General features: G+C 47.0%; 4 protein-coding genes, 1 long non-coding RNA gene and 2 other non-coding genes across 9 annotated transcripts in view; 5 read left to right on the top strand and 2 right to left on the bottom strand.

Annotated features, from left to right (window-relative positions):
- NPEPPS (aminopeptidase puromycin sensitive) overlaps positions 1-33,502 on the top strand; it is a 68,250-nt gene extending 34,748 nt beyond the window's left edge. Inside the window, exons 4-23 of the mRNA XM_037033185.1 lie at positions 113-234; positions 2,430-2,537; positions 3,905-4,105; positions 4,565-4,661; positions 4,775-4,808; positions 5,556-5,670; positions 7,793-7,957; positions 9,759-9,863; positions 10,474-10,534; positions 12,583-12,692; positions 15,266-15,329; positions 17,915-18,054; positions 19,736-19,870; positions 21,111-21,330; positions 24,106-24,248; positions 24,675-24,731; positions 29,242-29,349; positions 30,125-30,280; positions 30,544-30,591; positions 32,675-33,502. Of these exons, the coding sequence (XP_036889080.1) occupies positions 113-234; positions 2,430-2,537; positions 3,905-4,105; positions 4,565-4,661; positions 4,775-4,808; positions 5,556-5,670; positions 7,793-7,957; positions 9,759-9,863; positions 10,474-10,534; positions 12,583-12,692; positions 15,266-15,329; positions 17,915-18,054; positions 19,736-19,870; positions 21,111-21,330; positions 24,106-24,248; positions 24,675-24,731; positions 29,242-29,349; positions 30,125-30,280; positions 30,544-30,591; positions 32,675-32,827 (2,342 nt within the window). The 3' untranslated portion in view covers positions 32,828-33,502. The remainder of the gene's footprint in view (positions 1-112; positions 235-2,429; positions 2,538-3,904; positions 4,106-4,564; positions 4,662-4,774; positions 4,809-5,555; positions 5,671-7,792; positions 7,958-9,758; positions 9,864-10,473; positions 10,535-12,582; positions 12,693-15,265; positions 15,330-17,914; positions 18,055-19,735; positions 19,871-21,110; positions 21,331-24,105; positions 24,249-24,674; positions 24,732-29,241; positions 29,350-30,124; positions 30,281-30,543; positions 30,592-32,674) is intronic.
- Positions 9,149-9,282, bottom strand: LOC118978242 (small nucleolar RNA SNORA22). Its single transcript, XR_005064669.1, has one exon. It is a non-coding gene; the product is annotated as a small nucleolar RNA SNORA22 (small nucleolar RNA).
- On the bottom strand, positions 22,354-22,460 carry LOC118978236 (U6 spliceosomal RNA). The gene has a single exon (XR_005064663.1). It is a non-coding gene; the product is annotated as a U6 spliceosomal RNA (small nuclear RNA).
- A 23,969-nt stretch (positions 33,503-57,471) lies between the features above and the next one.
- KPNB1 (karyopherin subunit beta 1) lies at positions 57,472-88,671 on the top strand. The gene is made up of 22 exons (XM_037033570.1): positions 57,472-57,857; positions 57,960-58,018; positions 60,092-60,274; positions 64,302-64,502; positions 65,355-65,507; positions 67,021-67,080; positions 67,629-67,718; positions 68,274-68,384; positions 69,075-69,176; positions 71,832-72,056; positions 72,782-72,973; positions 73,717-73,847; positions 74,716-74,863; positions 75,210-75,281; positions 78,621-78,765; positions 79,874-79,956; positions 81,192-81,299; positions 81,717-81,860; positions 81,970-82,075; positions 82,699-82,813; positions 85,528-85,689; positions 86,590-88,671. Coding segments are annotated over exons 1-22 (2,631 nt in total). The 5' UTR covers positions 57,472-57,817; the 3' UTR covers positions 86,591-88,671.
- A 7,530-nt stretch (positions 88,672-96,201) lies between these two features.
- TBKBP1 (TBK1 binding protein 1) lies at positions 96,202-113,325 on the top strand. Of its 3 annotated transcripts, none has more exons than XM_037033358.1 (10): positions 96,202-96,319; positions 98,228-98,487; positions 98,897-99,019; positions 99,276-99,380; positions 100,394-100,574; positions 101,136-101,314; positions 101,511-101,572; positions 109,755-109,873; positions 110,101-110,837; positions 111,798-113,325. In XM_037033358.1, exons 2-10 carry the CDS (start codon positions 98,263-98,265, stop codon positions 111,924-111,926), a joined length of 1,860 nt encoding a protein of 619 aa, XP_036889253.1. In that variant the 5' UTR covers positions 96,202-96,319; positions 98,228-98,262; the 3' UTR covers positions 111,927-113,325. The 3 variants fall into 3 exon arrangements, with proteins under 3 accessions (XP_036889253.1, XP_036889251.1, XP_036889252.1); XM_037033356.1 differs by lacking the exon at positions 96,202-96,319 and adding an exon at positions 96,963-97,869; XM_037033357.1 differs by lacking the exon at positions 96,202-96,319 and adding an exon at positions 96,964-97,869 and having other exon boundaries at positions 101,139-101,314.
- Positions 108,302-109,106, top strand: LOC118978097 (uncharacterized). The gene is made up of 2 exons (XR_005064651.1): positions 108,302-108,798; positions 108,857-109,106. It is a non-coding gene; the product is annotated as an uncharacterized LOC118978097 (long non-coding RNA).
- Positions 113,326-133,605: 20,280 nt separating the features above from the next.
- The window catches only part of TBX21 (T-box transcription factor 21), an 11,851-nt gene continuing 4,557 nt past the window's right edge, over positions 133,606-140,899 (top strand). The window contains exon 1 of the mRNA XM_037033491.1: positions 133,606-134,309. Within this exon, the coding sequence (XP_036889386.1) occupies positions 133,816-134,309 (494 nt within the window). The 5' untranslated portion in view covers positions 133,606-133,815. The remainder of the gene's footprint in view (positions 134,310-140,899) is intronic.

The following is a 140,899-nucleotide window of genomic DNA, read 5'->3' as shown; positions in this document are numbered from 1 at the left end:
AATTGATTTAAACATTGTAAATACCACCCGAATTAGTGTCTTAAGGACATATTTTTGCCAACTTGTACTTAACATTTCCCTAAAAGTGGTCTTTATTTATCTTCAATCACAGGTACAGGAACCTTAAAGATAGATTTTGTTGGAGAGCTGAATGACAAAATGAAAGGTTTCTATAGAAGTAAATATACCACCCCCTCCGGAGAGGTGCGCTATGCTGCTGTCACCCAGTTCGAGGTATGGTATCCTCTTCTGAAGTGCTGCCGTCTTAAATTAGATTCGCTGACGAGGGTCTGTTATTTGTGCCACTGTTTGAGGCTAGATGCCTTTGACCATAATTATATTCATGATTTTAGATTTTTATTTTATATTCAGCCAGTTGTCTTCCGTATGGGAGGGAGGGAATTAGGAGTGTGGGTTAGGGAACGATTTTATATGTATATGTATAGCAGCATAACTACTTATTTAGTAGGAAAAGCCACAGGTGTCAAATGCTAAGAGGATAATTTTAAGAACAGTACACAGTATAAAAGCAATTGAGGTATTGAAAATGTATTACCTGTGTGTGTGTGTGTGTGTGTGTGTGTGTGTGTGTGTGTTTGGAGCTCATCTTCAGGAAAAGCACTTAACAATAGGTGTAGCTTTAGTGTCTGTTCCTCAAATGTGCCTTTGATTGCTGCTATCACTTTGCACTTGGAATATTTTAGAAACCTTTAAATCTTGCTACTCGTGTCGTTCATTTCATTTCCTCTAGTATAAATTCATTTCTGTGCTACTACTGCTCCTAATTCTTTTCTTACACTCTACTTACTTTTCAAACGTATTATTTACTGATAGAATTTATAATTTAATTTTTTTGCAGGTGCAGTAAGCCATCTAACATTTTTCCTCTGAGAAGCCCTTCTTTCAGGAGTGTGTGCTTCCTCTACCTCTATATTTTGTTTCCTCTTTTCCTAACACAATATTGTCATTAGTTCTATTTTTCCTATTTTGTTCTATTTAATTTCTTCCTTTTGTAACTGGACCACTAGATTTTATTTTGCTTTAACAACTGTTCTCTGTTTTTATTTTTGAAGAAAGAATGAGTTCTCTTTAAGTAGGTCAAGTGGTGACCATTTTGTGTGTAGTTCGTAGAAATGCCGTTAAACAGTGCCCTGCTCAGAATTGATAGAGCATCTACTCCTGCCTCGATTCCTGTTGCTACTGTTCCAAATAAAGAATAAAGTACATCAAAGATTCTGAAAATATTTTTAGTTTTGAAATAAAAGCAAGAGAGGCAATCTATCATATTTTCCCAGTTCTGACTTCTTACAGTATACCATTGACCTTCCTATGCTCTGTGTTGTTAACATTATCGATGAAGCTATTAGCATTAAATTTTTCAATGTTTTAGAACACCAATAAAAAAAGATCTAATTAAATAGTAAAAAAATATATATAATTCTAAATTAATGCTATAAATCAGCGATTTTCAACCTTTTTCATCTCATGGCACACATAAACTAATTACTAAAATTCTGCGACACACCAAAAAATATTCTTTTTTGCCAATTTGATTTTGATTCATTCACAATGTACCGCTATTGTGTTGACTGTTGCCATTTTTTAATTTAACAATGTAAGGGAAAAGATGTCAGTGACCCTGACCAAATAGTCAGTATTGCATGTTTTTTGTGTGTGTGTGTTTTAAGAGTTTATTTATTTATTTATTTTTTAGAGGAGGGGAGGGAGGGAGACAGAGAGAGAAACATTGATATGTGATAAAAATGTCAACTGTGGCCCTGGCTTGTGTAGCTCATGAATTGAGCGCAAGCCTGCAAACTAAAGGGTCACTGGTTCAATTTCCAGTTAGGGCACATGCTTGGGTTGCGGGCCAGGTCCCTAGTGGACAGTTTTGTGGGGGAGGTGGCTCATGAGAGGCAAACACACGTTGGTATTTCTCTCCCTCTCTTTCTTTTTCCATTCTTCTCTCACTAAAAATAAATAAATAAAATCTTTAAAAAAATAAAAACATTGACCGGGGGCCTGGCCTGCAACCCAGGCATGTGCCCTCACTAAGGATTGAACCAGCAACCTTTCAGTTTGCAGGCTGGTGCTCAATCCACTGAGCCACACCAGCCAGGGCTTATTGCATGTTTTAAAAATTCTCGTGACACACCAGTTGAAATCATTGCTGTAAATTGTAAATCTATAGCAAACCTAGTTCCTTACTATGCGGCACTGATAGTAAGCCTTGTGTTTCTTTGTAGTCAGTGCCTAGCTTGTTGCCTGGCACTGAGTAGAAAGTAAATATTTGAATGAGAAAGTGAATGATAGAAATTAATATGGAGAGAGAGATTACAGTTACTTTGTGAAATGGTCTGTTAAATTAATTCAGTGATTTGTTCATTTGTTTATTTATTTATTTATTTATTTATTTATTTATTTTTGAGGCTACTGATGCTCGGAGGGCTTTTCCTTGCTGGGACGAGCCTGCCATCAAAGCCACTTTTGATATCTCATTGGTTGTTCCTAAAGACAGAGTAGCTTTATCAAACATGGTATGTATGTATACGTAAGTATGTTGAAATTTTTAATAAGCTTTTAGCATATTTAGTTTACTGGTTAGATGGGTTAGCATGAAACCTCCTAATATAGTGCTTGTTACATAATAGGAACACAAATGTTAGTTTTCTTTATTTCCAGTAAGCCTTTTTTCTTAATTGCTTTATTTGGAGAGTTTCCCACATCATGGAAGAAATTCCTTGTAAGCTGTATCAACATGATTATCTACTTCTTTTAATTTAGAAACCTAAATAAGTGTTGAACTTAATAAATATTACCTGAAAGAAAAAATTGACTTCCTTTTTTTATCTATTGAGGTGACATTGGTTTATAAAATTATACTGGTTTCAGGTGTACAGTTCTGTAATTGGTCATCTGTATTTTGTATCGTGTTTACCATCCCCAAATCTGATATTCTTATTAAATACTAAAAGATACAACCACATAATGAAGTATATTTAGGTTTTTGGCCAATTGCATTTTTGAAATGTGCTTCCTTCACTGATGTCATTGATCTCATTCGTAAATAGAGTAAGCATGCACCACTTGAAGTGTGTTGTCTAGGACTGCTTTAACACACAGTGGAGCCTGGAGCTTATAATATGAATCTGGGGAACTTGGAAAAGCCTGCTGCACTTGAAAGTAACTGGCTTTTGCCTCCTTTATTGGGAGAAAGAATTCCATAGATAGAATGCCGCTCTCTTTTCAAATATTATTAGAGAGGAGGCTAATATCTATCTATAACTAAAATACTCATTTACAATTTAGTATGAGTTTTATCAGGTCTGTTCTTAAATAAGTCTTCTTGGAAGAAAGACTAGAAAGATCCTGTGGCAACTGAGAGCCTGGATAGGAAGAAGAGGGAGAACAGCAAAGGGGATCAGGGATGCCAAGGGGAAGTGGAGGCTTCTGCACCAATGTGTTCGGAGCCAGTCTTGGTACAGAGAATGCTCCAAATCAGAAATCTGTGCCCTTTAAAATGTAGATTCCACAATTACATTTTCTTTTTATTAGTAATTATTGTCTCCTGTCTTTATTTCACTTAAAAATATTGAGGTCTATCTTAAAATATCCCAGTGCCTGGCATATAATAGGTATTTCAGAAAACTTACTTCTTTTTACTCACAAATCTTTGGTAGTATTAATGCCTTAGTCCTGAACTTCTTAGTGTGAATGGTTGATCAAATCACTTTCCTTCTTAATAGGAAAGATCTTGCCAACATGAAAATACTGGATGAATTGGGGTAGATAAGTTCTAGAAAGGGGGAAGGAGAAGCAACAAAGCCTCCAGTCTGGGGCTAGTGTTTGCTCTGTATTTATTGTAAATCTGTTTAAATTTTTCCTTTGTTTGTTTGTTTTGAAGAATGTAATTGATCGGAAACCATCCCCTGATGATGAAAATGTAGTGGAAGTGAAGTTCGCCCGCACACCTGTCATGTCTACGTATCTGGTGGCATTTGTTGTGGGTGAATATGACTTTGTAGAAACAAGGTCAAAAGATGGTGTGTGTGTCCGTGTTTACACCCCTGTTGGCAAAGCAGAGCAAGGAAAATTTGCGTTAGAGGTAAATGTACTTGAAGAGGATTGTTCCAACAGTCCATAAATACAGGTTGGGGAATTTACATTTCTGATCAATTATTAGTACAATTACTTAAAAGTTAATTTGAAATTTGTTATGCTACTTTTGGTTTCATTTGTAATAGAATTTTAGGACTACCAGCCTTGGTGTTGCGCTAACATTTTATGAAATAATGATTGAGAAAATATTAGAGTAGAATTTATTTACCCAGAGAGTGAGTGGGGAAATCTGTAATTATATTTTTCATACCGAGCTATAAGTAGATTAAAGTTTGGCCAACATATACAAAGTTTGGGACTAAGGGAGTCTTTGGAGGTAGGGCTCCTCGGGGTTGGTTTCTAGTAACTTGAGATACTTTGGCTTGCAACAGGATTCCTTTGTGGATTTCTATATGAATGATAATAAAATACTTATCAGGTTGTTCTTTTGTTTATACTTTTATAGGTTGCTGCTAAAACCCTGCCTTTTTATAAGGACTACTTCAATGTTCCTTATCCTCTACCTAAAATTGATCTCATTGCTATTGCAGACTTTGCAGCTGGTAAAGTAAATTTCATTTTATTGATGAATTGTAATAACTTTTTTTGAATTTTGTGATTTTTGAGGAAGAAGTGTGTATATATATCAATAAATGTTTATATTTATTTTATGAAGGTGCCATGGAGAACTGGGGCCTTGTTACTTATAGGTATGTTAATGATGCATTACCCTGCCTTATCTTTTCAATCACTGATTTCATAAGAGCTTCACTTCTAATCACAGTTGAGTATCTTCTGCTTTATGATGTACCTAAATTTTCCTACCTCCCCTCACTGCTGTGCATAGTTCAGGAATGCAGATGAACACACTCTGGTGCTGTACTGACTGAGAGTGTAAGACTTTAAAGTGAGCATCTGGCATTAGTAACATTTTTAGATACATTTTTGGCTCAGTTTCTCATTTTGGTGCCTTCTCTTCCTCCCAGTAGTTACATAGTTATTTATCCAGTGTGAAAAACCTTCCCTGATTTAATATTTTCTAGCCAAGGTTTTGCATGTCTGTCACCACAATATAAACATGTGGGCTGTATAATTTTTGAAGCAGGGTCTGTAAACAGGTTTTTGCCTTCTACTTTCAGTTGCCTTCTGCGATGAGCTAAGTTTTAGACAACCTGCTCAGTGTTCTTTTTGGGACTGTGGAATGCATCTTCCCCCAACGTGGCACTCCTGTCACAACGTGGCACTCCTGTAAACTTGGGTCACAATTTTATCTTCTGTTGTATGCATTCTCCTGACGTAGTCTTGAATCTTCTGGGACTTTTTTGATCCTGTATATTCTAAGGAAATGACATCTCTAAAGCCTAACCTGAGCATCTTATTTACTGTTTGAATCTCCCTCCCCAACTTGTACATGCTTTTATTGCAATACTTTTATTGTTTAATTTTTTTTAACACAGGGAGACAGCATTGCTTATTGATTCAAAAAACTCCTGCTCTTCATCACGCCAGTGGGTTGCTCTGGTTGTGGGACATGAACTCGCCCATCAATGGTTTGGAAATCTTGTTACTATGGTATTTAATATTTTTAAGTGCTCAAATATATTTATCTCCATTCTGCTGCACATTATTTTGGCTACATAGTTTTTCAGGGTTGCCTGGAACATTGTGCCAAAGAAAAGTGAACGATAGAAAAACTTTATTTCAAAAAGTCCACATTGAAAAGTGTTTATCATAATCTCTGTGTTGATCAAGAGTATGTGGACAGTCTTTTTTAAAATATTTTATTTCTTTTTATTTACTTATTTTTTAGAGAGAGGGAAGGGAAGGAGAGAGGGAGAGAAACATCAATTTGTGGTTGCCTTTCACATGGCCCCCATTGGGGACCTGGCCCACAACCCAGGCATATGCCCTGACCAGGAACCGAACCGCAACCCTTTGGTTCACAGCCTGTGCTCAATCCACTGAACTACACCAGCCAGGGCTGGACAGTCTTTTTTCAACAGAAAGTACTTCCTCAACTGTTCTAGAATTTGCCTGCTAGTAGGGGAAGTCACGATACTGATGTGGGTGAGAGAATGAGATTCCTCTTAGGTGAAGAGATTCCGTGCAGTGAGATTCCAGGTCAACTGTAGTTTCCTAAGTCTTTTTTATTATGTAGTTCACTAGCTGAAAAGTAGCCTGGTAAATAATACACTGATATTTGATTAGGTTGAAATGTTTTTAGGGGTCAGGTTTTTTTTATTGCCTGAAATGTCATGTTGCAATTTGACAGAAATGAAAGCAAAGAAACTGCAGAAGTGCTTTAAAGTTTAATAAAATTTTTATTGTCCCATTGAAATCCTTTAAGCCCTGACTAGTGTGGCTTCGTTGGGTGTAGTTGAGATCATATGTCACAGAAATAAAGCAAGAAAGTAAGGTGTGTAGCAGCTGTGACATGTTTGAGAGAGTTTGTACAGGAAGGCAGCCCTTGAAAGCACATGCTTCTCTTTTGCTTTGGATGTTTAACATTTTACTTAGGGGTAGAAAAATTTTTTGAAATATAATTTTATGTGGAATTAAGTATTCTAGTACCTGTATTCAGATATGTACAGAAATGTTCTCTTCTACCTAATGCCTCAAGTTTGTTGCTACTAAACAATTTTTTTTTGCTTAGCTTTCAGTGGACTTTATTTTTTATGATTTTATTTTGAAATTAGCAGTAATAACTGTTAGTAGGGGAAATGTATGTACTATTATATTGCTTTAAAAAAACTTTTTAGTTAGTAGAAGCCAATGATTTTATTAACTAAAATTCAGGGGCTTAGAGACAGGTTGGAGAATGACTGGCTTTGAACCAGCTATCTTCTGGAGGTTACTAGTGCACAAAGCACTTGGTCAGATAGCCATTTATTACTTAATATTGGAAATTCTTTATCTGTTCAGAATTTTAAAATGCCTTTTTGTTTTCTACCACTGCATTAGTCCTTTAGCATTTACCTTGGGGTTCATATATTGCTTTCTTTTTATAAGAGATATAATCAGCTTTAATGAAAATAATTTTGAAATCTTTTCGTAAAAAGCTGGGGTTTTTTTAGTTGATTCTATCTGTGACCCATTACAATTTTTGTCCACTCCACTATTAATTCTGAAATACCGTTCATTACTGAACTACCTACTGCTGTGGCACTTCTGTTTGTTTCACCAGACCCCTACATTAGCAGTACCGCTTTTCCAGGTATCTGATTTCTCTGACGTTGTAGAAATAGCTGCCAGTTTTCCTTGCTTGGTCCTTGTAGCTTTGTAACTTGGGTTTTTGTTTGTTTGTTTGTTTAAGAGAAATCTTTATTAAACTAAATTTTATATGACAATATAGGAAATAACATAGGGGGAAAAGCCTACATTTACCCACTGTCTTCCCCTTTTCCATATGAGGGCTTCCCCACCACTCTCCCCTCCTTCCTCCTTTTCTCCCTCTGGTAGTAAAATGTTACTTCTTAATGTTTTGAAATGTTCCTGGGGCATAATGCTAATATCACTGGCCTTGCTTGGAATCTCTTCTGTATCTCTTTTGTTCAGAGATGTGTTATTTACTAATTGTTTAGAATTTTAGTTCATTGAGTTGTATGTTTTAGGGTAATGATGGAAGGGATAGGTGAATTTTTCAAATTAGTGGAATGACAAGCATTTTTTTTTTACTTATTTCTCTCTTTTTTAGGAATGGTGGACGCATCTTTGGTTAAATGAAGGCTTTGCATCCTGGATTGAATATCTGTGTGTAGATCACTGCTTCCCGGAGTATGATATCTGGACTCAGTTTGTTTCTGCTGATTATACCCGAGCCCAGGAGCTTGATGCCTTAGATAACAGCCATCCTATTGAAGTGAGCCGCACCCTCCACCATTTGCTCTCATTTTTTTAAAAATTTTATTTATTTATTTTTTAGAGGGGAAGGAGAGAGGGAGAGAAACATCAATGTATGGTTGCCTTTTGTGCCTCCCATGCTGGTAGTTAGCCTGCAAGGAACCGGCCTGCAACTACGCCAGCCAGGGCCTCATTTTTAAAGAAATAATTTGTCATAGAGATATTGTTCTTAGGATTCTGAAAATTGCATGAGCAATTGCACCTGTTTTTATGGTTTATATTTCCAGTCTTGAAAATCTAGCATGACTGGTCTGATTATGTTTTTCTCCTGAGATAGGCAGTATAAAATTTGATCTTTGTTGAGGCAAGTACTGTCTACCCATAGCATTCACTAAATGCATTTTTATTGAATAGAACCATACCTGTTGGGTAATATGCATAGGGGAACATTATCATTCCATTGTTTGCTTCATAGAAAATTCTGAACATGTTCTTTTATCTGTTTTTTTTTAAGATTTTATTTATTTATCTTTAGAGGGGAAGGGAAGGAGAGAAGGAGAGAAATATCAATGTATGGTTGCCTCTCGTGAGTCCCCTGCTGGGAACTGGCCTGCAACCCAGGCATGTGCCCTGACTGGGGATCGAACTGTGATCGTGTGGTTTGCAGGCCGTGCTCAATCCACTGAGCTACAGCAGCCAAGGCCTGTTTTTATATATATATTTTTAATTCTTTCTACTTAGCTTATTGTTATTTCAGTTAGTTTATATATATATAAATTTCGCCTCCAGAAAACTAAGATTTGTAGTCTACCTTGACATATTTAACCAAGGTCCTATATAATTGTAAGCCATTACAAGTGGTGCAAGAAAGCACATGTTTTCCATTCCTGCCTTCCCCACCCCCACTCACCCACCACCAGCACTACACAGATCTGTAGTGACTTGCCTCCCAGCAAAACAGCCAAGACTGGACCCTAAGAGATTACTGTGTTCCACTTCATTAATGTTCCCATACTCTTTTTAAGGATCATCATCATGCATTATGAGTGAACCAAAGGCGGAAGAGTACCTTCCTAGTTAGAAGCGTTTTACTAGGAAGTTTTTTTAAGATTTTATTTATTTATTTTTAAAGATTTTATTTATTTTTTCAGGGCAGTTTGCTTTTTATTTTTATTTTTTTCATTTTTTTTCAATTTTTTTCTTTTCAATATAATGTGCTGACTTTCTGAATACATTTAAAAGGATAGATAGTCCTTTCAATGCAGAGGAAAAGGACAGACATTTCTCTAGCACAGAGTCAAATCCAAGGGAACTATAAAGCACACTTGGATGTTCACTGTGCCACAGTTTACTTTTTAGAGAGAGGAGAAAGGAAAGAGAAAGAGAAACATCAATGTGTGAGAGAGATATCGATTGGTTGCCCCTTCACACCCCCAAATGGGGGGCCTGTTCTGCAACTTAGGCACATACCTTAACTGCGAATTGAACCAGCAACCCTTTGTTTCAGAGGCAGGCACTCAATTCACTGAGCCACACCAGCCAGGGCTTACTTATTTATTTTTAGAGAGAGGAAGGGGATGGAGAAAGGGAGAGAAACATCAATGTGCAAGAGAAACATTGGTTGGTTGCCTCTTACACACCCCCAACCGGGAGCCTGGCCTGAAACCCAAGCATGATCAAATTAGTGACCTTTAGATTTGTGAATGACTCCCAACCCACCAAGCCACAGCAGTCAGCAGGGTAGAAAGCTTTGTGTGTGTGTAGTCAGTATTACAGAATGTCTGCTCCCTCTCACAACCTTTTATCACACTGTCTTCCAGGTCAGTGTGGGACATCCTTCTGAAGTTGATGAGATATTTGACGCCATATCATACAGCAAAGGTGCATCTGTCATCCGAATGCTCCATGACTACATTGGGGATAAGGTAAAAAAAGCAGTTTTAAGTCTTCCATTCTTTTATGGTAAAAATCATAAAATTTTGCATGGAAGATTGTCAGATTTTATTTAAATTAAGTTCCTGAGTAATTTTTTCTACAATCTAAAAAATATTACAGTGCTCTGGCTTATCTTTATTCTTTTTTTTTAAAGATTTTATTTATTTATCTTTAGAGGGGAAGGGAAGGAGAGAGGGAGAGAAGCATCAATATATGGTTGCCTCTGGTGCATCCTCTGCTGGGAACTGGCCTGCAACCCAGGCATGTGCCCTGACTGGGAATTGAACTGTGGTTGTTTGGTTCGCAGGCTCACGCTCAATCCACTGAGCTACACCAGCCAGGGCTTTATTCTCTTTTTAATATTGACTTGTGTGATCTCTTAGATGAATGATGTACAGATATGTTTGGGAGTGAGCAGAAGGCTGGTATAAAACTTAAAAGTAGAAGGCACAGTATGCATTCTTAAAGGTAGCAGACATGTATTTTAGTTACTCTGATACTGAAGAATTTGAGTAAAGTAACATTTGAGTATTAATATGTAAATGTACTATAAATTCTGAGGTCTGACCCTCCTGGATTTAAAAACTTGTGTTTTCTCAGGACTTTAAGAAAGGAATGAACATGTATTTAACCAAGTTCCAGCAGAAGAATGCTGCCACAGGTAATCTTTAATAGCTTGGGATAGAAATGGAAGGGGTTGGCATGGTATGGAGAGGGGGACATTTCATTTTTTTCTGTTTAATTTTCTTTGTGATGGATGGGAAATAAAGTTGACTTATTTGATGCCATTTGTTAAATCGGGCCCATTATCCTTTTTGTCATCCTGCCGTCATCTGCTTTCCATGGCTCCGTGTTTCGCCACCTAAAGAGTCTGACAGTTCTGTTTGTTACACCGGAGCTTGTTCTTTTTGGTGATTTGTTGGTTTTATGGCCCTAAATTAATTATTGGCCATTAAAATAGCTGCAAGTTAACTATTTTTAGAAGTGAACTGTGGAACTGCAGAGTTTCAATAAAGTCAAGTCTTAAAATTTTTAGCATATGATGTGCTGTAGTTTATTCACTATTGTAGTCAAAAGAATGAATTGGATATGAAAAAGAGCCAGAGTCATTGTTTTAAGTTCTTTTAGTGAACAGAAATAGTTTTAAAAAAACAAGATGTATGTAATGTCATTAGTTTCTAATAGAATGACAAGTTCGGAGTCCTGGCCATAGGCTGTTCTGTTTGTGACCTGTGATTTAAAAATACAGTATCTCCTAAGTACCCCTCCCCCCATAAATTTCCAATTTAGTTTATGAAGTAGACATTTTGTCCCTTAAACAAGGGCTATAGAAAAATGTGCTCTTACAAGTTCTGTGAGTCCTTGGCATTCCTGGCCAGGCATACCTTGTTTCTGCGTTTCACAGACACTGCGTTTTTTACAAGTTGGAGGTTTACAGCAGCGCTGCATTGAGCAGGTCTGTCAGTGCCATTTTACGAATAGGCTCAGGTGCTGGCTAATATTTTTAGCAATAAAGTATTTTTTAACTGAGGTGTGTACATTTTTAGACATAATGCTATTTCACACTTTATAGTATATTTTAAACATTTTATATGCTTAAACAATAAACAATAAATTTGTGACTCCACCTTATTGAGATATTTGCTTTATTGTGGTGGTCTGGAACAGAACCTGCAATATCTCCAAGGTATATCTGTATATAGTATATGAGGAAATAACCTTGTGCTTATTTTTAAAATATTTTATTGATTATGCCCTCATGCTTCTTAAACTGTTATGGACATACAGTCACATGGGGTCTATTAAAATGTTTCTAATTCAGTAGGTCTAGGATGAGGCCTGAAGCCTCAAGCGAAGCCACTGCTGCAAGTTCATAGGCCACATTTGAAAGCAGGGCCTACCATGTAACTAGTTTTGGTTTGTTTTCTGGTTTATGAAAGATAATTGGCAGTTCAGATACACTTGAGTTATCATCCTTCATTTTTATACAGTGTCCTCTCCTCTTTCTCTTCTGACTGTGTTTACCTGAATTCATGCCTTCATGATCTCTTCACGGAACTCTGCAGTTGCCTCTTAACTCACTGCTTACCTCCCCCACTCTCTTCAGTTTCATCTCTCATTCTGAGGCTAGCAAGGGTTTTTTTCTTAAGTGAATATCTGAATGCATCACCCTACTGATTAAAATACTTGGGGTGCCACATTTCCTTCACGATAAAGTCAGTACCTCTTTGTAAGCCATACAGGTCTGTAGCAGCTCGGCCCTGCCTACTTTTATAGCCTCATTGCCCACTACTCCCACGCATGTATCCTCTGTCTTCAGCTTTTCATGTCTCTGTTAGTGATGGTATAATGACTTTATGTTAGTGAATGATTGTTTAGCAGTGATCTTGAATATGTTTCCATTTGTTGGTTTCTGTTTGCTCTTGTTCAGACCCACCTTGTTTGTCTTTTGTTTATTGTAATTTTTAATGAATTGGAACAATTAATTACATCTTAGACTATAAGACCAGTTTTTGTAAAAAGTTAACTTACTGGGAGGCAAGGAGGACATTTGCCAACTGATTGTTTCCTGAATGTGAAAGAACCAAAGAGTTGGTCAGCAACACAGTATCAAGAGTTATATAAAATCTGTTTATTTGCTTGCTTGTTTGTTTTAGGAAAATAAAGATGTAAATATTTATATTTTCATTGTTTGCGTTTATCTCCTAGAGGATCTCTGGGAAAGTTTAGAAAGTGCTAGTGGTAAACCTATAGCTGCAGTGATGAATACCTGGACCAAACAAATGGGATTTCCCCTCATTTATGTGGAAGCAGAACAGGTAAACTTATAAAAAGTCCCTCAATTTGTCTGATGTTGTATTAAATGGAATTCAGTCAGTGGTATCAGATTCACTTTTCTGTACTTTAAGAATTCTGGGTGACATTTAAACCAGCCCTGTGCTGTCAAAATGCACCCAAATTCACATGGGACATTACAGTGTAAGTTAACCTTCCAAAGCCATACCTTACGCCTAAGCACGATTGTATTTTATATTGAAGTACACACATTGGAGGACCTCTCTGCCAGACTGCAGCAGACATTCGAAAAGGCAGTTCAGGGAGTGCAGTCAGTCACATTTGGTGGAAAAAGAGTATCAGTACATTTAGTGACTGACCACTATGACCATTCTGTTTCTTTCCAGTCTTCTTTCTCCATTTTGAACTAGTCTTTCATAAGAGTTACCTGATCATACTTGACGTTGACATTCTATATAGACAAGTAGTTTTCATTTTATCTTACTGTTTTAAGAATTAATAGCATACAAAGATAATTGTTCCTTTCACCTATGGGGATTTTATTCCCTCAAAAACTATGGACACCTCAAAACTATTAAACTATTTAATAATTACACAAAAAGCTATTAGGCCTTTTTTTTCAAGCAGAACACAGAGAACAGAGGCCTCTTAATATTCTACTTCCTCCCAATATTATTGAGATTCAATTAACTTTATATCAAACTATATTCAAAGATTTATTTACTTTTGTTGTTTTTTGTTTTCACTATAAGCATAGCCAAATTCATTCTCCTTTTTTATTATAATAAAAACCCTCTCTATGACTCTTAATTCGTTTAAACATAGAGATCTGTAACAAAATATTTTGATTATTTTTTAAAAGATTTTATTTATTTATTTTTAGAGAGAGGGGAAGGGAGGAAGAGAAGGACAGAAACATCAATGTGTGGTTGTCTCTCGCAGGTCCCCTACTGGGGACCTGGTTTGCAACCCAGGTGTGTGCCTTGACTGGGAATCCAACCCGCAACACTTTGCTTCACAGGATGGCGCTCAATCCAGAGCCACATCAGCCAGGGTTATTTTTTTTTTAATTTTATTTATTTATCCTTAGAGGGGAAGGGAAGGAGAGAGGGAGAGAAATATCGATGCATGGCCGCCTCCCGTGAGTCCCCCGCCGGGAACCGGCCCGCAACCCAGGCACGTGCCCCGACCGGGAATCGAACCGCCATCGTGTGGTTCGCAGGCCCGCGCTCAATCCACTGAGCCACACCAGCCAGGGCCAGCCAGGGTTATTTTGATTATTTTTTTTAAGATTTTAATTATTTATTTTCAGATAGAGGGGAGGGGCAGAAGAAAGAGAGGGAGAGGAACATCAGTGTGTGGTTGTCTCTCATGTGTCCCCCGCCAGGGACCTGGCCTGCAACTCAGGCATGTGCCCTGACTAGGAATTGAACTGGCTACCCTTTGGTTTGCTGGCCAGTGCTCAAGCCACTGAAATATTTTGATGACGATTGATTTCTCACTTTTGTATTTCCTAAATTTAAATATTTTTGCTTTATTTCTGAATAAAAGTGCTTTAAAGGTCACTTTTCAACTTTTTCAGGGAAATCAATATGGTAATAACTAATCAGTGATGTATTATTTAATTTCATTAGTTGTTTCTCTATCGCATCCAAGTGGCTGTTGCTTTCTATTTCAAATTTTTTAGTTTTTCAATTCTGTCTTTAGTAGTCAGTTTAGCCATAAAGGTCATTGGCCCAATTTACCTTTGATTTAGGTGGTATTAAATTAGTTATATCCTGTGTTATTTAAAATGTTCTCAGGTGTAAGCCCTGGCTAGTGCAGCTCAGCAGATTGAGTGCCAGCCTGCAAACCAAAGGGTCGCTGGTTCAATTCCCAGTTAGGGCATGTGCCTGTGTTGCAAGCCAAGTCCCCATAGCGGGGTGCGTGAGAGGCAACCACACATCGATGTTTCTCTTCCCCTCTTTCTCCCTACCTTCCCCTCTCTCTAAATATACATAAATAAAATCTTTAAAAATAAGTAAATAAATGTTCTAGGGTGTAGTAACTAATGATAAATGAAACAAATGACTGCACTTCGTTGAAGTATGTTAAAAAATATGTACTTGTCTTTGTTGCGCCTGGCTTTTTCTTTTTTTGCAGTTTTTTTCCTCCCACTTTTTTGTTTCATTGCAAAGCTCCTCCTTGGAAAACAAGGTGTGTGCTTCCTTCATGTTTATTAATCATTCTAAAAATTTGAATTCTGAATATTGAGTACACATGCTAATGTAAAATAACTTGCTGTCATATTATCTTGTGATGTATCCCTTTGAAAACTTGAATCCTCAGAGTTCTTATCTGGTACATATACTTTCTCAGGGCTCATATTACATAGAACTTGATCTTTTATTTAGACTATTGTTATTTTGAAGCCTAAATAAGAAATAGTGAATTTTCACTATTCTCTAGCATCATCATCTTTATCACCATTGCATTTTATGTGCTCATGAGACGTTTGATTACACTGATTTTACCTTCTCCTTTGTCACAGAAATCTTGCTCTCTCCAAAAAAGAAAAAAAATTTATACTACAATGCCCTTTGTTTTGCTTCTTTAGGTAGAAGATGACAGATTACTCAAGTTGTCCCAGAGGAAGTTCTGTGCCAGTGGACTATATGACGGTAAGCAAATGGCTGTAAGTGGCAGCAAGTCAATGTGTTTGGATATCATACCAGTAGTGTCCTAACTAATAGGAAATAATTATCCATCTTTATAATTAAATAAAAACAAGGAAGTGATATTAGAATAAAAATGAAATCCAGAAAATCAAGAAAGAAGATTCATGAAGAATTTGTAATGTTGTTATGTTCTCAGATTTTTGAAATTCCGAGTTCCTGTGTATACAGGGTAGGAACACCTAAGAAGTGATGTCTGTAGCCTTAATCCCTAAAAGGAGACTTGATACATATTTGTCTGGGTGGCTAATTATTTTTTTAAGTTCTTGGGCATAGTAAGTAAGTAAACAAACAAAGCCCAGTGATTATTTAGATGTATTATTATGTGCTAAGCACTATAACTGACCCTTATTTTATACTCTCAGCAACCCTGTTAGGTAGATAAGATTATTTCCACTTTACAAATGAGGGAGCTGAGGCATAGGTAGATTAAATTGCTCAAAGTCACCTTGAGTTAATTCTCTAATAAGCTGAAGTATAGGAATTCGAACAAAATAGTTGGATTCCTCTGCTTTTTCCCCCCAATATTTCTGCATATCATTAGACTCTTTTACCTAGAAAATTAAAGATTAATTGAAAAATCAAAAAATAAAGTGTTGCTCTGGCTGGTGTGGCTCAGTTGATTGAGCACTGGCCTGCGAACCAAAGGGTTACTAGTTCGATTCCCAGTCAGGGCACATGCTTGGGTTGCAGACCAGGTCCCCAGTTGGGGGACTGCGAGAGGCAAACAATCAGTGTTTCTCTCCCTCTTTTTCTCCCTCTCTAAAATAAATAAATAAAATCTTTAAATAAATAAATAAGACAGCAGGTCTCAACAGGGGGACCTGTATATTAGGATCACCAGTGCATTTTCATGTTTCACCCACCAAAATGTGATGTGCCCTGCTAATGTTAAGAGGTACAGCCTTCCACTCTTAAAACCTTCCTTAGCATTAAGAATTACTCTTTTAAGCCCTGGCTGGCATAGCTCAGTGGATTGAGCACGGGCCTGCGAACCAGGCGATCGTGGTTCGATTCCCAGTCAGGGCACATATCTGGGTTGCAGGCCGGTTCCTTGCAGGCTAACTACCAGCAGGGGATGCAAAAAGGCAACCATACATTGATGTTTCTCTCCCTTTCTCCTTCCCCTCTAAAAATAAATAAATAAATAAAATCTTTAAAAAAAAAGAATTACTCTTTTAATAAATATGCCTGATAAGTTAGGTGACAGGTATGTTACCCAAATAAATCCCTAAATGTCACAGTTGCCATTTTCTGCCTTATACCTCCAATGTGCATTGTAGCACTGACAGGTTTTGCAGGTTTTTCTAATACTCCGTGACCAATATAGGCAATGTTAAAACCTGAAATATTCACGTATGAAGAGGAAATTTTAATTTGTGGCTTAGCTTGGTAGCATTAAGCTATATAACTTATTAAAATACTTCCTTTAGCCCTGGCTGTTGTGGCTCAGTTGATTGGGCACCAGCCTGCAAACCAAAGTGTCACCAGTCAGGGCATGTGCCTGGGTTTCAGGCCAGGTCCCCAGTTGGGGGTGCTCGAGAGGTAACCCCACATTGATGTTTTTCTCCCTCTTTCTGCCTCCTTTCCCCCTCTAAAACTAAATAAATAAAATCTTTAAAAATATGTATTTCCTTTAATGTACTACTAGGTAGTGACTCTCTTTTGTTTGGCATCTTAATGCAAAGTCAATTTTGTTGTCTGATACCTAAGAGAGTGTACGCATCTCCTTTCCCTTTTGCCTTTAGATGTTGCTTGTTCATGATGAGACCCAGCAGCTCCCAGTGTGTATACCATCTGTCAGAAATGAAAACCAACCTCTAGTGTTGCAGTAGCATCTATACTTGTTAAAGACTGCACCTTAGGATTTGTTTTTAAATGCTATGTGAGGGCTTTCACCCACTCACAATTTGTTTAAAACATTAAAGTCGTTGCTGTCTGTATTGCTCTGTAAAGGGAAAATGGCAGTTAAATGAAAGCCGCTGTACTTGTTATACTGTAAGTCAGTAAACTGTTGGTTTTATTGGACTGTTGTGATTTTATTCTCTCTTCCTTTTCACCAGTATTATTCAGGTCAACTGAAAGAGTTCTTAGACCATTAAAAATGAGCAATTGCCGTGGCTAGTGTAGTCCAGTTGGTTGGAGCATTGTCTAATAAATTGAAAGGTTGTAGGTTCAATTTCCATCAGGGCACCTGCCTAGGTTTTGGCTTCCATCTCCAGTTGGGGCATGTACGAGAGGCAACTGACTGATATTTTTCTCTCACATTGATGTTTCTCTCTCTCCTCTCCCTCTCTTTCTCCCTCTCATTCTCCCTCTCCCTCTGTCTCCCTCCCTCTCTCAGCATGTGCTTGGATGAGGATAAAAAAATTTTTATTTATTTTTTGTTAAAAAACAAAATGAGCTGTTGGCTTGATAGTTAGACTCAAGCCCATGCATAGAATACCAGTTCTGTCTCTCAACCTTACTTTATAATTTTTACAGTGAGAAATTATTTTTCAAGTTTTCTATTTGTTCTTCTCTCATTTAAGGAGAAGACTGTCCCCAGTGGATGGTCCCTATCACAATCTCTACTAGCGAAGATCCCAACCATGCCAAACTGAAAATTCTAATGGACAAGCCAGAGATGAATGTGGTTTTGAAGAATGTCAAACCAGACCAGTGGGTGAAGGTGAGTCCAGAAATGGCATGGCCATTTTTATCTTATCTAAATTGATTTACTTCTCTCACTTCTTTTATGCATTTGATGGCTAGTTCTAAATTCTGCTTCAGTTTAGAGTAGGATGTGGCAAAGAAAAACATTTCTAAACTTTTCTGTGTGAAATTTAGGGCCAGTTTTCAAATAGTATTGTCTCCATATTTGCCTTTATGTCAGGTAAGAGAGTGGTAGATAAGCAGTTACACGGGATAGGATAAAAGAGAAAGAAACAGTCAACCACGTGTAAAGTCACATTAGCCAGAACACTTGCAGGCTCACAGTTTCAAACCATCCTGTCATTGTAATGACATGTTGACTTCAAATGATGTGTTGTCATCATATGTGTACGACTATAATCAAGTGAGAGCAGACGTATAATAACCAGTTTGTGTCACTGAAATGTGAAATTCCTTTCGCTGGTGTTTTAAAACAATTTTACAAAAACAGCAGTTGGTAAATATTATTTTTTCATTATGCTGCACTCTGTACTTTTCATAATGAAAGTATCTACTACAAACTTTTCTCCCTGTTAATACCTTCTTAATAGGAATTACACATTGGCTGGACTTTTGTGCTTTTCTGTAAAGAGCCATTTCTCCTTCTGTTTTAATTTTTTCTTAAAGATTTTATTTATTTTCAGAAACCGGGGAAGGGAGGGAGAAGGAGAGGGAAAGAAACACCAGTGTGCTAGAGAAACATCAGTTGGCTTCCTCTCGAGTGCCCCCAGCTGGGGACCCAGTCCGTCACCCAGGCATGTGCCCTGACCGGAAACTGAACCCATGACCCTTGGGTTCACAGGCCAGCACTCTATCCACTGAACTACACCAGCTAGGGCTTGTTTTAATTTTTTAAATGCACTGTATTAAAAAATTAAATACTGGAATACTGTATTTCCATTTGAAATTATAATCTGAAAAATTAAATAGCAATATGAACATTTTCTTAGAGGAAAAGTGATGTATAATATGATTGTATCTAGGTAAATAAAGGCATTATTCCTACAGTAAAAAATAAAGGTAATCAGTAAAATAAATCATTTTAGAATTGTGAGATGATGTTTACTATTTATATGTAAATAGTAAAATATTTGTATCTTATACTATTACTTACCATTACAATATTTTGTGTGTAAATACTATCACAAATGTATTTACATACAAATTTTTGATTGTTGGCAATCAAAGAAAATGGGTCCGTGATAATCTCCCTTCAAAAATCATATGAACTGTCTTGTAAGTCCATGTAATTCTTTTTGAGGCTCTGGGCTCAATAGATCAATGTTTGTAAAGGCTTAGTCTTCCTCAGAGATTGTCTGAGTGTTTTTACATATAGTAAATGTTTTCTGTAAAACAATCTACTGAGGTTAGAAGTAGAAACTTGCCCATATTACTTCTCCTGTCCTTGTCATGTTCTTCCTACTGTCCCTCACTCAGGCCCCTGCCATGTCAAGTTTCTGTTTCTTTTGCCTCTGTATTCATTTTTGATAACTGATTTCTGTCTTTATGTGTTGTTTCATTTTAACCCGTCTCTTGGTATATGTGATCTTTGTTTTCATCCAGATAGACTAAAGCCAAAGCTCCTTTCACACCTACAAAAGATTGACTTAAAAAGTAAATGCAACTGTTTTAATAATGCCTACTGGATATCTTTTCAGTTAAACCTGGGAACGGTTGGGTTTTATCGGACCCAGTATAGCTTGGCCATGCTGGAGAGCTTATTACCGGGCATTCGTGACCTTTCTCTGCCCCCTGTGGATCGACTTGGATTACAGAATGACCTCTTCTCCTTGGTGAGCCTCTCTCAAGTAGTATGATGGATTTTGTTGATTAAGGGATTTTGTTTTTCTTGGAGTGTCCAAGCAAAAGCAATTAGAAGAATATACTTGTAGTTCTTCCTGAACCTACATAATTTACTAGAAACATACCCCATTTCACTACTCCTAAGCCAGCTTTTTACAACTGTACTTAAACTACCCTTTGTATCACAGAAATTCTTTTCGATAGAAACCAGTATGAGCCTTGAAGACACTTCCCTGCTGATGTGATTTTAAAAAAATACTTAATTGATTCAGAGTGATTTATATTTTTCTAAAATAGTGGTTGTACTCTGCTGGGAAGGTCTACAATTCTTGAACATTCCATTATTACTCAAGTATACTAGCCCATTGGGTTTAGAATTCTGTTTATATTTGGTTTTGGTCCAGAGGAGATTTAAAACAGCAGTTGGTAGCATTATTTTTATGACACCAATGTGGGTTAGATAATTTCTAGATGTCTTTGACTGTGATAAGACTGTCAGATCCTCCTAGTGTTCCTTTAAATTGGACTTGAAGTTTTCCCTCCCGTCTGTAGTAACTGGTCTTGGATTCCTCCTTTGTATAAACACAGATTAGTGTTGATGCACAAAACCTCCCATCTGCTGATCTCAGTGCTGAAAGAGACCTGTCCCAGGAGAGTGGTGTGTTTGTTACAGCAGTTGGCTGCTGTAACAGAAGTTCTTTTTCCTAACTCTCTTAGCTAATTCTGAAAGGCCTCTGAATGGGTAGTGCCTTCCCAGTATGTGTTCTTTTAGTAAAGGACAGGCTCAAGTTGACACAGTTTGCAGACCCAGTTTTGAAAGAGCCTCTGTCAAAAACCAAAGCCCCAAATAATTTTGAAACTTTCTAAAAGTATGAAAATTTTCAAAAGAAAATTTGTTTTGTTTCAAAAAACAAAGCCAAGGCCCCTGAAACTGAATAGAAATAGAAAGTTAATTATTTTCTTTATTTTTTAAAATTCCTTCCAAATTTGTAGAATGTTAGCATATTTTAAGTGGCTTTTTTATAAACAGCAAAAAAAGTAAATAAGGAATGCTGTCATATAGGGTTTTTATTCTACAAAGGTCTAATGTTCTGAGCTTACATAGACTCATTTCCTTTAAACCAGAGAGATGACTAACTAGCAGTAGATAATGCCAAGAATGTATGCTTGTGTTTTTTTGTTTTGTTTTTGTTTGAAGACTAGATTAATGTATATTTTTTCCTATCCCAGGCTCGAGCTGGAATCATTAGCACTGTAGAGGTTCTAAAAGTCATGGAGGCTTTTGTGAATGAGCCCAATTATACTGTATGGAGCGACCTGAGCTGTAACCTGGGGATTCTCTCAACTCTCTTGTCCCACACAGACTTCTATGAGGAAATCCAGGAGTTTGTGAAAGATATCTTTTCACCCATAGGGGAGAGACTCGGCTGGGACCCCAAACCCGGAGAAGGTAATGGATGTACTGACTGGGGAAAGCACTGACCAGAAATTGGTCCTTTTTTACTCACCTGTGGTTAACAATAGCAGTGGCATCATCTTTGCATCTGTTAGATGTTACTATGTATTCAGCTAGCTAGAATTTAAGACTTAGGGCTTTTATGCCTACTTGTGAATTTACATGGGTCACCAACATAGAAACAGTGCTGGTTATGTTGTGTGTATTCATTGCCAAATACAATTTGTGCATAAACAAACGGTGGACATAAAAGTCCTTTATGAGTTCTAACGGCCCATTTATAGTCAAGAGAAGCTACAGGGAATTTGGATTATTTTATTTATTATTGCCATAAATACTTCATATACTACTTATACAGGTGTTGTGAGACACAAGGGCCAGTTTTCTCAATTAGGAAGTTATTTAGCCTCCCACATGTGTTCTCTCCTCTGTGAGAGAAGGTTGAGAATGGTGACTTCAGGGCTATCGATACAATTATTTCCTACCATCTACTAATAACTAAGAGTAGTATTTCCTCCTGACCAGTGTTGGGAGGCAAACACTATTTGGACTTCTTTACCTTCAATTAATATTGTCTCTTCTAGAATTTTGTATAAATGGAAGCATATTTATTCTGTTCCTTTAAAAATACTTTTAAAATTTTATTTTTAGAGAGGGGGAAGGGAAGGGAAAAAGAGAGAGAGAAACATCAATGTGTGGTTGCCTCTCGCACACATACCCTGACCAGGGACCTGGCCCACGACCCCTGCATGTGCCCTGACTGGAAATCAAACCAGCAACCCTTTGGTTTGCAGGCCAGCATTCAGTCCACTGAGCCACACCAGCCAGGGCATATTTATTCTGTTCTTATATCTGGCTTCTGTCACTCCATATGATCCAGGTTATTCATTCCTTTTTATTGCCTTGTAGTATTTCATTGCATGAATATACCACAACTTTTTTTTTAGTGCAAAATGATAAAATTTTTACTTCTTCACAGTTAAACGGAAGCAACTGCCTTGACATTTTAGAACATTCAAAAATATGGAATGCTTCACAAATTTGCATGTTATTTTTATGCACGGCCCATGCTAATCATCTCTGTATTGTTACAGTTTTAGTGTATGTGCTGCCAGAGTGAGCACAAATATACCACAGCTTATTTGGCCACTGTACTATTGCATATCCATCGGATTTGTGTGTTAGTGTAATTTTTTTGGAGATATAACAGATATACCATAAAATGCATGCACCCTTTAAAAATTCCGTTCAGTGTTTTTTACTATGTTCAGAAGGTTGCACAACTTTTACCACCATCTGATTCCAGAACAATTTCTTTACCCTCAAAAGAAACTCCATATGTGGGTTTGGCTAGGGTAAGGGTGGAGTGGCAGGGGGTAAATGCAGACAAGTATAATTAAACAATAAAATAATTTAAAAGAAAAAAAAGAAACTTTATACCAATTGGCAGTCACTCCCCATTCTCTGGTGACCCCAGTCCCAGGCAATCCACTAATGTGCTTTCTAGCTTATGTTTTTTAAGATTTTGTTTATTTACTTTAAAGAGAGGGGAAGGGAGGGAGAGAAGGAGAGAACCATCGATGTGCAAGAGAAGCATATCAGTAAGTTACCTCTCAAACCTGGCCCTCAGCCCAGGCATGTGCCCTGACCTAGGATCGAACTGGTAGCCTTTCGCTTTGCAGGACGATGTCCACCCCACTGAGCCACATCAGTCAGGGCTTATCTCATGGATTTGCCTATTCCAGACATTCCACGTAAATGGAGCCATACCCTTTGTGGCCACTTGTGTCTGGCTTCTTTCACCTGGCATGTTTTCAAGGTTCATTCATGCTTCATATATAACTTCATTATTTTTTATAGCTGAAATAATATCCAATTGTATGGATAAACAGTGCCACATTTTGTTTGTCTAGTCATCATTTGATAGATGTTGGAGTATTTCTACTTTTTGACCATTATGAATGTTGCTACGATCATTTGTATACAAGTTTTTACATGGACATATACTTTCATTTCTCTTGAGTATATACTTAAGAGTGGGATTGCTGGGTCCTATGGTAACTCTGTGTTTAACCTTTCTAGGACTTGCCAGATTGTTTTTCACAGTAGCCACAGTTTTCCATTCCCACCAGCAGTGTATGAGGGTTCTGACTTCTGCACATGCTTGTCAACACTTGTTATTGTCTGTCCTTTTCTTTATGCCAGCTAGCCATCCTGTTGGGTGGGAAGTGATGCCTCATTGTGGTTTTGATTTGTATTCCCCTGCTGACCAGTGATATCGAGTATCTTTTATGTGCTTATTGGCTATTTGCGTATCTTTGGAGTAAAAGATCTGTCAGATTTTTATTTTAATGATCTAAGATTTCAGTTTATTATATATAGTTTATTAATTCTGTATGTGAACTTTCTCTGAATCTTGCATTAAAATTGCATGATCTAAGCCTGTTCTTTCACAAATAATCCTTAATTATGGACTCATTACCTAGACAGTCTAATTACCTAAATGGAATGAACATTTAAATTTAGACAGTCAGAATTTGTGGATATCGACAAAGTCAGCAATTTATTTCCTTGTCTAGTCTGTTTAGCACTTCATTTCACTCTTAATATTTGATAAATTTAAATCAGGTATTCTTTCAAGTACTAAGGTAATTGATTCTGTTTATTTTAGATTGCAGATGTGGTATAACACAATTCTAAGATATCTAGGGGGCATGTTTGTAAAAATAGGCTTTTTAAGTAGTTCTGTGTATCTCTCTTCTCAATCAGGTCATCTAGATGCACTCCTGAGGGGCTTGGTCCTGGGCAAACTAGGAAAAGCAGGACATAAGGCAACGTTAGAAGAAGCCCGCCGTCGGTTTAAGGACCATGTGGAAGGGAAACAGATTCTCTCCGCTGATCTGAGAAGTCCTGTAGGTTTTCGTAGTGAATTACCTTGATTTTTAGGTGACTGCATTGTTCTGTGTAGTGTGGAATGTATTTAATAGTAACTAAAAATGACCTAAGTACTGACCCCAAAATCATGTTAGACCCTGTTTTAATGTATTCCATGTAAGTGGTTTGTAGACAGCTTCTCACTTGTCCGCATCACGGTGCTAAAAGGGGATTGTCAGTGCACATTCCCTTGAGAAAGCTGGTGTGCTCTGCTACTTAAACACGCCGTCTGCCTTTCTGGTTCATGCGGGCTCTTGGCTCCTTGGCGCAGTTTGTATGTAGCATCTCCATGTAGCTTTTACAATTTTTTTAACTTGCTTTCTGTCTTGTCTTAACACTAGAATATTTGGAACAAGATACATTTAATCAGGTTCCTTCTTTCTTGTCCCTGTATTCCCTTACAGGTCTACCTGACGGTCCTGAAGCACGGTGACGGTGCTGCCTTAGATGTTATGATGAAGGTATGTAAAGTTGGAGAGGGCCTGATTTTCTGCTTTTCAGCTTGGATTAACACAGTATGAGCTTTCTGAGGTTAAAAAAGTCCTGGCAAAAGAAATATATGCTGGTATGTGTATTTCAGATACCAAATATTAAAAAACTATGGGAAAAATATACGTGGTCTGCCAGAAAAAGCCTGTCCATTGTTAATATAATGAGAATAGTTTGTGTGACATCCATGTAACCTGGCAGCCAAGGAGAATGGACTGGAATGCACATGCGTGAACAATGATGGCTTCACTATACTAATGAGTGGGGCAGTAGATGTTGAGTGAGTATGTGTACCTTGTGGCCATCGCATTCAAAAGGACTGAGCAAGACATTTTGCATGTTTTGCATTAAGCTTGAACACATACTGTTCATCTGCGGAAGCTATTCAAATGATTCAGAAAGCTTTCGGGGACAATGCAATGAGCACAGTGCAAATAAAAATGTGGCGCAAACGCTTCAAAGATGGTCGAGAATCTGTTGAAAGTAATCCCTGTTCTGGAAGGCCTACAACAAGCTGAACACCCGAGAATGTTGACCATGTACGGGCTGTAATCAAAGAGGTCATTGACTGACAGTGTGAGAACTAGAAACTAACCTGGAGATTCTAAAACCTAGTGTGTCCAAGATTTTGACACAGGATCTTGGCATGAAATGTATCATGGCAAAATTCCTTCTGCAGCTTCTGCTACCATAACAAAATGAACATCATTTTGTTAATGACTGTTGCTAATGCCTTGATTCAAACCTCTACCAATAAATCATATTCCTCAAGAAGGATAACTGGAAGTGAATCGTGGGTCCATAGCTATGATCTGGAAACGAAGAGCCGGTCATCCCAGTGGAAGTTGCCTGTCTCCTCCCCCGAAGAAGGCACAGCAAAGTCGCAGCAAGATCAAGACCATGTTAATGTGTTGTTCGATTGAGAAGGTGTCATCCATCACCAGTACGCCCTGCAGGCCAAACAGTTAATAAGGAGTACTACCTTGATGTTCTGGGTTAAGAGATGGCAATATGAAAATGGCCATAGCTGTGGGCAACTCGTGATTGACAGCTTCATCATGACAGCATCACTCCTGCTCTTGCATCACGTCTCTTGTAGCATTTTTATGAAACATCAAATCACCCAGGTGACTGAGCCCTGCTACAGCCCAGATTTAGCATTCTGTGACTCTTGGCTTTTCTGAAAACTAAGATCACCTTTGAAAGGGAAGACATTTCAGACCATCAGTGAGGTTGAGGAAAACACGATGGGCAGCTGATGGCGATTCCAACAGGATTTTGCAGAGTATTCTGAACAGTGGAAGAGGTGCTAGGAGAACTATATGAGCTCCCGAGGTGCCTGTGTTGAAAGGGACTGAGGCATCATTGTCCTATGTACAATGTTTCTTGTATCTTTTTTTTGAGATTTTAAATTTATTTATCTTTAGAGGGGAGGGGAAGGAGAGAGGGAGAGAAATATCAGTGTATGGTTGCCTCTCATGAGTCTCCTGCTGGGAACTGGCCTGCAACCCAGGCATGTGCCCTGACTGGGAATTGAACCACGATTCTCTGGTTCGCAGGCCCGCACTCAATCCACTGAGCTACACCAGCCAGGGCTGTTTCTTGTTTCTTATATCTTGTATTTTCTTCATTGTCTCTACTTTTCATGGGATGTGGATGGATACTTTCTGGACAGACCTCATATAATGCCTGTTCATGTATACCTCCAGTATAATATAAAAGATAATCCAATTTTTTTTGCTTCTTATTTCTACTTACAAGTTTATGTATCTTCAGTCTTTTTTTTCTAGAGAGTGGGGAAGGGAGAGAGAAAGTAAAGGAGAAAAACATTGTGTGAGAGATACATTGATTGGTTGCCTCTTGAATGTCCCCAACTGGGGAACTGCCCGGCAATCCAGGCATATACCCTGACTGGGAATTGAACAGATGACTTTTTGGTTTGCAGGTTGGCGTTTAATCCACTGAGCCACACCAGTCAGGGCTGTATCTTCAGTCTTAACACTGGAATGTTCATTAATTTTGATTACTCATGTTCTTAAAATTTTCCTCTTCAGAGTAAACTTACTTGGGGTTCTGCCCATTTTAAACAAAGGTTTGTTTCTGTGCTTAGAAAAGAGATAGATGATCAGGTATCTCAAGGGTTTGAACCATGCCAGTGCCTCCTGTGAATGGACAAGAAATTAATTCACCTGATTGCATAGCCTCTGTAGTTTTCCCAGGGTGGTTGGCATATAATTAAACTCTGGCTTAAAAATATATATATAGGCTAAACTTTCCATGTATTTATAATGGCAGTGACCTGTTTGAAAGTCCTAATACCATGGAACAAGCGATGTCTTTATCTGTCATGACAGATACCTTGACATTTTCATGTCATGGCATTCTTTTAAGAATTTATGTTAGTATGTATGTGTATTTGATGAGAATTTGCATCTGGTTAACACAAGGGAGCTCACAGTAATTCCCCTTTACTATGGAAAGAGCTCTCATGAAAACAAAATCAGAGTTCTTAAAAAAAAACAATTGAGAGATGAGGAGGATTGTTTTTGTTCGTAATTTAGGAAACATGAGGCAGGATAAAAAGTAACTTTAATTCGAAGTATGTTCGAAATGAGTGTTATGGTGCCATCTACTGGTCTAGAGTAACAGGAGGAAAAAATGCTTCCTGAAAGCATCTAGTACTCTAGTACCTAGAGAAATCATCTGTCTACCCCACTCATTTTACAGATGAGGAAACTGAGACCAGGAAAGGTTAAGTAAGGACTTAGTCAAGATCACACAGCTAGTTAGAGGCAAATGGGGACTAGAACCCAGGTCTCCAGACTCCTACCTACTTTACCACACTGCTGCTCAGGAGAGTCCAGAGGAAAGGAGGAGGAAACTAGTTGCTGTGATGGGGTCTCCAGACCCTGGTCAGTGCCAGATCTTCAGAGGGCGAAATGATTGAGAGAGGCTGTAAATTGTCTTGGAGAGGTATCGCGTATACATTTATGGTTCCAATTTTTAAAAATATATAATGTCTTTCTGATATGAAAAAAGATTTTGTATATTAACTATAAATGATTTAAAGACTAGGAAACCAGAAGGAAGAAAATAAAACTTACCTCTAATTTTAAAATATCAGGTCACAAAAATAGCACTTATAATGTGATCTTATTTTTGATTTGATAAAGGACATAGAGTAGTAACTTGAGTTTTTTTTCTTTTTGCTTCTGTTTTCTTCTGCATTCAGCATATACTGCTAACTGCAGTTTTTCTTTAATATTTTATTTATTTATCTTTAGAGGGAAAGGGAAGAAGGGGAGAGAAATATCAATGTATGGTTGCCTCTCATGCATCCCCTGCTGGGAACTGGCCTGCAACCCAGGCATGTACCCTGACTGGGAATTGAACCACGATTCTCTGGTTTGCAGGCCCACGCTCCATCCACTGAGCTACACCAGCCAGGGCTGCTAACTGCAGTTTTAACATGTAATGAAAGCTCTCACCAGTATGGCTCAGTTGTTTGGGCATCACCCTGCAAAGCGAAAGGTTCTGGTTCAGTTCCCAGTCAGGGCACATGCCTGGGTTGCGGGTCTAGTCCCCGGTTGACACATGTACAGGAGGAAACCAATCAATGTCTCTCCCCTTTTCTTACTCCTTCGCTTGCCCTCTCTCTAAAAATAATTTAAAACAATAAAAATGTAATGATGCATGATGTCACTGATCAGAAGGCATTATTAATTAATGTTAACATTTTGGTGTGTTTTCAGAGATTTTTCCCCTTAACATTAAATTTTTTTTATTTAGAAGAATTTTGCTTTATTTCCTTTTTTCAGTTACTATATCAAGAACACATTTATGTCATCAAACATTCTTAAAATGTTATTTTCAATAATTCATTTTGTGTGTTTTCCACTATTGTAAATAATATTGATGACTGTGAGTGGATTGGTAATGATAAGTTTATTCATATAATGTAGAGCATTAGTCAGACACCAGTGATATAAAGAATTTGACAATGAAGATCTTTTTTTTTTAAAGATTTATTTATTTATTTATCTTTAGAGGGGAAGAGGAGAGAAACATCAATGCATGGTTGCCTCTCGTGAGTCCCCTGCTGGGAACTGGCCTGCAACCCAGGCATGTGCCCTGACTGGGAATCGAACCGCGATCCTGTGGTTCGCAGGCCCGCGCTCAATCCACTGAGTTACACCAGCCAGGGCTGACAATGAAGATCTTGATGTAAACTGTACTTGATGTAGACTGAGGACAAGCCATTCATACAGAAAGCACTTAAATGTAGTGACTTACTAAAATGACATATGAGGGAGTTAGTGCCAAACACCTTGAAAAGTATTCTTACGTTCATTTCATACCCTGCAATCTTAGTCAATGAGAATGTAGAGTGCAAGTTTCAGCGCAGTGGGTACTAAGCTTGTATAAGCATATGTGTAACCTCCAGGGGAGAGTTAACTCTCTGTCTTTGTTTTTTCCCTCTAGCTTCATAAACAAGCAGATATGCAGGAAGAGAAAAACAGAATTGAAAGAGTTCTTGGGGCTACTCCTTCACCTGAATTGATTCAAAAAGTCCTCACGTTTGCACTTTCAGTAAGTTACAATGTAAACTGCTTCCAGAGGGAATTGCTACCCACTGATCCATGGCGAGTGTCTTTGAGCATCTCCTTGATTTGCCTTAACCATAGAGTAAGGCTTCCCCTCAGTCTAGGACAGTGATTTTCAGCCTCATTCATCTCACGGCACACATAAACTAATTACTTAACTATTGTGGGACACCAAAAATACATTTTTTGCCAATCTGGGAAGAAAAAGGTATAATTTTGATTCATTCACATGAATGGCTATTGTTGTGTTGACTGTTGTCATTTTTTTATTTGACAGAATAAATCTAAGGGAGAAGAGGTCATTGCCCCTGACTAAATAGTCAGGTATTTCATGTTTTGAAAATTCTTATAGCACATCAGTCGAAAATTGGTGGTCAAGGAAAACTGGAATGAGCTTTTGTTACTGACCTCTGTGTCTTCCTCTGGTGGTGAGAGTCAGAATAGCTACGAGAGGAAAGGAGCTGGAAAGCTGACTACCCCTGTGCCTGCTTTCTGCCTCTTCCCTTTCTTACCCTGTAGAAGAAGCCCAAGCAAGTGTCTGTTGAGCAGCCTGTCTGTACCTATCTCAATGCCCTATTCTCATTTTGGCCGATCTTTGGGATAAACGTCCCCTTTGTGGGAAGCTTCTGGTGCCAGTTATTCCTAAAACAGGGCATGAGTATCTTCAATGCAATTACTTGGGCACCTCAACAACATTCGCCCTTTGTGGCGCCAGAAGATCTTTTGGATGCAGAGACTTTCAGTTCTCTTTCTATTTTTAGGAAGAGGTACGTCCACAGGACACTGTATCCGTAATTGGTGGAGTGGCTGGAGGCAGCAAGCATGGAAGGAAGGCTGCATGGAAATTTATAAAGGACAACTGGGAAGAACTTTATAATCGATACCAGGGAGGATTCTTAATATCCAGACTAATAAAGGTATGTGAAGGTTTTTATTTTGAGTAGCTTGCTTGTCATGGACATAATTGAGAGACATTCATACTTCACTGGACCCATAGGTTATGGTCATTGTTCTTTCAGAGTTTCCTTAATAGCCTAGTTAAAGTACTTCTCCATCACTTATCCTGCCCCCTCTAGAATAAACTGGTTAGGACCGAACAGAATAACTCGTTTTTAGGGTGACTGAAGTTTGTTTCAAGCCTCTTTTAGTTGCACTTACTGTTGAAACCATTGTTTTTCAGCTATCAGTTGAGGGATTTGCAGTTGATAAAATGGCTGGAGAGGTTAAGGTAAGGAAAGTACTGTTAACGTTTCACTTTTCAATCTAGTAAACAAAACCACTAACCAACCTGTGATCATAGCGTGTTGGGGTAATGTACTTTAGTGTCTCTCTCTCTCTCTCTTTTTTTCCCCCTTGGCTTAGAGAAAGACAGCTTAGGTTGATTCTTTAATGCCTGAAGAATTTAGAGTTGGAATCACCTTTGAGGGAGTTGAAATATGGTTCAAAGAATGTGGAACTTGGAATCAGTCGACCTGGGTGTGAAGCCCTGCTCTGCATTGGCTGTTTTACTTCAAGTTTTTTAACCCCTGAGTTTGTCTCTTATCTGAAAAATGGGGTGATAAGATTGTTACTTAGATTAAGTAACATAGCAGGGCTGGAACAGAGCAGGTCCTTGATACTAGTTCTTTTTCCCTTTCTAATAACCTATGTAGGTGATTATGTAGGAATTCTCCCTCTTAACCTTTAAAAGGTTAATAGTCAGTCTAGTGATAAAGTTCAGCATGTGGGGGAGAAAGCTACACTGATTAGGAAAATCTTAACTTTAAGCCTTCCCTTGCATTTAATTGTGAAGTATTTATATATAAAGTGTAGTTTTCACCTTCACCTTTTGGAAGGCAAGGAGGTTATCAGGTGTGGATTTGGAAATTCCACACCTGATTCACTCTCTGAGCCATTGGCAGGAATAAGATTTTAAGATTTCAGACCTTAAGAAAACAGTGAAAGAAAACAGTGAACGACTTGACCTTTGCCTTCATTCAGCGTTGTGCACTGTGTTATGGAAACAGCTTATTTGTAAAGACAAGTGCTCCGAAGGAGAGCTGCATGTGATGGGTTTGGAGGGGAGGGCAGTGGCCAGGCCGAGGCTGGTAAGACAGGTAGGTAGAAGCCAGACCATGGAGGACTTCATAGGCCATATGAAACTTTTCCAGAGAATGAAAAGGCCTTGAAGACTTACAAACAGAAGAGTGACTTGATCTGATTTGTATTATAAACATTTTGGCCAGGCTGCGGTGTGGAGAATAGTTTGAAAGGAGGGGGAAGAGAAGGTGTGGGGAAGCTAACCCTCCAAGCAAGAATGGTATAGTAGCTTGGAAGAGGTAAAATAATGAACGAGATTTAGGCCTGATTTTGTTAATCTTTAATTCAACAAATATTTACTGAGTGGCTTCTCCGTGTTGTAAACATGTCTAGGAGCTCAGGGGGAAAGTCAAGGATAATTCCCAGGTTTCTCTTGTGTAAATGGTGGTGGTATTACAAAAGTAAATTGCATCTTACTTGGGCCCTAAGAAGCCAAATCATGATAAGGAGCCTCAGAGCAGGAGCCTTTGTCGTCTATGAAAATAAGGTTATGGATTTTTTAAAAGGTCTAGGCTTAATCTGATGAATTAGTCATTCTCTCTTTTAGTAACTACTAGTTCAAAGGAAAGACCCCATCCTTTTGCTGGCTGATATTTAAGAGCTGGCTTTGGTTTCTATGAAACCAGATAGACTTCATTAGAAAATGAATTCAATCTTGAATCAGTAATAAATTATAATAGAATCAGAGGCAGTTGTATAAAAAATGTGAGTCAGTGGAGTATGAGATTACTAGGGTGTAGTGGCAATGTAAACTCCTTGGTTTTCTCATCCCCTACAAATCTTTTTTTGGAGCAGCCAGAACCCGTTGAGTCCTGAGTGCTCTGTGCCGAGTATCACACTGATGGCTTATATGGGTTGTCCCTTCAATCTTCGGGGCTGAATGTTTCCTCAGAGGTGAGAAAACAGACTTAGAGCAGTGAATTGAACGTCATAGGCTAGTACGTGATCGAGCCTAGATTCAAGCCCTAAGCCTTATTCCAAAGCCTAGATTAACCAATGGTCAATGAGACTAAAAGAAGGTTGTAAGTTTTGTCTCTCCTGTTAACTTTTGATTAGGTTTTAAGCATATAATACTTAGGGGAGAATTCTTGTAGGCAGGTTCAAGGACCTGCGGCTTTTCTTGTCATCTGGGAGTCGCAGTACTAAATTGTCAGGTGTTTTTTCATGACCTGTGATACTAGCCTCTCACTGTTGCTAGTAGTGATCCTACATTCTGAATTGTTTTACACTAGGCTTTCTTCGAGAGTCACCCAGCTCCTTCAGCTGAGCGTACCATCCAGCAGTGTTGTGAAAATGTCCTGCTAAATGCTGCTTGGCTAAAGCGAGATGCTGAGAGCATCCACCAGTACCTCCTTCAGCGAAAGGCCTCGCCACCCACAGCGTGAGCCCTGAGCACGGCGTACTGCGGTTCTGCTGCTTCGCTGCAGGGATAAGGTGGAGCTACCGAACAGCTGATTCATATACCAAGAATTTGGAGTCTTCTTTCAAACCAGTGGGGGTTGGACAATGAATGTAGTTAACTGGTTCCTGCTCACACTCCAGAATTAAAATCTATTGAAAAAGGAAAGTCAGCAATTCAGCAAAAAAAAAAAAAAAAAAAAAAGAACATAATAATAAAAATGTAAATATGATAGTAATAAAAATAGAGCATAATGAAACTGTGAAACTTCCTGAAGCCTTGTCAGTGGTTAAAAGTATTTAACACTCTCCTGTTAATGACAGATGTTCTGTTTTTATAACCTATGGAAAGGAAACTAGAGGCTTCTGGGTGAGGAGGATTTTTGTGAAGTGGGTTCTGCAAGCAGCCTACAAGGCCCGGGTAGCATCCTTTGCAGGGAACGGTTAAACACAACAGGCTGATAGCTGGTATAACGTAGGCAGAATTTGTGCATAATTCCAAGTGGGTTTTTTTTTTTTTTTTTTGGCATGGGGACTGATCAGGAAGACATTTTCCTGCATAACTCAATCCAAACCAAGGATTGTAGTTTTCCTCTTTGCCTTCCCTTCTGTGTGACCCCTTGGCCAAAAAAAAAAGAAGAAGAAGAAACCAAAAAGAAAAAAAAATGACCTATCCTGGTCTGGGTTTTTTCCTCCCCTTAGTTCCACCCCCAGCACCCATCCCCGGTGTCCTTCTTAGATAAGAAATAATAAGGAAACATCTTTTATAGCCACATTAAATAAGAGAAACTGATACACATTTTTTCTTTCCTTTTAAATGACTTTTAAAAACCCTGAAAGGCATATAGGTGAGACAATAGAAATGAAAAGGTTTTCAGCCAGAACTTTCTGAAGCAGGTTATTCTGCTGAAAATGGTCTTAGTTGTCTTAGGCCAACTGTGAAACCTCTTTGTGACAGTATCTACACTGGCTTCTTCTGGGTCATTCGGGGCATGTAAGAAGTCAGCAGCAACTGCTACAGGGCCCGCGTATGTCAGTGGTGACTGGTGAAGGCAGCGACAGAGACTAGCCACGGCGCGCCACTCCTTGCTTCAACGGTGTCCCCTACTAACCAGCCTCACCTACCTAGCCTGGTGAGGTCTAACTCTGAATCTCATTCCTTCCTCTGTCCCTATGCTTTTTCCTTTCTTTTCTTTTTTTCCCTTTTCCTTTTATTTTTCTTTTAAAAATATTTTTGTGTTATTAACAGGAATTCATATTTGGTGTGGCTTAACTATTTCAGAAGGTCATCAGATTGTGAGACTGCTTCCTTGAAACATTTTTGTGCTATTGTTTTAAAAAATAATAATTAAAAAAAGCAGTTGGCGTTAATAAAAATGTCAATGTGAAATTGATGTCCTCATTCTTTTATCTCTTTGATAAGAAACTGAAAACTTTGCTATCATTCAGTAGGATTGTAAGTTTTACTACCATAGGATATTTGGGTCAACGAAAATCCAGTTCCGAAATTCCTAATAAATAGAACCTAAGCAGAAAAACCCTAATGTTCCTTCTAAATTAGTTCTCAGAAATCTTAGAGCTGCTTAGAGTGGGCATTCAGGAGTCAAGACCACCGAGGCTTCCTCATACGTGTGCTGAGCTCAGGGCCTTCCTGCTCAGGGGTGTCCCTGCGCATGCAGCTCAGGACGGCTGTGAACATGGCCCAACACAAAATCGTAAATTTATTTAAAACGTTATGAGATTTTTTGTGTGCGTGATTACGTATCTCAGCATATTTAATGTGTGGCCTAAGACAACTCTTCTTCCAGTGTGGCCCAGAGACGTCAAAAGGTTGGACACCCCTTCTAGGCTGTCTAGGCATATGTTTAAGGCACCTGCAAAGCAGATACACAAGACAGAAGAATTCTGCTTTAATAAAAGAACTTTAGCCCTGGCTGGTGTGGCTCAGTGGACTGAGTGCCAGGCTGTGCTGGCGTCCGAATGAAAGGGTCGCCAGTTTGATTCCCAGTCAGGGCACATTCCTGGGCTTCGGGCCAGGTTCCAGGCAGTGGGGCGGGGGCGGTGGTGCAGAGAGGCATCCATACATTGGTGTTTCTCTCCCTCTTTCCCCATTCCTCTCTGTCTAAGAATAAAATATTTTAGCTTCAGCATACGTGCAAATTTTGTGTATAGCAATTTAGCAGTTTGAATTATGTTGGAGGAGAGGTTGTGCCGAATATCTTCCATTCTCCAGAACTACTCCGTACGTCCTCTGAGCCCCAGGTGTTGCCACTGACCCAGGTGGATGGCATTAACAAGCTCTTTTGCCCTCTCACTTCAGGTTGTGTTGATCCAGTTACCATAGTAACACCCTCAAGATCAAAAGAAATAGAAAAGGATGGTCAGGGAGTTTATTCTCCTACCTTCCTCATTGCCAGGTCACACGGGTTATCTGTGTCTCTCTACCAAAGACCATGACCCCCACTACACAACCCTCCCTAGCTTCTAGCTCCTCCTCTTTGCCCCTTCAAATCTAGGGACAGAAAGGAGAATTCCTTCACTAGCTCTGAATATTCCATCATTCCTTGTTGGTTTCCCTGAACTCTGCCCATGTCTTTGTAAATAGTCCCTTTATTAAACCTTCCTCAAGTAACCTAGTTTGAGTGTGTTCTCTGTTTTCTGCTAATATCTTGCCTGATTTGGGCACCACAGTCCTGATGTTTAAAGGTCTTAATCCCAACCTTTTTTGTGTCAGATGTTTTCATGTATTGTTTGTCTCCCAGATAGCTCCCTATCATAGCTAACATACTTCTTTTACAGATGAGAAAACAGGCTCAGAAAAATCAGGTAAAACAGTTAATACTGCAAGTAACATTCAGAACCAGTGGTTAACCCAAGCTTGACAGTGTCCATAATCTGTTCTCCCAGCTAATTGTTGTGATTCCACAGTTAGAACACCATACAGTCAGACTCTACCCGGGCAATAGCTTTAAACATAGTTAATGACTTGCCTTTTCCCTAATATTTCTTGGTTTAAAATTTTAGTGGAAATCAGAATGTTAAAAAGATGAATGTGTTGATATGATCATAGCTGTAGGGAATTTTGTATTTTTTAATAATGTAAAGCAGTAAAACCCTTTGGGAACAGTGGGCAGTGTTGGGTGAATTCTTTTATTTGATTTGATTATGCCATTATGGTTGTCCCATTTCCCCCCCTTCATTCCCCTCCACCCTGCACACCCCTCCTCCCCATTCCCCTGCTTTAGTTCATGTCCATGTGTCTCAAGTTCTTTATCTTCTACATTTCCCATACTACTATTGTCCTCCCCCTGTCTATTTTCTACCTACCGTCTATGCTACTTATTCTCTGTACTTTCTCCCCCCTTCTCCTCCTCCCACCCCCGTGTTGCTAACCCTCCATGTGATCTCCATTTCTATGGTTCTGCTCCTGATTTAGCTGTCTGCTTAGTTTGCTTTTGTTTTAGGTGTGGTTGTTAATAACTGAGTTTGCTGTCCTTTCACTGTTAATATTTTTTATCTTCTTTTTCTTAGATAAGTCCCTTTAACATTTCATAGAATAAGGGCTTGGTGATGATGAACTCCTTGAACTTGACCTTATCTGAGAAGCACTTTATCTGCCCTTCCATTCTAAATGAAAGCTTTGCCGGATAGAGCAATCTCGGATGTAGGTCTTTGGATTTCATGACTTGGAATACTTCTTTCCAGCCCCTTCTTGCCTGCAAGGTCTCTTTTGAAAAATCCGCTGACAGTCTGCTGGGAACTCCTTTGTAGGTGACTGTCCCTTTATCTCTTGCTGCTTCTAGAATTCTCTCCTTCATTTTCATCTTGGTTGATGTAATTATGATGTGCCTTGGTGTGTTGGGTCCACATTCTCTGGGACTCCCTGAGCTTCCTGGACTTCCTGGAAATCTATTTCCTTTGCCAGACTGGGGAAGTTCTCCTTTATTATTTGTTCAAATAAGTTTTCCACTTGTTGCTCTTCCTCTTCCCCTTCTGGTACCCCTATAATTTGGATGTTGGAATGTTTAAAGATATCCTGGAGGTTCCTAAGCCTCTCCTCATTGTTCGAATTCTTGTTTCTTCATTATTTTCTGTGTAGTCATGTCTTTCTTCCTTCTGGTCCACTCAATTGATTTTAGTCCCAGTTTTGTTTCCATCACTATTGGTTCCCTATGCATTTCCCTTCATTTCACTTAGTGTAGCCTTCATTTTTTCATTTAATTTGCAACTAAAATCAGCCAGTTCTGTGAGCATCCTGATCACCAGTATTTTGAACTGTGCATCAAATAGGTTGGCTATCTCTTTGTCGCTTAGAAGTATTGGCTCTGGGACTTTGAGCTGTTCTTCTGCTTGAGCCATAATGTTTTGGTCAGTTCGCACCTGTTATGTATGAGGGGCAGAGGCTTAGGTGTTCACCAGGGTGGGTCAACCCAGTCGCTGGGTTATGACTGGGGCCAGGGTCAGAGAGGGAGCAATGGCATTTGTTCCGTGCTCTCTTGGATTTCTGTCCCTTTGCCACTTCCCACAAGCAAATTGGGCCCTTCTGGTGCTGGTTCCCCGGTGAATGGGCTTGTGTACATTCTAGGACCCTGTGGGTTTCTCCAACAAACTCTCCTGTGAGGCTGGGAGCCTCTACTAGAACCTCAACCCCGCAAAGTTTTTCCAATTGGTGTTTTAGGTTTTATTTCCCATTGCTGGGGCCCTGGGTTGCTCGGTCTGTCTTACTGCCTGTTTTTTGCCTGGTTTATCTGCGACCAAATGTGTGTCCATGGTCAGCCAGCCACCTTGCGAGCCTCGCCGAGTTTGCTCATTTTGTCCCTGCGCCCTCCCAGGTCGCTAACCACCACCTTTTCCTGCCTGGACCCCTCTCCTCCGGCCGCCGACTGCCCCTCTTACCAGTCTGGGTGAATGGTTCATGGCTGTTGGACTTCGGTACAGTTCAATTTTCTGTCTGTTTTGGTTGTGTTTTTGTTTCTAAATCTTTGTTGTCCTTAAATTTGGTTGTGTAAGGAGGTACAGTGTTTCCACCTACACCTTCATCTTGGCGGGAAGTCCTAGTGTTGGGTAAATTCTTAACTGACAATTTCTAGGTACCCGTCTGCACTGCAATTTGAGGGTTGTAGGATGAGTTCTATAGCTTTAAATAAATCCTTTCTATTGTATTCTGCAGAAAGGTCCTAGGATGTTATCAGAAAGACTTGGAGCCACATTTGCAGGGTTAATGATGTTTCTCAGCAAGTCAGAAAAGCAAGCTTTTGGCAATGTGTTTGTCGTGCTGAATCTATACTTACAGCATCATTTTTGACTGAGTAACAACATATCTGGTATAGTTTTAGCATCTCGGAACTGTTTTTGTTTTGTTTATAAAACTATCTTCGTGACAGTGCAGAATACCCAACCAGGATGGACTACGCCTTCTTGTACCAACCCTGCAAACTGGTCAGGGTGTTTGGATTCAAATACAAGAATAAGACAGGAGAACCTGATGTTCCTAAAGTACCAAGCCAAACAACTGCTTTCCCTGGGAAACCAAATCAGAGACTGGCTGTGCTGCCTGTACATTCGATGGCAAGCGTGATGGGTGGCAATGCTGGAGGGAGAAAAGTTGGTTGGGTTGTCACTGCCATTTGTCAAGGACTCTGATTGCGTCCGTGATTCTATTGCTGGTATCTGGCAGCTTTAGCTTTTACTAGTGAACTTCTGCTTCCAACATTGGGGTGAAATTAGCAACAGAAGGAACATAGCTTACTATCATAATCTGGGCTTTCTCGGGAAAGTTGCCAGCAGCTGACAGCAGATGGTATACACCAGTTAAGATGACAACTGGAATGAAGAAAACGGCCTGCTGGAGTTTAGCCGACCATACCAGCGAGGTTCTCTTGAGAATTCTGCCTTCCGTCACACCCCCACCCACAACCCACTTCAACCTTTCTCATCAAGGTCACAAATCGTGCACTTACATTACGTTACACTGCAGTTTCAACCCAGTCTAATGTATTTTAGTGGGCTTGTATTATATACAGTAATCTTACAGATGTTCTAAAAAAGTTGAGAAGAAAATCATACATGGGATGGTTGATGGGTTAATGGGAGAGGTCTCAAAACAAGAACATTGAATACAAGATAATGGAGGGGAGACAAACAGTTTACAAGAAGTACAAAACATTTAAAAATTTTAGATGAATGAGGTTATTGCTTTTCTAACACGTACTGCGGACAGTACGTGACTTACGGAAATCTCTTGGCTTCTAAATCGAGTCTTCTCTCCCTGGCCCTGCTGGCGCTCTTCCTGTCCCCAGCAAATGAAAGGTTTTAGACCTGTGTGTCCAAATACAGTATGTATAATATAGCCATATGTAGCTATTTAAGTTTAAATTGAATTTAAACATTAAGTTCCTTGGTTGGACTAGCCACAGTTCAGTACTCAGTAGCCACAGACGGCCAGCGGCTCCTACACTGGGCAGCCCAGACACAGATCGTGTCCATCACTGAAGCTCTTTGCTGGATTGCCTGCCCCGTTCTACACACAGCGAATGCAAGTGTATTTGTTGGGTGTGGTAGAAAATGGTTACATGATTTCTTTCCCACCCTCACCGTAATTCTTTGTCCCTCTAAAAACACGATATCACTAATCATGATCCACTTTAAATTTTATTTCTGTTCACCAATGTAATACACATTCCTTTTCCAAATATCGAAGGGAAAAAATAGGAAGTAACTGTCTCTTCTTATCAAGCCACCTCCCTCCCAAAGACAGTCACGATTGACAGTTAAGTTTGGAGCATATTGTTCCAGCTACGCTGTTAAAATCTAACTTAGCATTTGATTGTTTTTAGTAATGGAGGTGGGCTGTGCCCTCATTGCTCCTTCCCCTTTGTAACCAGCACCGCACGTTCAGTCTTTGCTGCATGAAGCTAAATGAGCCAGGCTCAGACCCGAGACCCTGATGTCATGCTCTGTCATGAAGCTAATCCCCACAGATGACTGGAGAACAAAGTAAGAGCTGGCAAGCGTGCACCCCGAGAAGGATTTCTCGTTCAGACTCATTGGTTCATGAGCCCTGGCCTGCACACTGGAAGGTCACTGATTGAAGTCTCTCACACAATGATGTTTCTCTCCCTCTCTTGCCCTCTCTCTAAAAACAAGTAAGTGAAAAAAATGTAAAAATAGCCCTCGCCCTGGCTGGTGTGGCTCAATGGGCTGAGCACTGGCCTGAAAACCAAAGGGTCACTGGTTCCATTCCCAGGCAGGGCACATGCCTGTATTGAGGGCTGGGTCCCCAGCAGGGGGCATGGGAGAGGCAACCACACATTGGCTTCTCTCGCCCTCTTTCTTCCTCCTTTTCCCCTCTCTAAAAGTAAATAAAATCTAAAGTCCCTAGCGGGTGTGGCTCAGTGGATTGAACGCCAGCCTGCAGACTGGGAGGTTGCCGGTTCAATTCCTGGTAGGGGCACATGGGCCCACGGGCACAAGGGGCCTGGGTTATAGGCCAGGTTTCTTGTTGGGAGCTCAAGAGAGGCAACCAGTCGTTGTTTCTCTCACATACCATGCTTCTCTTCCTCTCTTTCTCCCTCCTTTCCCCTCTCTCTAAAAATAAATAAATAAAGATCCTACAAAATATATAGAATAATTGGTTCATGAAAGTTTTCTAACCTGACCGGTCAGTGCCTGACGTTCAATGCCCATTTGTGGGTGCACACATTTGAGGAAAGTAGCTTTAAGCTCCTGGCTCAGCTGAAGTGGTTCATGTAATGAATTTGCTCAATGTTCTTTCCTCTCGGAAATGGAAACTGCACTATATTTGGGACATTTACAACCCTATACAGTGCTGCTCGGGTGTTTAGCTACAAATTTTGGTTATCATCACCATTAACTGGATTTAGGAAGTTATATGGTGATGGATTTCATAAAGGCTTTGGTGAGGAGAGATGTAGCTGGCTTAAAAAAAAACTGCCCTTTTCACAGATTGCAAGCTGCAGGGACTTCGGCTTGCTGTGCTTGTTGAAATGAGGCCACCAGTCCCTCCCCTGGGCCCTGCCTACCTGCCGTGCAAGCCTGAACAACTGTGTTACCCCCCACTCCTGTGCTTGGACCATTAATTTGGTGACTGAATATCACTGCTTCCAAAAAAATCAATGTACCGGCCACTTGAAGATGATGCAAGCATGCACCAAACCGAGGAAAGATCTGAGATAGGAATAGTCTGGACAGCTTTAGATGTTCCTGTCGTCTGTGATCCACCCATGAGCACCCCAAATAGGTGCTGGGCAAAGGTTCTGAGGGTTAGGTGAGCCCCACAGAGACAACAGAAGAGGTGAGTACACCCACCTTTTCCCGTCATTACCAAATAAAAACCAGTGAAAACTGCGCTCCGACTCCGCAATCTGCTGTTTGATGTGGGAGGCGTGCATTTTGGTCACCAAAGAACTTGGTTATTGAATTATTGGGGGAATCTTGTCTGAAAAGCCCCTAAGCACTGGACAGGAGGGCCAGATTCTGACGCATCCGTTCCGTGGATGTTAGTTCCACGGCAGTCAGACAGCAGACGACGGTTGCAAAAACTTGTGGGGCAACAGGTTACTGAATTAGGCACTGAAGCTGTGGTGCCAGCGAAGGTAGATTTGGTCTCTGCCTTGCGAAGCTTACAGTCTAGCAGGAACAAGGACTGAGTAAGGCATTCTCGGCGTGACGACTCTTTGGAATGGGACGTGCAGGGTGGTATATGAAGACGTTGTTAGGGAGTCCAGTGTAGTCTGAATGGGCAGGAAAGGCTCCCATGAAGAAATGATGTTAAATGGAGACCTGAAAAATGAGTAGTTGCTGGCCAAAGTGGAGATGGAAAAGTGGTCTAGGCAGAAGAAACAGTATGCGCGACGGACCTGTGGCTGGAAAGAACCTGGCCTATTTCAGGACTCAAGAGCCAGAGAGGCAGGAACGTAGACAGGCCTTGGTAAAAGTGGGATCTGGAGCAGTGAGGCAAAGGCCAGACTGGGGAGGGACTCAGGCCCCGTCAGAGTCTAAACATCAGGTAAAAGGTAATGGGAGGCCATCGGTTCCCTCACTTGTGAAGTGAGGATAACCGCTATCTCATGGGGTTTCCGGGGAAACAAAATGAGGAGAACGCAAGTGAAAGGCTTTGTAAGTCGTAAAGCATTCTAGGAACTCTACTCATATTGTAATACTAACTGTAATTATAAGCTATGCTGCCTTCTTAAGTAATAGGAGTAATATAGTTCAAATCTCTTAAGTGGGAATGTGAAACAGTCTATAAAAACCTGGCTTACTCAAGGGAGCCGATGGAAAGGTCAGAAGTTCATGTCAGTTGAAACTTCCAGCGTGAGGTTCATGAAGCCCAGGGGCGAGCCCAGCGGTGTGGAGCAGCGTCGCTCCATGTACGGCCGCGCGTATCGTCCCCAGGCCGACTCCAGCACCGCTTCCGGGGAAGATCGGTATCCTGCCTCCTTCTCAAACCCCCCAGAACAGAACCACTAAACATTCTTTCCTCTTTTGATTTCTTCCAGCTACAGCTTGGGCCCAGCATCTCTCTGACATCAGCTTTTGCTGAAGCTGCCATCATTCCAAAAACATTACACTCCTCTGTTCATGGCAAAATAATCATCCTGGTTAGCATCTGTGTTACATTTTAGGAAAAATTCAACAGCTTTGCAGATCTGCAACAATTGAATCTTACAGTGATTCTGTGAAGTAGGCCCAGCCAAAGCTCACCAATGGATGAGAACCCTGGGGTTTACTGCTCCAACCCGACCAGCACTGATGTACTACCATGGACAACTTACTGGTTCATTTTGGGCCACTTCCTCTCCGCCTGCAACACAGTAAACATTACCCAAGTACAGAAGGGCACAGCTTTGGCAGGTGTAAGCATCGGAGTGCACCCTTCCCAACTCGGGTCAGACAAACCAGATGTAACTCCTCCACACTGCTGTACACCAAACATTGTCAACTTGCATTTTTTTCTTGGACTTAGGTGATGCTTTTTAAATCTTTTTGAAAATTTAAATCCAGCTTTTAAAAATCAAGATATTTCACATAGAAATCCAGATTTCCAACTTTTCTTGGAAAATTGAATCTGGCATAAAAATGTCTGGCAGTGAATAATGACTTATGACCGGCATATTATGCCACAGTGTCCACTCTGCCTGGATTGTGCTCTTACGGAGTTCCCATGACCAGCCCAGAATATCAGAATGTGTACCTCTGCCCCATGCACACCAAGTCTTACAAATACTATAGCCCTCCTCTGTGACTTTTCACACGTACAGGGCTCACTCTGTCTGAATGTAACTTTGGGAGTGTCTCGGACACCAAATGTCTCCGTCACTCCAGTCCATCTTCAATGGATTTCAAGTTTATTTGTCATCACCTCCTGAGGGTAAAGGTAAAAAAGTTTATTCCATCAAAGACTTCTGTTAGGTCACTTCTTTCTACTGTCTGCTCTGTTCCCTCCTGGCCCCTTCATTCATTTATTCACTCGTTCATCCATTCAAGATTCAGAACATTTTTTAAAATACTTATGTAGGTGCTGGAACAGTGGCCTCACATCACTTTTAGAATTAGATGGAGAATTTAAATCCCACTTCTAGATATATATGCAGCAGAACTGAAGGCAGGACCTTGAAGATCCCGCTCACAGTAGTGAGGTGAGAGCAACCCAAGTGTCCATAGGCAGGTGAATGGCTAAACAGAATGTGGTGCCTACATACAACGGACTATTATTCGGCCTCCAACAGGAAAGGCCCTGGACAGTGCGGCTCAGTTGGTTGGTGCGTCATCCCGGAAGCAAAAGGTTGTAGATGTGATTCCCAGTCAGGGCCCACACTAAAGTTGGGGGTTCCATCCCCGGGTCTGAGAGCGTACAGGGAGCAAGCAACCAATGCTTCTCTCTCACCTTGATGTTTCTACCTCTCCCTTCCTCTCTCTCTAAAAAAGCAATGAAAAAAATGTCCTCAGGTGAGGATTAAAAAAAATATAAAGGAAGCAAATTCTGACACATGCTACAATATGAACGAACTTTGAGAACATTATGCTAAGTGAAATAAGCCAATCACAGAAAGACACACTGTATAATTTCATTTATATAAGGTACCTAGACTACTGAAAATTCATAAAGAGAATTGAATGGTGGTTGCCAGACGCTGGGATGAGGGAAAAGTTGGGAGCTGTTAATATTCAGTTTTGCAGGATGAAAAGTTCTGGAATAGTCAGTAATACGGTAATAACTACGTACGGTACCAGACGAGTACTGGATTTATCGGGGTGATCATTTTTTAAGTTAAATGGCTTTCTAATTACTGGATGGTACACCTGAAACTAATATAATATTGTACATAAACTGTAATTAAAAAGAAGAATATTTTAGCCCTGACCGGTGTGACTCAGTGGGTTGGGCATCATCCCGAAAACTGAAAGGGTCGCCGGGTCAATGCCGGGTCAGGCCTGGGCTGCGGCCCAGGTTCCCCAGTAGGGGGCATATGAGAGGCGACCAATTGACGTATCTCCCGCACATTGATGTTTTTCTCTCTTTCTCCCTCCCTACCCCTCTCTCTAAAAAAACAAAAAGTGAAAAATATTCTGGAGATCTACTGCCCAATAATGCGAATACACCTAACAAAGTTCGGTAGAACTATAGACTCAAAAATGGTTGAAATGGTCATTTTTAAAACCTCGATTAAAAATAAAAATGCATTATTGGGTGCAAGAAGACCTGTGTACCGCTAGAGGCTCCAACGCTGACTTGCAGGACCTTGGGCAGGGCACGCTTGTAGGAACTCAGGTCCTTTTTGGCGAAATGGAGTGTGGAAGAGACGATACAAACACAGGTCTCCATGTGGGATGTGATAGTGTTGGGTGAGTAACCTAATGCTCTGCAAATATCATGTGTGGTCATCATCTCAAACTGTGGTTTCTGTGGTGACTCAATAAACCTTAAAGTAAAAAAAAAAAAAAAAAAAAAAGCCAAGGTCTGTGTTAGGTGCCAGAACTTACAGAGGAAAAAACAAGAACCTGCCCTTGAACTGATCACAGCATAGTGAAAAAAATAAATATAAAGAAAACTAGAAAAACAAAACTTAAAGTATAATGTGTTCAGTGTCAATCTACCATGTGCTGGACACGATTATACACAACTCAACTTCCCCCTAAGGGGATGAAGGTTAGGTGGAAATTATGATATGTAGTTTGGGTAAATCAAAATTCTCAAGTGAATTACCAAGTTTAAAGCTTCAGACAATCTTACAGGTGTGTAGTATAAAAAAAGAAAAGTGTGTGTGTGTATTTTCATCCACAGACTTTTGCTTAGACTCATTTCCCTTTTTAAAAATAAAATCTAAGATTTTTATTTATTTACTTAAGGGAGAGGAGAAGAGATGGGGGAAGAGAGAGGAACATCAGTGAGCGAGAGATACAGGATCAGTTGCTTCTTTCACACCTGCAGCTGGGACCTGGCCCACAACCCGGGCATGTGCCCTGACTGGGAATCAAACTGGCAGCCTTTCAGTTCATAGGCAGGAGCTCAATCCACTGAGCCACACCAGCCAGGGCAGACCCATTTTTCTTACTGAGATTTTAACTCAACAATTAACTTCTTAATGTATTAATTTACCAATTGAATTTAATTAACTCAATACCTGTTTAACCAAAAGAAATCCAGGATAAGTGGAGCGGGGTCCCTGCTGGCTGGAATGTGGTCTGCAAGGTGGAAGCCCATGAACGCTGGGGTTGGTGGCTATCCATACACCGTGTACACAGTTAGACCGCCATACATTTTCACAGCCAAGTTATTTCATCTTCTATAATTAAGCTTTCTTTTTCAGTTTTTAAAAAATTAATTAACTGGAATTATTAAAACACATGGCTTTTATTTGCTTAGATTTCTACGTCCCCATGACGAGGGTACTCCCCACTGCCACCAAAAGTGCACATCTCCCCTCTCTTCCTCTCGTTTTATTCCCTGGAGACATCCCTTCTGGTGCCTCCTACCCTCCTGCCCCGGTCTTGACTGATCACCCTCTAAGCCCGCTGCTGCCGGGCCGACTGTCACAGGAGGACTTCCCTTCATCCTCGTCTAGGCGGGTTTCTTCATGTCTCACCCGCCTCCAATAGCCGGTTCTCGGACCACGTGTTTTCCTGTTCCTCGGTCTATGCTCACTTTGATGCACCACATCCTCCGGTAATTTCCTGAGAAAAGGTACATGGGGAGGAAGTCAAATTTTTAAGATTTCGCACATCTGAAAACGTGCCTACTTTACTGAATTCACAATTTGGCTAATTCCTTAAGTTATAGGTCATAAGTAACTAGAAAGCATTGCTCCACTGTCTCCCAGCGTGTCTGCTGGGAAGCGTGGTGCCACTCCGACCCTTGTTCCTCGCCGTGCGACCTGCATTTTCTCTCTGGAAGAACTTAGTAACCTTCCTCTGTTCACTCAATAATCTGAACTTTTGTTTCCGTCCATTATGTGGGCCTGTCATTCTGAGGATGTCGGGTATGAGATGATCTGAGTTACCCCTCCCATGACTGCCTTCCCTGCATTCCTCTCTTTCTCTGGAGCTCTTCTTAGTCAAGTGTTAGTCCTCCTAGGCTACCTCTAGCTTTTAAAAATCTTTTCATGCCTCTTTTCCTGGGGTTTTCTTTTAGGACATTTCCTCAGTTTTATCTTCAAACACTTTGAAGTTTTGGGTTATCACATTTTACTTAGTGTTTCATTCCCTGATGCTACTTTTTATAAACTTCTGTTGTTTCATGTATGCAACATCTCCATGTCACTCTGAGAATATTTATCTTTTTTTCAAAAAGATCTTATTTATTTATTTCCAGAGAGAGGGGAAGGGATGGAGAAAGAGAGGGAGAGAAACATCAGTGTGTGGGATCCCAGGTGGGATCCCAGCTGGGATCCCAGCTGGGATCCTGGCCCGCAACCCAGGCATATGGCCTGACTAGTAATTGAACCAGCAACCCTTTGGCTCAGAGGCCGGCACTCAATCCACTGAGCCACACCAGCCAGGGCTATCTTTTTTTTTTTTTAAGTTTAGAGTTTGTTTTGTCCTGTTTTCTGTGCTGTTTTCTGTATTCTCCAATTTTCTTTTTTATTGTTTACTTGTTTGGTCTCCGTGTCTCATGTTAGAGGCTTTCTTTAACTATCAGGGATCCTTGATGGCCCATTTTTGGTTGAGACTGAGGTACTAGCCAAGATTTGGAAGCAGCCCAAGTGCCCATCATTGGATGAGTGAATAGAAAGCTGTGGTACCTTTACACAACGGACTACTATTCGGCCATGAAGAAGAAGGGACTCTTGCCCTGGCTGGTGTAGCTCAGTGGATTGAGCGTAGGCCTACAAACCAGAGGACTGCGGTTCGATTCCCAGTCAGGGTACATGCCTGGGTTGCAGGCCAGTTCCCAGCAGGGGACACACAAGAGGCAACCATACATTGATATTTCTCTCCCTCTCTCCTTCCCTTCCCCTCTAAAGATAAATAAATAAAATCTTTTTTAAAAAAAGAAAAAGAAGGGACTCTTACCCTTGTGAGAGCACCGATGGACCTGGAGAGTGAAAGAAGCCAGTCAGAGAAGGACAAGTGCCATATGATTTCACTTATATGTAGAATCTAATGAAAAAAATAAACTAACAAAGTGGAGGCAAATTCATGGATACAGAGAACAGACTGACAGCTGTCAGGGGGAGGGGGTTGGAGGCTGGGTGAGAAGGTTAAAGGGATTAAGCAAAGAAAAAGACTCAATGGATACAGGTAACAGTATGGTGACTACCAGAGGGAAAGCAGGGTGGGAGGAGGTAGGAGACGGTGGGGGTGGGGGGATAAATGGTGATGGAAGGAGACTTGCCTTGAGCTGGTGAACACACAATACAATACACACATGATGTATTGTAGAATTGTATACCTGATACCATATAATTTCATTAACCAATGTCACCCCAATAAATTCAATTAAAAGACAGAGGCACTAAAACTGTCTGGAAGCTCTGTGTTCATGAAACGGGGCTCCTCAGTCGGTGCGCATTGCTGTAGTGAGCTGGTTTCCCCGGGAACTCTCAGATCTTGGTATCTGGAGAACAAGATACATTTATACCCTCATACCCATAACCTGTGAATATGTGACCTCATTAGAAAAAAGATCTTTGCACACGTAAGTGAAGGATTTTGAGATAAGAGCACCCTGGATTATCTGCGTGGGCCCTAAATCCAACAAGTGTCTGTAAGAAACAGAGGAGAGACAGCAGGAGGACGCGAAAGTACACAAAGCTGCGGCAGACCAGGGGGATGCAGCTGCCAGCCGAGGAACCGAGCCGCCAGAAGCTGGAGATGAGGAAGGAACGCTCCCTAGGGCCTCTGGAGGGAACACGGCCCAGCGGACACACTGATTTCAGGCTCTGACCTCCAGAACTGAGAGTCTAAACGTCTTCTGTTTTAGGCCACTAAGTTTTGGCAATTTGTTACAGCAGCCCTTGGAAACTAACATGGTATACACAGGAATTTCCTCTTGGGCTGGGCTGTGCTCCCGCAGGAGGATCCAACAGTTTCCTGATTGGTAGGTAGTGGCTTGGCTGGGAAAACCTTAGGATCAAGTGTGAGAAAGGGGCCAGGGAGTCTCACTGCTTGGTATGTAGTCTTTTACCTAATTCCATTTTTCATTGCAGTATAGCACCTGGCCTCAGCTATGCTTAGTATCCCAGAGTTCAGGGATTTTCTAGACTAACCTTTCAAGAAACTATATTAATCATGTTTTTAAACAATTTCTGATACTTTGACATCTTGGAGCCCTGCTGGCCCTGGAGAGACTGCCCCTTCCAGGGCAGTCAATTCTTAGAATAAACACTTCTCCTGCCAGTGGACCTTTTACATACAAACCAACCAATCCCAAACCCCTCCCCCAACCACCTACTTTATCAGGCTCTCACCTGTAGGCCACTATTCCTCTGCCCTAATCATTCCAGGGCCAGGTACCAGAATAGAGATGGTCTGTCCCTACGGCCCAGGGTCCACTGAAATTATTAAACTAGCCCACCCTAAGCCTGCTTCCCCTGCCTCACCTGTTCCTTTCTGTGGAAACCATAACCCAGGCCCTGGCCACCTGACATGGTCATATAATGGAACATGGCACAATGAAAAGAAATGAAGTTTTGACAAGTGTAACGATGTTGATGAATTTCAAAAATATGTGAGTAAAAGAGGCTAGCCAAAAGCGTTTGTGCTGCATGATTTTACTTCTATAGAATTCTTTAAAAAAAAAACAGAATGTCAGATAGCAGTCTCTGATTGCAGGGTAGAGGGTTGACTACAAAGGAGAGTAAGTCGGACTGATAAACTGGTTCTCAAAGAAAAAGAAAGAAAGAAAAGCCTGGTTTGCGGAACTTTAGCAGTTTCTCATGTGGCCAATTTTGAGCTACTAATGTGATACCACTAAATGCAGATTTGAGCAATGTACATACTTGGTTCTCCTGAGCTGGTGCGAGGGTCCCAGCCAGCTTTACTACAAAAAGGAAGAGAGGTGACGAAAATGTTCTACATCTTGATTGTGTTGGTGGTAGCATGGGTTTATACATTTGTCAAAATGTATAAAATGAGTGCACTGTATTGCATGTAAGCTATACTTCAAAAAATTTGAGCCCTGGTTGGTATGGCTCAGTGGATTGAGCACCAGCCTGCAAACTGAAAGGTCACAGGTTTGATTCCCAGTCAGGGCACATGCCTGGGTTGCGGGCCAGTTTCCCCAGTTGGAGGCATGCAAGAGGCAACCATGTACCTCTCACACATTGATGTTTCCCCCCTCTCTTTCTCCCTCCCTAACCCTCTAACAAGTAAATAAAGTATTTTTTAAAATTTGATTATGTTTCAAATACATTATTAGTAACAACCAAAACGATGTCCCAATAAGGGACTGGTTGTTAGTTTATTGTTTAGCTTCTTCACAGAATGTGATGCATCCATTCCAACAATTTAGGAGTTTTTTGCAACACAACAAATGCTTTGCTATATCCTGTTCTGTCAAAAAGGCAGAACAGAAATTCTTTAAAAGTATTTTATTTATTTTTTAGAGCAGGGAAGGGAGAAAGGGGAGAGAAAAATCAATGTGTGGTCCCCTCTCTTGCAGCCCCGCACTGGGTACCCTGCTGCAACCCAGGCATGTGCCTTGACTGGGAATTGAACCAGCAACCCTGCGGTTCGCAGGCTGGGACTCAATCCACTGAGCCACACCAGCTAGGGTGGAATTTTATTTTTAAGATATGTTTGCCTATGCAAATTCTGTAGACCAGTGGAAAATGTCTGGCTTTTCTTACAAGTTGATTTTTTTCTTTGTATTTAAAAGCAGTAGATAGCAAAATGGTTGAGAGCCCAGAATCTACAGCTGGACTGCCTGGTTAGTGTTCAAATGCCAGGTCTCACTTCCCAGCTAGGTGACCTTGAGCAAGTAATCTAGCCTCTCTGAACCTTAGCTTCTTGGCTGTGAAAAGGCATGATAATGGCACCTATCACACAGAGCTGTTGTGAGGATTAAACAACATATGTAAAGAGCTTAGAGCAGCACAAAGAGTGAGAGCTTTACAAATATTAGCTCTTATTTGAATGAGGCAGTGATACTGTTAGGACAGTGTGCTGTGCATTGTAGGGGGGTACAGGCATTGGTAAGACATGGCCTCCGGCCTCTGACCTTGAGCTATTGCAGTGGTTCTCAACTGCAGGGGATGGAGGAGCGATTTCTGCTACCTGAGGACAGTAAGTTAGGTCTGGAGGCATTTCTGATCATCAGAAGAGGGGTGTATGACTGGAATCTAGTGGGCAGAGGCCAGAGATGCTGCCCCAAAATCCCACAATGCACAACACACCAAGGCTGAAAACCCAGAGTTACAGTCTATGGAATAAAAGATATGTATGCTAAGGGAGGTGGGGGGGGGCACTGGGTGGGGCTGGGATGGGAGTAAAAGACAGAGAATGGTATTTGAACAACAATTACATTTCAAAAAAGACCTGGCTGGTGTAGCTCAGTGGATGAGCGCGGGCCTGCCATCCACACGATCACAGTTCGATTCCCAGTCAAGGCACATGCCTGGGTTGCAGGCCAGTTCCCAGGAGGGGACCCATGAGAGGCAACCATACATTGGCATCTCTCCTTCCTTTCCCCTCTAAAGATAAATAAATAAAATCTTTAAAAAAATAAAATTCAAAAAAGATATGTATGCTTATAAAATATACAAGTATGAAATAATAAAAAATATTCATTCAATTCTGCCGCCTGCTCTTGGCATAGGGCTCCTAAAACCCTGTACACTCCATGTAGTAAGAGCACTGGGAACATCTTCTGCCCTAACGGGGTGACTTTGCACAGTACAGGATGTTGGTGGGTCACTGGCAAGACCAAGCCATAATTAGAAATGGAAACTTTCAGCCTGCCAACCCCAACTTCTCTAGAGACGGGAGAGGGTCTAGAAATGGAGTTAATAATTGACTGTGCCCACGAGAGGAAGCTTCTATAAAAATCTTGCCTAGAGTAGTCGGTTCGGGGAGCTTCCAGTGGACGAACATAGCCAGGAGGTGGGGGGACGGTACAGTCCAACTTCACAGGGACAGAAGCTCCTGCACTAGGGACCATCTCAGACCTCAGCCTACGTAACTCTTCACTTGGCTGCTCATCTGTATCCTTTATCACACACTTTAATAACCTGGAAAGTAAAAGTAACACCTTTCCCGAGTTCTGTGAGCTGTTGTAGCGGAACCTCTCATTCATAGCCACATCAGACAGAAGTTGTGGATAACCCGGGGCCCCCTCCTTGTGATCAGCATCTGGAGGGGACACAATCTCATGGGACTGAGCCCTTAACCTGTGGGGTCTGAGGCTATCTCCAGGTAGTGTCAGAACGGAGTTAAACGGTAAGACACACAGCTGATGTCAAACTGTTTAATGGGGGAAGGGAAAACCCCACACACCTGGAGTCGGAAGTGTTGTGAGTGAAGCAGTAATGTGGGAGTCAAGGAAACACACAGGAAGAGCTGGGTTCCTGCCCCCCCACCCCGGCCAACAACAAAGCAGACAATGGAAACTGAGTATGTACTCAATCAAATAAGGAACAGCACAGGTGTATGAGCAGAGGCCTGGCTCAGAAATACAGGAGTTCCTGTTACACGTGGCCAGAAAGCCAGGCCTTAGTGAGCCTTGGGTTTGGTGACCCAGTCGGCATGTTCCAATACTTTTCAACTTTTTGCTTATTGTGTTGGTACCTTCTTAAAAAAAAATCTTATTTGCTCTTAGAGAGAAGGGAAGGGGGAGAGAGAGAGAGAGAGAGAGAAACATTGATGTGAGAAACATCAGTTGCCCTGACTTGGGACTGAACCCACGACCCAGGCATGTGTCCTGACTGGGAATCAAACTGGTGACCTTTCGATTTGCGGGGCACCTAATGGAGCCACACACATCAGAGTTCTGTTGGTGCTTTCTTTTTTTAAAAGATTTTATTTATTTTTAGAGGAAAAGGGAAGGAGAAAGAGAGGGACAGAAACATCAATGTGTGGTTGGTTCTCATGTGCTGCCCCCAATGGGGACCTGGCCTGCAACCCAGACACATGCCCTAGACCAGGAATTGAACCAGCAGCCCTCTGACTTGCAGGCCTGCGCTCAATCCACTGAGCTATGCCAGCCAGGGCTGTTGGTACTTTTTTAAAAAAATGCTTCAATCCAAGTTAAAAGGCTTTACTTACTTCCGCATAGCACTACTTGGGTGAAAAGCCTTTTGCAGCCAGTTCAAATGTTTCTTTCCTTCATCCTATTTCTTAACACAACCCGATAAAGAATTTAACCAATTTAAAATTCCTAAAAGAACATTTTGAGGAGGGGTGCAAACAGTGAATGCTACACATTAATACCTTGGTTTTCATTTATATTTGAACTTTGTTAGGAAAAAATATACCAATTATTTTAATGGTGGTTATGATTTTAGATTACAGATGATTTCGGCTTAACTCTTGATGCTTTTCAAAATTCCACCAGTGATGACTTTGTATTGTTTTGATAACCAGGAAAAGAATAAAGGAGGATTGAATAAACGCAAGGATGAAGCTGCTCAGAGTGTCTGGTCTGTCTCCAGGCTCTTTGGTAGAAACGGGAGGGGCCAGAGTAAGACTCATTAAATAACTTGCTCCATTTCCCTCACATCTCTCAGAGGACCTTCTAACTCAGGATTCAGGAAGCTCTTATCTCTACATTTACTTTTTTTGCCCTTCTTTCTAGCTTTGTCCCCAGTACTGCATCCCTTTCTACTTTGGTGGGGGCAGGAGGAGAAGGACCCAACAAAAAGAATCATCACCTCTACATTCAGGACATTGTTTACAAAGGTTTGGTTGTGGCAGGTACTGCAGAGTTCTTGCCCTTGAGCTTAAAAATCCTTCTTCAGACTTTCTCTCTTTTCCTGGATTTTAAAACACTAATTAATGTTTTTTCTGATCAAAAAATACCTGTTTATTGAAAATCCTTCATGTCATATTCAAAATGTCCTGGGGGGTGGGGGAAGCAATAGATTAATGTAAATGAATGAACAAATTAGCAAGAGTACAATCTTGAAGACAGAACATAAGGAGGGAATTCTAGGCAGGGGACATGCCTTGGACAGTGAGGAGCACTTCTTCAGGACAGTGATCGGGTTGGCCTGGCAGGACCGAAGGTACATGCAGTGGCTGATGTGGATTAACACTAGAAAAAAAGGCGAAGTGATAAAGTGCCTTTAACAGGGCTAGACAGTCATGTCTTGTGGGCCACAAGGACGTGCTGCATGTTTAGTTATGTATGTTTCATCCATTTAACAAGTATGTGAGAACCTACTAAGGGTGACGTGCAGTTTTAAGCACCAAACGAGACAGACCAGACCCTTGGTTTCCTGGAAACTGCATTCTAGTGGGGGCAGGGAGATAGCAAAAAAAGATGGTGTCAGGTGTTGGGAGGTGTTTTGAAGACAATCAAACCGGGCTCTGTCACAGAGTAACTGTGGGGACTACCTTCCATGTGTTCGTCAGGGAAAGTTGTATGAGGTGACATCTGAACCTGAGATAAGCAAAATGGGAAGAAACAGTAAATGCCAAGGTCCTAGAAAACAACAGATCACGGTGTATTCAAGGAAGAGAAAGATGGCTAGAGCCTACTGAGCAAAGGGACGGGGCGGGGCAAACCACGTAATTCTTTTGTAAGTCTTTATGCTTACAGCAGTTAAGATAAAGAACAACATAACATCTTGGCTCCTTTTCTGGGAATACTCTCTCTTAGAAGCTATTTAGAAGTGCGGTGCGGGAACTCGGGAAAATGGCTAGGAAGTTTGCCTGTCACTGAGCAAGGGGCACTCCGTCCTCCAGATGTCATACTCACCTCCCCTTCTTCCTCATTGCTCACGAGGCCAAGGCTTAACCCCACACCAGGTAAGTCAGCTTTGTTCCGGAGGAACGGGCATCAGGTCTCAGCCTGACTGCCTCTCCCCTGGATGGGGGGTGGGCAGAGGACACCACCCTGGGTGGAGAACTCAGAGCTGATCTCATCCACCCATGAATTCACTTGCTTTACAGATCCTGGCGAGCACCTCCCTGCACAAGACATTTGCACCGAGCGCCTTTTGAAGGATCCTGGGTATGTATGCTCAGACCATCCACTTCACAGATCCAACAGGTTGAGTAACTTGCTCAGGATCATACAGCAGGAAGTGGCATAGTAAGGCTGCAACTCAGTTTCTTTTTTAATTTCATAATTTGTTAATTGGACACAAGTATTCCTGACATTCAGGTAGTCAGAGAATAACATCAAAATCCACATACTCCATAGAGAGCTACAATACAACTTGAAGCTTCCCACCTACCTCTCCTCTTTCCACTAAACAATGTGGCCTCCAAGTCCTCCCACTTGGGAAACACTGCAAGTGGCACCGCCACCCATTCCGGAGTACAAGCCAGAAATCCAAACAGGTACCACTTCCCTCTTCTTCCAATCAGTCACCAAATTTAATGAACTTGGTTTCTGTTTCTATTCCACCATTCTGCCTACCCTTCTGCTTTCTACAAGTATCATCTCTTACCTGGATTATTACAGTGGCTTCCTAACTGGTCTCCCTGCATCTACTCTTTCCTTACTGCAGTCTAATCATCCTTCTTAACACCTTTCAATAGCAGCTCTTTGCTCTTAGGATATAGGCAAAAATCCCTTGAGTGGCATGCAGTTTCACGTGGGCTTTCCCCCTACTCAACACTCCAGCTTTATCTCAACCCCTTGTTCTGTATTTTGGAAGCTCCAGCCTTCTTGCAGTTCCTTAGACCCCCAGGCTCCCTCCTACCACAGCTCTTGCACATGCTGTTCCTTCCTTCTCCACCTGACTCTTCCTTTTCTCAGCTCAGTTTTCCTTGAGCCAACTGTATAGTTCCTTGGCATGTCACTTCTGACAATTTTATATGTTTGTGAGAGTAATTATCTATCTTCCCTAATCAGCCAAGCACCAAGAACCTCTTGCTTAGTACAAAATACTCGCTAAATAGGTAATAGCCAATGTGTATATACTATCATGCCAGGTGGCATACCTAGCACTTCATTACTGACTCACTTAAGAATTCCCCAAATCCCGTTTTGAAGTTTGGTAAGTTAGCCCCATTTTACATAAGCAACGTCCAACAAGCTAAGTGGCAGAGCTGGGACATAATGACCTCATGCAGTCAGTTTCTAGAGTATGTGTACAAATACACTTTGTCGCTAGCATCTGCTGAATGCAGGAGGGTGTTGAGTGATTTTGATAGAACTAGACAGCACCACTGGTAACGTCACCTGAACTAAAAATCTTTTGACTCGGGTTTTGTTAAAGATCTTATGTTTGACTGGAACACCTGCCGCAAAACATTTCTCTTCCTAGCATTTTATTCCCACTGCTTTAGAAGTCCATTTGCCTTCACTGGTATTATGACTGATGTTGAGCAGAAGAGGTGGCTCAGCAAACTGCCAGGAGTCAGGAGAAAGTTGGCTTTGGAGCGAGACAAATTCTGGGTAACTTGGAGTATGGGTAATCCACATAAGGCCAATTCAAGGATCTTCACGGATGTCTCTCACTTAACCTTCATTGATTCCTAATAAAATTACACACACAGGGCAGTTCTTCCTCAGTTAACAGACGAAGCAAAAGGCTGGGGTTAGACTGCTAAACCATAGGAAATCAGCCAGTTACAGGATGGGGTGAGGAGGGTGACCCATACTTCTGCTTTAGAACTGCAACAATATCTTTAGCAAAGTCCATTTCTTCTTAAGTATTAAAGGTAGTGGCACTTTTCAGTGAGGACAGGGTTACTCCTGGGTTTTTCCAGTATGGCTAGAGTAGGGCAATTATTCCACAAGTCCAAGCTTCATGGTCAAGAGCTCTACAAGCTACCTACATCCAATTAACCCTGGAGCAATATGGTGAAAATGTAACAATTCAGAAAATTCTTCACATAGAATCCAAGTACCAATGTCAGGAGAAGTCAAGAAACTGTGCACGTTTTCTTTATGTGCATTTTACTAAGAAAAGGCTTTAATTAGTTCCTTCCAGGGCTTAGGACTAAAAGAGGAGAAGAATCACGATCCTTTACGCCTGTACACGCCTTCTTTCTGGCTCACCGTTGTGCCTTTATAGAAGCATTTTAGCAGATGAAATGTTTTTTTTCCTTTAAGTACCAGGTAGCTACAGGTGGAGGTCTAAGAGAAATCCAAATGCCCACCCCAAGTAAGTTAGACCTTAAACCAGCACAGGTCTCACATCCTATAATTACGTCTAAGGGAAGTAATTAGCATTCACCTCCTTGGAGGGGGGAAGCTGTTTGTAAGGCCACGGGCATCCAGGAGCGTTAGAGTCCAGTCCCGAGCAGGCCACTAACCGGCTGTGTAACCTTGCATAAGTTGCATACCCTCTCTGGCCTTCGGTTTCCATATCTGTGAGTTGAAAAGTTGAATCGCATGGTCTTCAAGGTCCTTCCCAGCTGTGAGCCTAGTACCAAGAACGCCCAGCCGTGAAAGCAGCTTCCTGTGGGCGCGGCGCAAGACTTTAACGGTCCCTCTTCCCCCGCTCAAGCCCGCGAAACCCTCTTCAACACGCCCCTCGGAGTGACGGTGCTTCCCCCAACCGCAGCCAGAATACAGCTCCGCCTCTTCCCGGGGGCGTCCCGTCGTGCCACGCGCCGGGATCCGAAAGCGGCGCGGCACCTCCCGCCTTTCCGCGGCCTCGACCCCGAACTCCTCTCCCCAATACTCCCGGGCGCCCTGTCCTATCAACGTCCAGTATCCCAGCCAATCACGCGGGTCCAGAGCCCTGCCTTCGGTCCACTCTCTTCCAAGCATTCAGCCGGTCTGAGCCCAAGGCCTTCACCAGGCCAATCCAATCAGCAGCCCACCCAATCTCTCTCCCCCTCGGCCAATCTACGCGCCCCATTCCGCTGCCCGCCCAACCAACCCGGGTCTTGAAACCAGTGGGCGAATGGACGAAGGGCGACCCTTCAACGCTAAATGCCTGGCCAATTGAGGATTCCGCGTGGCCACGGCGGCAGCCAATCCACGTGGAGCGCGGTGCCGCCGCTGAGAGGTCCGGCCCGAATATCCCTCCGCCTTCTTCCCCCCTCCCTCTCTCTCCCTCCCTGCTATCCGTCGTTCACTTACAGCCTCCCTTCCTTCTTTCTCCCTCCGCCACCCGAGCACCAGCCGCGCTGTGAGCTGCCCCCGGGGTCCCTCCCCCGCCGCCAGAGGAGCAGCTGCCGCCGCCGCCAGCAGCAAATTGGGAGGAAGGAAGGAAAGGAAGGAAGGGGAGCTAGAGTGACTAGAGGGAACCGGTGAATGGGCTGGTGGTGACCCTCCGCCCCCCACCCCACCCTCCCTTCCCACCCGACCCCCAACCCCCATCCCCAGTTAGAGCCGCCGCCCCAGAGGCCGGACCGTCGTCTTAGGAGGAGTCGCCGCCGCCACCTCCGCCATGGAGCTGATCACCATCCTCGAGAAGACCGTGTCTCCGGGTAGGACGCGGGGGCCGGGGGTCGGGCTGAGGTGATTGGGAGGGGGAAGGGACGCCCTGGTCCCTCTGACCCTGTCCCCTTTCCCACTTTCCTCCCCCCCAGATCGACTGGAACTGGAAGCGGCGCAGAAGTTCCTGGAGCGTGCGGCCGTGGAAAACCTGGTGCGTGCCATCCCGCCGGCCCTCATTCCTCCGTCTCCCCATCCTCTGCTTGCGGGCCTTCCCGCCCTCCCGGAGGCCCAGGCCTCGGGAACCCACCCCGCCCCATCCCGTCCCCCTCCCCCCCAACCCAGTCCAACCTAACCCCGCCATCGGGAAGCCGGTGGGTGTGTCCCGCCCCGGGCCCCGGCAGCTGGCCAATGGCGCTGCGCGCCGGGGTGACTGCTGCCCAATCGCCTCGCGGCCTGAGGGCGGCGGTGCAGCGGGAGGGAGAAAGGGAGGGAAGGGAAGGCAAGTTAGGTTGCGCCGCGCTGCGTGTTCAGCAAGGGTGGGGGTTGGGGAGCCGGGCCTAGGGGCCATGTGGAAGCTCCCGGCCTTGCTGCCCGGCCTTTTCGGACCCGGGCTGGCTTCTTACTGTCCTGTGGCTCCTGCGATTCTCTTCACCTACTTCTCAGAGCTCTACCCTTTATCATCTCCCTTGGTCTGTGCTCACAGAGAGGCCTGGTCCCCAAATGCCTGTTGACCCATTCTGGGCAGTATTTTCCCTTTCCAGTCTGATGATTCCTCTCCCGGGTTTAGTTTTATGAGTAGAGAATCTGTACCCAGATAACAGACTGAGGTTCATTCTTGACATCGGGTCTGTTTCCAGATGAGATCACAGAGGAAAGTTACTCGTTTTTCATAATTTAGAATTTAAGGGGTACAGGAAAAATGAAGATAGGTCCACTGGAGTCTGGGCTTCTGCATAAAAATGTGAGGTGAATTGACTGAAACAGCTTGTGCCAGCAGTATTTCCCTTTGGTGTCCCTTTCCTGTTGGGGGCATAGGAAGCAGAGGGAAAGGTGGGTCATACTTGACATCTTTCAAGGGTAATAAGTTTAAATAACTCGAACCACATGTGTTCTTTGGATTAATTAGGCAAATAACATAACAAAAAAATAGTGACAAGGCCTATTTTATTAAAAATGCCTTTGAGTGATTTCCTTCTTTTACTTTGCCCTGAAATGTGCTAGGTTTTACTACCTTTTTATCATTAACTTTGTATAGGAAAGATTTTTCCTATTGGTATAGACTGACGATAGTCCCATACGGAGCATATTCCTGTTTCTGCTTTTGTTAAGTTGCAAGAAGTCTTTATCTTGTTTCTAACGTTATTTAGTAGTGCATAATTAATAAGACTTGAAGAGTTATCTTCTGCTGTGATTGCAGAACTTGTTAGTGATAAGAAGCAATCTGCTTTTGTTTTTTCCTTTTAAGTTTTCAGGAACATAAACGATTATGGACAGCTTTTTCAGGGTTGAGGAATACATATTAAAATTTTAAAGGGAGTAGTTTTGGGGTTCTGCGTTATAAAAGCCTGAGTGTGCTGTTCTAGAAGCCTCTACATTTAGTGGACAACTCAGGTCCAGAATATATAGGGGCCTTTATTGTGTTAACTGTTGGTTATTAAATATAAAGTGATTTTGCCTTGACAGTTTTATCTGTTCACTTTTCCCCTAATTCTAAGTATCTTTTTTTTTCTTATAAATCTGCTTTTTTCATTGTCCCACTTGCTGAACACTCACAATCAAAATAGGACCAACTTTCTAAGTCTGTGCTTTAGGTTTATAATTATTTCCCTCTCATACAAAATAACCTCCTTCCACCAGCTCAAAAGCCACTTGGAGTACCATTCCTTTTGGACTAAGGTTTTTTTAATTTAGAAAAACATTTTACTTTCTACCCTGACATTACATATTTATTTTACAAATACTGAGTTCCTGGCCCTGTTTTAGGTACATTAAAAAATTTCTTTGACTACTAGCTTGTCAAACTTGCTTTAGTTCTGTGGGATCTAATGTGAAGATTTGCTAAGACTTGCTAAATGCTGAAGCTGCATGAGAAACTGGATAACTTCTTCAACGTATTGACATTTTTATAGGAGTCTTGATGTAGGTATGGTGGAGTTTTCTGAGACATTATGTGTCCTAAAGAAATTTAGGTTTTCTCCAGTGTTTTTGGTGCTCCATAAGCTATTCTCAATTAACAAAATTCCCAAGAGGTATTTTCATTCACCAGTGCATCTTCTTTTAACAGCCTACTTTCCTTGTGGAACTGTCCAGAGTGCTAGCAAATCCAGGAAACAGTCAGGTTGCCAGAGTTGCAGCAGGTCTACAAATCAAGAACTCTTTGACCTCTAAAGATCCAGATATCAAGGCACAATATCAGCAGCGGTGGCTTGCTATTGATGCTAATGCCCGACGGGAAGTCAAGAATTATGTAAGTGACTTTCGTCTCTTTTTGGTCATACAGTCCACGAAACAAGAAAAAATCTTTGTCAGTTCTCTTATCATTTGCATGGGGTAGAGCTGATGGTATAATAGGTTTCTAGTACCTATACTTCATTTGAAGATAATAAATTGTATTTGGTTTAAGTTTCAACCCTGTTAATGGACTGGAATTTTTTTACATAACCAAGGTAGACTGCTGCAGTTTGGGGAACTTAAATTAGACACCAGAATTTGTATAGTCTTTGGAAAATTGGAGTAATGTATAAATTAATGGTTCCCAAACTTGAGTTCTCAGAATTACTTAAGGAAGTTTTTAATAGTATGTTTCCAAGCTCCCTCCAGAAATTTTGATTCTCAGTGTGAGGCTTGGGGATATTTTTAAAATTCTGTTCCCAAGTGATCCTTCTAGGCAGCCAGCACCCAGCTCTTGTGGAAATTCTGCTGTAAATAATTCTCATTGTTTGGTGGTTTAAGCATACTACTGTGTGGAGTCAGAAGGGGAATTAAATCATTTCTTGAGCCTTTCAGCCCCAAAGAATTTGTGATATAAGATTGACATTAATGGTATTTTTATCAAATACTTAGCAAATTATGTAAAAATTGCTTTAGAAACAACTGGCTTTTAAGCAAGGCATTTAGAGTGGGCTGATGAGTTTTGCAGAAAGTGAGTGTACTTTGTTGCATTATGGTGTTCTTGTGACTTTTTGTTGAATTAGTAATTCATATTTCTAGATGCGGCACAAGATTCAGAATATATGGACAGATGTGCTTTGCCTTTTATTTTATTTTAAATGAAGCTGTTTAACTTCCTGTCCTGTATGTATAAGGCCCAGAGAGCAAGTCAAGCATCATTGGTCCTTGGTATTTGAGGGGAAACCAATGGGGGATTCTTGTGTGCACTCATGCAGGTGTGGTTGTGATAGTCAGGTGTGGTTATGATGTGCACATATTTGTTCTTTTCTGGTTCTAGGTGTCAACGTTACGTAAATTAGTGCCCCTTTAGGCAATAAATTCTCTTTCTATTTACATGCTTATTTCTTCAGTGTTTCTTTATGCTGGAACTAGGTTATAAAAGGCAACTTATTTTGAATCTTCTTTGGAATAGAGTTAACTTCTGTCCACATTGGGTCTGCTTACGTAGTAAGATTTTAACTCTCCTTTCAGCAATTTGATATAAATGAAATTTATATCAAAGCTTAATGCCTATACTATGCCCAAAGTGAGATAAGACATGATTGGTGTGTGACTGATTTATATTTACATTGCTCTTAGACACCAAAATTTTTCTAAAATTTGAGTAAGAATTTGTTGCGCCCTTATGAATAAAGAAAACTAGCAGTTATCTTGTCCTTTTTCCCTTTTATAGGTAATTAATATCTCCTTAGTATTGGTGGTTATTTCTTTTTTGATACCTGGGTCTTGGACACAATCAAGCATTGTTTTGTTTTTGTTTTTAAGATTTTATTTATTTATTTTTAGAGGGGAAAGGAAGGAGAGAGGGAGAGAAATATCAATGTATGGTTGCCTCTCGTGAGTCCCCTGCTGGGAACTGGCCTGCAACCCAGGCATGGGCCCTGACTGGGAATCGAACCGCGGTTGTTTGGTCTGCAGGCCCGCGCTCAATCCACTGAGCTACACCAGCCAGGGCGAGGGTTGGTTTCTTATTTTTCTTCAGATCGTTAAGTATTATCATTATGATCACCCCTAGTTTGTTTGTGTTTTTAAAGATTTTATTTATTTGTTTTTAGAGAAAGGGAGAGAAACAGATTGGTTGCCACTTATATGTACCCCAACTGGAGACCTCGCCTGCAACCCAGGCACATGCCCTGGCTAGAAATCCAACTGGTGACCTTCCAGTTCTCAGGCTGGCACTCAGTCCACTGAGCCACACCAGCCAGGGCACCCCTAGTTTAAAAAACAAAAACAAACAAAACTTTCAGTCCTCCAGAGTTGGATATTTGTAGTCTATAAATCACCTCAGGTAGCCCTGGCTGGTATAGCTCAGTGGATTGAGTGCAGGCTGTGAACCAAAGGGTGGCCAGTTCGATTCTTAGTCAGGGCACGTGCCTGGGTTGTGGGCCAGGTCCCCAGTGGGGGCCACGTGAGAGGCAACCGCACATTAATGTTTACCTCTCTTTCTCCCTCCCCCCCCGAAATAAATAAATAAAATCTAAAAAAGTAAAAATAAGTCACCTCAACTAATAGCAAATTTAAAAAGAGCAAAGGTAAAGGTAATTGGACTTTGCTAATTGGCAGTTCTCTCTTTCTCTCTCTCTCTACATAGATATCTATATAGATATATATATATTTGGTGTTGCCAAACTCAAATCAGGTCTGCCATCATATGTTTCAGGGGTTTTTACTTCTGTTGTGACAGTGTCTACATTATAACAACTTTCTTATTCTTTCTCGGTTGGGAGTTTAGATTTTTGCTGTTTCTTTACAGACTGTGTGTGTGTATGTGTGTGTGTGTGTGTGTGTTCTAGGAGATGGTGCAGTGTAGTGTACATAAAGGCATTCTGGACTGGGACTCTTAGACTTAGGTTAATGTCTCTTCAGCCTCTGCCATTTTGGACAATTCATCTTGACCCCGCCTCCTCCCATAGGCTTTTGACATACAGTTTTGTTCAAGTCCACTCTAGCTTTGGTAGCCCTAGAGAGCAATAACTATTTAGGATCAGTCAGAACTTATGTTACTGGGTAGAGCTGTTGGGAGTAAGGGTGACCAGGGATGGTGATGTACTGTATAAGGGGGAGAGGTGGGGAGTTTATTATTATTAGCTACAAAGTGGGATACTGAGCGACCTGACCTAGTCAGCAGAGCTGGCCTGAGTATTTGGCAGCTATCCTTTGTCCTGTGTTCATGCCAGGGACAGTTAACTGTTTGCCTTTTGAGTGGACTGGTGATTCTTAGTTCATTGACTGAATTAGCTGATCGTGGTAATGATTAACCATGGGTCCATTGTGGCTCCATCCTTTATCAGTACCTGTGCCTTTACCCTTTCCATAAATACTTGTATGATTACCATCTCAAACAAGAGTGTTTAATGATAAGCGAATCTCATTTTAATTGGTATATCTGACCTGTACTTGGTATTTGTTAATGGAAGAAAGAACAGTTCTTTGATTTGGGGGGAAACAGCAGACCCTTTAGGATTGGAAGTTAAATAGTCAGAAACTTTGTACCTGCGTCTAGTGATGTTACTTGACCAAGGTCTTTTTGTGAAAGTCACCCAGGCTGCTAAATTGTCAATGACCAGAGGCAGAAGGCATGTTCCACATTTCATTAGTGGGAAGATCTCTTCCTTGGCTCAGATTAGGCTGTGATCTACTGGGAATTAGACCCTCCTTAGTGCCCCAGAGTTCATTAGCCTCATCCTAAAATCCCACACTTTCTGTCCACAAAACAAGGCTGTGAGCATCCTTTCATTATACCACCAAGGAGCCTAGAAGGTGAATTTTGTCATCTCCTTTGCCTTTTTTAAGATTCTATTTATTTATATTTAGAGAAGAGGAAGGGAGAGAAACAGAACATCAGTGTGTGAGATACATTGATAGGTTTGCTTCTCACGTGCCACCAATCAGGGACCTGACCCACTACCCTGGCATGAACCCTGACTGGGAATGGAAAAGGCGACCTTCTGGCTGGTGCTGAATCCACTGAGCCATGCCAGCCAGGGCTCCTTTGCCTTTTAATGCTCTCTTACTGCTACTTTTCTACCTTGTGTTGAACATTGAAGTGAGGTGTCTGGCTTTGGAGAAATCCATTTGGAAGGAAATAGGGGATGGTTGGGGTTGGTTTCTTGTTCCCCCTGGGGTCTGGGACAGTGTTGGTTGTGCTGACATCAGTATTGAGGCTGGCTGCTGCTGCTGCTTCTTACTACTACTACTATTATTATTATTGTTATTTGACAATTGACCTGTACTCTATGCCTTTTTCTACTTTTCTGTGTTACAGGAAACTCAGACAAATGTAAGAGATGTTCTGATATTTGTGTGTGTGTGTGTGCATGCAGGTTTTGCAGACTTTGGGCACAGAAACTTACCGGCCCAGCTCTGCCTCTCAGTGTGTGGCTGGTATTGCTTGTGCAGAGATTCCAGTGAACCAGTGGCCAGAACTCATTCCTCAGTTGGTGGCCAATGTCACAAACCCCAACAGCACAGAGCACATGAAAGAGTCAACATTGGAAGCTATTGGTTACATTTGCCAAGATATAGTAAGTGCTCCCTCATGTTATCTAATATACATAACTGTGATTTCAGTTGGTTCTGATGTGCATGGTATTTGAATTATCTTTGTAATATCATGAAGTAAACCAAGCTACTGCAAAGTGTCTCAAAAGTAGAACTGCTTTGTTTGTTAATTTAGACTTAAATTAGCTTATCTTCACATTGTTAATCATGCCCTAAAATTAAGAGACTTAGGTGTCAAAAACTCAAAATGGAAATCCATATGTTTGGAAAGGCATAGATTCTATCTAGACTTTTAAGGGTATTCTCTGTCTTGGAGAATCCCTGATGTGATCCCTTCCCCATGATCCTCTGTGTACCGTGGTTGCTGTGTTACATTTTCATTGACTGTTTTACAGAAACAGTGTACCAGCTCTTGCTGTAATTGGTTTAGCCACTGGAACCGCACACAGTATGTTACATGCAGCCCTCTTAGGGCTGTTGTTGCTGCTCAGGTTACTGGTGTTGGTGTCTGTTTTGATACAGACTTGAAACAAAGAATGGCATGGCCTTAGACTCCTTAGTTACAGGTCCAGGTGTTGGTCCTTGACCCCCAGCTGCTCTATAGCTATACTTCAGTTAGTCCAGGTGGCCTGGAAAATAAATTACACTGCCATTTCCATTTGTACAGAAGGGGGCGGGACAGATGAAGTTGATGGGTTTAACTTGTTTCAGGTCAGCTTGGACTACCAGACCCTGGGGTATTTTGTCCCTAAGTAGGAGTGGAGAAAGGTCAGAGAAAGTCATGACCCTTGCTCAACTGGATTTCACACTTACAAGGATTCCTGGTGAGTCATGAGTTCATTATGATAGTCACTGCACTTCTCCGATCATTTCAGGACCCAGAGCAGCTACAAGATAAATCCAATGAGATTCTGACCGCCATAATCCAGGGGATGCGGAAAGAAGAGCCTAGTAATAATGTGAAGCTGGCGGCCACTAACGCACTCCTGAACTCACTGGAGTTCACCAAAGCCAACTTCGACAAAGAGGTAAGGCATTTTGACAGAAACGTAGGTTCAGGGGGTGAGAAGTTAGAGTTAAACGAACGTTGTCTTTTTTTTTCTTTCTGTCTTAAGAAAGGACTATCTTATTTGGAAGCATTTCTAATCTAGTTAAGATTTGTGTGAGGTGTGGCTGTGGCACAGAGTTAGCCATTTTTCCTCAGGCTTGTGGGAATAATGCGATCTAGGGTCTCTAAGCTTAGGGTTTTCCTTTCGCAGTCCAAAATCTGCTTTGGGATTAAAAGAAAAAATTATAGAAATCAGGCAGTGTTTCCTGTCTCCCGAGGAAGGCGCTTTTGAAAATTGGTATATAAAGTTCATTTTGCCTAAAAGTATTTCCTCAGTATTTATTTTTAATTGTGTTAAAATAGACGATTACAAAATTGACTATCTTATTTTTAAGTGAACAGTTTGGTAGTGTGAAGTATATTCACATTGGTTTGCAACCAAGCTCCAGAACTTTTCATCTTGCAAAACTGAAACTGTGTCCATTAAATAACTCCCTGCTTTCCCCTTCCTCATTCCTGACAACCTTTCTAGTTTCCGTTTCTATGATTACTTGACTTTCTGTTCCTGATTACTGTAGATAGCTTATATAAGTGGATCATACAGCGTTTGATTTGTCTTTTTACAATTGGCTTATTTCACTTAGTATAATGTCTTTGGTTCATGCATGTTGAAACGTGTGAATTTTTTTTTTAAAGGCTTGCATGTGTGTACCGCATTGTATCTGTTTATCTGTTGGGAGACATCTGGGTTGCCTTCTTCTACTGTCTATTGAGAATAATGCTGCTGTGAACGTGGGTGTTCGTGGCATGAGACCTTGCTTTCACATCTTCGGGTTATACTCCCCAAAGTGGAGTTATGGATCGTGTGATCTGAAAGTATTTTTGTGTATATGTTGACCCTTTACCTGGGCTTTTTGTCATGTCTTGGCCTTAGAGTTGGCAAAGTGGTAGGTCTCAGGTAAACTGAAATCATAATTGCTTAAAATATATGGGTTTTCCTTTTAGATTTCAGAAGACTTGGGATGGTAGCAAAATAAAGTTTATTATTCTGTTTTCTCATATCTTGTTACATTTGATGTGGATTTGCCACCTCCCAGGACACCAGTTTTCTCGCTGAAATAAAGCAGGTGTTTTTAATTCTCTTAATTTTTAAATACAAAAAAACAGATTTTCCTAATGGAGGTGGTTTTTTGTTTTGTTGTTTTAACCATCTTCATTTAAAACTTTTGTGTGACCTACATTTTCCTGTCTATTTTCTTCCTGGAGTCTTGTTAGTGAAGGTCGTTTTGGGGATAAAAGATTAGGGACCTCCTTTGAGAAGACACTGAGGGGCACTCTTTATAGCTTTCATAGTGCCATTACTACGTCAAGGTAAAGCTGCTTGATTGGTACGAGATTGTGTGGGTCCCTGAGGGAGTAAGCTTTTTCTTGAGGGATGGTCTAGGGTTCTTCATGTATATGGTCTGTCTTCTAATTCTCTTTTATTTCTGCAGTCCGAAAGGCACTTTATCATGCAGGTGGTCTGTGAAGCCACACAGTGTCCAGATACAAGGGTAAGTACAGGGTCATTGAAAAATTTGTCACCATCTTTCTGGGGAAATCCCAACTCTAGCATAGTAGGTTGGTGGAAATGTTGGGACTTCAGAAGTAAGGTTTGACCAATAAGAATTTTTCTCCAACAAATTGAAGAGGGAAGAACAGGACTTGGAAAGTTAACATAATAGAAATTGATTTCTTGAAAAGGGCTTAAGGGAAAAATGGTTTTTGATCCACCTTGCTACCTAATTGCTATAGTTTATTCAAGTGACTGTTTTCCAGTGCAGCCATTGAAATAGCTGGGCTATTGCTGTAACTTAAATCTTGACCTTGAAGCAGGTGGGAGTAACATCTAGTTTGAGTGGCATTAGTGAGTTTTGGCCTGCTGTGGCTTCCATGGGGAAGTAATAACCATGGGGTTATTACCTATTATGAGTAATAACCCAAATATACCATGCTTGACCCTTTAGGTTATTGACATATCTGAATGAAGTAGTTCCTTTTGTCAAATTGCCTTGTCATGTTAAAGTGAATGGTAAAACATTTTACCTGTTTTTTGTGAAAGGTACGAGTGGCCGCCTTACAGAATCTGGTGAAAATAATGTCCTTGTATTATCAGTACATGGAGACGTATATGGGTCCTGCTCTGTTTGCAGTAAGTACTTCCTAGTTTACGTATTTGAGCATGAACTAATTGCAAAAGCCCGTTGTTCTTAGTTGCTTTTTGTCAACTGTAATTTTTACCTTAATATTATGAAATCAAGGAAATGTTTAAGTTCTTCAGTAGTGTGTCAAAAAAAAACCTGGGCTATCTCTGTGCTGGTAAAAAGAGTGTATTTTAAAATTTGTTCTCTGCTCTGGCCAGTAGCTCAGTTGGTTAGAGTATGGCCCAGTGTGCCAAGATTGTGGGTTTGATCCATGGTTAGGGCTCATACAAGAAACAACCAGTGAATGCATAAATAAGTGGAACGATAAATCAGTGGTTTTCTCTCTTTTTCCCCCTTTCTCTCTCTAAGATCAATGAATAAATTTTTAAAAGATTAATTATGTTTTAAAAATAAAGTAAAAATCTGTTTCCTCTTTCTAGCTATCATTTCAGACCTAACTGTTATAAATCTACATTTTTGAAACTTGAACATCTGGTTGTAAGAGGGGTCTCACTTGAACCAGCACTTATGTGGGGCCTGGGGTGTCATGTTTTTTCTTTAAGATCACAATCGAAGCAATGAAAAGTGACATTGATGAAGTGGCCCTACAAGGGATAGAATTCTGGTCCAATGTCTGTGATGAGGAAATGGATTTGGCCATTGAGGCTTCAGAGGTAAGCCTGGGAGAGTCGGTTTGAGGCGAGGCTGTTTTTCTGGCTGGGCTTTGGGGCACACCTTCTCTGTGGGAGAGCTTTATTCTGACTGGCCTTAGAGAACGTCTCCATTTGTAGAAATTTTTACCTTTATGCTAGCCAAAGCCCCTCATGAGGGAGATGGATCAGTAATGTGGCATCTCGTGTTTCTCCCAGTCAGCTGGGTATGAATTTGTTGTGAATATTTGTATTAGTACTGTGAACACAAGGGGGCAGCAAGCAGTCGTGGTTCAGCAAAGTGACATCTGGCTCTGAATTGCCTTTGGAAAGTCCCGGTGTGGGTGTGGCTATGTGCAATGGTAGTTTACTAACTTCAATGAAGGAATTAGATGTGGAAAAAGGAGTTTGTCTTGCACTTTTGATCTTTGAATTACAGTCTTGTTTTTGTCATTCTTAAGATCTTATAGACGACAGCTTGTTAATGTGAATTGAGCCTGTGAAAAAAATGTAATTCTTAGGGTTGCCTTGGTCCTTTAAGGTCTAAAAGAATCTCATTGAAATAGACCAAAAATAAATGCCTCCAAAGATGACAGCGAATGTTACCATATGCTCCATGTATTTCTGCACAGACCGCTGAGCAGCTCTCATTGTACGCCTTAATATCATAGCTTATTTGCTGCCATCCAGAATTTGCGTTATGTTTATCCTCAGGCAGCAGAACAAGGACGGCCCCCTGAGCACACCAGCAAGTTTTATGCCAAGGGAGCACTACAGTACCTGGTTCCAATCCTCACACAGACACTAACGAAACAGGTGAGCTACCTTCCAAACCTGGCCCAGTAAGCTATGAAAATTTGTTAAGGGTTGGTTTGCTGTGGGACAGTTTCCGTGAAGGAATTCGGAAACTCTTCAACTAGTTGGTGATGCTCTGTTACAACAACTCAGGGACGGCTGAGCTGGATCTGTAGGGTCCTCTGGGCCCAGGGTGTCAAGCACACGGGCTGCATGTGGCCAAGGATGGTTATGAGTGTAGCCCAACACAGAATTGTAAATTGACTTAAAACCTTTTTTTTTCACTCATCAGTTTTTATTAATGCTTGTATATTTGACATGGTGTCCAAGACAACTCTTGCGGTGTGGTCCACAGACTCTAAAAGGTTGGACAGCCCTGCCTAGGCTCTGAGTTGTTAAAAGACCTTCAGTCTTGATTGAGAATGAGCCGCATATTGCTCTGACTCCCTGAATGCTATGTTGTTCAAACTAGGAGGAGAAACTTGAGCTATAAGTTGCACTAAAGCCCTGGCTCATGTGGCTCAGTCGTTGGAGTGTTGTCCTGTGCGCCCAGGGGTTGCTGGTTTGATCTGGGTCAAGGTGCATATAGGAGGCAACCAGTGATGTTTCTTCTTTTTTTTTACTGAGCTATCTCTGTAGCTTTTATTTATTTTTAGGGAGAGGGGAAGGGAGGGAGAAAGAGAGGGAAAGAAACATCAGTGTGTGGTTGCCTCTCACATGGCCTCGACTGAGGACCTGGCCTGCAACCCAGGAATGTGCCCTGACTGGGAATCGAACTAGTGACCTTTTGATTCACAGCCTGTGCTCAGTCCACTGAGCTACACCAGCCAGGGCTGATGTTTCTTGTTTCTTACATTGATGTTTCTCTTTAAAAAGTAATGAACATGTCCGCCAATGATAATTTTTTAAAAAGTTGCAGTAGAGAAAGGTTAGAGGCAGAGGTGTAAGTAAAAAGGCCACTCAAAGCCCTGGCTGGTGTAGCTCAGTGGATTGAGCGCGGGCCTGCGAACCAGAGTATCGCGGTTCGATTCCCAGTCAGGGCACATTCCTGGGTTGCAGGGCAGTTCCCGGCAGGGGACACACCAGGGGCAAACATACATTGATATTTCTCTCCCTCTCCCCTTCCCTTCCCCTCTAAAGATAAATAAATAAAATATTTTTAAAAAAAGGCCACTCAAATACTTCCTAAATCTCTGGGATATTTATGAGTTCATTGTGTATATGCGTACTTTGAAAATAGTGATGAGGTTGGATAAGAGTTACTCTTAACGAATATCCTAATGATGGAATTCAGCCCATGAAAGAAACCTCTGATCCTTCATGATTATTGACATTAGTAAGATTCAGGACAATATAAAAGTATAAGACTTAACAAAGATGTGGATATAATGAGTAAATATAGAAATTTTTATATGAAATATATCTTGATTATAATTGTTCCCTTTGACTTCATGTGTTGCAGTTTTTCTCAGTGAGGTGTTGGAAGTAGTCTTTCTGTTAGCACATCTCTTCTGGTGCACGTGAAATGTTACTGAAGAACCAGCAGCAGTGCTGTAACTGGGAGCACTGCAGAGTGTCTTTGTACACACGAATGTAATTTGTTCTTAGGAAAGTACATGACTCTTTCAGTTTCAGAAGATAAGTAGAGATGTATTTGGTTTGAAATGGACTGGGTGTTCCCTCAAAATTTCATCTCATCTTTCCGTTTTACAGTTGCTATTTTTTTATCTTCTGACCATAGTATCCCTGTTTTGTATATTTTTGGTTCTGCTTTTCTGGTTTGGGAACAAAATCATTCTTTAGGTATGTAATTATCTGAAACTGCATAGGCATCATGCTTTGAACTACAGTATGTGTAAATGGCCACAAGGAAGAGAAAACTTGAAACTGTAATTTCATGGGAGCTCCGAATGGAATCTTTCGTTGATGTTGTTGTTTAACTTCTCATTGAAATACAACAGTTATGAGCGCACCAGAAGCCCTCCTTATGTCTTCTCCCTAGTCAGAAGTTCCATAGGCTAATTTTGATGGATTTTTTTAATGTACATAACTAGAATCATATGGCATGTAGATTAATTAGTTCCCATTGGTTTTTGAATATATATACCTAGAATCAAACAGCATATGCAGTTTTGTTCTGCCTTTTACTCTGTAAGTCCGGGATCATCCTTTTTGTTACAAGTAGTTGAAGTTTGTTCATTTAATTGTGCAGTACTGAGTGGGCTCTTTCTCCCCGTCTAGATCCTGTTTAACAGAGTGCCGTGATAATCCTTAGTGGAAGAGAATAAAATATAAAGGTTTTGTGCTTTATTTAGATCCCCAAAGTTGTAATGATACTTGGGAATCCTCAGAGTGCCTTGTGAGTTAAAGTGTTGTGGGTTTTGTTGTTGTTGTTTTTAATAAAAACTTAACCAGTGCCCCCTGGCTGGTGTAGCTCAGTGGATTGAGCACGGGCCTGCGAACCAGAGGATCTCGGTTCGATTCCCAATCAGGGCACATGCCTGGGTTGCAGGCCAGTTCCCGGCAGGGGACACACGATACATTGTGTGTCCTCGGCAGAGGCAACCATACATTGATATTTCTCTCACTCTCTACTTCCCTTCCCCTCTAAAAAGATAAATAAATAAAAAAAATTAAAAGAAAAAAAACCTTAACCAGTGCTGCATTTTTCTACAGGATGAAAATGATGACGATGACGACTGGAACCCCTGCAAAGCAGCTGGGGTGTGCCTCATGCTTCTGGCCACCTGCTGTGAGGATGACATTGTCCCACATGTCCTTCCCTTCATTAAAGAGCACATCAAGAACCCTGACTGGCGGTACCGCGATGCAGCAGTGATGGCTTTCGGGTGTATCTTGGAGGGACCAGAGCCCAATCAGCTGAAACCACTAGTTATACAGGTGAAACGGAGGGACTTTTGGAGTGGAAAGTCTGAGCTGTTTATTGTTTGTTCAAAGTTTTTGCTTGAAAGTGTGCCTTTATTTTACAAAAAAAAACTGTAAGTAGTCATCCACAAATGTTATTTCTAGGTAGCCATTTGCTGTCAGTGAGGGGTCAAATATTTCTTCTATTTATTTTTTACAAAACACATGACTTTTGAAACATGCAAAGAAAGCCAGAAAGAAAAAGTCCCCTTTTACAACCCCATTGTCCAGAGATAAAGGTCTCTTAGTATTCGTCTTTGCAGCGTGTGTGTGTGTGTGTGTATACGTATGTATACGTGTATATACGTGTATACATGTATATGTGCACGTGCGCACCACAGGGTGGAGGTTGTACTGGGCAAAAGGTCCTGCAGTTGAGTTTGCATAGGTAGGACTCAGCCTTTCCGAATACAGCTAGATGCTGTCACATCTGCATAATTTAGTAAGGACTGCTTGCTAAAATTCATATCAAACCCTGCCAAAAGACTCTGTACTGGAATTTGGTGAAGAGAGGATTTTTCCCACTCTTCACTTTATTTATTTTTATTATGTTGCTGGATATTTGATGAGTATGCCTTTTAAAATGACAAAATCATCTTGATGCTTTGAGTTAAAACCCAACCATCAGTTTCCTCGTAGGTATTAGCCAACATGAGTTTTATTCTTTGTTTTACCGTGCTAATACCTGTCGTATTTTTCAGGCCATGCCCACCCTCATAGAATTAATGAAAGACCCCAGTGTGGTTGTTCGAGATACAACTGCATGGACTGTGGGCAGAATCTGCGAGCTGCTCCCTGAGGCTGCCATCAACGATGTCTACCTGAGTCCCCTGCTGCAGTGTCTGATCGAGGGCCTCAGTGCGGAGCCCAGAGTGGCTTCAAACGTCTGCTGGGTAAGGGATGTTCTTCCTGATGGGATAAGGGTCTTGGCTAGGCCACCCGCAAGGAAGTATGAGGTGTGGGAGAGAAATGGGTCTGCCTCACTGGGAGCCTTTTTCTGAATAACATCTTTCTAATCTCTTCAATTAAAATGTGGGGGAGATATCCACTTCGTGAGCCAGTAGGAGCTGTTGACTCATGGTGACTGGTTCCTGAACCATTTAGAACAGTCATGCTAACCCAGTGGGAAAAGTACTTGAACTTTGTTTTCTTTCTTCAGTTGCTTGGGGACAAGAAATTTTGATTAAAGTAGAGAGTTTCTGGCTATAAAAAAGTACAATTGCTGAGATGGGGGCAAGAGGAAAGGAAGGTAGGAGGTGTTAAGTGCTGAGTCAGTACGGGCTGAATGTGGTTCATTAGGGACATTTGGGGTGGAGGAGGAAGTTCAAATAAGGAAGGAGGTGGGGCTAAAGGCCTTTTCTGTGATTAGAAGTAGAAGTGGCAGGTGTTTGTGGTAGGTGAAAGTACTCTGCTGCTTCAAGAGTTTTGGGCAGGATAAACAAAATGTAAATATTTCAGGATACCTATAAAATATGTTTTGAGATGGCCTTGACAGAAAAAGTTGAGGATTCACTAGCAGTGATTTATTATTAGATCAGTTGGAGAGGAACACTGCCCAAGGTGTCTTAAGGAAAAATGAGGTCATCCTGAGGTGGGGTTCTTTTCAGGACTAGTATTAACTCTCTCTGGTTTTAAGGCTTTCTCTAGTCTGGCTGAAGCTGCTTATGAGGCTGCAGACGTAGCTGATGATCAGGAAGAACCAGCTACCTATTGCTTGTCATCTTCTTTTGAACTCATAGTTCAGAAGCTCCTGGAGACCACAGACAGGTAACTTCATACACGGTGTCTTTGCATTCAAACTCCTGCCTTCTGTGTTTGGTGCGAGGGGCCGCTAATCCTAGAAACACTGCAGTAGTAGGTTATTTGTTTAAATAATGGGGAAATGTAGACATGTATTGTTCAGATTACAATTAAACTCATAAAATAGTCTCCTTTCTGTACTTAGAGAGTAGTGGTTGATCTAGAGCGGTCCCTTTGCTTTTCAGTGCCTACACTTACCAATGTTTGATGATGGTATAAGAGATAATAGCACTTCTTACGAATTTAGTTGCCACACAAGATCATTAATTGCCATTTTTGATATTGGATGAAGAACTTGGCATTAAATGCAGTTTTGTAGATGAGCTTTGAGATGTAGTTTTACAGGCTTATGAGTTGGGGTCAGCCTTGAATTACTTTGGTTTCGTGTGAGCTATACTGAACGAAAGCCGTGCTTAAAATATCAAGGAAGAGGACTGTGTGTAAATTCTTCCAGGCTCACCTAGTTTGTTTCTACTTCTCTGTTCAAGATAAAGGGACCTCTCACGGGTGGATGAAGAAAATCAACTACTCAGGCCCCTCTTCAGTTCTCTACATAGGTCTTCCATCATTTTATTCTATAAATTTTCCCTATAATTTTAGCCCATTTCCAAAATGTTCATTCTAAAGTTTAACCAGGTCTGGAAACCATAATGAACATAGCCATTGGCTCAAAGGCTGAAAATTTAATTCTGGTTGTACGGTGTTGCCAAACTCAAATCAAATCTGCCATCGTATGTTTCAGGGGTTCTTACTTCTGTTGTGACAGTGTCTACATCGTAACAACTTCTTTATTCTTTCTCGGTTGGGAGTTTAGATTTTTGCTGTTTCTTTACAGACCTGATGGACACCAGAACAACCTGAGGAGTTCTGCATATGAATCTCTGATGGAAATTGTGAAGAACAGTGCCAAGGACTGTTACCCTGCCGTTCAGAAAACTACCCTGGTCATCATGGAACGGCTTCAGCAAGTGCTGCAGATGGAGGTGAGACTGAGGGCGTTCCCGGTTGTTGGCGGGAAGGGTGCGGAACGCGTGACACACAGCTTTGTTTTCAAGGCTGTTCTTCCCATCCGATGTTTAAGTGAATGCTTCGTCAGAAAGATATAAGGCTTATGCAAAAAGAAATGGCTGTAACTTAAAGTTTGCATTGCTTGTCACAGTTCACTCATACGTACACGCGTTACATGTTGTTTACTTTCCTAAAGTAGCATCAGTAAAACTTATTTAAAGGTCCTCGAAAACCCAGCAAAAATGGAAATATTGAGGGAATTTAGAGCCCCTTTAAAAGGTATGTGTTCAGAATATGACGGGTTTTTGTTTTTTCTTGTAGTCACATATCCAGAGCACATCGGATAGGATCCAGTTCAATGACCTTCAGTCATTACTCTGTGCAACTCTTCAGGTACGATGGTGCTGTGTCACGTCATGGCTCCTGGGAGGAAAGGGAGCCGTATCCCAGGGGGCGAGTTTGTGTACACACACAGCTCTGGGATGGTGCTCATCGAAAGCTCTAAACCAAAAGGCCTCGGTCGGTGATTGATTAGGAGAATAATTTTTCATTTCCCTTGTCCATAAAGATGAATTTTGCCTTTTTTGCACAGTGTAGGGAAGGAACTACTCAGTTGGTGATGGTCCTCACTTCTGTGTGTTGTTTTTGTGGGTATTTGAATTTTTATGAACTTACTCGAATTACACAGGATGCACCTGGAAGCAAGATCTTAGCAGGCTGATGAGACTGCTTCTTTATAACTGTTCCATGTGAGGGCAACTTTCATTCTTGGTTTTCATTGCGCTTCCAACTATACCCAGTCAGATTTGATTTCTAGCCATAGTTCACCCAACTAAAAACAAAGCCTTGAGTTTCTACCATCATCTTTTGAAACAGTAGTTGTTGGGAAGTTTGTTAGAATGTATATCATTTATAGTGTCCTGTTCACAGACTTTCTGAGAGGCTGAGGTAATTTAAAGTTACAATTTTTAATTTATTTAAAGTTATATATCACTCCTCACTCATGACTCCTCAGTCATGCAGTGGCTAGGGAACATGTTCCTCCCCCCCCCCAAAAAAAAAAACAGGAAAATCCTATGACTAATCTGATGCCTAGGTAGGTACTAGATTTCAATATTGACTGATGTTTGCTAGGTAATCTTACCTGTGAAATCCCCTTTTTCTTACTCCAAACTTAATTTTTTAAAAGATTTTATTTATTTATTTATTTTTGCTGGGGAGAGAAACATAAATGTATGGATGCCTCTTGTATAGCCTGAACTGGGGACCTGGCCCACGATCCGGGCATGTGTCCTGACTGGGGATCGAACCAGTGACTCTTTGATTTGCAGGCTGTTGGCACTCAACCCGCTGAGCCACACCAGCCAGGGCCAAACTTGAATTTTTTAAAGTATGACTGTTAAGAGGTGTTTCCTCATTCATCAGACAAATACAGGAATGATCCAGTAATGTTAGTTGAAACAAATTAAAGGGTAAAGAAGGAAGTTTGAGTAATACTCAATTAGAAAAAGCCAGGTTGATGTCATTTTATCAAGACCTTTTCTAAAATATATATTTTATTGATTATACCATTACAGTTGTTCTATTCCCCCCCCCTTCATTCCCCTCCACCCGCACACTCCCTCCCCCACCATTCTCCCCCGCCTTGGTTTATAACCACGTGTCTCAAGTTCTTTAGATTCTATATTTCCCCCACTATTCTTGCCCTCCCCCTATTTTCTACCTACTGTCTATGCTATTTTCTGTACCTTCTCCCCCCTTCTCCTCCTCCCACTCCCCTGTTGCTAACCCTCCATGTGTTCTTCATTTCTATGGTTCCACTCCTGATCTAGCTGTCCTCTTGGTTTGCTTTTGTTTTAGGTGTGGTTGTTAATAACTGTGAGTTTGCTGTCCTTTCACTGTTCATATTTTTCATCTTCTTTTTCTTATATAAGTCCCTTTAGCATTTCATATAATAAGGGCTTGGTGATGATGAACTCCTTGAACTTGACCTTATCTGAGAAGCACTTTATCTGTCCTTCCATTCTAAATGAAAGTTTTGCTGGATAAAGCAATCTTGGCTATAGGTCTTTGGATTTCATGACTTGGAATACTTCCTTCTAGCCCCTTCTTGTCTGTGAGGTCTCTTTTGAGAAATCCGCTGACAGTCTGATGGGTACTCCTTTATAGGTGACTGTCCCCTTATCTCTTGCTGCTTCTAGGATTCTCTCCTTCATTTTAATCTTGGCTAATGTAATTATGTGCCTTGGTGTGTTCCTCCTTGGGTTCAGCTTCTTTGGGACTCTCTGAGCTTCTTGGACTTCCTGGAAGTCTATTTCCTTTGCCAGACTGGGGAAGTTCTCCTTTATTATTTGTTCAAATAAGTGTTCCACTCATGGCTGTTTCTTTCCCCTTCTGGTACCCCTGTAATCCGGATGTTGGAATGTTTAAAGATGTCCTGGAGGTTCCTAAGCCTCTCCTCATTTTTTTGAGTTCTCATTTCTTCATTCCTTTCTGGTTGGATGTTTTGTTCTTCCTTCTGGTCCATTCTATTGTTTTGAGTCCCAGTTTCCTTTCCATCACTATTGGTTTCCTGGACATCTCCTTTCATTTCAATTAGTTTAGCCTTCATATGTTCCTCTAATTTGTGACTATAATCAACCAGTTCTGTGAGCATCCTGATAAACAGTATCTTGAATTGTGCGTCTGAGAGGCTGGCAATTTCTCGGTCACTGAGAGTTATTGTCTTTGGGACTTTTGAGTTCTTGCGCCATCTTTTGGGCTGTTCGTGCCTGTTCCTTAGCAGGATCGGAGCCCTAGGTGTTCATCAGAGCAGGGCAACTCAGTTGCTGGGTTGTGACGCTGTACGTGGGGGCAGGGTCAAAGAGGAACAATGGCGTCCTGTCTGCCGCCTCTTGCGCCGCAGCCACAGGTATCGCAGCTGCCACCATCACCGGGCCCACGAGTTTCGTCCCACTGCATGTGAGTGTGCCACTGCCGTCAGCCCTCGCCCCCTGGGGCCTGCGTGGTCCGTCTCACTGTGCACGAATGTGCGACTACGGTCAGTCTGCCCCACACCTTGACTGGGTCCGGGCCACTTTCGGGCCTAGGTCAGGGGATCTGTCCTGCCCGACCCTGCTCCGCTGCTGGCTCCACCCCTCTTACCGTCCCCGTTGAACAGTTAGTGGTTGTCGGACTTCCGTATAATTCAGTTTTCTGTTCTTTGGCTGTGTCTTTGTTCTCCAAACCTTTGTTGTATTCAAACTTGGTTGTGGGAGAAGGCACAGTGTTTCCACCTATGCCTCCATCTTGGCAGAAGTCCCTCATTTTATCAAGACTATTGCTTGAACCATCATCTGTAAATGAGTTAGGATATAGAAAGGGTTGGTTTTTTGTTTGCTTGTTTTGTGAGTATGAACTCTAATATGACATGTCCTTTAAAGCTGAAATAAAAAGACTGGAATATGGAGGTTGCTGATGGGTTTTTGTGAGATGATTAAAGCGTAGAAGAGATGATTTTATGCTTATGGAAAATCATCTCATGTTTGTTCTGAATTGAAGAATAGAAGGGATATCAGAATGTATGTTGCAAATGATTTTGCACTGTCAAAACATTTGAGCATAAAAGGTATACTTGGCCTTTAAAAAAAAAACACCCAAATTTCAAGGGACTTGACTAATTTTTAAAAGGTACAGTGTTTTGGTTGGAGTGTTTGGAATCAACAGATCCTAAAACTCTGGTTCATTTCACAGAATGTTCTACGGAAAGTACAACACCAAGATGCTTTGCAGATCTCTGATGTAGTTATGGCCTCCCTGTTAAGGATGTTCCAAAGCACGGCTGGGTCTGGGGGAGTTCAAGAGGATGCCCTGATGGCAGTTAGCACACTGGTAGAAGGTGAGGAAGCTGAAACTGGGCTGGGAATTCAGATGTAAGGGTTACAATGGCCATGAAGAACTTTCAACTGCAAAAAACATGGTTCTGTTTTCTCATTTATGGAGTATTGAGTTGGTTCAAAGTTGAACCAACAGTAGTGATGGTAGTTTATGCATGGACTGCGCTGCCACTCACTCTTCTTGAAGTAAATGGGGAGTCAGTTCACAATTCAGATTGGCAACCTTTGGCGGGGTGCTGTACCATCTTCCTCGTGTTTATCAGGTGTCTTTTTTCAAGGATGGAGGAAGCAAAGGTTTCTGTTTCTTTCCTGGTACTTGGTACCTCCAGGTTTGGCTTGTAATGCTTTGGCCTTGGGTCAACACATCATAGTGACTGGTGTGGAAGGGAATGGAACACTGAGCGAGTTCTAGGAATTTGGGGTTGTTGAATATCTGACTACGCAGAATTGCTTTGGGGAAGCCATGTCTGACTTAGAGATTGGGAGAAGCACTTGAGAAATCAGAATGCTTCTTTGGGGATGGCCTGCAAGGCGTATTACTAAGGCCATTACTGAGAACCACTCCCTTGCAGACCAGACACATTTCTAGCTTCAAGAGTGTGGGTCCAATTGGTCTCACATCATGCGACCACCCTGACAGAGCACAGCAGTTCACTTTGGCTTCTGGCGTGGCTGATTCAGATACGAAGCCCAGTCTGCTTTCTCTGGCTGGTTTAAGTCAGTCCTTGGTGAACTTGCCTAGGGACCCAGTTGTAAGCTGGCTTCCAAAGAGGACATGTTATCTTCAGATGAAGAGGTAGACAAGAGGCAGTGTTGCTAGCTCAGCCAATTAACCTTGACATTCCTTGGGAGTCATACCACTTTGTGGTTGAGCCAGAGAGAAGTCCTATTCTGTGGAGATGTGGCATTATCTCTAGGGCCTAATAGGCCCTTCTAGAAGTTACGAATTTGGTTTGACTAAAGCAATCCTAATGTCTTCATGATAGAATCCATAATTAACTCACATTCCACCAATGTTGAGTGATGTGAACATATTTTGGGAGAGCTAGGATGGTTATTTTTGCTCACTCTTGTGATATCCTGTGGTGGTAATAGTTTGTTTCCTTACAGTGTTAGGTGGTGAATTTCTAAAGTACATGGAGGCCTTTAAACCCTTCCTGGGCATTGGATTGAAAAACTATGCTGAGTACCAGGTAGGCTCTGCAAAATTACAGTTGACCACTGAACTTTGTGGGCCACTTGAACGTGATGTTTCCCCCAATAAATAAATACATTGGAACCACTCCCTTGCAGAGTTTGGAAAGTTTTTTTGGAGATTAGCAAGTTTGAAAAAATTCACATACGTGGACCTTATGGCCTAGAAATATTGAAAAATTAAGAGAAACTTTGTTGTGTCATGAATGCATAAAGTATACGTAGATACTAGTTTAGCATCTACCTTAAAGTTACTTAACTATGTTTTACAAAGTTAAGATTTATCAAAACTTACGCAGACACAGATCGTACATGGGGCCAGTCACGGTTCAGAGAAAGGTGCACAAATGTGAAGATGCAGTAAAACTGTAGCTGTGGAGTTGACCGCAGCGCACACCGCGTCACTGCGATGATTCCGTGGCCACCCATTGCCCTCGTGCTGTGCTCCAGCGCTGTGAAAAGGTTCCGCACAGACAAAAAGTTACACGGATTTTTGACTGCACAGGTGTTGGCACCCTGAGCCCCCACATTGCTCAAGGATCCATTTTAATCCATTTATATTTTCCTACCTGACGGTCCCTGTGGTACAGACTCAGCTTCCTGTAGTGTAGGTAGTTCTTCCCTGGGTGTTGGCCCAAGTGTTGAGCTGTTTTGTTTGTTGCTCCGAGTGTCTGAAGGAAAAGTAGCCTGTGAGAAACAGGGTATTAGATGCATCCAAGTAGAGTAGCATTGTAATAGCAAAGCTTTTTTCTCTTAAACCACATGCCTTGGCTACCACCATCCCTGGTGAATATTGTCTTTTCGTAGTGATATATCTGATAGTCTTAGTTCTCTTCTTGCCACATTGTTTGTTGAAATGAACAAATCTTAGGACTGATGTTTTTTTCTTTTTCTTTTTCTTTTTAAGATTTTATTTATTTATCTTTAGAGGGGAAAGGAAGGAGAGGGAAAGAGGCATTAATATACGGTTGCCTCTCGTGGGTCCCCTGCTGGGAACTGGCCCGCAACCCAGGCATGTGCCCTGACTGGGAATTGAACCGTGATAAGCAGGTTTGCAGGTTCGCAGGCCCACGCTCAATCCACTGAGCTACACCAGCCAGGGCAGGACTGATGTTTTTTTCTTGGACTCCAGGTTCAAGTGATAAAGGATCAGCAGCTAGGTAAAAAGAATGCCTTACTCCTCCCTGCAGGCAGCCTTTTCTGTTTGATAGATCAATTCCTTGCTTCTTCACAGGTATGTTTGGCAGCTGTGGGTTTAGTGGGAGACTTATGTCGTGCCCTGCAGTCCAACATCTTACCTTTCTGTGATGAGGTGATGCAGCTCCTGCTGGAGAACTTGGGGGTGAGTGTCTGCACGGACGCACACATCTGACTTACCAGTGTTTGAAGAACTCATTGGTTGGAAACCTGACAGGGAGCTGTAATTTCCCACATTGGCTGTGGGCTTTTGAAGAAGGGAATTGTTCATTTTCACAAGACGATTCTAAAGTAAGATGATAAAGTCAAAGGAGTGCATGCTCAGTGCATGGCACTTAGGAAAGAAAACCAGTAAAATGCCAAGGAAAAATAAATAATAATCCTTTGCTCCAAAGGTAACCATTGTTAATTTGTGTGTATGTCTTTAAGGTCTAGATCCAGCATATTACTACTTGCTTATTAATTAAAATTAAAAGGAAGAAGAATGAGAAAAGTTTGAGTCTTTAGACAGAACAAATTGTATCTCTCAATAATTTTCTTTTCCTGTTTTTATCCTTGTCAGAACGAGAATGTCCACAGGTCTGTGAAGCCACAGATTCTGTCAGTGTTTGGTGATATTGCCCTTGCTATTGGTGGAGAGTTTAAAAAATACCTAGAGGTTGTATTGAATACTCTTCAGCAGGCCTCCCAAGCCCAGGTGGACAAGGTAAGCTTAAATCTATCTTTTAGTCCAGCCCTGATTAGAGGAGAGAAACTTTGACAAACAGAATAGTAATGATCAGTATGATGGAGAATGTTTTCTTTGTCTCTTACAGTCAGACTATGACATGGTGGATTATCTGAATGAACTAAGGGAAGGCTGCTTGGAAGCCTATACCGGAATTGTCCAGGGATTAAAGGGAGACCAGGAGAACGTACACCGTTGAGTATACAACCAAACGTAACCTAGTTTAGTGTGCACTTAGCCAAATGGGCTGCGTTTTCATTCTGTAGCTTGTAAACTAGCACCTACCTGTTTTTTAAAGGAGGAGGAGAAAGGAACAGTGCCCTAATGAAGAAAGTGTAACTTTGGGGAAGGGCATACATTTATTATTTCTGCTTCCCCTTCTTTTGCTACTTTCTCACATTTCTCGAGCATTGCAAGGGGTTGGGATATGGGCGTGATGGCTGCATCTGCACCAGCCGTGAGTGGCAGTTGTTGATCCACATACACCATCTCCTTACGCACCTGAATCAGGGGGTCAGATTTCTTCTGTCACCTTATGTTTTTGTGTTGATTGAGGAGTTATTCATCCTCTGCCTGCCTGGTATCACAGGCCTTGAGGAATGGTTCTGTTGTTCTTCTGCCTTATATTAGTTTAAAAGAAGAGGAGTATCTGCCTCTTATGTTGACTTGAGGAATGACATCTTAATCTAAGAAAGAATAATTACATGCAACTATTTTGCAGCCTGATAATGGGATTTGAGTATTTGGAAACTTTAAAATGGAATGTAGTCCTGCCAGATGTGGGACAAGTTCATCAGACCTTCTCTTTCTTTTATAGCGGACGTGATGCTGGTACAACCCAGAGTAGAGTTTATTCTGTCTTTCATTGACCACATTGCTGGAGATGAGGATCATACAGACGGAGTAGTAGCTTGTGCTGCTGGACTGATAGGGTAGGTTACCCCTGAGTAGAATTTCTGGTGCAAAGTTAGAGGGTATGTAAAAAAAACATTTGAGAGTAGAGTGGATGGTAATTACCTACTTTGGTACAGAGGAGATTTGTTCAATTGAACCCATGGTGCCCTGTTTTGAGTTCTCACAAATTAAGACTTTAGCTTTAACCTCATTCCAGATCCTCTAAATTTCAAATTTCTCCCCAGTAAGCTTCTTTTAAAATTTGATTTTTTACCAATACAAAAGTTTATTTCATAAAAGTTCAATGTGAATATTGGAGTAAAATAGATGCCATGGAGAGGGGACATGTGGAAGCAGTTGATTTCCCTGGAGAACACAGCCGTTCTTTGTACTCACTCCAAGGCTTTTAACACAATGTACTATTTCCTCGTATTATCTGCTATTCCACTATTGTTCTGTTGGCCACTAGTTGCTGTCTCCACACATTCATCTGTCACAAGATTCATAACCCTTTACGAATCCCTGCAAATTTATGGGACATGTTTGCCACCAGTAATTTCAATAATGACTTCTTATCCATAATTTTTTAAAATTTTTATTTATTTGTTTTTAGAGAGACGGGGAAGGGAAGGAGAAAGAGTGGGAGAGAAACATCAATGTGTGGTTGCCTCTCGTGTCCCTTACTGGGGACCTGGCCTGCAACCCAGGCATGTGCCCTGACTGGGAGTCGAACCAGTGACCCTTTGTTTCACAGGCCTGTGCTCAATTCACTGAGCTACACCAGCCAGGGCTCTTGTCCATAACTTTTTTAAGTCAGGAAGGTGAGCTTTTGCTCATATACTCAGTGAACTCAAAGATACCTTGAAATGGAATTTGTGGACCTCCCTCATACTCCCGCAGGAGGCCCTGCATTTTGTTCCCCACTAAACTCTTTATGCAGTGAATTCTCAGGTGTAGAAGCAGCATAATATCTATGTCTCTGCCATATTCTGATGTTGGGCAGCAAATTACCTTCATAGCTTCTATTGAGGGTTTCTTAGACATCATATGAAAAAACATTGGTCTTCAGGAGCTCAAAGACTTGGGTTCTAGTTTGACTTTACCGTGAATTAGCTGTGGAATGACTTGGGTAGTAAATCATTCTACTTCTTCAGGCCTCATTTTTTCATATGTTGAGGGCAGATGTTAGAGTTCTTTTTTTTTTTTAAGATTTTATTCGTTTTTAGAGAGAAGGTAAGGAAGGGAGAAAGAGAGGGAGAGAAACATTGATCAGTCGCCTCTCACATGCCCCTAACTGGGGACCTGGCCCTCAACCGCCAGACATGTGCCCTTGTTGAGAACCGCCCTGCCTGGTTTTAGGAGTTGTAAACCCCCATGGCTAAGGCTGAGTGAGTGACCTTCGGACCATAAGCCACTAAGGAGACAAAGCTTGCCTCCCTGGCAGGAGCGCTGCTTCTGCTCCTTTCTTCATAACTGGCCCCCAGTGCTTGATCAGTTAGCCAATGATGGGTAAGATTCCCCAAGGGGGGAACGACCTAAGACAGGCATGATCACGTGGAGGCCCCAAGGGAAGGAGTTGGGGGGCTATGGAGAAAGGAGGTGATGGACCCTTGCCCCTTGGCTTTGACAAAGCCTGACTCCCCTGAGTCTGCGAGAAGTTTTCTAAAATTCCTTGGCTATCTGCCTCCTCTGCTTGACTTAAGCTGGAAACAATGACAGAGGGCAGTGCAGCCCTGTGCTGGAAAGGGTGGGCTCCCTGGGTGATCAGGCCTGAGAAAGGATATGTGAAACCCTGTGAAACCTGCTTTGCTAAGAATTATCTTAGTTAAATGATAGGGGCCCAGGCAGGAAATGAGTTTGTTTCCCAAAGTTTTGTAGCCTTTTAGCTGATAGACCCTGACTCAGAAGAAGCCCTAATAGTTCTTTGTATGTTTTCTACTGTTTGATCCTTACTGCCTGACAATGATTAATAAGCTGTACCTGTAGTCCTGCGCAAATTAAACCCAATAAAACCCTGTCTAGGCAAGGGTCAGCGCACTCTTCCCTTGAGAGAGTGGCCATGCCGTCCCTTTTCCTCCACAGGACTTGGTAGTCCGTGTGAATTTGTCTCATGTCTCATCCATAACGCTGTGGACACTGGGCCAGTGTCTGCATCATTCCCTGACTGGGAATCAAACTGGAGACCTTTGGGTTCACAGGCCAGCACTCAATCCACTGAGCCACATCAGCCAGGGCGGACTTCATTATATATAAGGTTTTTTTCACTACACAATGCAATGTCTTTAAAACATACCATTCATACATTTAATTTCCACTCCGCCCCCAGCTGGAAAAGGTGCTCTACCATATTGAGTGAATAAACCAATAAAGCTCTCCAGGCATCAGAATCTAACAGGAGAGAGGTCACAAGGCACCAGCTGTGCAGCAGACAGGCAGAGGCCCCCTCAAGATGATACAGCTGAAAGGATTTGTAGTGGGTTTCAATGCACTAAGAAATTTCTACAACTAAAGGGTACATGGAAATTACAGCACAAAGAAATTTAAGTGCAAGAGCACTTGTATATAGACCAATAATTTTTAACTTCAGGCAAGACAAGTCTTAGAAAAGAAGTTAAAATTTTTCTTTTGGTATTAAAAAAATAGGTGATTGAGTAAGAAACCCATAGCCAGCTTGGCACTGGTTTGAGAAGCTCAGTACATAATACTGGTGTCAGGCCAGGAGCTCATTTTCAGGTGTGTTTATTCTGCACAGGGACTTATGTACAGCATTTGGGAAGGATGTACTGAAATTAGTAGAAGCTAGGCCAATGATCCATGAACTGTTAACTGAAGGACGGAGATCGAAGACTAACAAAGCAAAAACGCTCGCTACGTGGGCAACAAAAGAACTGAGGAAACTGAAGAATCAAGCTTGGTAAGAGCTTGTCTTTACTCCCTTCTTTCTGCTGTGGTCTTGGGGAGGAGGAGCGTTTTACTTAGATTGTTCTGCCAAGACTGCCTTTCATTTGGTATTTTGTTTCGTGCTCTTGCCCATTTAAGTGCCTGTGAGCCAGGCCTTTGTTCCTAAGCTTTGTTAGTAGGAGGGTCAAACAATCTCAGTCTTTCCTTGAGCCAACTACTTGATTCCTTGTGGTGATGAAGAACAGAACTTACATAATTAGGATTCACTGAAGTCCCCACGTTTTGGGGGCCTTAATAAAATTGGTAATTGGCATTTTCCCATCATTCTCTTTTCCACTCTGTTCCTCTCCCTGTGCCCTTTTCTTTCTTCCTCCCTCTCTTCTTTTCTTTCATTGTATTTATTCTTAGAGGGGAGGGACAGAGAAAGAAAGGGAGAGAAACGCCATTCGGTTGCCTCTCACATGCGCCCTTGAATGGGGCCGCCCCACAACCCAGATGTGTACCCTGACCAGGAATCAAAACTTGTGCTTTTGCAGGGCAACGCTCAACCAACTTTTCTTGACAGCAGTGCCTTTAGACATTGCCTGCTTCTACAGAACATAGCCCAAGTCAGAGTTGTCTGACCCCTGCCTGCAATGTAGTTTTAATTTATTTTCCTCTCACATACTCCTTTATTTCACAAATCTCAGCAAAAATGGCTATTTTGAGTTTCTGCTTTCCCTCCCACCCTCTGATGTAGGTGCTAATGAGAACAGGTAGAAGGCACATAGGAAGAGAAAAATAATCAGTTTTTGAAAAGTTGACACGTTCCATTCAGGCCTCTGAGTACTTAATTGTAGGAATCAGAGAGGAGTTTGGCTGTACTTGGGTGTATGTGATCTCAGAGATTGACCTTTTTTCCATCTGTTTCTAGATCTGTTACCATTGGGATGATAACCTGAGACCCCCACTGGAAATCTCCAATCTTTTGAAAAACCCGGAAGTGAGGAGTGTGCACGGATGCTGAATGTTTGGGAATGAGAGGATGAGTGAGTGAGGCTTGAAAACACACCACATTGAAAATCCTGCCACAGCAGCAGCCGCAGCCGCAGCCGCCAACAGCAACGCTGTTAGTGAGCTAAGTAAGCACTGACTTCGTAGAGAACCATAACGTCGGCCATCTTGGAAGAGAAAAAAACGATGGATTTACTTGCTTAAAAGAAAGTTATCTCTTCCCAGCAGAGGCTAGAACTAGCTTTTCTGTCTTGGCCAGTGTTGAGTGGAATGACTAGTGTGAGAGAGGAGGAGGGACTGGGTTCAGCTGTGGTGCTTTGTTGTAAAAGGCAGCTTGGCCTTTGCTACTGATAAGAAAGATGGAGCCTGGGTCTTGAGCCCACCTTTGGTGTACCTTGCCACACGGTACCGTATACGTGCCGGCTAAAAGGGTGAGGGATTCTTTACAGTCTGAGAATGAGTGTGTGTGAGTGAGGCGGTATCCACATTCTCAACTTCAAGTCATTGCAGTTTCTTTTTCCCAGAAAAAAAGGGGTTAGACATTGCATTTCATAAAACTAACCGAAGTTCTGTCTACTGATGCAGCACAAGAGATATAAAAGAAAAAAAAAGGGAAAGACGCTCTTTAGGTTTGCTTTTTTTTTTTTTTTTTTTTTTTTGATTCTAGGGAAAACACTGACGAATGTTCAGAGCTCCCATCCTGATCTTTTCATCAAGGCGCCTTTCCTAATAATATGGTTCAACTGTGAATGTAGAATTGGGGGGGGGAGGGGGGAGAAAAAGAAAACTCTGGAGTTAGAAGATATAGAAAAATAAAAACACAATTGTTACAAATAAAGAATGCAGACTTGAAAAACAAAAGAAAGCCACAACCCAAACAAACCAAAAGTTAAATGCTCAGATTGGCAGCACAAAAGGAAAGCTCTCTCTGACATGTATCAAGGCAGCCTGAACGCCCCCAGAAAACTGTGCCAAAGAGTTTAGAAAATAAGTCCACACTAAAGTAAACGCACACATACAGCAAACTGCAGGTAACTTTTGGATTGCAAACAAGGATAAATTTAATGTTCGAACAATCTGATAAAATAACCATTTGGAAACTGCTTGGCCTTCTGTTCTCTTATTTGATTGACTGCAATGCGGTATTGGTCTCTTGCTGCACTTCAAAACCAACTAACCAACAACAACAAAAAAGGAATATATATAGAGAGACTAGAACTCTTGTGATGAAAGTGGCACTTGAAAAAGGTTATATTTTTCCACTAAAGTTGAAGATGAATAAAATGGTGTCAAACATTCCCCCAGTCACACACTTTAATATTTTTTTAAAAGTGTGATGTGCTGTGATAACCATAAATCAAACTTAATTATTTTCCTTTTTACACGGGGAACAGGGCACCCTGAATTTGGGTTTTAGACTCTCAGCAATAAGGGATGTTGGTGAGCTTTGATCCTCTTTGGTTTTGCAGTTATTAGGAATTTTTGCTGGCATTTTGAATATGCTGCTTTCAAAAACACCAAGGATGTTTTTTTTTTAAACACTTACTAGTATTTGGAGGGTTAAAAAACAAGACCTTAAAATCCCACCTTCATTTTCATTCTAGCAAAAAATAGGGGCTTGTGCATTTTCTCTGCCATTTTCCCCCTCCCTGTCCAAGCCTTGCATTCACACATGGGCTTGGCTCAGTTTTGCCCATCCATATGGCAGCATCTCTAATAGCTCTTGTACAGGGTATCAGATATTGTGCCTTTTGGTGCCAGGTTCAAAGTCAAGTGCCGATCTATGAACCAGTGTACAAAAAAAAAAAAACCAGGTGTTGAAGAAAGGGCACTCGTGAATAGAGTGCACCAGCTCTTAAGCCCTACTTAGAAGAGGCCTGGCCCGCTAATGCCTTGTTTAAATTTTAGTTGTTCCTCAAGGGAAAGAATGATGACACACTAACCATTCCTGATAGATAGGGTTTGGTCAGGGCTTAGGGTTGGGGCAGGAATATTGGGGAGAGAAAAAATGATCATTCCTCAGTGCTACCCATTTGTCCTGTGTGGGCTGCTTAGCTAGACAGCAGGAGAATAAAGTACACCAAGAACCATAATGGAAACAAAACCTTCCGTGTGTTTTGTCCTGTTTTGTTCCAGGGAAGCAGTTGATAAGTGCTGTTGTTAATGCTTTCTCCCAGATCCATTCAGTGATGGAAAGGAGGAAAATTGGCTGGCTGGATTGTGGTCTTGGTGCCTCGCAGTTATTCTGCACTGGTTATGCATTTAATCTTTATTAGTTACCTTTGGCTAGTGGATTTTCCATAGTCTGGGTATTTATCCTGAATCAATTGTACCACCTAAGGCAACTGGATACAAAATGCATTCTGTCCATTATGTCTGGGCCTTCCCCACCCTAGTCTTGGCACATTCCTTCAAGAATGTAGTTACCGTCTGCTTGGGAAGATGTCAATGCAAACGTGAAGAAAATGGGCATCGGACTAGGCTTTGGTTTGCCACAAGTGGCAGCTGCCTATATCGATTACAATTACGTTTGTTAATTTTGCTTTTCATTTTTCCGAGTTCCCCTCAGCTCCCCTGTTGACATGTTGGCTGTCTAAAGGCAACTGTTACATTGCTTTAGGGACTTGTGGAGAAAGGGAGGGGAATTGCTCAGTGTAGTGTTTTCACTTTCAAAACCAAGTAATCTAGTCACTCATTTAAGAAGTGTGTTAGTCTGACTTTAAGAGAAATCCAAACTCCATCAGCTTTTGGTAGCATCTTGGTTTTCGAAACAACTCAATCTGTATTTGGCATTTAGAATGCCCTTGGCATGCCAGTCTGTGATGGCATTAAAGACCTGTTAAAACACTTGAGCCCAACTTTATTAACCAAAACTGATACCACCACCTTTATCTTCTAAATAAAGTCCGCTTTATTTTTATTTTGAACATTTTGCTGCTTCATTTTTGGTTCCAGATGGTGTCACCTCCTTGGAGGTGAAATGAATGGTTTGAAAGGAGCTAGAGCGTGTGGTGGTGATGTGTGTGTGAGTTGGGGAGGAGGACAGGCACGCCTGTCTTAAAAATGGACTGTCCATAATGTAGTGGGAGTGGGTGTTCCCTGCCGGGCACAAGCACTGCCTGAAGGAGGTTTCCTGTTCAGAGTGATTGCAAAGCTGCTGAAGGTTGTCCTCGGTCTTGTACGCATTTTTCAGGTTAACGATGTGGGCTATTCAAAGGCTCGTCCAAAGGTTGGCTTTTCACTTAGTTGGCGGCGTGTATTTAATTTCTGCTTCCACTTTTGCCCCCAGAAACTTGTGGAGAAAAGAACACTAACTTGGAATTTAAGGAACTGGGTCCTTCCTTTCATCCTGCTTGTTAGCATAGTGGCACCTGCAGGCTACTCTGTGGAAAGGCATTCTTTCTTAGTTTATGTTGGGCAGATCCAATGAGGGCTAACCTTCATTCTCCTACCTTCACCTTCATGTGGCCTTTTACCTTTTCTGGATGCACACCCCTGACATTAGATTCTGATCATACCTACCCCCAAGTGTTTATGAATTATGTACCTGTACTACTGTACTGTATATTGTATAATCATGAGACATAAAAATAGAATTAAAAAGCAATTATATGAAAAGTAAATATAAACAAGTTCTAATATTTTATGTCTATGCCCAATTTTGATTACTAGGTTATAGAGGGTAACCTGATTCTTAGCAGACTGCATTCAATCCTGAGCAGTAGTAATCGACCCAGGACATCTTCCCAGCAAGGGTGTGCTTAGAGAAACAGGTGGCATTGGTTCATTTTCTACTGGCAGGGAAGGATTGCTCTGCCCCCCCCCCCCAATTTTCTTCCTTTTCAACAGTTCTCCGGGTAACTCCCCATTCCCATATACCTCTAGCAAGTGCCCCAAAAGGATGCAGAACAGGGTTACAGTCCCACCTTTCCGAAGCAGGGCTTCCAGCCTGGTGTGGAAAAGAGCAAACATTGGGAGAATTTTGTACGTTCTGTTATATCTTACTTTGGCCAAAGATCTTACTCTGTTGAGGAAGGAGGTGCAGAAAGATTGACTCATCAGATCAAGGTCACATGGAGCTCAAGTTCAACTTCGTGTCCAACAGAGAGCAAAATCCAAGCTTTCCTCACATTTGCCCCAGACAGATTCTGTCAGCTTCTTAGCAATATAAATTCAAGGTCCATGTTGTACAGATTCATAGTACGCATCTATCTCCTTCACAGGACTATTTAAATATTTTATATATTTAAAACTTGTTTGCTTATTTTTTTGCCAGTTTCCTCAACTATAATGTAAGCTCTTCAGCGCGGTGACCTTGGCCTGTCTTACCACTGTATCCCCAGACTGAATCAGCACCTGATGTGTAGGAGACCTTCAATAAATATTTGTTGAACTAATGACATGTCAGTACAGTTCAGGGAGTTTCTGGAATGGCATTACTTAGCCTTTGAAGGGCAGAGCGTCCAGAAACCTGGGAATAGCAGGACCTCAGAAGACTTAAGCTCTTTCACTTCTCACTTGCTGGATGTCTTCAGGCCAGCCTTGGTTTTTGTTTTGTTTTGAGACAGAGAAAGGAAGAAGCATGGATGTGTTGTTCCTGTATTGATGTATTTGTTGGTTGATTCTTGTATGTGCCCTGACCAGGGGTGTATTTGGACAATGCTATAACCAACTGAGATACCCGACCAGGGCCAGGCCAGCTTCCTAACCTTGGGTTAACTGGAGGGATGAGAACAGGATTAGTCAGTAGTCATTATGTTGTGTCCATTTTATGAACAGGCTTGTAGTAAGCATATTAGAGTAATAATGATCCTCATCAATCCTGTAAGAAAAGCATCATTTTAGTCTTATTTTATAGAGAGAGAGACAAGCACAGAGGATCAGCACCTTGCCCAAAGTCCTATGGGCTAGGCAAGCAGTGCTGACTCCACGGACCGTGCTTGTCCCACTGGACTGTCGCGTAGCTGCATGGTAGGCGGAGCAGATGGGTCTCTGCTCCCAACAAGTTTAGTTTGTGGTGAAACAGAGCCCTGGATGAAGTGTTTCTGAAATTAAATAGTAAAGCGATTTTGTCTTAATTCATCATGAAGTCCATTGTTAACCTTTTGGCAACTCTTCATTCGGGGATGAAGTCAGTTTTCCTCTCAATTAGGGTTTGAACCATCTCCCTGAATTTTTTGTTTAAAGGTTTTATTCATTTTTAGAGAAGTGAAGGGAGGGAGAAAGAAACATCAATTGGTTGCCTCTCCCACACCCCTAACAAGGGACCTGAGCCACAACCCAGGCATGTGCCCTGACCTGCAATCAAACTGGTGACCTTCTAGCATGACAGGCAACCCCCTGAGCTACAGCAGTCACGGTCATCTCCCTGCACTTCTGCTCCGTTTTCCCTCTGAGCTAGAAGCTTTTGGGAACCAGGACTGGGGGCAGGGTGGATGTTGGTGCCTGGTGGCCACTGGGCTGCTAAGTAAGCTCCCCATCTGAATTACCCCAGTGCTCTCAACTGATCCTGGGCATGAGGCCTTTGAGGCCTGAGCTGCTCCCTCTCCCAGGTGCTCCTAGGCCCAAAATTCTTGAGCTGAGCTTTCCTCAATGTGAAATGTACCTTATTTTCTGAGAGGGAAGTACATCTCCGCTCTGGCCCTGCCTGAGTGGCTCAGTTGGAGCATCCTTCTGTACACCAAAAGGTGGTGGGTTCCATTCCCAGTCAGGGTACATACCTAGGTTGTGGGTTTGATCCCTGGTGTGGAGGCAACCCATTGATGTTTCTCCCTCTCTTAATAAAATCAAATGTATCCTTGGGTGAGGATTTTTTTTAAAGAAAGAAATAGCTCTGTATAAGTTCTCCATAGCAATAAGCAATGCTTGCTGTTTTCTGAGCTCTGCCCTTCAAAATATTGTATAGTCTTTTGAGTATGACCTTGGGCAAATTCAACTTTTCTGGTCTTCAATTATTTCATCTGTGAAGTAAGAATCTCAATGAAAGAAAATGGATATGAAGTTTTTAGCACAGGGCCTTGCACATGCATTAATTAAATGAATTGATCAATAAATACTGAGTACATGCCCAACACTGTTTAAGGCATTAGAGAATGAAGTAAATAAAATCTGCACCCTATGGAGGTCACATTGTAACGGACAATGCCTTGTAACTATCAAAATTGTAGCACTATAATAATTGTAATGTAATTTTTTCAAAGTTCTGTTTGGTGGTAGCAGAAATGAACACGGTTGTGAAGAACATGAAGCATAGAGTTATTAAAACAGTTTCCACCCAAACCTGGCTAATTTGATTAGAGGATGTGCTACTTCCAAAGGTATTTGGGAATTTGGTAAAGAAATAAAGGTTTTCTACCACTGCCCAAACCTCTGCTTTAAGGAAAGATCAGCAGGCTGCAGTTGGAATCCCAGAATGGTTCTGCAGTGAACCCCAATTTTCTAAGGTCTGGAGCTGGGGGAATAAGGTGGTCCCTGGACCCTGCATTATCACACATTCTAATCAATTTTCCTGCCTGCCTGGTTCTGTTTGAGTCATCTGAGTTTTATGTTGATGCAATTTTTTTGTCTGCTGCTAACAAACACCATCCCCTCCTACTCTTTTCAGGCAAGAACAGGACTGGAAAGACAAAGTCTTTCTCCAAAGCAAAAGTCCTGGAGTAGGAGACAGTCTCTCCTGATGGTTCCCAGGGGGGAATCACTCAGGAGCCACTCAACTCAGCCCAGCTTTTGCGTTGTCTCTGCTACCAATACCTAGCGGGAGCAGTCTGCTCTCACTGCCTGCCAGTGCTGTCCAGACGTGTTTGCAACTCGTGCGTGACCAGCTGTCTGCCACCTTCCCTTTTCTCATCCCACCTTAGCTCCTACCTCACTTCCCCTCGACTATACCCCTGGTTTTTCCCCATTTTCTGCCTCTACCATGATGAAGCCCTGATAGCATCATGGGTTCAGACCAGTCTCCAGCTCTCTCAGATGACACTGTCAAGAGAGGGGAAAAAACTAATCCAAAATCATTCTACTTCATTCATTCATTCACTCAACCAAGAACACTCCCTACCCTTTAAGATTCAGCTTAGCCCTGGCTGGTGTGGCTCGGTTGGTGTGTCGTCCTGTACACCAAAAGGTTGGGGGTTCCATTCCTGGTCAGGGCGCATGCCTAGCTTGGGGGTTAAATCCCTGGTCAGGGTGCATATGGGAGGCAACCAGTTGATGTTTCTCACATTGATGTTTCTCTCTTCCCCCTGCTCTAAAATCAATAACCATACTTTTTAAAAGATTTAGCTAAAATGTCACCTCATTAGAGAAATCTGCTCTGATTACTTTAGAGCATATGCCACCCCCATTCTCTATTTTGTTCCATAGTTTCTTTTTACTCTTTATCACAATTTGTAATTGTTTCATTTTTTAATCATCTTTTTGTTGTTTTTGGCCTGACTCCTCTATAGAATATTAGCTCCATCAGGGCAAGAGAGACGTGTTTCTTCTTCAGAGACAGGCTCATCACAGTATTCCCATATCCAGCACATTAATACTCAAGAAATCTTTGCTGAATGAATTAATGCACATGGGCAAGTGGCATCAGGCACCTGGGGATGGAAAAAGTGGATGGGATGCAGTCCCTGCTATCAGAACTGCTGTGTGTGAGCAACGGAACCGGAAAACAAGGAATGGGATGAGACCAGGTCCAGACTGGGGGTGGTGAAGAGGTATTTCAGGGGCACCTGCCTGAGACAGGCCTAATCTCTGTCGAGCTTTTGTTACCAACCACCTAGAACCCAGGATAAACCATTTGGCTGTGACTCAGACCTGTGCCCTGAGTGGCCCAGCTGCAGCAGGGGCTGACAGCTCATCTACTAGAGTGTGTGATCAGATGGCACCTGGACCCATTACCCTTTCCAGTGAGGGAGGTTTGCCAGTCAGTTTCACAGGTCTAGTTGGTAGCCAAATCCACAGTCATCAAGGCCACAGAGGGAGCACCACGCCTTCTAGTCTAGTTCCAATCTTTGGCCCTGTCTTCTGCTCTGGAAAGAACCCAGAAGACAGGTGCAGCATTAAGACAGGTGACACCTGCCTAGTCTTCAGGATTGGTGGGGTGACATGTCCTAGCTAGGTAGCCTTGAACTTTGTATCCAGAGGGCAGATGCATTGTCCCACATGACTCAGAGAGAGCCAGTGCCTCAGACAGCAGGTGGATGACCTGCCTTCCTGTTCTGGACTGTAAAAGGAACCCAGAGGAGGAGGAGGAAGGAAGACTGGGAATCCCTTTCTTTGAAGAGAAAGAGTCCAAGGCCCCTGCTGGCTCTCCTGGGAGACAGTCTCACCCCTCAGTCCAATCTTCTCCCGACAGTGGGGCAAGATGGCAGCAGCAGCTGCTGCTTCTCAAAGCTCACAGCAAGAAAACCTTTTCTTTCCTCCTCCCCCGACCCCTTCCAGATTCATCCTTCCACCTGCCAGGAACCAGAAAGGTAGACTCAGGTCCCCAGTAGCCTGAATTCTTCCAGGTAGGAAGCTCCACAGCTATATGCTGAGCCGCCTCAGCCTATACCCTGCTTCCAGGATTGGCTTGTTGGGACTTAGCCAGCAACCTCCAGTTTCCCCCACCATTCCCTCCCTGCAGCCAGGCTGATGAAAACGGCCCATCAACACCTTGAGGGTCAGCAGTTTTAGCCCTGATCCCCATTCTTCCCCAGTTGTTGAATGGGTTGGGAATTATCCCCAACTTTATTCAGAGAAGTTAAGTAACTTGCCCAAGGTCACACAGTGAGAAAGTGGCAAACAACCCCCACCCCCCAAACTTGCATCTGCTGCTCAGTAGTTTGGCAGGTGCACAAATAATCCATGTGGAAAGGGTGAAATCTGTTTCTTCGTTTTGCTGGCCTGTGGATGTTTTTGTGTGTTGGTGGAAGAGGATTGTGTGTGTGGGATGAAAGCTGTCCCCTTCCTAACTGAACCTTTGACCTCCTTAGTTCACTTTCTTTTCTGGAGTAGCTACTGGTTTTAATTCTCATCTCTCCAACTGGACTCTGTGGTGTGTATCTATTATCAGAGCAATGCCCAAGAGCAACGAAGAGTAGATCTAATATTTGCCTTCCAAAAAGAGCAAAGGCGGGGGGAAAAATACCAACCCCAAACAAATAACCTCATTCCTCCCCAAAATGTACAGCCCCAAAGCAAATATCAAACCAGCACCTGACCCCTGGCACGGTCCGCAGAGGCCCCCAACACACTCCAAACCCAGCCACGCCACACTGCGTTAGGGAGGCGTCAGGGAGGGGGCGCCCAGCATGGGTCTGGCGCGGCAGGGAGCCAGTGGGCGCTGGAGCACTGCCAGGCCCAGCCGCACCTCGGGGGCTGGGCGCCCCTCGCCACGTGGTGGTGGCAGCGGCAGGGTCCCGGGCGCCTTCCCAGCTGGAGAAACCCGGAGCAGCCGGAGAGGAGGAGGCGGTGGCGGCGGAGGAGGAGGAGCGGGGCGGGAGGGAGGGAGGGAGGGAGGGGGGGCTGGGGGGAGGGGTGGGGGGTGGGGAGAGACCCGGCGGCGGCGACAGGGCGAGTGCAGAGCTCGGTGCCAGGGGGGTGGGGGCACCGGTGCCCGTCTGGGGAGGGAGCAGGCGGAGGGGATAAGCTGCGATTACAAGCAGGAACCGGCAGCAGCTGTGAGTCCCTGGCGGGGCTGGGCGGGGGAGGGGAGCGGCGCCCGAGGCCAGCCCCCCCAAGGGGTCGCGGTTAGCGGGCTGGGGCCGGGAGAAGGCGGCGGGAGGTTGGCCAGCAGTTGGCCCAGGTTGGCGGGGAGCGAAAGGGTCCGGCGTCTGCCACCCGCATCCTCCCCTTTCGCCCTGATCCGCTGCTCCTCGGGCCGCACTGCCTCCGGAGCCCCTTCCCCCTCTCGGGGATTGGGGGACCCCGGGCCAGGCCAGGCCAGCAGCGGGGGGAGGGGGCTGTGTGGTCTCAGACTCCGAGAGGGGAGGGGCGACAATTTCTGTCGGCGGAGCTGAAGGGGTTTAAAGGGCGGCTCTTAAAGGGGCCGCAGAAGGGGTCCGGGCGGGAGAAGGCACCCCCTCCCCATCCGCCTTCCGTGGCTCTCACTCGGAGCCGCTGAGCGGAGGGGAGAATGCAGAGAAAAGGAACAGTTGTCCAGGCGGCCCAGGGGACTGAGCCCCCCGCTAGTGGGGTTGGGCCTGAAGTGGTGGGCAGGGGGCCTGGCGGTGGAAGGGGTGTGATGACCGCTGGCCCTCGGAGCTGGGGGAAGGGGATGGGCCTTGGGGGAAGGGGTTAAAGGTGGGGCCAGCCCTACAAACAAGCGCACACACTCCTTACTCAGACCCACCCGGACACACGCGTTTCCCTGTCACTTAATGGGTGGAGGGGCCAGGAGCGGGGCTGGGCCTGCGCCGGTTCCAACCCAGGCTTTGCTGCTGGGCTTTGGGAGGTCGAGGACCCCACTGTCTCAACTCACACCTCAGGAGCCCCCTGTCCTACGCACACACGGGCTCCGGCGCGCGCGCGCACACACCTCGGACATTCCCATAGTGCCTCACGTGACCCGCGGCCCGAACGTGCCCACCCTTCACACACGCTCACGCACGCGTGCACCCACGCACACACAAAACACACACGGCCACTTCCCAACTCTATTCCGACCCCCACCTGCAGCCCCGCCAAGGCACTCATTGACTGTGACACACCTACACTCATTCACAGACACACACATTCCCCCACACATGCCAACCACAGACACATTCATAAACAGGGCCAGGAGAAGTACACACGCACCCCCTCGCCTAGCCTACTCTTTCAGGAGCCCTGAGTCATTCCTGCCCCCTCCCAGAGCTACCCATATCTCTATTTGCAGGCCCACAGGGGGACCTTGGGAATTCTTTGGCAGCCCCCTTCACCTGGGCCCTGGCCCTCTCCCAGAGACCCCTCCCCCTCTGTGCACCCTCTGACACTCTGTGTAGACTTTTCCTGCATGTCTGAGGTCAGGGGTGAGGAGGGCCTGGAGGGTTGCCACAGCCCCAGTGTGAGTGGGGGAGGCATTTCCTTTTCCTGAACTCTGGGATCCGGCAGGAGGAAGCTGGGGAACTGGGTGGGGGCCCAGCAGAGGATGTGCTGACAGTGGCAGGGCTGACTCTCCCAGAAGCACTGAGCCTTCCTTAGTGGGGAGCTGGGGATGCCAGAGACCTGGGATGAGGAGCTTGGATGAGAGGTATTTGGGGAAGCAAGCTCTGAGGTGGAGAAGGGGCCCGAGGAGTGAGTCAAGGCAGGCCCCCAACTGGGCGGTGTGCTGGAAAGGCAGCTCTCTCCTGTCCACTGGATTCCCAAAGGAGCCCTTCCCTGCTGCTAGCTAGCCCAACTTGTCACTCCTTCACCTACAAGTCTTCACCTGGGCCTAGCCCCTTCCCCTAAAGGATGCAGAGAAAAGATGGAGCTTGGTAGTCTGGGAGGGGGCTGTGAGAGACCATGGAGCAGGACCAGGCTGTATTTCAGCTGGTCACAGGGCTCCCCAGGCCAGGACTAGGGGTATCAGGGTACAAGCTTCAGGCCATCATCTCCTGCTCTCCCAGGAGGTCCAAGGTGTGCTGCTGCCCAGGCCCTTGCCATGGAGTCCATGTTTGAGGATGATATCAGCATCCTGACCCAGGAAGCTTTGGGCCCCAGTGAGGTGTGGCTGGACGCTCCTGGAGACCCCTCGCTGGGGGAAGACATGTGCTCCGCCTCGCACTTTGCCCTCATCACAGCCTATGGAGACATCAAGGAGCGGCTGGGGGGCCTGGAGAGGGAGAACGCCACCCTCCGCCATCGTCTCAAAGTCTATGAGATCAAGGTCAGAACCTGGAAATGATGGGGTCTGGCTGTGGGTGTGGGGAAGCTGCTGAGTGGCAGGAGCTGGGGATTCAGCAGAGACTCCAGGGACCACAAGAGGGGTCAGGGTACAGACTCTTGAAACTTGAAGGCCCCCTGTGAGGGATATGGCTGTTCTGGATGGAAACTCTGGAGAGCTCAGCACCAACTAGGAGGAGATCAGGAGGGATCTGCTTTGGAGTGCCAGGACCTGGGATCTGAAAAAGATCTGGTTAATGGGAGATGCCTACAGGCCCATGGGAATTTACATGTACGGATCCCACTAGAAGGGGGACTCTGAGACAGGTTGTAGGGTGGGGGCACAATGAGACTGAAGCCTGGGCAGAGAGCCAGGCACCAGCTCTCCTGAGGGCCTGCCCCATCATCCACAGTACCCACTGATCAATGACTTTGGAGAGGAGCATGGCTTCTCTTTGTATGAGATCAAGGATGGCTCCTTGTTGGAGGTGGAGAAGGTCAGCCTACAGCAACGGCTCAACCAGTTCCAGCATGAGGTGAGCTCCTTGCAGGCCTCACAGCCTTCCCCAAGCTTGCTCCAATCAATTTCTGACACCTCCCCCACCCACCAGCCTCTGACCCTCTGTCCCCTGGATCAGAGATGACCATGGTCCTCCCTAGAGTTGGCTGCAGCTCCTCCTGCCCCTTTACCAGGCATTGGGAGTGGGGGTGCAAGGCACAGGGAGCTGCTCAGCCCCTAAGTCTTTGATGGGCTTGACTGGCATGCATCCCACCCCTCCGGGCCCCATCCAGTTGCAGAAGAATAAAGAACAGGAAGAACAGCTCGGGGAGATGATCCAGGCTTATGAGAAACTCTGCGTGGAGAAGAGCGACCTGGAGACAGAGCTGGGGGAGATGGTGAGGCCCAGGGAGCTGGGTGCTGAAGAGTGTGCCCTGGGTTGTATGTTGCCTTGTGTGTGTGCTGTGGAGTACACCCTGCTGTGCTCGTGTGTGTCTGTGAGTCCTCATTTGGGGGCTCTTGTGAGTGGGGCTGTGTGCCAAATAGGTTGTGAGTGACTGTGCATCCTGAATATGTGGTTTCTGGAGGTGACTTTGTGAGCGACCCTGTAGAACATGTGTCTGTGTATGTTTGGGTCTCCTGCTGGGCCCACGCTATGCCTACAGCACTGCTCCTGGCAGGCTTTGTAGGTGAGGGCAGAGGTGACCAGCAGTGCCTGTGGCTGCTGGGATAGATCTTGGCACTGTGTGATTCTGGGTCAGGGTGTGGCCATTAATGGGAGCAAGTGGGTGTCAATCAGGAGACATGGTCTCTGCCGACTCCTCGCTGTCGCCTGGGTCGTCACTTAGCCTCCATTCCTCTTCTGAAAACTGGGGCAAATAACTTCGCTGAGCTGTTGTGGGCATTCGTGAGAAAATGCTCTGCTTTAATAATCAAAAACACTTACATGGTGCTTGCTGTGTGCCAGGCACCATTCTTATCTCGTTAGATACAGTTACTCATTTTCATCCTCGTATCAGCTCGAAGCAGTAGGTGTGGTTTGTTATCCCTGTGTAGAGATGAGGTAGATGAAGGCAGAGTGGTTGTCACATATGGAGATGCTCCTGGGGCAGTGTGTAGACAGGGCACTGAAGGTTCTTACAAGTGTCCCTGTGTGTTGGTGACATGGAAGAGGTGTTAACTCTGCCCTTGCAAGGGGCAGTAGCCAGAAACATCTGCATTGCAGTTGCTGGGAGAGGAGACCTCGAACTCATGGCCACTTGGAGGATGCAGTTAGGATGCATGACCTGGGGCTATTGTCTGCTCAGTTTGGGGGTGATGGCTATTCAGATGAGGCAAAGTCCTAGATTTGGGGGGTTACAGGGGCATCCTGGGCCTGTGCAGACCCTTACTCCTTTGTTTCCCCACACAGCGGGCCCTGGTGGAGACCCACCTGCGGCAGATCTGTGGTCTGGAGCAGCAGCTGCGACAGCAACAAGGCCTCCAGGACACCGCCTTCTCCAGCCTGAGCCCCCCGCCTGCCTCGGCCCCACCCTGTGCTGATCTGGACCTGCACTACTTGGCTCTGAGAGCGGGATCTGGCTCAAGTCACGGTGAGACCTTAGTGAGCCCTCATTTCCCCACCCCAAACTTCCCAAGGCGAACTCCCGTTTCCATACCTTTGGACACAGGTAGTCAACACCCCATTATAATTCTTTGAATTTCTCTACCACCTGTTCACTCGCCTCATCCACTATTACCCCAATTTCTGCTGCTGACATCCACTCAACTCCTGCAACCATGGCTACACCCCCATACAATTCTCATAGGTGCCAGCAGAGGGCACCCCAACCACAGAGTCCCCTGCCTGTCTTAGGTTGTGCTTAGGAGAGGCTCCTGAGGATGCTCAGAGACTTGAGTCTGGCTGGGGAAGTCCTCCAAGAGGCCATCTTACAATTCCCTGGCCTCCGGGAAGATTAGAAAAAGCAGCTGACCTCCTCCTTCCTCACTGCCCTCAGTAGAGGTATCTCTCATCCTGGGCTATCTGTCCTCCAGCTGTCTGTCTTGAGTGTCCCATGCTGCAGTCCTCACCTCTTTCATTTTGTGCTGATCCTGGAGTCAGTGGAGGTGCCCAGCAGCTGCACTCAGCCTGACATTGTCCTCTCCCCGGCCAGCAGGCTGGCCAGGCCCCACGCCACTGAGTGTGAGTGAGCTGGAGCGGAGGCGTCTGGAAGAGGCTCTGGAGGCTGCCCAGGGAGAAGCCCGGGGGGCTCAGCTTCGAGAGGAGCAGCTCCAAGCTGAGTGTGAACGGCTACAGGGGGAGCTGAAGCAGTTGCAGGAGACCCGGGCCCAGGTAAATGACAGTGGGGTATGGACCCTGGCCCTTGCTCCAGCACCCCCACAACTCTGTGGGGGCCTGGGGGCAGCTGGAAATAGCATCTGGAGGTCTAAGACTGCTTCACTGGGTGCAGCCGGGCCTTGGGAATGGTCGAGAATGGGAGTCCAAGCCGAGTGAGGTTGGCATCTGACCTCTCCGTCTTCTCCCTCAGGACCTGGCCGCCAACCAGTCGGAGCGGGAGATGGCATGGGTCAAAAGAGTTGGAGATGACCAGTAAGTCACATCTGTAATCCTCTCCCTCTTTAAAAACAAAAATTATTTATTTATTTATTTATTTATTTTTAGAGAGAGGCGAAGGGAAGGAGAAAGAAACATCAATGTGTGGTTGCTTCTCACGCACCCTCTGCTGGAAACTGGCCTGCAACCCAGGCTTGTGCCCTGACTGGGAATTGAACTGCAACCCTTTGGTTTTCAGGCTGGTGCTCAATCCACTGGGCTCCACCAGCCAGGGCTAATCCTCTCCCTCTTAGCCTTCCTACCCCAGGGGTGGTGTTCCCCAGGCCCCCCGTTGATTGACTCTTCCCCTTGCTGCTGTTTGAGGGGCCTCTCTTCCGAGCCATTAGAACTGTGGGGCTTGGGTTGCTCGGCGCCTCTGCATCCTCCACAGGAAGGAGGCGAGGTTCTGGGCTGCGCAGGGTCTGGTAGGCTCCCTCTGCTTTCCGCTGGTACCCAAGCCTGTGTCTCCTCAGGGTGTCAGGGGCTGAGAGAGACTTCCTCAGAGACTTGGCTGCTATGTTCTATGTCCCCTGGTGAGTTTGGGGGGCCTCTCTGGGGCCGCATTTTCTGTCCCAGTAACAAGGCCCAGGAGTTGGGTTCACCCTCCCCTCCCTGACAAGGAGGGAGGAGGTGGCCTCTTTCAGGATTTGTGGTGCCTCTATCTCAGGAGAGAGAAAGCTGAGGCTTAGGGTTGGAGAGACTTCCTTGAGGGGAATTAGAACGTACTCTGCTGGGGTGTCCCTTGGGAGCCCTGCCAGAAAGGAGGGGAAGCAGGAAGTAGGGAGGGAGCTCTGTCCATGAGGAGCCTAATGCTGGGAGCTTTGGGTGCAGCACTGGGCAGCAAGGGAGAGGGTGAGGTTGGCCTGGCGGCAGTGAGCCTGATGCCTTTCACATCTGCAGCAAGCTAATCCTCTCCCACTTTCTGGGAAATAGAGCACAAACCTCCTTCCGCCAAGCCCTCTCCCTGGAGAAGGGGTGCGTGGCACAGACTCCCTACTTTCCTGGAGGGGAGGACTGAGGCCCAGGGAGGAGCAGGGGCTCACCACCCTCCTCTCCTTCCTCTCAGCTTCCGGCCAGTTGAGGATACTCCTCCCCTCCCTCAGTACCCAGGGTGGAGGGCCCGGGTGGAGCTCAGATAGCTGGGGGGTGAGAACGCAGCTTGTGGGACTGGTGGGCGGGACTCCCTAGCTAGGCTGCTTCTGGGCACTGGGGGCCTTGGTGGGGAGGGTCCGCCCTCGCTTGCGGCTGGGGCTCAGGGCCCATCCTCATCTGTGTGCCCAGACCCGGAACACACATGCACTTGCAGATGCATGTTCTAGAATCTTGCCCCAAAAGTCACACTTTATGTGTCACTAAGTCCAACCCCTCCTCGAAGACCGGCAGTGAGACTCCCCCAGGTGGCTGACTTCTGAGTGAGGCAGGGGTTGTGGCTGGGCCGGAATCTGAGCAGGCAGACTCTGAATGCGGGGAACCTGGGGTCCTGAATGATGTTACTCTACTGACTCCACTTCTCCAGCCCCAGGTTTTCCTCATGGGCTCAGGGGGCAGTCATTGCCAAGAGCTGTGAGAGGAAGGTGACGAGGGGGTGAGGGCAGAGGAGAGGTGGTGGATCCCAAGGGGTGGAGGCTGTGAGTGGGTGAAAGAGAACCCCTCCCAGAAGGTGCTTGTGGAGGTCAGACCCTCCATTCTGCTGCTCTGGCCAGAATAGCTGCTTTCCCTTCCCCTCCCAAGGCATCTGCCTCCCCCAGTCCCCTCGGCCATAGGGATGAGATGGTCTTACTCCCTTTCCCCCAGCTCCTTCCCATAGTTCAGACACTGCCTGTGGCCTCCTGGACCTCTGCCCCGAGAGCCAGCCATGCCCTGACTGCCCAGTGTCACCCTCTCGGGTCCAGCCAGGCCCTGCCTGCCCAGTCTCACCCTCTCGGGTCCAGCCAGGCCCTGCCTGCCCAGTCTCACCCTCTCAGGTTGAGTATCTCCGGACAGCCCCAGCTTGGCAAGAGTTAATTCTCAGAGGAAATCCTCACTCCCCCAGTAGTTTTATTTTCTTATAAACTCAGCTCCTTTTGGTAACAGTCCGCTTCCCCACACTTGCTCCCCTGGCCTCCCACCTGAGGAGACCTCGGTCACGGGCAGTCAGTTCGCTTTCCCCCGCCGGCCCCTCCCCTTCTTCCTACTCCTGCCTGACCCTCCAGCTAGTGGGAATTTTGCTTGTGGGTTTACCCAGAAGAGGAATGCAGGGTGTGCCAAGGCCAGAGAGAGGGCACAGAAATTTCTGCGTTTAGCCTACTCCCTTGTGGAAATCTCCTGTGTCCCCTGAAAGGTTCCCACTTATTCTCAGTAGGGGCATTGCCAGGGTGTTCAGCTGTATTGTAGGAGTCCTGGGTGTTAAAATAGCTCCCCCCCCCATTGCTTCCAACTCTGTTAATTCTCTGGCATGGGTCCTACTCGTGCTGAGACCTGGGAGGCAGCCCCAGTGCCAAGGTTTCTTGGTTCTTGCCATCCCAGCCCGAGGCCTACAAGCTCTGGTCATCAGTGTTCCTCTGAAAATGGGCACCCAGACCAGACCAGAACAGACTGCCACTCTCCAGGTCTGGCCTCTGGGCAAAATTTCCCAGCCCTTTAGCCCCTTTGGTTGTTCCCACATGGGTCGTGGTGGCCCATGACCAGGGGAACATATTGCCCCAGAGGAAGAGCTTCAGAGGGTCACTCAGGGGCCAAAGGCAGTGATGAGGGAGGAGGTGGGAGGGGAGACCACTCTGTTCCAGAAGATGAATGGGAGGTAAGGACCCCAGTAGGGTCCCAGCAGAGGTGGGAGGTGCAGAACCCACATCGAAGATGCCTTTCAGAGGGTGTGGCCAGTGCTGAGGGTGGAGGGGGAATTGTGGAGAGGGGGCTCCTTCAGGGGTCTGAGGACTCTGAGTGGACAGGACTCAGTGAGGGAAATGAGGGCTCAGTGAACCCGGGAGCTCACCTGTGGGGGGTTCACCGTGAGAAAACATGGGGCTCAGTATAAGTAATGAGGGGGACAACTATAGGTCTTTCTTTTTTCCCAACGTGGGGGGCTCAGTGTTGCAGCCTAGGCCCTTTTCCGCCCACCCCCCACACCCCTCTCTCCGCCCACAAGCCTCTGCGTGGGCTGCGGTTAGTGGTGGGGGAGAAGTGTGAACTCCGAGAGAGGATGGAAACTCTGCACAGAGGTCAAGGGCAGTGTGGGGTGGGTCAGGACGGAAGTCGGAGACCCCCATGTACCCTGAGCTGAGCCTCATGCCCCAGAAGCAGCCGGCCCAAGGCCTCCCCCTTCACGCTTCTCACCCTCCCTACTTCCTTTCTTTCAAGTCTCCTTCAGCCAGGGCACCCAGCAGCACTCGCAGGAATTAACCCCTGAACACTCGCAGACTTGGGAGCTCCCTGTGGGTGGGGGGGGCTCTGAAGTTGAGGCCCACCACTCCCACCTCAGTGTGGTCTGAGGGGTCGGCTGGCTTTGAACCTGTCTCTGGCCATTTCCCTGCCAGGAAGGCAGAGAGCAGCCCTTACCACATCCCTCCCTCCATGGGAAACTCCACATCCTCCCCTCAGTTTTCGAGCAAAGTCACTGAGCTGCAAAGTCACTGAGCTGGTCTCTCCAAAAAGAGGACCCAATGGTTGCCACTTCCCCACCTGTCTCCCAGGCGCTCCCCCCCCTCCTTCCTCCCCAGACACCATGGGGGCAGTTCACCTGCAGAACCTCACTGGGTGCCCACAAAACAAAAACAAGATGCGGGGAAGGCAGTGCCCGCTTTTACAGCTGAGCACGAGGCACACAGAAGTGAAGTAATCAGAGAAGTTAAATGCAAATATCAAGCAGGTCCTGAGCACATGGCGCGGTTTTTTTCTGGTTCAGGTTCTTCTTCAGGTTGGAGTCCCTAATACAGCGGCAACCAGATGATTTGTTGATCAGACCTGATCACTTTGAAAGTGAAAGGGAGGACTATTAATAATTATGCTGGGGCAACTAGTGTGAACCTGGGCAGTCCTGGGCAATTTGGGGTGTGCGGCCCCCTCACTCCCCCAGGGACTCTGGTTCCCAGCCTCTCCGCGAGCTGTGCGCTGTCCCTTTCGGCTGCACTGGGCAGGCCGTCTAGGCCCAGGGAACATCTGGCTGCGCTGGAAGCGCGGCAGGGCTGCCGTGAAGAGCCCGGCTCTGCGGACCGCAAGTCACAGCTGGTCGAGGAGCGTAAAGGGGCTCAAGGCGCCCGAAAGGAAGTGGTGGAGCACTGGGTTGTTGCAAAGCAACTTCCTCCTACCCCTGGCCCGCAACCTCAAGTCCGCTCCACGGCCTGGTGCCTGTGGTCCCCTCCCTGAGGGTCAGGTGGGAAGACTAATGTAGGGTGTGCCTGTGGGTGGTGGAAAGTTCGGTCCCTAAATTGGCCCACAGGGGTGAGGTGACAGTATGGGGGGGGCAGCTGCGGGGCGCTGGGGGCGAGGAAGGACGGGCTGGGAATGCTGGATTCCTGTTTTCCTCCTGATTCTGAGTCAGTTGCTGATTCTGACCACATGGCCAGCTCTGTCCTCACCCCGATCCTCACCCCAATACAGAACCCATTCCTGACTCTAACTCTATCCCTCATCCGGACTCCTCTGTCCACAATCCTGACTGAAAATGAACTACCAACCCAGCCCTAATCTGACCCTAACCCCAGCCTTAACCCTGACCTCAGCCCATACCTAGGTCTAATCCATGACCCAACTCTGGCCTGAATTTCAACTGCCACAGGCTCACTGCTGCACCAGCGCAGCGCCGGGCGCGCAGAGAACTTCCCTGGGGAGGACTCTGCACTCGGAAGCCTATGTGTCTCCCAGCTGGTTTGGGGCAGAAAGAGGCCTGTTAGAGAGGAGGACACTCGGGTCTGTGACCTTTCCCACCTCAATAGCTTTATCGAGAACGGTGAGGTTTTTATTTCCAGGTGAGTTTTGAGATCCCTGAATTACTTGTGGACAGAAGGGATGAAAGGATAAGTCAGGGAGGGGTGGGGAGAGCCACAGCAGAGGGTGCCCCCTCTGCCAGCTCTGCCGTTTGCACTCTGGCCCCTCTGAGGGTGCCAGCTCCACGGGCCGAGGTGCCAAGAGCATGTTCGCATCCTTGCTCTGTGTCACCGCTGCTGTGTGACCTTGGCCAGCCTCTTCCCGACGCTGACCTTCCACTTCCACGCGTGTCTAGCGCCTTCCCAGGGCAGGGGTGGTGGCGATCAGGGCCCCCAGGCCACTTTGGTGGTTCCCAGTCTCTTCCTCCTCCTCCTCCTCCTGTTTTCCTTTTGCTGCCTCATCTCTCCTTTCCCCCACTGTGTGGGTCCTTTTAGAGGGCAGGCTGTGGATGTGTGGTCGGTCGCCTGGACTTTGGAGCTCTCATTCCAGTAACTCCTTACAACTAGGCTTTAAGACTTTGGCCAAGGACTTATGCTCTGGAAACCTCTGTTTTCTCACCTGTAAAATGGAGATAATAGTGGCAACATTGTAGGGTTGTTGTGAATATTAAGTGAAGTTCTTAGCACAATGCCTGGCCTGTGAGTGCTTATAATGATGATTTGTGATTCTTTTCTCCCTCGGTCCCTCTCAGGTTCTGAGAGACGCAGAACTTTCCCCCATAGTTTAAGCAATAAAGAAGCACCCAAATGCAGCCAGCTGCTGCCATTCACCTGACCCAACCTTCCTGAGCAGTCTCGATAGTGGAAAATAGCACTCAGGTGTGGGCCAGGAAGCCAGGAAACAGAATGTGCATTCAGGTGCATGTGTACGACTCTTGGTTGTGCTGTGAAGTTGAGATTTTTTTCCACTGAATTGGCAGTGTGTTCTAATGTGAGTCATTTCGGGTCGTTAGCGTATTTCGCAGCCTGGGCCTGTGCACCTTGAGTGAGGTAGGGAGAGACACCCAATTAAGGGGGAGATCCCAAAGGATCATGGGGCGTAGGTCCCACCACCTGCCCAGGTCTCAGAGGTCTCTGTGAGGGCTGCCTGGGGTTCCAGCAGGACAGTCCCCACCTACCCCAGGCACCTAGGTCAGAGCTGTAGAGCTGTGAGAGGGGCTGGGCATTCTGGGCCAGGGACGCCTCCCTTCCATTTCCTGCTGCTCTGCCTGTTTTGTTGTGAGGAGAAAGACAGGAGCTGGGCTGTGGGAACTGGGCTAGCTCCTGAAAGGGGAGGGAGGCAAGCAGGGGAGGGATACTGGCTTGGGAACCAAGTGTGGCAGGTGAGATCTCCGAGGCGGGGTGTGAAGGCAGAAACCTGCCTCTGTCACCTGAGGTACAGCAGGGATTGCAAAGGGGGAGGGGGGGATTGTGGCTGCTTGGTCAGAGGAGGGCACTCCCAATCACTGCCCCGCCCAGAACCCTCCATCCCCACCACTGAGGGGCTGGCATGGTTCTTCGAAAGCCCCCAGTCCGATGGGAGAGACAGAGAGACTGGCCCTCCAGTCTGAGGGGGGAAGTGGCATTTTCCCCCTCAGGCCCATCAGATGAGTATGGGTGGACACAGGCCACATTTCGCAGACACGGGGCCTGAATGCGATGGGACTGAGGGCTGCAGCCCCTCAGCAGGGCTTCCTGAAGAGACCTTCCCTTGTCTCTGCTGCTGCCCTCCTCCGCCCATCATCAGACGGGTGGTGGGCACTCTCCTTCCCTGAGAACTAGGCTTGTCTCCCAGAAGCCCAGCCCGGGTGCAGTCATTTTGCTTTGGCCCCAATGGGTTAAAAATAGTTTTGTTGTGGGAGGGGCCATTGTCTCCCCCACCACCCAGCTCTGCCGCAGGATTAGTAAGAGCCAGCCAGTGAGTGGAGAGTGGGAGCGAGGGCGCTCAGTCATCTGCCCTCTGCACCTAGGCTTTTCCTGCCCTCTGAAGCCCTAACCTCAGGACTTCCCCTCTGCTCCTCTGGGGTCAGACACACACACACACACACACACACACTCACTCACTCTCACACCAAGCCTCATCATACTGGTGGCTTCACGCCTACCTCACTCCCTCCCATCCACATACATCCTCTCTCACAAGTCCATTACCATGGGACAGGGACAGGGCTCTCAGGGTCTGGAGAACTCCCCACCTCGTTCCTGCTTATGCCCCTGCAGCTCCTGGGGTGGAAGCCCCCCCTCCCACGTGAGGACACCTGCCTGGAGAGGCTGAGCCTCTGCCCACCGCTCCCCCCACCCCCAGCTCCAATTTTCACAAAGTGCCAGAGCCCCTCGCACTTGGTGAGGCAGAAAACCAAAACCCCTGCCTCCCAGGCTCTGTTCAAGCCCAGAACAGAAGGCAGTGACCCCAGGCCAAGGCAGAGCCTCAGGTGAGGTCAGGAAGGTCTCTCTGGGCGTAAACAGGCCAAGGTGGGGGGTAGGGGAGGGGCTGCCCTGAGAGAGATAACCTTCAAGAGGTTCTGGGTCAGCGAGACCTAGAGAGAAAGGAGAAAAGGAAGTAGGTGGAATCTTTGCAAGTTCAGAGTCTGTTCCAGCTTTGTGAGGGTGGTGCACAGGAGATCTGAGTAGGAAGTGGGGGGAGAAAGAGACAAAGAAAAATGGATGGAGAGGCTGAATTCACTGTTCACTTACTGAACATCCAGTGGGTAACAGCCCTAGACAAAATGCTAGGAAGGTGGCGGTACGATCTCCACCTTCAAGGGAGTCCCCAGTGAAGTTCCAGAACAAGGCAACTTTCGATGAGTGTTCACTGTGAGTGGTGCCCCCTGGGGTGTGCTGGGCACAGCGACTGTTCCCAGAGATCTCTGTGTGAAGGGCCCCTGTAGCTCCTGAGAAGTACAAGGCTGAAAGGAGCTCAGAGGCAGCTTTGAGATGGAAGCGAGGGCATTGGACCTGGACTGAGCAGACTGGGCTTCAAGTTTATCAGCCTGTAGTCTGAGAACCACTGCCTGAGCCCTTGGTACCATTCACTGGGAGGAAAGGGAGTCTCCTGGGGAGAAGTGGCATTGAAGGTAGACCTTAAAGCCCAAGAGGATTTCCTCAGTTGGAGGAGAAGGGCCCTGGAGGAGAGGAGGGGCCTGGGGGCTGGGGCAGAGGCAGCTCTTGCTCTGTAGCTGTGGTGGTAAACCCACTTCCCTTCTCTTCCCTACTCCCTGTCCTCTGACCCCAGGATCAGGGCAGGCGGGGGGGATGGGCAGGATCAAACCATAACCTGGGGGGACTGGGGTATCCTGCAGGGTGAATTTGGCACTGGCTTACACAGAGCTGACAGAAGAACTGGGCCGGCTCAGGGAGCTGAGTTCCCTGCAGGGGAGAATCTTGAGGACTCTGCTGCAAGAGCAGGCCAGGAGTGGCGGTGAGATGGGCTGGGCAGGGACCCCAGGGCTGGACCCCGAGGTTGGGAGCTATGGCTACCGTCCTGTGTCCTGGGGCCACCCTCTGTTTCCTTTCCCCTTGCCCGATCCTTTTTCACTCCTGTTGGGAGGAGACTGGGTGAGCTTTGGTTGCAGACAAGCCCCACGCCCTCAGTTCAGACATCTCTCCTTGCCACTGTCCCTTGACCTGGTCCTGCTTCTCTTCTAGGCCAGAGGCACTCGCCTTTGTCACAGCGCCACTCTCCGGCCCCCCAGTGCCCCTCACCATCCCCTCCTGCCCGAGCAGCGCCCCCCTGTCCCCCTTGCCAGTCCCCGGTTCCCCAGCGCCGTTCCCCTGCGCCCCCGTGCCCCTCGCCCCAGCAGCGCCGCTCACCCGCCTCGCCCTCCTGCCCGTCGCCTGTCCCGCAGCGCCGATCGCCGGTGCCGCTGCCGCAGTGCCAGTCCCCCAGCCCTCAGCGCCGCTCCCCGGGGCCCCCAGCCTGCCCAGCCCCGCAGCCCCGGCCTCCGCCGCCCCTCCCACCACCGGGGGAGAGGTCGCTGGCGGAGCGCGCCTACGCCAAGCCGACCAGCCACCACGCGAAGGCCGGCTTCCAGGGCCGGCGCAGCTACTCAGAGCTGGCCGAGGGCGCGGGCTACGCGAGCGCCTCTCCGTCCTGGCTGCAGGCCGAGGCGGCCACGCTGCCCAAGCCACGGGCCTATGGTGCAGCGGAGCTCTACGGTCCTGGCAGGCCGCTCAGTCCGCGGCGCGCCTTCGAGGGCATCCGTCTGCGCTTCGAGAAGCAGCCGTCAGAGGAGGAGGAGTGGTCCGTGCCCCCCAGTCCATCCAGTCCCGAGGCGGGCACCATCCGCTGCGCCTCGTTCTGCGCCGGCTTCCCCATCCCCGAGTCGCCCGCAGCCACGGCCTATGCCCACGCTGAGCACGCACAGTCCTGGCCGTCCATCAACGTGAGTGGGTGACAGAGAGCTGATAGCCCCACCCTTGCTTCACACCTGATGAGCTGAGCTCCCTGCCTTTGACCCCGCCCCCTCACCTCCCTAGGGCTTAGGTAGCAGAGGTCCCTGTGTGCCACCAAACCTTGTTCAGGGCTCCATTTATGGCCTGGTCTGCCAAACCATGGTTCTGGCTTTGATTTCCAGACTCCACTGCTTAGTAGCCATCAGGGTTCAGACACGTCACTTTTCCTCCCAGATCCTGAGATTCCTCATCTGCGTAATGAGGACGGCACTGGGTAGTGAGTGAGCACTGGGTGCTCAATGAGCACTGGGTGAGCAATGAGTGGGGCACTGGGTAGTGAGCGTCTGCTTGTATGTTGGTGATGCTGATCCTGGGGGTTGTGGGCGACACAGGGCAGGCCTGCTCGTCCACTTCCCCCAGCGTCGGGCCTCAGGGCCCCTGTTCTTTCCGTCTGTCTTGGAAGGCAACCCCGTCTCAGGGCTCCATCATTTATCATTTCACTGACATAATGAGTTTCCTGAATGTCAGATCCAACCCTTGTCACCTGGAAGAACCAAAATGTGTTCCAAAGCCAGAAAGAAAATTATTTTGGGGTTGTACATTGTTTGGGATTATCCATTGCTTTGAGTTACCTGGCAGCGCTTAGTCACTCTGGGGGCACGTCTGGGTCTTGGCCTTCCTCATTACCGCAGATGTCCTGGCAGGCTGAGCGTGCATGCTTCCTTATACTTACCGCCTGTGGACCGTCTTCCCTGGGTCGGGGAGTGGATGTGGAACGTGGAATGTGGGCAGGGACAGGGAGGAGGGGCGTGGTGCTTGATAAAGGACGCCCAGAACCTTTCTGCATGCTGCGGCCCTCCCTGCCCTGGGTCCCAGGGAAAAGCAGGCTGGGATGTGGGGACCACGGGGGAGGGTTGGGGACCATAAGTGACTTCTGTCTCTCCCCGCAGCTGCTGATGGAGACAGTGGGCTCTGACATTCGCAGCTGCCCCCTCTGCCAGCTCGGTTTCCCTGTGGGGTACCCGGATGACGCCCTCATCAAACACATTGACTCCCACCTGGAGAACAGCAAGATCTAGGGTGCCTCTCCCACCCACTGGCTGTTTCTCTGCCCTCTCCCATCACCCCCAAGCACTCACTCACTTTGAATGCTGCATGAATCTCGTGGGGGGCCCTGCCCCTTGCGACCCCCAGATACCTCCACTAGCTACTGAGTCAACAAGTCAACGTGTGTGCTGTCTTCCCTGGTCCAGGCGCCGCTCAGCCCTGGCTCTTCCCAGGAGGCCAGTCGAGGCTCTCCCCAGCTCCCTGGCTTCCCATGGGAGGTGGGGATCGGGGCTGGGACGGGGAGGGGTATACCTCACCCAGCTTCTCCCTCTGCCCTTCTGTTCTCAAACACAGTTGGCTCCAAGGAGGTATCTAGTGCTTGGGCCTGGGGTAGAGGGAGGGTATCAGAGGACTCCAGGAGCTCCCCCAGCCCCTCCCGAGACATCCGTCTTTTCTCAGGCTGGGCTCTGCCCCAGGGACATTTCCCTGTGGGGTTCCAGAGCCTGCCCTGCACACTGATGCCAGTTCCTCCATCCCACGGCCGGCTCGAGGCTTGCGGCATGGCTGCCACTGGGGGAAGGAGGCACCTCGATTCTTGCCATTCTCTGCAGGCCAGCCCTGTTCTCCCCCTCTGCCCACCCTGGGGAACAGGGAGGGTGGGAGAGGAGAGAGAGGGCCCTGGAGGGCTGGAAGGGTACAGCCCAAAGAGGCTGTCCTGTAGACCAGGGGTCCCTGCACCATGACCCTCAGGCCAGGGGACTCTGTGCCAACCTTCTCAGCCCGTGCCCCCCACCCCGCCTGGAGCCCCCGGCACTGAGGCACAGATTGTCGTGGCAGTTGCTCCCCTCCCCTCTGGCCCCGCAGAGCTCCTGACACCAACAGGTGCACTGCAGCCGTGGGTGACTCAGCCTCTGTTAGCTGGGTGGGTGTCACCAGCCCTGTGTCCCAGGCCAGAACACAAGGATGGGCCCGGGGTGCTGTGGAGATCAAATTCAAAAGAGCTAACCCCTTTCCCACACCCCAGCGACCCACATTCCCTCTGTGAAATCTACCTCAGAGTCGTACCCTCAGAAGGATGGGTAAGCAGGGGGCCATGGGGCCCGGGGCGGAGGTGGGGAGCTTCCTACAGCAAGAGCCTGCCACCCACGAGGAACCCCCCCGCAACTGCCAGCTCTCCCGGGCCTCTGCCGGGCTGGCGTCAGTGCATGCACCATTCTGACCCAACTCTTCCAGGCCCCCCGCCGCCTCAGTGCGCAGGAGTGAGGGGTGCGTCAGGCTGCGGGGGCGGGCCAGGACTCCAGAGACTCGGGGCATTGTACCTTGAATGTTCCCCCAAGGACAGGAGCTGGGGGAGGGGGAAGGCGGAGGGGAGGTGGGGGCCCCTGAGCCCCCTGAACAAGTTGAAAGTCCAAATAAAACTTACCTGTTCCATCTGCGCTCAGTCTGTGCCCTCCATGGCCGGGGCGGGGCGAGATCCCGTGGTAGCCAGAGGTCTTGCACACTCTTCCAAGGATACACCACCACGGTCAGTGGGCAAGCGGGGTGCATAGGGCACCCACATTCCCAGGCGATTCTGGAAATGCCAGTGTGCAATCAGCCATAGGTGACCTCTGACGAGTTTGTTTAGGACAGACAGAGCAGCAGAGGGTGTCTTCATGACAAAGCAGCCACCCCAGCCCTGAGCAGGTGGCAGGGACTCTTGAATTTTCCCTCCCCACCAGTCTGGCAGGCCTCCCTTCTGAAGCCCTCCCTGGGAGTCCCTGGGAGTCCATTTGTCAGTAGAGGCTACTTCTTCATCAGATGATTTCTGCATTCCAGGGACCAGGCTGGGACCTCAAAGAGGAAGAACATCTGTGTTCCATGTCCTCATGAGTCCTCATGAGCAGGGGAAGGGCTGGGCTCCAGCTTAGCAGCTGCCTCAGAAGTCTCACAGCCTGGGAGGTCAGAGCCAGGTCATGAACCCTTGACTCCTGCCCCAGCCAGGGCTGCCCTCTGGCTGCAGAAAGGGCCTGAGGTACTTATGCACCAGCTCTGGGTGTCTAACTTCCACATGACCCTTTTACCCTTAAAATCACAAGGTGGGGGCAGTTGCTAATTGAAAGCCTGAGGTTCAGCTCCAGACCCAGGGCGAACATTCTTCCTCATTCAGTGTCAAGATCCAGATCCTCCTGGAGAGACTTCCCAGTGTCCTCGCTCCGCTAAAAGGTCATCTGGCCTTGATTCCATGTGCAGCCAGGTGCTGAGTGCTGGGAAAGGTGGGAACGGCCGTCCCTGTGAAAGGTGACATCACAGGCCATGGGAAAGATGGTTCTAGAGCTGCCCCTTGGTACTCCCCCCATCTCAGTCAACTCCTGTGGAGGAAGGCAGCACCCAGGCTCTGGGTCTGCATCCTGTGTGGGTCTCTGGAGCGTTTGCTAGAAGGGCATCAACGAGTAGGAGGTGGCAGAGGGCACTAAGCAAAGAGAAATCCTAGCCATTGAGAAAGGGGCAAAGGATGACTTGGGAATGCACTGGAAGCAGGGTGTGGCCCAGCTAACCACTTCTGGTCCTTGAGCATGTCTGAGGAACAGGCTGGTGGGAAGGCACCCAGGGTTCCTGCAGCCTGGACTCTCCCCGTGTCATTGGGGGAGACATATGGTGCAGATTCTGGCAGCTTGTCTCCCTGGTTTCTGGGAACTTGGGATAGGGCTCGGGTGCAGGGGAGAAAGCTGCTGGGGGCTGGCAGGGAAGGAGAGAGAAGTATGCCCCCAGCCCAGATCCTCCAGAACCACAGCCTTCCATTGAATGCTCTTCTTCCACCAAAGGAGAGGATATGGGGTGGGGGGTGCTGGAAGAGGGGCTGGGAGTCCTGCCAACACACCCCTCTCTCCCCAAGCAGGACTGTGATCAGACAGAAGGACACAGGATCCTCATTTCTCTGTAGGACTAATGTGGGGGCACCAGGGTCTGAGAGTGTGGGGGCAAAGGGATCTGGATTTCTAGGCTCCTGGAAAGGTAAGGAGGGTGGGACAACTTCCACAGGAGCAAAGTGGAGGGAAGACCCCCTGCTGAGGCAAGAAGTACACCTGGTGTGTGGGGGGGGGCCCACTCACTCCTACCAGCACAGACCCAGAGCCAGCCATGGAGGGTGCAGAGGGGTAGGGTGAGGGGCACTTCACACAGACCAAGCCGTCCGTTTGTCTCCAAGTGCCCAACGAAAGGCCAATACCCAACGTTCTCTCCAGCTTCAGCCTGTCCGCCCTCATCCACCAGCTGCCTGTCAGGCGTCTCTGCCTCATCTTCAGGGACCCTACAGCCCTCCCCGTCTCCACCCAGGATTTCCTCAGCCAGAGCTCCCACCGAGAACCCTACCCCCTTCCTGGTCCCCATGCTGTGTCAGGCCATCAGCTGATGGGAGCAACAGCTCCTTCCAGAGGCTGGTGGTGTGTGTGTGTGTGTGTGTGTGTGTGTGTGTGTGTGTGTGTGTGTAGAAGCTGATTGCCAACAAAAGGGAGGGCTGTGTGGGTGAGTCAGCGTGCTAATGAGAAACACCTCACCCCGCTGATTAGGACTAATGAGGAACAGAGGGGTGGGGGTTTCACTCAGTGGCATCTTTTTAGGGTGGGGGGAGTGGAGCAGCCAGCTCCCCTGGTCCCATTTCTCCCTCAGCGAGGGCAAGAAGAGAGCAGCTTTGGCTACCTCAGGGAGAAGTGAGGCCTGGCTCCAGAATGAAACGTCAAGGGCAGGGGGGCCTAACTGGGAAGGGGTAGGACAAGGTGCCTGAGGGCCGAGGTCAGATACCGAGGGAGAGGAGCTAGGCCCACTAGCACCGCTCCTTTCGCTGCCCTGCCCCGATTTCTCTGGGTTGACTCCAGAGAAATTCCTGGCACTCAGAGCTCTGCCCCCTGGTTGCCCATGTGCCTGCTGAGAGCTAACCGATACCTGCAGAGGCTGTGAGGGTGCTGCTGAGAAGGCGCCAGCCTGTGGACCCCCAGGGGCAGGCTGGGAGAGAAGGCCCTGCTTGGGCACATTGACTGACTGTCTAGATGTTAATGACCCAGGGAGGCCTGGCAGGGCAGAGGACAGGAGGGGACTGGGGCAGGGGAGGACCTGGGCATCAGCTGGAGGCCTCTTCATCCTCTTGGGGGCAGCCCCTGTCCTTGCGGCAGAAGCGGAAACCCTGAGAACTGGAGGCTTCACCCCACACCCCCCATGCCAGTTCAGCCAAGAGCGAGGGCACCAGGCGCACCTCGAAGATGTTCCAGTCGACTGTGTGAGTGTGGGCATAGGGGAGGGGCTGGGAGGGGGACAGGATGGGTGTCGGCCAGCACCTCCAACACCTCCTGATTTGCATTACCACTGACACCCTTCTTGACCAAGTAAATGGAGCCAGAAATAACAAGGGGGGGGGTGGTTCCCCGTGGGAAGGCCTTTGAGGCTGTCTTTCCTTGCCTCCAACACTCCCACGGTGCTGGGGGCAGAAGGTCATGCCTTTTGCGGCCCCACAGCTGGCCCCTGGTGGGGGAAACGTACCTGCTCTTGCTTCTCCCTCCTCAGGTTGGGCAGACACCCCATCCCGGCCTCCACACCCCTCAGCCCCAGATGCCCCAGCCCTTCACCCTCTCCTTCTTCAGAGCCTGCTCCACACACCCCTTCCTCCCCTGAGAACACGTCCTGGGGGCCCCCCTCCCAGTGGAGATGACCCCAACTCTTTGTCCTGTTTCCAATGTCAAATTGGGCATTTCCAAGGAAGAGCCCTAACTGCCCCCCACCAACCTGGGAGTCATTCAAGAGAACATTCTGCATAAGAAACAGTCTAAACCATAGCAGGGGGCTTGTGAGTAGATTCTAGAAGGGGCATGAAGTGGACCAGGGTCTGGTGTGGGACCTTGGCCCGAGGGCCACGGCGTGGAAGGGTTAGGGGACTTCCAGCTCTGTTAGGGTCTCCTGGTGCAGCCTCTTTCCAAGGAGCTCCAAGGCGCCAGGCCTCTCCCTTGTGAGNTGTCAAATTGGGCATTTCCAAGGAAGAGCCCTAACTGCCCCCCACCAACCTGGGAGTCATTCAAGAGAACATTCTGCATAAGAAACAGTCTAAACCATAGCAGGGGGCTTGTGAGTAGATTCTAGAAGGGGCATGAAGTGGACCAGGGTCTGGTGTGGGACCTTGGCCCGAGGGCCACGGCATGGAAGGGTTAGGGGACTTCCAGCTCTGTTAGGGTCTCCTGGTGCAGCCTCTCTCCAAGGAGCTCCAAGGTGCCAGGCCTCTCCCTTGTGAGATCCTTGGAGAGAAGGACCAGGGTTGTTCCATTTTGACATTTTTATCCCCTGTCCCAGTGACTACCACACAGATGCCCCGCCCCCCCCGCCGCCACTCACCGCCAAAATAAAAACCTTCGCATTTGGTGTTCAGTTTATGTGCACTGCATTGACTTCTGTCCCAAAGAGGGTAGGGAGTGATGCCGCAGCCGTGGCTTGTAGGCGGGAGATGGCAGACGAGGGGCCAGAGGGGGTCCCGGTCCCTGGGAGAGCAAGGTGTTGAGGGCGGAGGCAGAACAGAAGGGCCTGGCAGGGAAACCAGGTCACAAGAGGCAGCCAGAGGGCTGTGAACACACAGCGGGAAGGAGCGAGTGGTGGGCTGAGAACTGCCCCCACCCCGGAGCTGCTATTTTGGAGAGAGAGAATGTATGCAGCGTGGGTGCGGGGGACCTGCCGCTTCCACAGGGGTCAGCAGGAGCGCCTGCTGCCTCTCTTCTGCCTCTCTTCTGCCTGGCCAGCCAACTTCCTTGGCCCTGGCACCTCCCCTGCCACGGTGCTTCCTCCCGCATCGGGAAAATCTTCTTCTCTTGGGCCCAAGAGGAGGAGGGAGTGAGAAGATTTGCAGCTGGCCTCTGGGCACCCTGCTGAGGGGCCTCAGGGGCGTCAGACCTAGAGAGAAGCTTCTCTTTCCATTACTTCTTGTAATAAAAATGTGGGGCATACTGTGGGGCACCCCTCAGCGGGCCTGAGCACTTCTTGCCCCTAACTCCGTACTTTAGCATCAACCTTTGGATGGTATTTGGTGATAAGAGGCCAAGGCAGAAGGGGCTTCCAGGCCTGGGTGGATGGGCTCACAGGAGGCCCCACCCCTCCCAGTGGGGAAGCCACTCTTGCCCCTTTGGGCCCAGGAGGTTGGACAGAGGTCAATATGAAGTAGGGCCCTTGGTTGGCATGAAGGGAAATTCCTGTGCCCCAGCTGAACCCCTCTGAGGGGCCCTGACTCATTTGGGGACGAAGGCTCCAATGCCCTGTGGGTTTTTGTGGTGGCTGGGGGCAGGGGAGGGCAGGGCGTACAGATAAAGAGCACTGGGGATAAGTGGAGACTTTTGTTTTCGTTTTTTGGAACTTGGCTCTTCGGCTGCTGGAGTTCAGCTTCAGCTGAAGGACAAGGTTGGCTGGGATGGGAAGAAGGTCCGACTTCCAGCCAGTGAGGTGGTGGGCATGGCCACAGGAGGGGGAACGTTAGGTTAGACTTTAGGAAGAACTCCCAGTGAAGACAGCAGGGCACATTTCTGAGCCCAGCCAAGCCATCTGGTTTCCTGGATGTTTCCCACTGTAGGTCCCCCCTCCCTCCCTATAAGGCTGGGGACTTCAGGCCGGTGCTGGGGCAGTGTGGGCCAGCAGCAGGGAGATGAGCAGTGGCCCACTGCCGCAGGGGGAGGGGCGGGGGGGGGGGAGCGGCGGATTTGCTAGCTCCAGGGAGGAGGAATGAGGGAGGGTTCAGGCCAGACCATGGGTGAAGGATTGGAGTTAGAAGATGGCAGGGGAGAAAGCCTGTTCTCACCTCAGTCCCTCTCCCAAGTCCTGTCTTTGAGCTCTTCCTCTTCTGGGCCTGTAGGTAGGGGAGCCCGCAGCTGCCTCCCCATGTGCCTGGCGCAAGAGGCCTACAGGACTTCTTGGCGAGAAGCGGCAGGGTTGGGGAGTATGGATGTGGAGACAAATTCCCTGAGGCAGAGAAGCTGGGGGGCAGCCAGAGAGGGGCAGGAGGGTGCAGGGAGCCCATATTCTTCGGCCAGAGCCCTCTGCTGCAGAGGGATGCCCAGCCCAGGCTTTTAGCCCACAAGTGAGTAGGTGAGCTGATTGAATGGTGATCATGTCCCTCCCCCTTCCTGGGACCCTTGGCCTTGTGGGTGTTGCAGGAGCTGAACTCTCCTGCCTCTCCCGTGAAGCCAGCAAAAGCAAACTATGGATGGGAGGGGAGGGCAGGGCAGGGTCAGGAGATGGTGTGAAGGAGACAGTTCACCCCGAAGCAGGGATGAGGGGCAGGGAAGAGGACAGTGCCCCCTGGTGCTGGCCTTCCTTTCTGGTGTGCCCAGCACACACAGAGAACTGACCTGGGGAGTCAGAGAGCTCCTGCCTGCAGGAACGCACTCCCTGCTAGACTGGCAGGTGGTTGAGCCCGAGGACAGAGGAGGGACTGAGTGGGACTTGGTGCAGGGGTCTCAGCCACCACCTCGTTGAGAACTCAGAGCTCAGGGATTTGGGTGTCTCTGGTCTCAGGCATAGCCCATGAGCACACGAGGGTCTCCGCCCACCGTCCTCCAGACTTACCTGACCACACTTAGCTCCAGATACATGAGGCGTGTACAGTCCCAGCCACACACACACACCCTTCCTCACATACCAGGCTCCCAGTGACACCCACCTGCAGTAACAGTCTTCCCAGCACACATGGCATACACCCACATACAACCTCTCACAACCAGGAGGGCAGTGCCACACAGGTATGACCCAGGGGCCACAGGGACATCAGCACACAGAGTGCTGTGCACTCATGCACGACCCCACACAGACCCTGGAATGGTGCACACCAGCACATGCGTGGTGTCCCACATGCACACGCAGGTGGATGCTCCTGGCTTTGAAACTGATCCCACTCCCCAGTGGGGTGCTGGCAAGTGCTTAACAGCAGGCTCTCCTGCTTACCGTATTTTGCTGTATATAATGGGCACTTTTTTCCCCAAATGTTAGAGGGAAAAATACGAACGTGTGTTATACATGGGTAGTACTAATTTCCGTATCTATATAAATGTTTTTAATTCTTTTATTTACACTGATGCATTAAAAGTGTCACTCTAGAATCCAATAATGATTTCCTTGTGCAAAATAATACCATGAAATGCCATCATGGGTTTTACAGATAAGTTAAAAATTGAGTTAAAAAATTAAAACGACAGATTGTTTTCCCTGAAAGCTTGGGCCAAAACCGTGGGTTTGCATTATACACGATAAATACAGTAAGTTGCCACTGCGAGAGCACTGACCATCGGAAGACACTCACAGTCAGCTCCAGCCCACTGCCCCGTTATCTTTGTAGATATCACATGATAACCCTTAAATGCAGATGGGCAGCCCCCAGGAGGGCTGCACCTGGGCAGCAGTGACTCATTTGGGCAGCTTCTTTCCCCATGGGGTTGCTCTCCTCTTCCCTGGCCTCTTGAACTTGCCAATTGTGTCTTGACCCCACTTCCTGCCCCTTTCACTTCTCTCCCTCCTTCCCTGTCACTCAGGGCTGTGAGCTGTGGCTGGTACTCAGGTACTCTCTCACCCTTGCTCCCTCCTTTCTCTCCCTGCCTGTGGCTACAGCCACCAGGTATGGAGGGGTGTGGGACCATCGCTAACTCAGGCAGGCTTCCAGGAAGAAGAGGTCAGGAAGATGCCTCTGGTTCCCAGAAAAATGCTAAACCTCTCTGTGCCCAGCTGCTAATGTACCTGCCTTCTTGTGCCTGGCCTGGCCCTGGGTACTTCCTTCCTCTTCCTGGTTATCTGGACAAGGAGCCTGGTCAACATTGAAAACCACGAAGGGGGGAGAATTGGCTCCTTGGGGGGTGGCGGGGCGCAGTGAGGGGAGGTGGCAAGAGCCTGTTCCAAGCACCAGGCGCTCTCCTCCTGACCGAGCTCCACGAACGAACATTGCATCACTCTCAGAGCTTCCGCTCCTCAGCATGAAACACAATGAAGGGACTGGGCCAGGCAGCTTTAATTTTCTTCTTGGCTCTGACATTTTGGCTTTCTGTATTTCTGAGATTCTTCTAAAATCTATTCTGTGAGAAGTAGCCCTTATTGCTAATGCTGCTCTTTTCCCAGATCATGGGGGAGGAGAGCAAATGTGGTTTGGGGGTCGGGGGCAGTGGGCGCCATGGCCCAAGGGGTTGGAGGATGGGCCTGGGCACCTGTAGGTTTGGGTTTGGGGCCTGGCAGGCCATGTACATCCAGGGACCTTGTGGCAGTCTCTGTTCTCCCCGCTGTGGCTCCTGAGTTATTCCTGCCACATGCATGTAAGAGGAAAAGGCGGTAGCGGATAGGGAAGAAGGAAGACAGGAAGAAAAGGAGGGGGAGGAAGGAAGGAAATGGAGGGGATGGGGAGAGGGGTGTTCCAGTTGTTATACACCCTTCCAGCGTGACTCTGTGAGGTGGGGTGGTTCTGGGCGCTCCAGAGCTTTCACTGAGCCATGTCAGGGTGGAACCGAGTGTCCCCGGCAGAGGCTGGGGTCTCACTCCTCTGCTCAGGGCCTCCTGCCCTGCTTTGCTGCTCCTTCTGAAAACAACTGAAACCACAAAATTGGCTTGTGGTTGGGTGAATATCAGTCACTGCTACTCAGCTTGGCTTCCTAGGATGACTAAGGGAGTTGGAAGGCCCTCCTAGTAGCCCCCCAAATTTTCAGAGGACTCAGAGGCAGAGGTGGAAAAGTGTTTTTTTTTGGAAGTTTTTGCTGATGGCTGACCTCCCAAATGGCACAGCTGCAGGCATTGCATTCTGAGGCATCTGTAGGCCCAGGGGTTTGGGGGGGGTGGGGGTAACATTAGTTTGGGGCTTCCTCACCAGTAGCTTGGAGTGGAGAGGGGCTGAGGATGAAGGCCCTTGGGTCCCCTCCTTTCAATCTGCCTCTGCCAGCTCCAGTTCCCAAGGGAGCCTAGAGCTGAGCTGGTGCTGAGGGTGGCGCAGGGCACAGTGGGTCACATGTGCAGAGCCTGGGGATCAGCCCAGCAGCCCAGCAGGTGCCTGGCCCTGAGAGAGGAGTCCTCCATTGGAATTCCCCCCTCTTCCTCCCAGAGCAACGAGTGTCCTGGAGACAGGCCCCTCCCCTCTCAGGGCCAAGTTCCGATGATAGTCCTTCTGACAGGGGTGGTGCAGATGGGAGAAGCCAGGTTGTGAGTGCAAATGCCCAGCACCCCCAGCCCCCAACCCCAGTGTCCTTCAGAATTTGACACTTCTGGAGTTGGACAGGGCCTGCCTGTCCATCCTTCCCAGAGTTCAGAAGAGAGAACTCCGCCCGTCCCGAGTTTGGGGTGGAGGTGGAGTTGGTCAGACAGGCTGTCTTCTTTCGTCTTGACCTTAGACCGCTCTCAGCCCCTTCTCCTACCCCCCCCCCCCCCCCGCTCATGTGCAGCACTAGTAGGGGAGGGGGTCTCAGCTCCTCACCTCAGTGTCCTGTAAAGTGGGGTAAGAGCATCCTTTAGAAAGTTTTGCCATTCCCACGGATTTTTAACATCTCAGAAGATGTGCAGCTTGCAAATACACATCCAACCTTGTCTCCAGTCCCCTTCTCCCTGCCACCCCCCAGCCCCACTCACACCATAGAGAATTTGGAAGTGCCTGAGCATCCCAGCTACCTGGCCCTCCCTTTCCCTCTGGGCCTAGAAAATGAGCCCCCCTGGGTCAGGAGGCGGGGCTCTGCCCCTCTGGGTTTTCCCTTTTGCTGACTCCAGCTCTAAACCTCGGTTTCCCTTTCTGCAGATAAAAGACTTGGATTATTTCCGTGCTGACCTTTCGTGTGTCTGCGACCCTGGTGGAGAAAGGGAGGAGGCAGCCACTCCGGGCCCCTCCAGCACGCGCCCGCCAGCTCAGCGTGGCTCTCTCTCCCAGTGCCCGGCCGCCCCCACTTCTGCCCTCCACTCTCTTTCTGACTGTCCATAGTCTCAGTTTCTCGCTCTCCTGCTTTCATTCTCTGTCTCTCCATCTCTCTTTCTGTTTCAGCTCCCTGCTCCTCCCATCTTGCCCCCAGGATGGGGATGGGCACATGGGAGGTCTTCAGGTTGCTGATTTGGGGCCTTCTCACTACCCCCGCCCCAGGGCATGAACATTCGATTTCCTCACAGGCCAGACCCTTCCCAAACCCACCTGCCTCACCCAGCGTCTGGAAGTTAGGTTCTGATGGGTGGGGTTCGTGTTTCTTTGAGCCTAGTTTGAGAGTCTGCATAACCTGCCCCCAGCAGCCCAGGGCTAGGGAGCCGGTCCCCTGGGGGGCAGAAGGGGAGTCAGTTTTCTGAGATGGGAATTGTCTGCCTCTTCATCAATTCCTGGATCCTTTGGTCTTTTGGGACAACCCAAGGGATGCTTCTTCCCACTTAAGGAGAAGAGGGGTCTGTTTTAATGTCCCAGGATGCAAGGTGGGGAGCAGGGTACCAGCCAGACTTGTGATTGGGGGGGCGGGGGGCCAGGGGATAGAAAGCGCATGTAGACAAGGGACATAGGGAGAACATGTGCTGGAGGAAATATATGTCACAGGCACACCAGAGGCATGACACTTCCTCTCCTCCACCCCATGCTCACCCTTAGGGGCTGGGGCGGGGGCTGGGGGCCCACCCAATACCAATGTCACACACACACATACACACCATGCTCGCGCTCTAGCGCACACATCTGAGGAGCTAGAAGAGGAGGACTGGGGAGCTGGGCTGAAAGCGGGGAGGGGGTGGGACAGGAAGGCAATGTAGCCCCACCCCCACTCCGTGCACGTGCCCACACCCCTCCTCCTCCTCTCCTCCGTCCGGGTAGCTGGCGAGGTCTCTGCCCCCTTTACTTTTCCCAGCTTCGAGGAAATACCTCCCTTTAGGGGAAAGCGAGAGACCTTGGGGGGAGCAGGGGAAGCACTGACTCGGGCAGGGGCGTGAGCCTGATTTTCCAGTCTGGGGCGGGGCGGAGGGGGCTGGCACCCGGGGACGCCCAGGCTCCGGGGCCTGACTCAGAGCCAGAACCTCAGAGTTCCTGCGCTGTATTGTCGTCGGGGAACAAGAAGCCACCAGGTTTATAAGAAACTGCGATTCATCTCTGCCCCCTTCCACCCCTCCACAAAGGACCAGGTTAGACAGCCGGGGCCAGGAAAGGAGCCTGGCTCAGATGGTCTTTTTGGAAATCTTCCCCCAAAGAAGATGGGTTTGTTCAAGAAGGTTGGGTCTAGGCGTTTTAGATCTTGAGAGGGGTCTGGGGCCAGAGGATGGGAACCTCAATTTCCCCCATGTAAGTTGTCAAAGAAAGACCCTCCTCCCTCCCAGCCCGGATCAGGGGTTCTTAAGCCCCCTAAGCAGTCCCCAGAGCTTCTGCTGTGGCTGTGAAGGGGTGCACAGGGGTCCCCAGCGTTGGCACAGAGGTTGCATAGAGAGGGGTGGGGCAGCTGGCAGCTCTAGCTGGCTCTGCTGCCCCACTTCTTGGCCAGTGGCTCACAGGTCCTAAGGTGAGAAGCAAGAGAGAGGAGCGCAGGAGCTGAAGGTGTGATGAGTCTCAGAGTGGGAGCGTGGCAGGGGGCGTGTGCGTGGTGTCCTCCTTCCAACTCTTAAGAGCTGCCTGGGACCCTCCTTTACTCCTGTCCCCTCCCCACTCAGGAACACCTAACAGCCTGGGTGTGTGGCAGTGGGCCTGGTGCCAGGGGCAGGGAGTGCAGAGAGGCGAGGAAGGCCGCTGCCCTACTCCCGCGTCTCTCCAGTCTGGGCCGGCTTCCTTTCCTGCCTCCACGCGAGTGTCTGAGTCAGTCCCTGCCCTTTGCAGCTCTGCAAACCTGCCTCCCACCCCTCCCGCCCCGTAAGTGGGTGGCATGTGCTGAGCAATGAGGTCCCGTTCTGCAGGGTCATCAGGCAGGAAAGGACTGATTTCCCAAAGTTTCAGGGAACGCTCACCAGGTGACCCGGGGAGGCCTTCGGGTCTCACTGTCCCCAGAGGAAGCAGGAGGACACTGAGCTGGAACAGGGCTGGGTAGGACACGTTGTGCAGAGAGAGGGCAGGGGATAAAATTACCTGAGCATCATTTTCTCATCTGTAAAATGGGAAAAACAAGAGTCTACTCTTTGCCCGTGGGGTCATAGGAAGGGACCTGCAAGCATGGGGCTCCGCACCGGGTCACTGGCTGTGTGACAGTGACCAGGTACTTACCTTCTCCATGCCTCTGTTTCTTTGTCTGTAAAACAGGGACATGATCCCTGCCCCACTGACCTTAAAGCATTGCAAAGTCTAATGAAGCTAAAGGCATGACTTGCCTGAGGCGGGGGCTGATCATCAGGAAGAACTCAGATTTTTCCAGTTTCCAAACTCACTGGGAGTCAAGGATGAGACAAAGTACAAGCTGGCCTTGCCTGGGAACCCTGGTCTAGAGCCTGTCCCTGGGCCCTGGGGCTGGTGACCCCAGCACAGTGGATGTGCATGTGTATAATGCAAAGACCATGGGCCCGGTATCTTGATTCCCAGCCACTGGCCCAAATGCTAAGGACTTGCCTGACCATAGCCACCCAGGCAACATGTCAGGTTCTGCTGCCAGTGATTAGAGAGAAACGGGGTGGGCATGTGGAGGGGGGCAGTGATGGGCAGCCGTGCCAGCGTCCCTGTGGCGGGAGAGGCTGGTCCAGGGGCGGCCTCAGGGGCCTCCACCGAGTGCCAGCTGCCCATGGCCCTGGTGGAAGGCGGTGGGCAAGGCGCCTTGTGACACCTCCTGGGTAACTTCGGGGGCGGGGGGGAGGTGGGCAGCGGACAACAGGCTTCCGGGGAAATCTCAGATTTGCGTGTCAGAGCACATCTGTGTCTGGGGTGGTAAGTGGGGTTAAACTCAAGGTCAGACCTAGCCAATCCACGTTCATGCCAACATGGCCTTGGGTGCCTTCCACTTCAGTGGCTGGAACCCAGGGGCCCACTTAGCTGGAGAAGGCGCTGCTAACATCTTGCTTGTCCCTCTGCCCCAGACACCTGGTTGCCAGCCAGCTTTCGGCCTGTGCCTGGGATTTTTGAGGACCAGGGCACGACGTGCAGATCCCAGGCCTCCCTTCCGCTCCCACATTACAGGTGCTAATCTCTCTATGGGGTCTCAGAAAAAGAAAAAAAAAAAGAGAGATTGAGCTGCAGGATGAGAGGCCGAGGGGGAACACTGAAAGAACTCCCCAGCCTCCGAGGATGGGGTTGGCCGTGGCTCCAAATGGCTTGACCAGAGAGAGCGCCGCCATCTCTGTGCAGGCCCGTTGCCCGGCCTCCATCTGATGTCGGAGACCATCGACCCGCCCCGGGCTTCTGGCTCTCCTACTTCGTCTCCCCTTGCTCTCTGCCAGGCCTGTCCCAGGCCTCTGCTGTGTTTCATGGCGGGAGTTGAGACGAGGGAAAAGGGAGCTCTGAGAACTAGCTGGGGGGCCGAAGTGGACCCCAGCAGGGTGAAGAGTCGGTATGATGTCAGATGGCACGGAATGCAGGGTAAGGCAGCAGGGGGACTTGAGGCTGGAAGGTATGAAGGGCTTCCAGAGGGGACAATAGCCCCACCGTTTCGGGAGAGAGTTTGTATATATATTGTGGCTGGGATGGGGCAGGCAGAGGAAGAGCTGTGTTTACCGGCCTTTGAGGAGGAAGACGGTGCAGCAGGAAGGCCAGAAGGTGGACCGCAGGTGGACTTCCAAAGTGTCCCCATGAGACAGGGCTGTGGGGGACAGAGGGCCGGCTGCAGGCCCGCAGCCTTCTAGTCCCCACTCCTGGCTCACGCAGCCCCTGCGAGTTCTCCTCAGCTCCCCCACCGCACTCCGGCCGGTGGCCCTGGGGGAGCCACACGGCATTCTCACACGGACCAGTGCCGGCTGCGGCTTCTTCCCTCTGACCTATTTTCTGTTCTTCTGATGAGATTTTCACCCCCACCCCCCACCCCTCACACCAAAGCCCCAGCCCCCTGGGCCCCGTCAGCTCCACCACGTGTCAAAACTGCCCCTGTCACTTTGCGTTGGTTTCTCAGTCCAGCCGGCCCCTCCCCCCGGGGCCTGAGAGCCACGGCTAATTACCCAGCTGCTGAGCCCTCCCCCCCACCCTGCCCCTCCACTCGAAGCCCCAACAGAGGGGGCCCCAGGAGGGCTGGGAGGAGAATCTGGGGCCTCCTCACCCTCCTGCTGTGTGGCAGGAAGTCCTTCCTGGTATCTAACTTCCATTCTTCCCTCCGTCTGCCTTCAGCCAAACACAGACACAGAAGAAGTTGGGGCTGGAAGGGACTTTGGGATACTCCTCAAGGGACAGGATGGGGCAGCTGTTCTCTGCCCTGGGTTTTGGGAAGTCTTCTGCCCCACCTCCCCACCTGCTCTCTCACAGAATTATAGAGGATGGTATCTGCTGACTGTCCCATTTGACAGAGCAGAAAACTAAGGCACAGGGAAGGAAAGCACTTGGCCCAAGATGGTCAGGGGCCAGTGGTGCAGTCGGGGCCCAGAGCTTCCAGTCTGTCTTTCCCTTTGCTTCTGGGTCCTCCCCATTCAACACCTGTTTCTGTGTAACCTGCCCCTACCCCCGACCGGGTGTGTTCTCTGCCATGTCCCCCTCTTTCTTGGCTAGACAGAGTTTCATCTTGGTATCTCAGGGCTGTCCAGCTTGCTTCAGTCACCATTTAGGAATGGGATTTGTCCCTTCGTTGCCTCGCCCACCCCCACCTACCGACAGTGTCCCCTCCCCTTCTTTCATCCATCCCTGGTCCAGTCCACAAGTCTGACCCCATCTGGTCCCCACCCTACACGGCTAACCAGATGGACAAGCCAAAGGGCCTCCGACCAGAGGCAGACAGGCCCAGGGCAGACTCACAGATGGAGGCCCAGTCTCAGACAGACAGACAGACAGACAGACATGCTGCAGGCACACTGAGACCCGGGTAGACCTGAGCACACTGACACAGCCTTGGAGACATAAGCAGACCCAGAGCCCCAGAGAAAGTGAACAGACAGACACGAAGGACAGCAGAGAACCTACGCCGAGGACAAGCGGCAGAGGTTTGGCAGATCCCAAAGGCAGAGGCTGACTCGAGGAAGACACGCTGTGACGCAGGCAGATGCCCCGGGACCCTGAGAGACAGACAGACACAGCGCAGAGACAAGACTGGGAAGTCCTGAGAGTCGTGGGGCACACAGGACTGTACGTGGCTCCCAGGAAGCCAGAAGAGGGCCTTGGAGAGGGAGGGTGCCGAGCAGGGGTCATTTCGCTGTCCTGCGGCCAAAGGCCATGTGGAGTCGCCTTGTGTGGGATGCCTGGCCTGGCAGAGCCTGCCGGTGCCAGGGCAGAGTGCTGCCTCCGAGAACAGAAGATGGGGGGCAGAGAGGAGCCTGGCCGTGAAGGGGTTAACCCCTGGGCCTGTGTCCCACTCTCTCCCCCCTGCATCTCCCTGTGCCCAAAGCCCTGGGTATTCCCCCTACCCCCACTCCTGGTAACCGGACCCTGCTTCCTGCCTGAGATTAAGGGCCTGTCTACTGAGATTCCCCAGGAAGGGGGGTGGGGGGACACAGCCTCTCCCCAGCGCCTCCCTGAAGCTCCCGCTTGCCTGTCTTTTACCTGGCTCGTCCCATGATTGCAGAGGTGCTCAAGGGCTTGACATCTTAGTCCTGCCTCGGCAGGGTGCAGGAGCCCCAGCCTGGGAGCGGGGGCGGGGGGGGCAGTGTTGCCTGGGGGTGGGGGAGTGGGGGGTGGGTCCCGTGTGAAGAGCTGGGGCCTGGGTGAGAGCCGTCAGAGACGAGGGGGGAGACATGACCCACACAGGGAGATGGGGTGCCCACCGAGGGCAAAGGGCTGAAAGCAGCAATCAAGGACCCTGGCAGGGCCTGGTGCCAAAGGATAAGGCCTGCCCAGCCTTGAGGTGTGTGTGGGGTGGGGAAGGGTGAGCCAGCCTGGGGGGAGAACCCAGAGCCCTTGACCTTGAGAGGAGCTCACACTGGCCACCTGGTGCTGGGTGTTGGGGACTCGGAACTCCTGCAGCTGTTATGGGGGGAGGGGATTCTACAGGTGCCTGTCACCCCCCTTCTGCCCTCCCTGGCTGTTAATCCGATGGTTCCGGCCAGGCTCTCTGAAGGACTCACAGTCTGGACCCAGAGCAGGAGGGAGTTCAGGGCGGGCGGGGCTGAGCCGAGCAGATGCCCGAGGATCTCGGGGAGGCTGGATGTGGGGCAAGAGGAGAGGGTGTGGATCACAGGGATTCATCTGGCATAACTCCACGCTGGGTGTGTGCGCGCCGCACACTGGGGTGGGGCACGTGCACAGACCGCACTGCAGGTCCCCACCTGAGGGGTGAATTGGCCAAGGGGCAAGGGCACTGTGGGGCTTCAGAGCTCCGGCTCTGGTGGTCACCTTGCCAGGAGCTCGTGGGGGGCACGGGCTAAGTCCAACTTGTCTCTGTGATCCCAGAGGCCCCAGGGTCCGGCCCATCCCAGCCCTCAGTACCTGCATCTTTGAGCAAGATGTGTGGGCCTCCGGAGGGGAGGTCTTACAAAGAGGTTCCTTTTTGGCCCAAGGCCCTTAGTGGTGGCTGGAAGGTGGATCTGAAGGACCGTATTTTATTTATTTATTTATTTATTTTTAGAGAGAGTGGAAGGGAAGGAGAAAAAGAGAGAGAAGCGCTGATGGGTTGCCTCTTGCACACGCCCCAACTGGGGACCAGGCATGTGCCCTGAAGCAACCTGGTGACCTTTCACTTTTCTGTGTGATGCCCAACCCACTGAGCCACACAGGTCAGGGCATGAAGGACACTTTGTGGGGACCAATGGGTGCCCCAGGGAGGAATGGGACGGTGCAGGCAGCTGAGAGGAGAGGAAAGAGGAGGCAGTCAGCACGGCTCCTCTGCCCCGCTCCTGCCCACGGCAGAGCCCGTGGGCCTTCTCGCTGCCTCTCACCTCACAGGAGGCCCAGTCTGCCCTGGCAGAGGTCTGTTAGCTCCATTTACTGACAAGGAGGCCACTGCAGTGGAGTGGCCACACAGCCAGGGAGGGTTGGAATTGGGGTTCCAAGTCCACCCCCCATTTCCCTCGGCCCCAGCCTCTGGGACCCACAGGACCCACGAGCGTCTCTCCTCTAGCCCTCCTCTCACGGGCTCCGCTCCGTCTCCTCTTCTTTCCCCTCTTGCTGGGCCTGAGACGTTCTCGCTGAGTCGCTTGCTGGGTTTCTGATTTCGTGGTCCCTGTCCCTCTCCACCTCTAAATTTCTCTTTCAGAAATGCAGCCCTGGCCTCTCACTGTGCTTTCTGTCTCTTTTCCTGCCTCATCCCCAACACACTGCCCGCCCCCCATCTCTCTCATTCATCTGCGCTCTTACGGCCTCCCAGGCTGCGCCCTGCATGCAGGGAGGACAGAAATCCTGGGTGCTGGTGCCCCTGTACTGAGTCTGCCCCGACAGCCGCCACCCCCCACCCCCACCTCCCCATGTACTCGTTGCTCAGCCGTCGCCACACCTCGAAGTATCAGCCCTAAGAGCCTTCTGGGTCCCTGCGGGAGCTCATCACTCCAAACATTTTAAGGGGAGAACCCAGGTGGCTGTTAGGTTCTGGGGTGAGGAATCGAACGTCTGGTCCCGGAGCTTCCATAAGAAGGTCTTGATGCTGGCAGCAGCCTTCCTGAGGTAGCAAACCTTCCCCACACTGAGGGGCGCACAGCCAGCAAGGCTGGGGCACAGTGACTTTCTTACGAAGGGAATTGACTTGGAGGTGGAAGAGCAAAGTGGGAGGGGGCCTGAGAGTGGGACTGGTCGACTCCCTGGGGTCCAGTGACACCTGGAGTCCTTTCCAAAGGCACAGGTTCTGGGGACCTGGCAACGGGCCTGAGAATCAGTCTCTAGAGGAGGGCCTCAGAAACCCACACCGTAGCAGCTTCCCAGCCCCGTCCGTCTGCAGCCCACAGGTGTGACAGCGCCTCCCTCTTTGGGGGAGCCTGCCTCATTTGGAGTCTTGCTGGAAACCATCTTGGAAAGGAGCCCCGGCTGCACAGAGAGGACAACAGGGTGGAAAACCAGCGTCCAGGATGGTGGGTTCTTGTTATTGTTCTTTCTCAAAACGGGAAGACGACCATCCTGGTGGATCAGGACCTGTGGATCAGGAGACGGGGCTCCTGCCTGGTTCTGCCACAATGCGGTGTGTGGTAAATCACTCAGTCCTTGTGTTTACTGTCCACCTGTCCCATAATGTTTGCTGTTCATTGGGCACTGCAATTCTTCCCATCCTGGACACACACCCTGCACATCTCTGCCCCCACCCGACCTGGGCTCGCCTGCTGGAGCTCAGCGGGTTGAGGGGATGAGAGAGGGGCTGGGAGGAGCAGCGACAGGGAAGTGAGGGGATCCCAGTGGGGCTCATCTCCCGCTCCTCGTTCCTGCCACTCCAGCCCTGGGGCCAGCGAAGACGTGAGGTGGCAGGAGGAGGAGGAGGTGTCACCGCCAGGGTTCTTCTTCTCACCCAAGCTGGCAGAGGGCGGGACTGGCAGCGGTGACACCAGGGCTTCTCAGCCCCCGCTTTTCACGGGCACTTTCTTTTTTGGGTGTTGGGTGGAAGAAATGGGAGGCAGGGGGGTGAGGAATCTGGGGTTGGGGAGCCAGGTTGGAAGACCCTGTAAGGGCCCATCAGGTTATAGAGAGACCACCCCCAGCCACCATCTTCCTCTGGGGACATGTCCCCAAGTCTACCTGATTCTGAGACTCCTGATCTGCCCCACCCTAGAAAGCTGGGTGGGAGCTCAGGGTCATCCTTTTTGGAGGCAGGTGGATGGATCACGGGACCTTAGGATTAGTATGGGAAGGAGGAGCAAGGGAGGGACAGGACTCCACTTGGCTTCCACAGCCAAGCACTTAGCAGAAGATCCCCCCTGAAGAGATGTCATCATTCCTGTCTCCTGGGGACAGTCGTTCAGGGAGGTCTTGCTGAAATCTGAAAGGTAGCCAAGGATCCTGAGGTCACCCTCTCTTTCCAGCGATGCTACCCCCCTTGGAACAGCAGCAGAAACTCCCACCTTCCTGAAGGTGCGGGAAAATGGTGGGTGAAGGGGTGGGAGGAGGCCTGTCCCTGATACTGCTGCTGTCGTGTAGTCTATCTGGCCTCCACCCTCAGGGGGTGTACTGATTCTCCGCCCCCCCATGCTCCCTGGGTCATGCCCGCCCCCTGGGGTCCCCAGCTTTGCTTTCTCTTGCTAACCTGCCTCTCAGTTCAGCTCTAGTTGGGAGCAGAGAGTCCCCATGGACGCCTGAGGGTGAAGCCCTGTTGGGCTGAGGCAGAGGCAGAGCTACAGCCAGCCCCCAGGGGAGGACTGACGAGGGCTGGGGAGGCGGGGAGAGGAAAGGTTCAGCTTTATCAGATGAAAGAATTTTGCAAAAAACACTATTTAAAAAACTAAATCTTTATCTATATATTTACATGCAAGAAATTCCATGACACCTAGTTGAGTGAAAAAGAAAAACACATGTCAAAGCAGCACACAGCGTTTATATAAAAGTGCATATTTGTGTGTGCACGTGTGCACGCGTGTGTGCGTGCATGTGAGTGCACACACACAAGACAGAGACAGAGAGGCTGCGTGTAGAGAGTAACATCTCCAAGGGTGGTCTCCAAAATGCTAATCCTAAATTTGGGGAGATGTACGCTGTCCTGACTTGACTGTTACTGCCGAAGTTTTCTGTGTAAGTGTGTTTTACCTCCATAAGGACAGGAAAACGCCCAGTGATGCTGTTTTCAGTGGTTGGGGGAGGGCAGTTTTCATCGCACCGGGACTAGAACTACCTTAGTCAACAGACAAGGAGAAATACAGACAGAAAAGCCCCGGTCCTGTCGCCCGAGCGGCCAGCCGCCCGAGCAGCCCTCCACGACTGCGGTAGGTCTCCTTCCCGCACCCTGCCTCTGAATCTGTCCCAAGCGGCTTCCCTGCCTCTGTGTAACCATACCTTGGAGGGTGTTGCATAGGTACCGCGTCTCGTGGAAGGCCCACAACCCCTCTGAAAAGCAGCCCAGCTTTCCCCAGCCTAGGAATGAAGCCCTTGAGGCTGACTTTCAGGCGAGGAAGGTGGTTTGCCCAGGTCACACACACCTGAGTGACAGACACAGGCAACGCTGAGACTGGGCACTGGCGGCCCAGCGCTGCTCAGAGTGCCCTTCTAGCAATAGCCCAGGCGAGGGAGCTTTTGTGAGTCCAGCTGGGCCCAGGGCCCAGCAAGCCCGAGGCTGTGGTCAGATGTAGCCCCCAAGGCACAGGGTTCCAGGCCTGCATCTGACACAGCCCGCTGGGCCTCTGGCTGGGAGAAGGAGCGCCAGCACTTCATGCAAAGCTGCTGAGCACTGAGCCTGGACACTCGGGGCACCCGTGAAATTCACGGTCAAAGTGGCTCTGAGCCTGCGAGCTCTGCAGGAAGACAGGTTGACTCCCCTCTGAGCCATCACCGAAGGCTTCCCATAGGAGGGAGCCTTTGAGCTGAGGCTTCAAAAGCGGTTGGACTTTCCATAAGTGTCCAGAGAAGGGACAGGCTAGCGTTTCAGGTAGGGGGGCTGACCCTCCCAGAAGGTAAAATCTTCAAGCACGAACGACGGGTGCCGGAGACTCGCTCGTCTACACGGTGGGGGCCTTCCAGTCCTAGCCGCCCGCCTAGGTTTTGCCACGAGGGGGCGGGGTGAGGCGGGGCGGGGCCGAGGTGGCGGGTGTATGGGGGATCCAGAGAGCTTCATAAAGCCACAGCAAAGGCGCCGCGACGCTAGTGACAGTGGCCGGCTGGAGAGGGAGACCAGGAGCTGCTGCGCGCCCGCCAAACGCGGGCGCAGGACCCAGGCGTCCGAGCCCGGGTTCCGGTGGGGCCCCCGCCCCCGGGGCCCCTGCCCCCGAGCCCTAACCCCTGTGGGCCGCCCCCGCTCGGAGGGGGCTGGCCCTCGACGGCCACGGGAAGGTGCCCGCCCGCCCCGTATGGGCATCGTGGAGCCGGGCTGCGGAGACATGCTGACGGGCACCGAGCCGATGCCGGCGAGCGATGAGGGCCAGGCGCCGGGCGCCGACCCGCAGAACCGCTACTTCTACCCGGAGCCAGGCGCGCAGGACGCGGCCGAGCGTCGCGCGGGCGCCAGCCTGGGGGCGCCCTTCGCCGGGGGCGCCCTGGTGCCGGCCCCGCCGGGTCGCTTCCTCGGAGCCTACACCTACCCGCCCCGGCCCCAGGCCGCCGGCTTCCCCGGGCCGGGAGAGCCCTTCCCGCCGACGCCGAGTGCCGAGGGCTACCACCAGCCCGGGGACGGCTTTGCAGCCCCGGACCCGCGCGCCGGGCTCTACCCGGGGCAGCGCGAGGACTATGCACTGCCGGCCGGGCTGGAGGTTTCGGGGAAGCTGAGAGTCGCGCTCAACAACCACCTGTTGTGGTCCAAGTTCAACCAGCACCAGACGGAGATGATCATCACCAAGCAGGGACGGTGAGTGAAGCGTGCGCCACAGCGCCTACCGGCTCGCCGACGTCCCGCCCGGAACTCGGATGCGTGGTTTTTTGTTGGTTTTTTTTTTCCTTATCTCTGTCTTTTTTTCTGTCTAGACGTTGCTAGTTCCTTCGTGCTGTGCTCCTCACTGTTTTAGTTTAGGCTTCTGAGGCGTGGAGGGGGGCTGGCAATGAAAAGTTCTAGGGGTTGTTTACTCCCGGGAGAGCACACCAGCCGGCGGAAGGGAGATGATGGATGAGAGCGGGTGCGATGCGAGTAACCTCGGTTCAGGGAAATGGTGTTTAGGGGCTCACCCAGAATCGGTGTGTGCCCTGCGCTCTGCCTGAGTTGAGGTCGCAGTAAGCAGAGGGGGAGCTAGTGCTGTGGGTCTGACAGTGCCCGACCCCCCTCAGCCCTGGTGTGTGGGGAAATGGAGGGAGAGCGCAGAGACTTGCAGGGTAGCCGGCACCACCCCAGCCCTCATCTTCCAGGGCCCCCGGGGCCCACCTCTCCCAGAGGTTTGCTGCTGCTGCTGTTCGCATGGCAGCTTTGGGAGGGGCGGTAAGACCAGGATTTGGTGACAGGGAGACACAGTAGCCAAGTTTCCTTTCCGGTAGTTCTTTGAGATCATGTGTCTGGTGTGTGTGTGTGTGTGTGTGTGTGTGTGTGTGTGTGTGTCGTTTGGGGGTTGGTAGAGTGTGCAGGGGGCACAGATCCCTTCCAGGAACAGGCTTCAGCAGGACGGCCCAAATGCCCCTGGGCCCAAGCAGGTGAGGCTAACCTATGGTCCCAGCTGGCAGGCGGTCCCATGGTCTGTACCCTTTGAGGTCTGTACCATGAGAGCCTGTCCACATACTCACTGGTCCAGCCTACAAAACCCATGGCTTAGGTCCCCCTGGGCTCAGTGCATGAGGGGTGGGGTTTGGGGCTGAGGGTGCTGCTTCCGGAGAGAGCGAGCCTCCTGAGTGGGGAAAGAAAGAGAAACTCACGACTTGTGTGGTATTTGTTTAGTAAGCAAGATGCCGGGCGGCCCCTGCCTGTGTCTGGCTGTGAGAGTGAGCACCCACCTTGCTCAGGGGACCCGTGTGGGCAGAGGACCAGCAAGGGCCTGTCTGTGGAGGGGCTGTGTCATGAGCGGGCCTGGGAAGTGTTGAAGAGTGTAAACCAAGTATGGGGCTTGGGCATAAGAGTGGAGAGGCCACCCTGGGCCTGGGATTGGTGTTCAGTCTGGGTGTTGCTGGAACATTCCTCCCTCCTGATGATTTCTGTGGGTGGCCTGGGGCTGAGGGACCTGTCTGCCAGCCACAATTGGCTCAAGCTGCCGAGCTGTTCCTCTTTCCCTGGGACGGGCCCAGGAAAGTCGGCATTTTCTTCGACGGCGCAACCTTCGTCTCCTAAGCCTCCTGGTAATTCCTCTCTGCTCTCCCAACCGTTCTGGGTACACCCTGGCAAAGCCCAGGCTTCTAGTCCCATTGTGTCTGAATTGGAGGGGACCCAAAAGATCTCGTCCGGTCCCCTCCCCGCACAGACAAGGAAACAGGCCCAGAGACCGTAAGAGACTCTTCTAAGTTTACACAGCACACCTGTCACTGGCAGAACTGGCATAAGAGCCCAGATGGTTCCTGCCTGGGTTTCTCCCGTGGCCGGAGTAAAAACAGTACCCACAGTGTCCCAAGGCCTTGATGCATTCACAGTGCTTTCACTTCCATTATTTCTCTGTGCGCTAGGTAGGTCAAGCGGTCCCCCCATTATACAGCTGAGGGCACTGAGGCGCAGGGGTAGTAAGTGGCTTACATTCGGTCACACAGAGACCTGAACTTGGGCCTCCGCCCTGTTGTGTGGTCGGAAAGCCTTTGTACCCTGGGGCCTGGCCTAGGTCTTCCCACGGCCACTGCCAGGCCCTGGCCCCTCCAGTCTCTGGAGGTGGGGTGGACGGAGCACCAGCCAGAACTGCAGGGGCCCAACGGGCGCCAGGCCAGCTGTTTAGGGAGGCGTCTCAGAGGCTGTCTGTCTGAGCGTGGGTTCCCACCTCTACCCCTGTGGCCTCCTTCTTTCCTTTAGGTTTTTCCTGAATAATTCTCTCTTGACATGTTTTGTTGTCTCCTATTTACATCCATACACTTTTCTTTTTTAAATATTTTATTTATTTATTTTCAGAGGGGAAGGGAAGGAGAGAGAGAGAAAAATATCAATGTATGGTTGTCTCTCGTGAGTCCCCCGCTGGGAACTGGCCTGCAACCCAGGCAGGTGCCCAGACTGGGAATCGAACCACGATCGTGTGGTTCGCAGGCCCGCGCTCAATCCACTGAGCTACACCAGCCAGGGCCATACACTTTTCTTCTTTATTTTTTATTATATACACTATTACAGTAGTGTCCACTTTGCCCCTTTGCCCACTTCCACCCAGCCCCCGCCCCCTCCTTCAGGCTGTACTTTTTTTCATTATGAAAAATTACAGTACAACAGACCCTCAAATAATACAGGTTTGAATTGAGCATGTCCACTTATGCGCCTGTTTTTTTCAATAAATACTATAAATGCATTAACTCATCCTTATGATTATCTTAGTAACATTTTCTTTTTTCAAACTATGATACATTTATTTTTCAAAAGGTTTTATTTTTAGAGGGAGGGAAAAGGAGGGAGAAAGAAGGAGAGAAACGTCAGTGTGTGGTTGCCTCTCACACGGCCCCCACTGGGGACCTGGCCCACACCCAGGCATGTGCCCTGACTGGGAATCGAACCAGTGACCTTTTGGTTCGCAGCCCGTGCCCAGTCCACTGACCCACACCATCCAGGGCTGATTACATTTTCTTTTCCCTAGCTTACTCTATTATAAGGATACAGTGTGTATGTGTAAATAGATCATTTATGTTATCTGTTCAGCTTCAATTACTGGTCAGCAAGCAGTAGGCTAGTTGTCCTTCAGTTTTGGGGGAGTCAAAGGTCGTAAGTAAATTTTCAACTGCACAGGGGTTGGTGCCCCTGACAGGGCCAACGGTGAGGAGAAAACGTAATGACCCCCCGCCCCACCCCGCCCCGCAGACTAGCTTCGGCGGTTGTCAACGCCGGTCCAGTCTTGTTTCTTCCTTCCCCTCACTCCACTTCTGCCCCTCGGGTTGGCAACAGTGTTAGTGATGACGCCGAGAGTTAGTGGGTAAACCTTAGACGCCATACTGTGGCATCCTGGAATATTTCTTTATGCATCTCTAAAAGTGACTTTTTAAAAAATGATCATAGTGCCATTAACAAACCCGAAAAAGGAATGCCTGAATAGCGTTCATGTTCCCTAATTTTTCATAAGCGTGCATGTGTATGTGTGTGTGTGTTTTCCATAATCCTCCGGCTTCGGTCCATCTAGAGGGACTGCTTCGTACGCCACAGGCTCCCTGTTGGAAGAGGACAGCAGCCCCTCTCCGTTTTCTTTAACGCCTCCCCGTGGATCAGGCCTCGGGTGCCCCATGGTGGGGTGGAAGGGATAGGGGACTCACCACCCTCAATTCAGCCCCACCAGCCCTGCGTCACCCCTTCGCTAGGAAGTAGGCGGCCATTTTCTTCTGCTGCTGGCTTCTGAAGGGCAAGAGTTGGGCTCAGAGGGTAGCAACCTTTCCATCCCCTGCTTTGGCAGGACGGCGTGTCCCTCCGTGGGTTCCAGTGACCTGCCAGTCACCACCACATCACCCACGGCCTTCTTCCTTTTTGAAAAATCCTTCCAGCCCAGGCTCACCCACAGCCCCACCACCTTTTGCGTTGAGCTGACTCACTTGCTCCCAGATCCTTCCTCTCCCTCCCACCCCTGAATGCGGGCCAGTGATACAGGGCTTGCCCTCCTCCAGGGGCAGGAATCAGGGTGGCGGGGCAGGCGGTGCTTCCAGGTTCAGAGACTGGCCCAGGCAGCTCAGGCAGGGCTGGGAGCAGGGACTTGAGGACGAACTGAGGGACTGGTAAACTGGAGACTTTGATGTTCAAGTTCATGTGTTTGTGGAGACTTGGAGTGCCTGGTGGTGCCCACCCAGACTTGTTTTGTGTTTCAGTGCGGCCCTGGGTTTGTGCTATGAATGTGTTGCTGAGCACGTACGAGTTGACGCTAGACATTCTCAGTAGAGGAAGAGAGAGGCTGGTGTCTGTGTGTGTGTGTGTGTGTGTGTGTGGGTGTACATTAATTGCTGGCAATCCCCACATTTTTGGGTGTGATTAGTTGATTATTATAATTAAGATCACTTTGGGTAGGTCTGTTGTTAAGTAGCTCAATTTGCATCTGTGTGCGTCTGTGGGAAGTTAGGGGTTTACACAACAATCTCAGTCCCGCACAGCCCTCCGTCAAGGCCTCACAGCCCTTGTGGTTTTCCCTTCTCTATGTTCCCAATTCCAAGAACGTTAAAAATCTTTCAAAAGTATCTGTACCTTTAAGGTTGCTTTCATCTGAGCCGACTGGCTTCATTTCTCTCAGGGCAGGCAAAGACAGCTCTGCTTTCTGTTCAACCATTTGCTAATGGCCGTCTGATTTCTGTGGAGTGGGTCTGAGTTGGTGGGAGAGGAAGACCCCTTGATCACAGAGTACACTTTTTGCATGTGGATGGGTACAGGCATGGCCGGAGAACCCTCCCAAAACGTGCCACCAGTTCACACCCCTGCCAGTAGTGTACGAGAGGACGCATTTCCCCACAGGCCCATTGGAGATATTACCAATTTTGAAACACTTTGCCAACACGCCTGACAAAAACCGTCCCCTTTTAAATTTACACTTAATGGTGGTGAATTGGAGCACGTCGGAGGTGTCCGGGATGGGGGAGGGTTCCGATGACCCTGCAAATATTTCAAGGCAGGGTGGTCTTTAGGGGCATCAGAGGAGTTCGGGGTCTTGGAGCCTGTCCTCTGAAGGCAGAATGGTCACTGGTCTTTCCGGGGGTCTCAGTTTGGCACCACAGACCCATCTTGGCCCCCTGTCCCTTGCCAGCAAAGTGTCATGTAAATCTGAGGCTATTTTGGGATTCCAGCTGGTGGCGATTCTAGACTTTTAGGGTGAAATCGAGACCTCCCTTCTCCTCTCCCCTTTGCCCGTCCTCTTCCTGTGTGTTCTCCATTTCCCACTGTGAGCGGTAAGTGAGACGAAGTGACGGAGACCGCGGCCTGTGCTTTGCTCTCCCGCCAGGGAGCTGTCGCTGCACCTCTTCAAGCCTCGTTTCCTTCAAGTATAAAATTGGGAATAACATTTTTTTGTTTTTAAAGGTTTTATTTATTTCTTTTGAGAAAGAAAGGCAAGGGAGAGAGAAAGAGAGGGAGAGAAACATGAATGAGTGGTTGCCTCTCACGCGCTCCCCACTGGGGACCCAGCCTATGACCCAGGCATGTGCCCTGAGTGGGAATCAAACCAGCAACCCCTTGGTTTGCAGGCTGGCACTCAATCCCCTGGAGCCACACCAGCCAGGGCAGAAATAGTGTTTTTTATCTCAGCAAACTGGCTGCTGCATGAGTAGAGGCGCAGCAAATACATTTTCTTCTCTCCCCTCAATCCCACAAGCTTGGGTAGGAACCAGTGACCATGCAGGAAACATGCGAGTGGCCTGACCGCTGTTGTAGAATGAGTTGGGAGGAAGGGGTTAAGAACATTCTCCCACCCTTGATTGCTCATTCCTAACCTTTGATTTCTCAAGTTGACTGGCCTGCCGAGTCCCGGGGACCCAGGGCCTGGAACTGGAACCCTGGACTCCTGCTTGGGGTCCTTCATCCTGGCCAGAGGGCTTTGAGAGCTCAGCCTAGAAGAAGGAGGGATTGGGGTGGGGTGGGAGAGGGGGTGAGCTGAGTTTCACATCTTTTGAACATCTTAACAACCATCAGAGAAAAGATGGAGAAGAAACTGAGGTTTGGTCTGACAATGAACTTGGCCAAGGTCATAAGACTGGTAAGTCTCTCAATCTCAGCTCAGGAGAGTCTGAGGAAGACAGGAATGTGATAATGGGAGATGGAGATCCATCTCCCAGGGCTATCGAGGGTGTTTCTCTGGGACCCCATGGGGACTAGGAACCACCCAACAACGTTCCTAGGGCCCTGGACTCTCTTTTCCCCACGTTTCCTGATTCGTGGACCAGTGCCTTTCTTCCCGTCCTCGGGAACTTCTGGTAGGAAGAGGAGAGAAGTATGTGGGAATGGCAAGTAATTCTGATGCGGGTAACTCTGACATCCTGAAAACTCGGTTCTTCCTGCCTGTGTTAGAAGAGAAAGGGTGAGCCATTGGAGATGATGACGGCCCTGGTGCTGGTGGAGGTGGTGGTCATAGTAAAGGCAGTGATGGTGGAGGGGACAAGTGTAGTGATGTTGGTAGTGGAGTTGATGGCGGTGGTGGTGGTTGAGGTGCTGGTTGTAGTGATGGTAAACGTGCCAGTTGTAGTGATGGTGGTGATGGAGTTGGCAATGGTGATGGTGGTGGTGGTGGTGGACCAGAGACTGTTGTGATGGTGATATGGAAGTGATGGTTGTGGTTATGGTGAAGCTGGTGTTGTAGTGATGGTGGTGGTTGGGTGGTGTTGATGAGAATGGCGGCAGTCGTAATGATGGCGATGGTTGCGAGGATGGAGGTGATGGGGGTGGTG

The sequence above is a fragment of the Sturnira hondurensis genome, unplaced genomic scaffold (assembly GCF_014824575.4).
Source record: "Sturnira hondurensis isolate 20B ecotype Veracruz unplaced genomic scaffold, ASM1482457v3 Scaffold0021632, whole genome shotgun sequence".
NCBI lineage: Eukaryota > Metazoa > Chordata > Mammalia > Chiroptera > Phyllostomidae > Sturnira > Sturnira hondurensis.
This window is presented reverse-complemented; position numbering and strand designations above follow the sequence as displayed.

Bases quoted from the DNA above. Each gene is read 5' to 3' on its own strand.
- KPNB1 (XM_037033570.1), top strand. From the start codon at position 57,818: ATGGAGCTGATCACCATCCTCGAGAAGACCGTGTCTCCGG. The intron at 67,081-67,628 runs GTAAGTACAGGG...TTTTTGTGAAAG, and splicing joins CACAGTGTCCAGATACAAGG to GTACGAGTGGCCGCCTTACA. The intron at 79,957-81,191 runs GTAGGCTCTGCA...GCTTCTTCACAG, and splicing joins AAAACTATGCTGAGTACCAG to GTATGTTTGGCAGCTGTGGG.
- TBKBP1 (XM_037033356.1), top strand. The intron at 98,488-98,896 runs GTCAGAACCTGG...CATCATCCACAG, and splicing joins TCAAAGTCTATGAGATCAAG to TACCCACTGATCAATGACTT. The intron at 100,575-101,135 runs GTGAGACCTTAG...CTCCCCGGCCAG, and splicing joins GGGATCTGGCTCAAGTCACG to CAGGCTGGCCAGGCCCCACG.